The sequence below is a fragment of the Manis javanica genome, chromosome X, assembly GCF_040802235.1.
Source record: "Manis javanica isolate MJ-LG chromosome X, MJ_LKY, whole genome shotgun sequence".
NCBI classification, from domain to species: domain Eukaryota; kingdom Metazoa; phylum Chordata; class Mammalia; order Pholidota; family Manidae; genus Manis; species Manis javanica.
The window spans coordinates 125,939,468-126,083,646 of NC_133174.1; the positions used below are offsets into that span (position 1 = coordinate 125,939,468).

General features: G+C 41.1%; 1 protein-coding gene across 1 annotated transcript; it reads left to right on the forward strand.

Annotated features, from left to right (window-relative positions):
* Positions 1-12,966: 12,966 nt before the first annotated feature.
* ADGRG4 (adhesion G protein-coupled receptor G4) lies at positions 12,967-104,141 on the forward strand. Its single transcript, XM_017659086.3, has 23 exons — positions 12,967-13,036; positions 24,578-25,192; positions 39,796-45,780; positions 46,737-46,831; positions 47,798-47,862; positions 49,342-49,381; positions 50,636-50,694; positions 52,197-52,360; positions 54,630-54,762; positions 56,511-56,629; positions 61,757-61,973; positions 63,009-63,171; positions 77,651-77,785; positions 82,882-83,001; positions 84,162-84,207; positions 85,078-85,181; positions 87,195-87,316; positions 89,227-89,495; positions 92,637-92,715; positions 95,013-95,293; positions 100,477-100,578; positions 101,502-101,669; positions 103,715-104,141. The coding sequence occupies exons 1-23, from the start codon at positions 12,967-12,969 to the stop codon at positions 103,897-103,899; spliced, it is 9,336 nt and encodes a 3,111-aa protein (XP_017514575.3). The 3' UTR covers positions 103,900-104,141.
* Positions 104,142-144,179: the final 40,038 nt, after the last annotated feature.

Genomic DNA, 144,179 nt, shown 5'->3' on the forward strand with positions numbered 1-144,179 from the left:
GAAACTAATATAATATTGCATGCCAGCTACATTTCAATAAAACAATATAAATGTCTCATGGAAATTAAATAAATTCAGATGGCCGAATTGGTTACCCTTGCCTTGATTTATCAACAGACAAAAAAAATTAAAGAATAAATATTTATATTTATAGTAAGTATATGGTTTTAGGTTAATCGGACTTCAAAATGTGAACAGGTTTTCTGATCTTGACAGAAACACTTATAAAAATGGACAAATTAAAGGACTTTTAGAAGCTGTTAATAGCTACAATAAAGATGGAACATCATTCAAAGCACAAGGACCCAGAACCTCATGATAAAATCTTAGCTGACTGCGACACTAAATAAGCAACTTTCACCAAAATAATTGCTTCTGTAATCATTCAGAAAGGAGAGGTCTTAAAAGAATTAATAAATTTTCCTAGGATGGTTGTAAACTGTTGTTAACTGTCAGAGATAAACCCTTAATTTGGAAAAAAGTTATCTGGGAAAATGTTGAAGGCTCACTGCATAAAAATAATATTTGGCACTCTCAGGATGGCTAACCAGTAGTGCCAAAATACTTTCAAATGGATTTTAGCAAGAATTCTTCATACTATCCACAGCAGCAGAGATGAAATGGCCATGATATTACACCAACTTTGGTGGGGTAATTTTAGAGGTATTGTCAAAGATGTTTCTAAAACATGCCCTACCTGCTAACAACACAATCCTGGTTAAACTGTGAAGGTGGGTCATGGACAGGAACCAAAGCCCGAAGGGTCCTTTGAACACCTCCAAATGGACTTTAAACCAATGTGTCTTCAATAGGCTGTAAATATGTCTGGTTATTGTTTATTTTCAGGGTGAGTTAAAATTTATCCTGTTAGAGGACTACAGCCCTGTGTTAGTGTGCTATGACTGCTGTAATAAAGCACTACAAACTGGGTGGCTTGAACTACAGAAATTGATTATCTCACGAGTCTGGAGGCTAGAAGTCTGAAGTCAAGTTCCTTCTGAGATTGTGGGGGAAGGCTCTGTGCTAGGCCTCTCTCCTAAGCTTGCAGATGGCTGTTTTCTCCCTGAATTTTTCACATCAGTTTCCCTTCCTGTGTGCCTGTTTCTGTGTCCTAATTTCTCCTTTTCATATGGACACTAGTCCTATTAGATTAGAGCCTACTCTGATGATCTCGTTTTAACTCTACTCCAAAGGCCCCATCTACAAATAAGATCACATCCTGAGGTTACTGGGTTTTGGGACTTCAACCTACGAATTTTGGGGTACACAATTCAACACATAACAGGCCCTATCCTCATTTCATTTTTTCCAGCGTGAGGAATTCCAATTTATCTCTCTAGTGACAAGGGAACTCGTTTTAAAAACAGTTACTAAGGAGCCCTGTAAACTTCTCCCTCTTACCATGAGGCAGGTGATAAAGAGATGCAGGCAGACAGAGTTCAGGGCCCCTGTTAAGTTTCAAGAAGCTTCAGGGCCCTTGTAAGTTTCAAGATCCTTGTAAAAAAGCCTCCAATCAAACTCAGCCATGCAAAAAATACACTTAGCTAGACCTCATCTCTGATTGGTTATGCCCTATGCGAGCTAATTGATTAAGTCCTGTGCAAATGAAGCATTGTATTTTCAGCCAATCAAGAGTGGGTTGTGATGTCATCAGTTCACTTCTCTATTTGGTTGGGGGAGGGTGGGACTTCCTCCTCTCAGAAGGTAATGTAAGCCCCTGACACCACAACCCCAAAGCATCCACCCTTGGAGCCCCTACTGGGTACAGGAGCTTTATCTTTTCACTGATTAAAAGAGCTTTGCTGTTTGCTCCCTACTCTTGTCTGCTGGCTTCGTTCTTCGTTGCCTCTGAGACACATCAGCGTTCTCAGCCGGTAACACCCAGAAACCCCACTGCTCTTACTATCCAGTAAAACTAGCAAAGCTCTCAGAAACCCTAAAACTTCTATGGCCTAAAGTATTACCATTAATTTTAATGTCTCTAAGACAACCCCATCTGGGACCCACAAGTGACCTTATGAATGAATAAGGGTTAATGAAATCATAAACCCTATGTGTTTGGGAATTCCACCTTCAGCCTTAGATTCTACCCTGTCCCAGCAGGTATGATTAGTTTAGATGCAAGGGACTCATACAATACCTCCGGCTTTATCACCAACAGTTGTAAGGCACATTTCCGAATACCTACCTAAACAGCCTCCACATGCTCTGCAACTTGAAGATTTCGTCTTCTGGAAAAGACACTGGAGGAAAACTGCTCTTGAGCTTCAGCGGAAAGGACCTTTATCAGGTACAGTTAACAACTGTCACAGCAGTATGGCTCCAAGACATTGATCATGGTTCCCAACTCAACAGATGTACGTCACTTCATCCTGGTTACTGGACATCCATTTCACTTCATAGGAATCCCCAGAAGGCTGCTGACTTCAGAGATATACAGCTTCTGCCAAAGATGACAGAACAAGATTAGTTTTCTGATTCTTCCATGCAATTTTCTGTTCCTTTACTCTTCTACTAATCTTGCCTACTATTCAACTTTGATGTCCTCCAGAACACTAATGTGATGTTCCTTACCTTCATCCGATTATTTTTGCCTCCTTATGTCTCCTTCTACCCCTTAAGAAAAAAACAAAACTCCCGTGTGTGTTTTTTCCTGTAACCACTGCTGTGAATTTAACTGACTGCTGGGTCTGTTACTCCCTACCTAACCCTGCTGACAAAAACTTAATAGCTGTTCCTTTAAACACTTCAGGAGGTAGATTCCCTTTTGCAGGTCCCTTCTCATACTTGTTTCCTTCCCAGCATTAACCCTAAACTCTAGTCTTGTAAAAATTGGACCTTGGTCTCACATCATCAAAGTGATCTGCTGAAGTCATTAAAATCCTACCAGAAAGGCCGAGTTGATCAGGAATAGACACTAACATGGAGATACTCTGGTTGCAATGGTCTGTTTGTTCTCTTCGGCCTGCTTTGCAGAAACTGACTCTGCTAAAGGGATTTGAACATCTCGAGAGGCAAATTGACTCACTCCCATTGTAGTAAATGATATTTATATTCCTAATCAATCGGTGCTCCACTAAGGTACTACTTCTTATGTGAATGTCAGCCTTATACCTCGAGAAGGACACCCAGAAGCCTCCAAAATGAGACAAATGTAGATTATTCAAGAGAACTTCCAAGAAAGATCATTGATTCCTTCTTTATGCTTACATTATGAGGTATAATTCTGATAATGGGGGGTAACACAACTAGGAAAGGGGTCCAAGACTCGTCTCTGCCATCAACAGAAGTCAGAGATGACCCACATATGTTCTGTAAGCCCAACCAGCTTGTCTAAATTCATAAGCTAGAGTTGTCATGGACAATCACATAGTCCTTGATTTCCTCTTAGCTAGCCAAGGGTGAGTTTATATTATAGCAAATATTACTTGTAACACTTGTGTAAGTACTACAGGGCAAGCAAGCAGAAGAGTTTGTGATTGACTTAAAAGGAAAAGCCACCTGTTTGTCTAAAACAGACCTGACTGGATTCTAGAACATGTTTTCATTACTTGGGCTTCTTAATCTAGTCCCCTGACATCAAGACCTATTACTGATATATGGTTCTGATCATTGCTTGTGTTACAGTTAGTTGGCTGGCACAGACTGCCCAGAGTTTTTTATTTTGACTTCTTATTGTGCAGCCATTTTCATATGAAAGAATGCAATACCTTCTCCAGCCATAAGCAGAAGAGACTAACCCTAGTCCAAGTACAAACTATGTTTCCTCAGCAACCTCCTGATCAGCAGTAAGGAAATCTAGCTATCACGGACTAATGTCCTTCAGTCTCACTTCATCATCCCATTGCCAAAAGAGAAAGAAAAGAGACAGCCCTTGACATCCAGGAAGTGGTCTAAAGCTCAGAGAGCTAAGGCTGAGTGTTGGTACGAGCCAGCCTGGTACTCACATCTAGACCATGTCATTTTCCTGTGAGACATAAACAATCTTGGAGAACACCAGTGTCAGCCCAGGGGGCCCTAAGACCATGATGAAGTAAGACACAACAAGGCTGCTTCATAATTGCATCTAAGCCCAGACAAAAACAAGCTTACTGTGCAGCCCACAGAATGCCAAGCATCTTCCTCCCCTAGTTAATCTGAGTGATTGCTGCTTCTCTACCAGTTACACCAGTCCCTGCTTACCTGCCTTTTCACTGTCCATGGTTTCAGTCCTCCTTGGTCTAGCCATGGTCTGAAAGCAGATGATCTTATTCTGATGTGTGATCAGGTCAACAGTAGCCTAACACTATGTCACCATGCCTGTGTCATTCACCTCCCTTCATCTAACCACATTGGCTTTTTATCATTTCACAGCATCACAAGAAAAAGGGGGAGTACAATATAATAAGATATTTTGAGAGAGAGCAAGGCCTCACCCATAACTTTTATTTCAGTTTATTGTTATAATTGTTCTATTTTGTTATTAGTCATTGCTGCTAATTCCTTACTAGGCATAATTTATAAATTAAACTTTATCATAGGTATGTATATATAGGAAAAAACAGTATATATAGGATTTGGTACTATCTGCTGATAGTCCTGGAATGTATCCCCCACAGGTAAGGGAGAACTGCTGCATAGCTTTCTCCTCACTCTAGTCTGCCCTCCCTATAGATGAGATTTACTGAGATACCCAATGATAGAATTGTATCTGCTTTTTGACAGTACCTGATCTAAAGCAAACCCTTGCTTCCTTAAACCCTCCCCAAATTACCCAACAAAGCCCCAATCCTATGTCTTTTCTAGCTTCCTCTTACTGAGATGTCACTTGGTTGCCCATGGTGTGTGTTCTTCAGTGTTGCAACAAGTAATAAACTCCACTCGTTCAACCACAGATGTATTCCTGGTGGCTTTTGACTGGAAGGCATTGACACTAGAGAACTCTGATGGGACCCAAGAGCTGTTAATAAGACTCATCTCCAAGACCCTGAAGGAAATGTTTCAGAAAGACCTTTGTAGAAGAACTGTTAAGCCATCTTGTATAGTTTTCCAGCTGGCTTAAAGGGTATGACCTACTTGAGTGACTTCAGCTCACTGTCAGATAACAAGAGGAAAAAGGTCATTCTTTGGCTCCTGTAAGACTTGGAGGGCAGAGAGGGAAGGGGTATGTTCTTATAGAAGCTTCAAAACTCATGTGAGTTGTATTTTCTAGTTAGCCAAGCCTGTACCTTGTGTGTGGTTCTTCTGAATTCTGGCCTACCCATATCTGGGTTGTCTGAATAAGCCTCTGTTTCCCTGGAAGTCCTATTACCCCTGTTTAGTGTCAGGATGCCAGCACTCCAGCCCTAGAGCCTCACTTATATCATAGGGTCAGGCCTTAGTGAACCTGAGCTTCCTAGAGTCTCTTACCAATGGGGCCAATCATTATCCTTGATACATTAGGACAAAAGGAACCCCCAAGGATGATTTTGTCTCTCCTAGGAGTCCAGAAAGATGAATGGAGGACTTGCTCAGGAAAGGCTTCACAGAGGAAAAAAGTAGCTGTGTTGAATCTTGAAGGGGGAGTAGAAAATCATCAGATGATCAAGGGGTGAAGGGCAGGCTGTGGAAAGAATATTCTAGGCAAAGGGAAGAGCATTTACAAAAGCACTGAAGAATGAAAGAGAATGGTGCATTTTGTGAACTCTAAATAATTCACTGTAGGCAAAGTATAGGCTTTGAGGAAAGGGAGCCATGGGGGATGGAGAGGGTGAAGTCCTCAGGGACCAGGCCATGGTGAAGCTTTCTTTGCAATGCCACAAGCTTTCAACTTTATAAATGATATTATCTGTTGAAAAGTTATGGCAGAAGACCCACATGATCATATTTGCATTGCAGAGAAAGAAGTTTATGCCTCTTTAGAGTCAATTTTTAGCACTGCAGCCTGAGTGACCCTTTTAAAACATGTCAGATCATGTTATTCTTTTGCCCAAAACTCTGTCATGACCCAGTTCTTGGTTTCTGCCAAATGGAACCAGGGTCCTAAGAGAAATGGTGGATTCTAGGTCTAAGGCAGGGAAATGCAAGGTAAACCTGGAATATCTTGTGCAAAAAAGCAAGAAAGTGCTCAAGGACTCATGGGGATGTGTGAAAAGGCCACAGAAACTAGCTTAAAGGTGTTTCTATCAGATAATTTGTACCATCTAGGACAATTTGAGCATCAAAATCATAATAGCAATAGACTATAATCCACTGAATAAAGTAAGAATCCATGAGTTCATACTGATAAAAATGAATCAGTGAATGTATATGGCAGAAGGGAAAACTCTTCCTTTCTGTAGAAAGCTGACTAAAAAATGTAGAAAAAATGATGGAAGTAAAAAATTGCCATATGGCAACCATCAGGCAAAAATTAACACCTACTTCTAACTCTCTTTGTTGAAGGTTTGAGGAGTGCTATACATCGAATGTGTCCCTCCCAAAATTCATATGTTGAAACCTAGTCTCTGGTGTGACAGTTTTAGAAGGTGGGGCCTTTAGGAGGTGATGAGGTCCTGAAGGTGGAGCCTGATGAATGGGACTAGCACCCTTTTAAAAGAGGCCCTGGAGAGCTCCTTCACCCCTTCTGCTATGTATGGACACAGTAAGAAGATGAGAGCCTATGAACTGAGCTGTCACAAGACACTGAATTGGCTGGTACCCTGATCTCGGACTTTCAGCCTCCAGAACTGTGAGAAAAAAAAATCTTTGTTGTTTATGAGTTGCCCAGCCTGTGATAATCTGTTATGGCAGCCCAAATGAACTAAGACAAAGAGGAACAGGATATTGACACAGACTCTAAGTATTTTCCCACAAATCACTTATGAATTACAAATGGAAAAATGATAACTTTACAGTGGAGAAAGCTGGTGGGCATTACCTTAACCAAGTAATCAAAGTCAACATCCTCAATAATGGGACAAACTGACATCATGTATGTCCTGATGTGATGTGCTGAGAAGGACACAACATGACTTCTGTGTTATTTCTGCCAAAAATACATCATCTGAGCTATGAGGAAAGAGTAGACAAACCCAAATTGAGGGACGTTCTATAAAATAGCTGGCCTGTACACTTCAAAAATGTCAATGTCATGGAAGTCAAAAAGACTGAGGACCATTTCCAGATTATAAGAGACTAAAAAATAATAACAACTAAAAGCAGTGTGCTATCCCAGGTTGGATCCTGGGTCAGAGGGGAAAACTGCAATCAAGGGCATTAGTGAGACAGTTGGCTAAATGTGAATATAGGCTACATAGGAGATAGTGTTACACCAAGGTAAGTTTCCTAATTTTGATAACTGTACTGTCATTATGTAAGACACTAGTCTTGTCCTTAGGAAAATGCCAGTGGAGGTATTTGAGGCAAAGAGGAATACTATCTCCAATTTACTCTCAAATGTTTCAAAAACATATGTAAAGAAAGGAGGCATATGTGGCAAGATGTTAACAATTGGAGAATCTGAATGAAGGATAGATGAGAGTTCTTGGTAGTTTTCTTGCAACTCATCCGTAAGTTTGATGTTATTTCAAAATAAAAAGTTTTTAAAACTCTGCAGTGTCACCCCATTTCTCTGGAGAGAAGCCAAAGCTCTTGAGATGGCCCCCGAGACCCCACATAACTGGGCCCTCCATCACATCTCTTCACCTCTTCTCACTGTTTTTCCCTTACCTAGCTCTGCTCACTGAGCTACTGCAGTTTCTAGAAAGGCTTCAAGTATAGCACTCTGGGTATTTCTCTCTGTCTGGAACGCTCTTTCCTCAGGTGTCCCCATGGCTCACTCCCTCACTTTCTTCAGTCCCTGTTCAAATGTCACCTTATCAGTGAGAACAGCCCTGATCACCTTGTTTATAATTGCATTCTCTACCCTTCTCCCAGAAACCCTTTCCCACTTCATTTTTCCCTACGGCATTTATCATCTCTTGGTATGTTTTACTAATTTTTTGTGTGTACTGTTCATCTACTTGCATCAGAACACAAACTTTATGAGGAGAGGGAGTTATCTGGTTTGTTCACTGCTGAATCCCCAGCATCTTAGAATTACCTAATGTTCTTGACTAAGTGAATACTGCTGAGCCTGACAAATAAGTTGCAGAAGAATAAGGGCTAATACTTAGACATTTATTATGAGCCATACAGCATTCTAAGTGCATTACATCTGTTATCTCACTTATGCCATAAGAACACTAGAGGTGAATGCCGTAACTGTCATCAGTATCATCATCGCCCCCCTTTTGCAGATAAAGAAGCTGAGGCAGTGAGACATTAGGGCCACCAAGCAGTCTGGCTTCAGAGTCTATTTTATTAACTACTATGCTCTGTTGCCGCTCTTGTGGTGGGTACCTTTCCTATTATGTTTAAAGTCATGTACATTTATGTGATGTTTAAAAACATGTAGTATTTTACAAGATAATACTACATGTTGTTAAGGGATGCCCACAATGTGTAGCACAGGTATGAAGGCCTTCAGGGAATGACAACCATCAGGGAATCAGTTGGATGGCAGTGTTTAAGGTGACAATCAAAGAGAAACAAAATTGCCCTTGAACATCTCTTAGGAAGTCACCAACACAGGATGACTTCTCCTCCAGCGTTGGACCCTGTCACTGTTCCTGTGGTTGACCTCTAAATTCAATAGCAGGTTTTTGGCTGGGGGCTGGAAATTGCCAGGCTTCCAACTGAACTGGTGGGATCGTCACACCAGGAAAGGAAAGAGGGGGAACGATGACAGTTTAGATCTTCACCAGAAACTGAGACAGAGTCTCAAGAAGCTCAGCCCTCTGTCTGGGAGGACACATAAATCAGCAGAGTCATATGGCTCTCTAGACCTTTAAGTGTCCAGGGATGGATGGCTCATAACATCCCACGATAGCCTCTGGTGTTTATCAACTCCTATAGTCAATAATGACTTGTTTATGTTTAACTCACATCTCCCACTGTGATTTCAGTCCATTTCCTATTACTCTGTCGATATGGATAACAGATGGTTGACATTCTCCTGAGAAGCTTCCAGAGAATGGAAGATGCCCCATTGAAGTCTTCTTCCCCACTCAGGTGGCATTTTTTTCCCGATCAAAGAGTTCTCACCTCTTCATTTTTTTTTTGCACGTTTCATTTTCCAGTCAATTATTTCTTTGGCACTACACTGGATCTTATTTAAAAAAACAAAGCGTATGTCTTTGAAAAAGTAACACATAGAGATGACTAGCATTCTAACAGTACAAAAACATAGCAGAGAAAAGCGTCCCTCCCTTGCAAGACTTCTCAGTCTCCTTTTCTAAAATCAGTTATTTTCATTGGGATCTTCCTTCCAAAGAATTTTCTTAACATATCCAAGTATTTTTGGAATATGTTCTCCTCTAAAGTCTTTTTCAATTGAGCATGTATTTATTAAGCACCTACTATGTGCCAGGCACAGTGCTTACTCCTGGGGCTGAGCACCAGGACGACAGAGATGTGTTTCTCTGTCCTCAGTGCACACTTTAGAAGGGGAGAAAGGCATAGTTGTTCATTTATCACACGTTGACTGAACACCGTCTATGTGCCAGACAGTGTGTGAACCACTGGGTAATGTGGGGTTCCTGCCTTTCCAGAGCACATTGTGCTGTGGGGTGGAGAGGGGTTGGCTGGGGACACAGACCAACGAGCAGGCATGATGTGAAATATAAACCGATGCCAGGCAAGCACCAAGATGATCCTTGGCACTTGCCCCACATTCCTTTGTTAGCTGTGTGGTCCCATGTGGGGAGCAGGCCCCCACAGCTAAGCCTTGTGCCCAGTGGAAAGGGGAAGCCATGGAGTTCTAGGTCAGAGCAACAGCACTGAAACCCTGTGCCAGGCCCTGGGCTAAGGCCTTCACACACTGTCTCATGTAATCTTTACAGCCATGTATGTGAGGTGAGGGTCATTACCCACATTTTACAAAGAAGGGCACTGAGGTTAGGGAACTTGCCAAAGATCTCACAACTGAGATTCAAGCTCAAGTTTATCTTTCTGCAAAGGCTGGGCTCTCATCCACTGTACTAATCATTTTCTGTGCTTGGGGGTAATTCTGATACACCTCCTCTTTCCCCTTGCCCCTGTGGAGAACCACTGGTCTAGAGATAATAGGTTGACTCAGCCTCTTACTAGACTGAATTTTTCCATTTAAGGTGTGAGATGGAGAGGAAAACACATTGGTCTGGGAGTCAGGAGCCCTCGCTTCTAGCTCCTGCTCTGCCTCTCATAAGCTCTCTGACCTTGTGCAAGTCATTCTACCCTCTGGATCTCAGGGTCCTGATCTTGAGATGGGGAAGCTGGAGGGGATCATCTCTCGATGCTTGATGGGCTTTGATGATATTTCCATCATCCCCAAAGGACTTTAAGGCCACCTTCTGGGACAAAACTACACCCCTCCCTTGAGAATGACACAAAACCAGTTCAGCAAATCGATTTGTTTTCAAGGTGATTTGAACCCTGGATCTGCAGCGAGAGTAAACAGCTGACTTCATCTTACTGAGATGTGAATGCACTAAACTTATAGCCTCTGCTTTCTGCTCATAGTTCTGAACGCTACCCCCTCCCCTTTTTCTCAATAAAGTGAACCAAGCTCTAGTTAAGGGAGCAAGTACCCATTTAACATATCCAATTTAATTAAAGCAATAATCAACTAGCAACTGAAGATAATCCTTAGTGAAAACTGGGACACAGCCTTCAAATTAATGGGTTATTGCAGGCATGTAATAACCTGAGAACTTTGCTCATGCTGATTACACACTTGGAAGAGCAGCCCCATGACGTGCTGTAAGCTAGAAAAAGGGGATGTGCCCGGGTCAATAAGCCCCATAAAGCTGAGAGCAGAGAGGCTGGTTTGATCCAGGAAAGAAGGGGACTGAGGCACGGCCAGCAGATAATGAGCCTCCTGCTTTTTGATCATTCTGGTTCACATCAAACGTAGGGATTCCGAGACCTCATCAGGGCATTTGTAAACAAATTCTTCTCCTGGACCCCACAGTGACGCGGGGGTGGGAAGTGAAAAGAGTCCTGGTCTCAGGTGAGTGTCTGCCTCTCTTCCTCCTTCTCCCCCTCCTGCTTTCTGCCCCATCTTCCTCTTTCCTTCCCTCTTTCTTTACTTTCTTAAATTTTTTTAAATGATAAAGTGACAAATATTCACCATAAGAGCATATAATTGCATATAATTGTATAAGGTATAAACTAAAAGTCTTTAATCTCTACCCTTTCTTTCTTTTCTTCCTTCCTTCTTTCTTTCATTAAAAAAATATTTTTAAGTGATGCATGCTTATTGTGAAATAACCCAACAGCCCAGAATGGTACGAGGTATAAAGGAAACCTTTTAAATTCCCATTCTGTCTTCCCACCATTCTCGTCCGCTTCCTTTTTATCTTCCCTCCCTCCCCTCCTCCTATCCTTCAAGTTTGAAAATAACATAGGTAATGTATGATAACTGTAACAAAATCAAGCAGTACAGAATTGTATTGTGTATAAAGGAAAAGTCCTCAGTCCCCACCCTCCTTCGCAAACTACCTTTTCATGCCTGACAGACACATAGACTAACCTTATTCCTTTTAATGGCTGCATAGTATTCTGTAGTGTGAACATCCCATGATTTAGTTATTGAGTGGCAGGTAAGTTTCTGAAACATCCCTTGGAATTATAAAAGTTTAGGGGAAATGCAAGAAAGGTGCACATTGGATTGTTTGCTGCTGAAAATTCCATTTTGTAGATAGCAATGCAATCAGATCTATTTCTATAAAACTTCACGCTTTGAAATTGCCTTTGAAATATCACCTCATTTGATCCTCTTCTGTAGCAGCTCTGGGAAATAGGCAGATTATTATCTCCATTTTTACAGATAAGGAAACTGAGGCCCAGGGAAATGAAGGAACAGAAATATGGTCTCACAGCTAGTTATGGATTCCCAGTCTGGTCCTCTTACAGCACTGTAAATTGAAGCTGTATTTCATCTTGCAAGTCATAAAAGATTTAGATGTCTCCTTACTTCTAAGCTTGTAGTTTAGAAAATCCATCCAGGTCATACAAATTCCCTTATTATTCTAATGAGAATGGTAGTGGAACACTTGGTAAATATGAAGAACTGTATTAATGGCTGGCGCTCATAGCAAGTCCAAGATTCATTTGGTTTCCTAATTGGCTTCTGTTACTTTAAATGTAAAGTGAGTCTATTCACTCTAAACCCCACTAAGAAGTGGGAAGAAATACAATATGTTGCATTATCCTATAGGAAAAGAAATGTCTACGTCAGTAGTAAGTCATTTAGAACTGCCTTTTATTTAAAATCAGCACCCTGCACCAAGCTTCTGTAATACATTTCCATAGGATTTGTAGTTTTAATACCGTTAGTTGGCGAGAGAGGGATTTCCAGTGTATTTCCCAAATCAGCAGTGTTAGTTACAATTATTTAAGGAGAGAAGCTGGGTGAACGTAATGAGACAGTCAAGTTCCTTTAAACAGATCTGCTTTACAAATAGAAATGATTTGATGAGTTGCGCTGGCCAATAAGGTCTCTTGCAAAGTGCTTCCTTCCAAAAGTTTAGGATCATTAAAACTGCAGGTCGTAGGGTTGCAGTTGTGTGCATTAAGATTGAATGCATCACAGTGTGTAATTATGCATTTAATGTCTGTCTTCTCCTCTGGGTTACCCCATGAGGGCGGGTATGTCTATCTTGTCTTCCCAGCACTGCATTGCCAGTGTGTAACAGTGTCTGGCCCATAGTAGGCACTCAATAAAATCTGTTGAATGAATATGCAGATCAATCAATCAGTGAGGTTTCAGCCAGGCTACATAACTCAGGCAAGTGTCTATATTGTGGCTGGCTGACCTGATTTTAAGCAATAAGAAAAAGCCTTGCATGGAATATGAGGGAGAAGTATGGTCACATGCGCTAAGATAATGTTCCTTTCGAATCTGAGTTGAGCATATTTCTGACTTTTGGAACACAGGTTTAGACAATGAAAGAACACATCATATATCAGAGGCTTTATGGATTGATTCTCCTATCAAATTTTATCTTTCTCTCAGGTAAGAAAATTTATTATTATCTCTTTCAATGTCTTATATATAGTAGGATACAGAAATAAACCATTTGAAATTGTTGGCTTGCATCTCAATGGCTTCCTTTGGGCCTGTTTGGCTGTAGGACCAGCTGGACCTTCAGTAAGTGTATCCATTCACTCAGGAGTATGCATGACTGACAGAGAACTGGCCACAAGAAGACAATAGCTTGAACTGTTGTCTTTGACAATTCTCAGTGCAACTCTGAAATGCTGTTTGTCGGCTAATACACACCTAATAGAAGATTTGGGTCTTCTTTGGGGCTGCACAATGCTTTATTTAAAGCTCCCTGGAGCATTATGATATCTTTCTGTCTCCATTATATGTATACGGCAGCAATCATAGACTACAGATGGGGAAACTGGTGTGCCCAAAGTTGGTCACTGATTCACGGTGACAAATGGGCATCTGTTCTGGGGAGGCCCAGACCTTGCCTAGACTCTGGCAGGAAGGAAGATGGATTCTGTCTTTGTTTCTATTCTGCATCAAATAGGTGACTAAGACAGTAAACTGCAATTGCTGGCAATATGGAGTTCTAAGGAAAAGGTTGTCTTAGAAAACTGCAATCTTGTCCATATTAAGTAAATTGAGTTAATAACACTGCTCATTTAGTACATCAGTCTTTAGCTAAAAAGTTATACATGCCATCTAGCTTGGATTAACACTTAGTCTACAGGCACACACCTGATCATCTAAATTTGCTCTTACAGAACTAAACTATGTTTTCTACCTTTATCTTGCATCTACCAACCACTTCAGCATTTTATTAAAAAAATAATAATAATAATAAGGGAGAAATGTGGGATTCACATATAAATCAAGTATAAAAATCAAACGAATATTCATATTTGACCTGATTGTTTATAGTTCATAATGCGTGATCAAAACTGAAAGTTTCTGTGAGGACTGGCCTTGTACTGCTCACCATGTAAGAATTTATTCACTATGTAAGAACTTGTTCACCATGTAAGAACTTGTTCGTTATGCTTCAGAAGATTGGAGACTGACGAGAATTAGGCTTGGGGTGGATCAATGATTGTACATTGAGCATTGAGTCCCCTATACAGAATTTTATTGTTGTTAACAACCATTTGATCAATAAGTATGAGAGATGCTCTCTCAAAAAAAAAAGTTATACATGCCAGTGACTAATAATTTCTGATAAAATAGACCTGGGGTTTAATTTGAACAGCCCTCATATTTGAGAACTCATCTTCTAGAAAAAAAACAAATCATCATCTCCATTGCCAAAGAGAACAAATACTACCTGGCTTTCTGCTGTGTGCAGGGCATGATGGGAAACCATGTTTCTTATAATAGAGCTTGAAATGGGACCTGTGGGGCACAGGGGTGAATCTATTGCCTGGCCTTTACTACCTGCTAAGATGTTGATTTAGCTTTTCCCTGCCTGTTTCCTCAAAGGCAAGAAACTGTTCTCTCCATTTCTTCATCCAAAATATTCAGTACAGATCTTGACACACAGGTTAAGCACTCAGTACATATTTGCTGATTTAATAAATTAATGTATTTTGAAATTATACAATTTTGAACACCTATAGGGTGGTAGTGGTGTGTGACACAAACTCTAAGTGGAATTTTTGTGTGTGTGAGGAGTCAAGCGGCAAGGAATAGAAGAATCTAGGAGTCTTCAGCGTAGTCATGGAAGAAAAAGTGGATGAGTGTGTGGTACTAGAAGGGTAGAATGGGTTTTGTGAGGAATGTCATTGGTCAATGAGAATTGTGATAGATGTGCAGATTTGAAACCTGGAAGGGTCACTTTAAAGCAGTCATAAAGCTTTCTAGACTGAGTCCCAAATCCATGAGCCAAGGCAGTGATTCTTTTACCTTATCAAGCAATTAGGTCTAATTTTCTTTCAAGTCCCAAGAAATTCATCATTTTCTTCCTGGAAAAAAAGATTCTGTCCTTGAAACAATGGTATAACTAAGGATTAGTCCCCTTCAGGCTCCAGACGAGTCAGCAGCCTCCCAACCGTGAGGGCCATTGTGGGAGAGAGGGCTAGGGCCAAGCCTAGCTCAGGCAGTGTGACTCAGATGCTCTGACTGGGTGGAACCAGAGTGCAGAGCGCAACCATGTTCATGGAAGAATACCAAGGGTCACCTTGGTCCAAGGGACACCAAAGTCTTTGGTGGAAGAGGAGACCAAGCCTGTCTTAAGGTTTAAGGGGTGAGAGCAGGGCTAACCAGAAGGGATGAAGGGATGAAGACTGAGGTTAGGAAGTGAATCATTGCAGAATGGAGCAGGAGGTAAGGAATAAAGCAGCAACAGCCTCCTAACTGGTCTCCCTGCTTCCACTCCTGCTCTGCTAAAGCGTATTCTGAATACAGCAGCCAAAGCAAGCCTTTAATGCATGAAGTCGGATCATGTCACTCCTTTTCTTAGAATTTTTTTAACTTTTTATTTTGAAGTTTTAGATTTACAGAAAAGTTTCAAAAAAAATACAGAGATTTCCATATATCCTTCACCCAGCTTTCCTTAGGTCACCATCTAGATCATGTCACTCTTTTACTCAAAACTTGCTGATACGTTTCCATCACAATTAGAATACAATCCAAACTCTTTAATAAGACCTAAAAAGCACAGCATGCACTGGTCTCCTGGATCAGGGCCCCATTTCCTACCAGGCTTCCTCTTGCTCACTTCATTTATAGACAGGCTTCCTTCTTATTCCTTGAACGTGTCCAGCACAGTCCCACCTTGAGGCCTTTGCACATGCTGTCGCCCATGTCAGGGTCACTACTCTACGTCTTTGTCGCCCTAGCTCTTTTTCATCTCCTAGGACTAAGCTAAAATGGCTCTTCCTTAGAGAGGTCTTCCTTAGCTCTCCTATCTAACGTAGACATTTCCTTTCCCTCATCCCTGCCCCTCCCATTATCTAGCTCATCAGCCTGTTAATTTCTTTCAGAGCACTCTTCAAAGTCTGTAATTCTTTTCTTTACTTGTTTATTGATTGCTTTTCTTTCTGGAGTATAAGCTAAAGCCAGGGACCTCATATGAAGACAAGCTGTACCCCAGCACTGGCACCTAGTTGGTGCTCAGTGAAGTAAATGAGTTTTCCAGGGTGCTTTTGGCTTTACGAGTAAGGACATCCATTTTGTTGGGTGAGACATGGGCCTTGCACCCAAGAGTTGAAGGAACAATCTTATTACGCATGTGGGGGTAATTCCTCTGCCTCTGTTACCTACTCCAAGAAGAGCTCTTGGCAGGCCACATATGTGGTTGGCATCCTGGGTACTAGAGAAGGGGAGGGTGTTGGATAACTCTGTGGCTGGTGACTGGTGACAGAAAGGAGGCTCAAAGTTGAATGCCTTCATATATGGCAGATTGGGTTTCTCTAAAGATCAGTTGATTATTTACCAGACTAGTGGGAAATGAAGGCAGTGGGTGGCAGACAGTAACTCCCTCTCCCTGTGGCTGTCCACATGGTGGCGATGGCGATGTGGGTAATGGAGCTCCCCAGTATCAAGCATCTATCTATTCTATCTACTCAGACAACCCTAGGTTCTGCTAGACCAGGACCTGGTCTACAAAGTTTTTCAATGCTCCTGAACATTCATTGCAAGGATTTGTGATACGAAGAGCCAGAAAACCCCTTGCTCAGATAAAGGTCTCATATTCCGTGGAAATGAGTATCTGCTCCCTCCCTTTTTGTGAGTAAGGAGTGATGCTTCCCGCTTGAGGCAGGCCTGGGGCACCCTCGGCAGAATGCTCGCCCCCAGTGTGACCAGACTCTTCACAGTAGGAACACAGCCAGTGTCTCTGGTGGGCCCCTTACTCAAAATCTGTTCTGCCTCCTCTTCCACTTCTGATAGGAGGTATTGCCAGGTGGTTAGCTGGGCCTTGAGCCTTACTCAGTATTATGAGTTGAATTGTGTCCTCCCAAAATTCATATGTTGAAACCTTAATGCTTAGCACCTCAGAATGTGATCATATTTGGAAAAAGGGTCATTGGCAATGTGATTAGTTAAGTAGAGTTGAGGTCATACTGGAGTATGGTGGGCCCCTAATCCGGCATGACTGGCACTCTTATAAAAAGGGGGAATTTGGACACAGACACACACACAGGAGAGGAGGCCATGTGAAGATAGAGGCGGAGATTGGGGAGATGTCCCAGAAGCTACCGAGCACCAATAATTGCCAGTAAGCGACCAGAAACTGGAAGAGAGGCATGGAACAGATTTTTCCTTCAGAGCCCTTAGAAGGAAACGACCCTGCTGACACTTTGACCTCAGACTTCTAGCCTCCGCAACTGCGAGGCAATTAACGTCTGTTATTTAAACCACTCAATTCATGGTACTTTGTTACAGCAGCCTAGCAAACTAATACATCAAGACAATGATGCTCAGCCAGGCTCTCTGGATCAGAAATCTTGGGTAAAATAGAGGGAAGCAGGTCACCTCATGGGGGATAAACAATGATCAGGTGATGCCCACACTGCCCGACCATGGACGGGCCGCATTTGTCCACTCCTCCTGTGTTGGCGCAGAGCAGTGCCCTTAGGATCTCAGTCCCCTGACCCTTGAAGCACTTTAACCTTTCTAGGAGTAACTTTGCCAAGAGAAGGCAGAAAAGCAAGTACAGAATATATCTGATGATTATTTTATGAAAATAAAGGGACTTTGCTGAAAAAAAATCATTTGGATTGTCTATCTTTTAAAGTTCTAAGCCTCCTCGCTGACTTTTACAATGAATGTATTTAGTATTTTGGGGGTCTGGTAGAGACATAGAACTCTCCCCTAAACTTTTGCCAAAAGTTCTCTAAAACAGAGGGTAGGGTGCCAGTTCAGTTTGCAGTTCAGAACTTCTCATTCTTTTCCAGGTGCTTTACCTACATCCCTGCTACCTTTGCATTAGGAACTGTCCTTGTGCCCGGCTGTCAGCCTCCTTCACAGTGCCCTAATAAGGGCACACCCATTTGTTCAGTAAAGAGCTATAAAAGACCTACTATATGCCAACCATTGTGCTAGGCACTGGAAACTGGCAGTAGAGGCCAGTACTCTGGTGAGGCCACTGTCCTGAAAAATCAGATAATACAAAAGTTGGAGCATTCTGGGGAAAACTGGCATTGTTCAATGCTCCATGAATTCAATTCTGCTTAAAAATTGCTTCAGTATGTCATCATCGGACAAAGCAGCTTTGAAATTTAGCAAAAAGCAAAATAAAATTACATATTGAATAACCACTGTGGCAAGGATTTTATTCCCTGCCCCCAGGTTCTGCCAGAGAAAGCTCTGGGGCACAATCTCTTGCTATATCAATAGCTATAGAGTTTAAAAACTGGTAGCTGGCAAAGACAACACAAGAAAAGAAAACTACATGAATATATCCTTTATGAATATAAATGAAAAATTTCTTAACAAAATTTTAGCAGATCAAGTCCAGCAGCATATTAAGAGGATTATATACCCTGACCAAGTGGAATTTATCCCAGGAATGCAAAGGTGGTTCAATATATAAATCAATCAATCAATCTAATACACTACATTAGTAGATTGAAGGGGAAAATATACGTAATTATCTCAATTGATGTAGAAAAAGCATTTGACAAAGTTCAGCACCCTTTCATGATAAAAACACCCAAAGCACTAGAAATAGAAGGGAACGTCCTTAACCTGATATAGGGCATCTACAAAAACCCCACATACTTAATGGCAAAAAACTGAAAGCTTCCCCCTTAAGATTAAAATCAAGATCAGAATGCCCACTTTTACCACTTCTATTCAACATTATACTGCATGTTCTGGCCAGAACAATTGGGCAAGAAAAAGAAGTAACCGACATATGAACTAGAAAGAAAAAATAGAACTACCTCTATTCACCAGGGATATGGTCTTACATATAGAAAATCCTAAAGAATCCATAAAAAGATATTTAAACTAATAAATAAAGCAAAAGCTGCAGGATACAAGATCAACACACAAAAATTAGTAGTGTTTCTATGCACTGGCATTGAACAATCTGAAATAAAGTTAAGAAAACAACTTCATTTTCAGTCACATCTAAAAGAATAAAATACCTAGGAATAAATTTAACCAAGTAGATGAAAGACTTCTACACTCAACTATAAACATTTCAGAAAATAAGGAAGACCTAAATAAATGGAAAGGATTCCATGTTCATGCATTTAATGTTAAGATGACAACATTCCACAAAGAGATCTACAGGTTCAATGCAAACTATCAAAATCCCAATGGCCTTTTTTACAGCTATGAAAAAGCTGATCCTACAATTCATATGGAGTTGCTAGGAGCTCAGAATAACCATAATAACCTTGAGAAAGAACAAAGTTGGAGGACTCACACTTCCTGACTTCAAAGCTTACTACAAAGCTACAGTATATACAATGTATTATTATAATAATACAGTGTATTATTGACATAAGGATATAGATAGATTAATGGAGCAGAATTGAGAATCCAGAAAGAAACCGATCCATGTATGGTCAATTAATTTTCCACAAGGATGTCAAGATCATTCAATGGGGAATAATAATCTCTTCAACAAATGGTGCTGGGTTTATATGCATATACACATGTTAAGGAATGAAGTTGGACCCCCACTTCATGCTGTATACAAAAACTAACTCAAAATGGATGAAAGACCTAAATGCAAGAACTACAAATATAAAACTCTTAGAAGAAAGCTGAGAGGTAAATCTTCATGACTTTGAATTTGGCAATAGATTTTTAGGATGCTACCAAAATAACAAGCTACAAAAGAAAAAATAGATAAAATAGATCAGCAAAATTAAAAATTTTGTTCATTAAAGAACACTATCAAGAAAGTGAAAAGACAGCCTACAGAATGGGAGAAAATATTGCAGGTCATATATCTCATAAGGTGGTAGTATCCAGAATATATAAAGAACGCTTACAATTAAACAACAAAAAGACAAACAACCCAATTTGAAAGTAGGCAAATGGCTCAAATAGACATTTCTCCAAAGAAGATATGCAAATGGCCAACATGCACATGAAAACGTGGTCAATGTCATTAGTCATTAGGGACATGCAAATCGAAACAATGAGATACCACTCCATTACTTTTAGAATACTTTTATAATACTAATTAAAATACCCAGAAAGCAACAAGTGTTGGTGAGGAGGTAGAGCAATTGGAACTCTCCTTCATTGCTGGTGGGAATGTAAAATGGAGCAGCCACTGTGGAAAAGAGTTGGGCAGTTACCCAATAACATAAACCTAGAATTACTGTGTGACCTACTCCTAGGTATATACCCAAAAGAAATGACAACATGTGTTCAAACAGAATGAATGGCATGAATGTTCATAGCAGCACTGTTCATAATAGCTAAAAGGTAGAAACAACCCAAATATCCATTAAGATGAATCAGTAAACAAAATGTGGTATATCCATGCAATGGAAGATTAGTCAGCCGTAGAAAGGAATGCAGTACTGATATATGCTACAACATGGGTGAACCTTGAGATACTATGCTAAGTGAAAGAAGCCAGGCACATAAAGTCACATACTGATGATTTCATTTATACAAAAGATCTAGAATATGCAAATCCACAGAGACAAAAATCAATTAGTGGTTGCCAGCGCCTGGGGGGGGGGCAGTGACTGTTTGATGGGTACAGGGTCTCCTTTTGGGGGGATGAAAATATTCTGGAACTAGATAGTGGTGATGGTTGTACGCCATCATGAATGTACTAAATGCCACTGAAATTGTACACTGTAAAATGATTAAAATGGTGTATTTCATGTTATGTGAATTTTGTCAGTACAAGTAAAATGTGCCTGGTCCTCCTGGGGCTGTAATACTGCCATTCAAATGAGGTTTATGGTAACTTTTTCCTAATGTGGGAAACACTTATGTCATAATGTTAAGTGAGAAAAGCAGGGTACCAAATTTTCCATACAATATGACATCAGCCATGTAGAAACAAGCAAGACCCAGGCACAGAAAGAAAAAGCCAAAGGAAATACACCAAAATATTAATGGTGGTTTTCTCTGGGTGGGGGACTCTGTTGGCTTGGTTCTCATTTTTCACTTTCTAATACTTTCCATTTTTTTCTTTTAAAAAGTATGTAAAGTATCACTTTTATAATGGAAAAAGCACCTCTTTTTTTAAGTGGAGAAAACAATAAAAGTAATTTCGAATTAAAGGAAAAAGAGGCTACAGGCAAAGAGACACAGAGGAGCTAAATCAAGAAAGAACGTGCTTTAGGGGAGCAATCATGCAATTTGGACTTGAAAATTGCCAGGGAACAGATGGCAGTGTCCAAGCAGACATCTGCAATGGGTACTTAAGTTGTATGCAAAGACACAAGTGGCCTTTGAAGCAAGCCCTGGAGAGACCCGGCAGAGAACGCTGCTTGCCTGGCCAAACAGAAGGGCCAAGCCCCTGTCCTGCCGTGTCAGAGCCGGGCCCCCTCCGAGCCCTGCTTGGGGGCCTGGAGGCTGCGGCCGAGCTTGGCAGGCGCGCCTGCGTGTGTGAGAGTGCAAAAGGGCTTGTGGGAGGGAAAAGCGGCTTCTAACCATGACAAGGACAAACATGGCAGCTGCTATTTGCATGGGGCTTCACCGCTGATGAACATGCTCACGTATCTAACCAAAGTGTTAGTTTATTACTGCATCATCTTTCCTAGCGGTCCTGGGACGTAGGTGATTCTTACTCCCATCTTACCATTGAGAAACAGGGTACAGAGAAGTAAAGTGCTCATTATAGGCCAGACACTGCCCTGAAAGCTTTCACATACATTGATTGCCCATGCCACACAGCTCGTAAGGGGCAGAACTGGGACTCAGATGTGGCATTTTGGACTCCACTCCACCACACTTCTGCTCATATCTAAGCAGAACTTACCTCTGCCTGCAGAATCTCAAGTACGGCCTCAAGTGGTTCATTCTATCAATCTGTCTACCTATCTATCATCCATCTATCTGTCTATCCACCCATCCAACTATCTTGATTTTTCTCATTATAAATGTATGTATGCATTAAAAATGATTGTATAAAAAATACAAAAATTACTGAAATAAATAACAAAGTAAAATTCCACCTAAATCTCACCCCTAAAGATACTCACCCTTCACTGTTTGGTGTGTGTTCTGCCAAATTTTTTTCTATGTGTATGCCAATACATACAGTTTTCCATTATTTTTTTAATAGAATAATACTCTATTTGCACTCATGTAACTTTCATTTCACACAATATTTAGCCTTGAAAATCTCTCCGTAACTATATAGATCTATGTTGTTCATTTCCATACCACTGTAGAGAGGTAGCAATCGCTTAACTCGTCACTTATATTGATAGATATACAGATTTTTCTCTTTTTTTTCTCAATTACAAACAATGCTGCAATAAGTATTCTGGTATTTGCATCATTGCATATGTGTTTATTTGTCTAGAATAAATAGAGAGAAACGCTACTGCTGGGTTAAATCATACACAATTATACACAATTAAAATTTTCATAGATACTGGCAAATTGCCCTTCAAAAAAAAGAGAGATTGTGCTAATTGGTATTCCCACTAGCAGTGTATTAAAGTGAATTTTTTCCCCACAGGCTCATTGCTACTGGATATTCAGTAGAAAATGTTGTTATTCTAAGAGGCAAAAATAATATCTCATTGCTGTTTTAAGTTGTGCTTCAAAAATAGGCCATCTTTTATATTTCTGATTTAGTAAGTTACTTGTCCCTTGTCAATTGCAGAGAGGACAGATACTCAGAGACCATATGAAATTATAACACATTCTTTTTTAAGAGACAAATAAGCCCTGGAGATTTATTCTCACCATAAAACCCATTCCTAAATGTTGTATTTGACGTCATTTTGGAGGGCTGAACAGAAAAGCCATGTTAACCAACCCTAATTGAGACTTGGGTTTCACAGCAATTACTGTCTTGTGGGATTAGCTCTTGATTTATTAGCCACGTGAAAGATGATAAGGTAAAATAAGCCATGGACAGAAATAGGCATTTACTCATCCACCACGGACAGTTCAGAAATAGCTCTCTAGGAGGTGGATGGGATGAGTTCCAGCACATGGGTGTGTGTGTGTGCACGTGTGCATGTGCGTGTACATGTACACACACACACACAGGTATGTGTGAGTGTCTGTGGACAGGCACATACTCGTTTGCTTTTGCAAGATATTAAGATATTCAGTGGAGGAATGGAAGGAGAGAACACTAAGGGTAGAGAGTTTTCTAGAAGCTTTCATTTGGGGACATCTCCCACAAGCAGGGAATCCTGCCAGCCTCTGTAGTGTGCTGTTATGGCTGTCAGTTTTAGAGGGGAGAGCCCAAGGTTACACCCCTAACTCAGAGAGAGGTTAGAATTCCGTTCTACCATAAAGCTCTTTTTGGTTTGTCTTGGGCTGTGCTGGGACTGGAATTAGGTTGATGTTCAGCAATCCTCAGATATTTGCCTAGTGGCCTGGGGTGTGAGGTTTCTAACAGTGGATGGTGGTATCATGATAGTATCTGTAGCGTTCTATGAAACAAAGGGCATGCTCAACTTTAATTTTCATAGATGTTGCCTGTCAAAAGACTGTCCCAACGGGCATGCCCTTCAGCGGTGTTCGAGGGGGCTTTGCATACATTGTCTTGTAAGGTCAGTTGGTAGGGCTATTATCTGGCATAGACTATAATGTGAACAGTGGCCCCTGGAGTTGAGCATGCATACAACCCTGAACCCCATTTTACTGAAGCAAGTGTTGAGGCACTGGAGGGTTGTTATTTGCTTAAACTTACACAGCTGATAAGTGTCAGAGCTGGGATTCCAACCCAGACTGACTCCAGAACAAATGGTAACTGGGTGTATGGCCATCTAGAGCCTCTTAAAGCTGCTGCAGCCCCCTTAGTGGGGAGACAGAAAGAGGGAGTCGGGACACATTCGGGGCAGTGCCGTTTCCTGCATTCCCGAGTGTACACAGAAGCCCCGGAGCTTCGCTATTGTCCAGCTGGTCATCCTTCAGGCTCCGTCAGTGACTTCAGTGAGAAGTGGTCTCCAGGGAAGGAATAAATCAGGTAATTTGGCTCAGGAAAAGGAAAAGGAGAAACAAATTGCTGTTGCACTATGAATATAGTAAGGCAGTTACATAGATAGAAATAGTTACCTTTTGATTATATGAGTGAGGATCATGTATCCCAAATTTTAAGTCCAAGCTGCCTTTTCCTTGGCCTCCTCCCCTCCTTTAGCCACGTACTTGTCATTGCCTCCCCAAACTGCCCAGCTGGTGTGTGCTCTGGGAGCATTAAGCTAACTTTTCATATTAGCCCAGGCAAAATATAATGAGGAAGAAACTCTTCTGCCAAAAAAGTCACATGCCAATGACAAATAGGGATGATTTTTCTGTGTCTACTTATCTGGCTTATTTGAACCATTATCAACTCATAATAGTATTGTATGATCTGGATTTGACTATATGGCTAATGAAGATGATAAAATTGATTTTTTTGAGACTAAAATTTCATTTGTTTTCTCTTTCCCCTTCCCAAAATTTGGAAAGATGCATTTTCACTAAAAGGAAAAAGGCTGGATTTCTATGGAAGAGCTGACATGTATGTAACCCTGACCAGCACCATTCCTGAACTCAGTCGATTCACAGTGTGTGTTGACCTGCTATTCGTGGATGACAAATCAAATGATTGGATGGCCTTCTCCTATATTGTTAATAACACCTTCCTGGGTGGAGAAGTCATAGACCTTGGACTTGCAGGAGACCATCAGCAGCTAATACTATACAACTTGGGCAAGACCTTTTATATCCGTTACCAACTGACTCCATTACAGTGGCATACAATATGCTTGATATGGGATGGTGTGAAGGGCAGGTTAGAGTTCTTCCTGAATAAAGAAAGGATACTGGTAATGATGGATCAACCACAAAACCTGACACCTAATGGGACTCTGGTTCTAGGACATTTTCTCAAGAATGGGGACAGCCAGGTTAAAAGCGTGGTGCCAGATTTCACCGGAAGCTTGTACTACCTTCAACTCTGGGACCACATCCTGGAAAAGGAGGAGTTTATGAAGTGTTTGAGTGGAAATATAGTTAGCTGGGAAGAAGATACTTGGCTCATCAACAAGGTCATTCCGGCTGTTGACATGAGACTGCGCTGCTGTGAGTAACGTGTGAATTGTTCTCCCTAACAAAGGTAGTGAGGATGCACTAACTCTACTCAGGGCTCCAAACAACCTACTCCTGGGCCAAAGCCCTGTCTTCCCCAGAGGGGCCCAAGGTTGCTACAGTGTTGTCGTCTGCTTTTTAATGCAGAGCAAATACTATTTTCCTTTGTCTTTTATTTTTATATGATTTCAAACTTACCAGAAAAATTGCAAGAATAGGACAAAGAACTTCTATATATTCTTTTCCCAGATTCACCGACTGTTAAATTTTCCCCATATGTTTTATCATTCACCTTATCTTTCTCTTTCTGCTTCCCTCCATACCTGTACACACACGCACATGCACATTATTTCTTTCTTAATTATTTGAGAGCCAGTTGCAGACATGATGCCTCGTTGCCTCTGAATTTGTCAGTGTGTATTTTCTGAGAATAAAGACATTCTCTTACGTAGTACCATGATCAAAATCAGGAAATTTGACATTGATACAATACTAATTCATAGTCCATGTTCAGATTTAGCCAATCCTAGTAATTTCCTTTATAGCTACTTTTTGTTTGGTTCAGGATCCAGTTCAGGATCACACATTGCATTTAGTTAAGTCTCTTTAGATTCTAATCCGGAACAGATCCTTAGTCTTTCCTCGTCTTTCATGATGCCAATTTGTCCCATCACTGGTGATGACAACTTTGATCGCTTGGTTCTGATGATAATTGCTTGGTTCTCCACTATAAAGTTACTATATTTCTCCATTGTAATTAATAAGTTATTTGGGGGGAGATATTTGGAGGCTCTGTAAATATCTTGTTCTTGTCAAACTTTCACCAATAGTTTTACATCTATTGATGAGTCTTGCCTCAGTCTATGATCCAGTTACTATGGTGGTTGCAAAATGATTTTTAAAACTCCATCATTTTTCTACATTTATTTTTAGTATCCTATTGTAAGGAAAAGTGTTCTCACACATTGACTTACTTATTCCTTCAGTTGTTTATGTGTTTGTATCAGCAGGAACTCATTAATTCTTATTTTATTCAATGGGCTACAATCTGTTGCTGTGGTTTATTTTGATGTTCAAATTGGCCCAGATTTGGCAAGTGGGAGTCCTTCAGTCTGGCTCTCATATCCTTTTGACACATTTCTGCATTTTTAAGGGCATTTTTTATTAAAGTATCATTGATATACAATCTTATGATGTTTTCAAATATACAACACAGTGGTTCAACTTTCACCCATATTATCAAGTCCTCACCTGCTCCACTGCAGTCACTGTCTATCATGTACTAAGACGTTACAAAGTCATTAGTTGTATTCTCCATGCTGTACTACCATCCCAGTGACCTACCTATATTGTGATTGTGAATTATAGTGCCCCTTAATCCCCTTTTCCCTTTCCCCCACCCTCCCCAACCCATTCCTTTTAGTAACCACTAGTCCCTTCTCAGTATCTATGAGTCCACTGCTATTCTGTTCCTTCTGTTTTGCTTTATTTTTATATTCCACAAATGAGTGAAATCATTTGGTATTTGTCTCTCTCCCCCTGTCTTATGTCACTGAGCATAATACCCTCTAGCTCCATCCATGTTGTTGCAAATGGTAGGATTTGTTTTCTTCTTATGGCTGAATAATATTCCATTGTGTATATGTACCATATCTTCTTTATCCATTCATCTACTGATGGACACTTAGGTTGCTTCCATTTCTTGGCTATCGTAAATAGAGCTGCGATAAACATAGGGATGCATATGTCTTTTTGAATCTGGGATCTTGCTTCCTTTGGGTAAATTCCTAGGAGTGGAATTCCTGGGTCTAATGGTATTTCTATTTTTAGTTTTTTGAGGAACCTCCATACTGCTTTCCACGATGGTTGAACTAATTTACATTCCCACCAGCAGTGTGGGAGGGTTCCCCTTTCTCCACATCCTCGCCAGCATTTGTTGTTGTTTGCGTTTTGGAAGGTGGCCATCCTTACTGGTGTGAGGTGATATCTCATTGTGGTTTTAATTTGCATTTCCCTGATAATCAGCCATGTGGAGCATCTTTTCATGTGTCTGCTGACCATCCACGTTTCTTCTTTGGAGAAGTGTCTGTTCAGGTCCTCTGTCCATCTTTTAATTGGGTTATTTGTTTTTTGGGTGTTGAGGTAATTTACATATTTTATAATAATATTATCTGAGGTATCTGAGTTTTTTATATATTTTTGATGTTAACCCCTTATCCTGTCTTTTTTTTTTTGAGCACTTCCTTACTTTCTAGCACAACACAATGTTACAGGCTCATCCTGTACTTTCCCCACTCAGCCCAAGAATCAGCCGCTTAACCAAAGAGCCCTGTTTCCTGGTATTTATGAACCAATTCATTTTTCTTTTGAGAGCAGTGATGATGTTGGAGAAGTCTCTGGAGTGGAGTTCTTGCAAGAAAACTGGCTTTTTGGAGTTACACATGTATTTTTCCCTTCTTTTCAGTTTTAGGAGGAAATACAGGGTTGCTTTTCTCTGTACAGCCTCACTCTCCCCTCACATCCAGTCTTTTCCACCATCAACAGCAGCAGTCCGAAAGTGTGGATAAAGTGTGTGATAACAGCATTGAGATAGGATTTTTTCTCACTCCCTGAAATGTTCACTTATTCTTAAAGGTGTATTATTTACTGTTCTTACAGAGTTGGAGAGGTAGCAAGGGAATAGGGGCTAGATCCATGCCTATTAGGCCTTTCACAGACTGCAGAGATATGTTTTCACCAATGGTCTGGATGCTGTTTGAGTTAATGGCAGAGGCACATTCCAGGGGGTTTCTGTGTTTCTTTGGAATCAGACTAATGCAAAGGAACAGGAAAGCAATTCCGTTGAGCTACTACCTGAAGGCATTTGGCTTTTTTCTTTTCTGAAGCCTTGAAAATAAAAGAGAATAGTCCTAGCTAGCTCTGATTACAAAACTGAGCTAGGGACTAGTAGGATAAGCCTGAGCAGCTCACCCAAAGCAGTTTAAAGTAACTTTATCTTTGATCTAAGGAACTGGAAGTAAGGCTCTATTAAATCCATATGCTTAGCAGTGGTCTTTGAAACACTAATCCGGCTAGTGAATTGCCCTGGCCTTTCCCACCACTTCGCTGGTAAATTGCTACTGATGTGTTAAAGTGCCAGACAGCTCTCATTTATTTTGCTCTCTTGTATACTTTCTAATGTGTAATCTATCCTCTTGGTCTGGTTAAGTCTTGGTGGGCATAATACACAAATAACGCAACACAGCAGATAAGCAAAAGAAAACACAACCTAAAATGTCAACCTGCAAAAGGAATAGAAAATGTTATTTCTACTATTTAGGTGTCTTCAAATGTTCTTTCCAACCCCCTTAGACCAGGGGTTCCTAACGTGAGGTCCAGAATAGCCTTGATGTGTGGGCAAAGCTCTTGAAACTGTATGCAACATTCTAAAAATGCAAGGTGGAATTTTTTCTGAGAACAGAGTCTACAGTTTCCATCATATTCTAAAGGAATATGAAATTGTTGCCTTTTTCTAACTTCTTGCCACGTGCAGGGCATTTTACAGATGAGGAAAGAGGCTCAGAAAGGTAAGTCCTTTAAGGTCACCCACCCAGTAGTGGAGCAGGGATTTGAACAAAGATTTGTCCAGTTGCAAAGTTCGTGCTCTTTTCACTCCCACAACATGCAGGACTACCTCAGGGGAATCTGTGGTCCCCCAAAGACTACGAACCACTGTCTGAGAAGCTTCCTTTGAAGGGAATTGCTGGTGCTAAAGACCTATCTGGGGAATTAGGCTGCAAGCTGCAGTCACTGCCTGCTCACCACTGAAGGAGCTGTAACACCACAGGATTTCGTCTACCTCTGTCTTCGTCAGATGACACTGGGCAAAAGGGGGCAATTATATGAATAAATAGGAATAATTACAAAGTGTCTAGCTTCAGCTTTTGCCTGATAAATTGGTATTTATGATCCATAGAAAGATTCTGACCTTTAAGAAATAAATTTTAATGAGCACATTGCTAGGTTGCAAATCTCAGTAAATCTATTTACACATAAATTATATATGTATATATTTATATATTCATGAGAACAAGGCTTTGGGGGAACATTTGCTGACAACCATGAACCCTACCTGGGTTCAATAAAGAACTATTCACTATAGCCAGAGATATCTCTGGAATACTTAAACAGCATGGCGATAAAGAATAATAACACAAAGTTGCTAGTTATTAGTAATTTAGTTTTAGAGTCATTTTTAAGCCTCCTTTTTTATTTTTAAAAATTACAAAGACAATACATTGCAGTTGTGAATGAAATAAAGTCAAACAACACAAAGTATATCAGGTATAAGGTAAAACGTACCCTACATCCTCTCCACAGAGGTATCTATTCTTTTAGCTTTTTTCCTATGGATTTATTATAAGTGTGTGTGCACATGTGCATAGGTGTGTATGGGTGTATATAGTTTAAAAAGAGAAGAAGAATATATACATATATACATATTGTTCTACAATTTGATGTATTTTAAGTTAGTATTAACATGGACACATTAGTACCTTTACATCTACCTTATCCATTTTTAGGGCTGCATGTATATCCATTACATATCATTTATTTAACTGAGCATGGGTGGGCTTTAAGTTGCCTCCAAGTTTTCACAGTTAGAAATAATGCTGTTATAAATTTCCTTGTACATACCTCTTGGTACACGTGGGCTGGAATTTCATAAGGGTTCATAGCTAAAAGTAGAATTTCAGGGGAAAAGTATATGGGCTTTAACATTTCAAATTGGCATACCACTTTTACTAGTTATTTCATTAATTTAACTATTCGTTGAAAATGGATTTATTTTTTAAAGTAAAAGTAGTAGCTATGCATGGTAAAAATCCAAACACTGCATAGAGATAGAAATTAAAAGTAAGTCCTTTTTCTTCAATCCACTTTCGCCAAATGCTCCTCCCTGAAAGTTAATGATTGTTAACAATTTCCTATGTCCATGCAGATACAACGGAAAATCTGGGTTTACATGTAAATATTCTCTGTTTCTCTTTTTCACAATTGGCATTATCATTACACGCATAGTCTTCTGTACGTTCTTTTCTTGTTTAGTGATATATTTTGGAGATATTTCCATATCAGAAAATACAGAGCTATCTGATTGGGAGCAAATGCTGATTAGGGATATGCTATAATTTCTTCAATGAGCTCTTTTTGCAGAACTTTTAAGTTGTTTCTAGCTTTTAGCTGTGACAAAAGTCTATGGAATTTTTAAAAGGAACGGATGGTGGCAGGAATTTCTTGAAGTGTCCATTTAGGGACTGATCACGAGCTAAAATTCCTCTCTCTCTACGTTGAATGTAATTTCCAAACCTCAGCTCAGACACATGATCCAACACAGGATTTGTTCTGGCTTGTGAATGTATGAAGACAAAGAGTCTTCCTAAAGGTGTGCAGATTAAATTACTCTTAGTTATGCATTTGAGAAATCTCCTCTTTGAAAAGAATGAAATAGTATGAACCAAGTCCATCCTAGGAAATCTACACTGTATTAAAATGTAGGGTCCTGGTATTTGTGGATCTACTGATTTGTGAAGATTTATTAATTGATCTAATGCTCCTGTTGCCTTGAATTATTTTATGAACTAACCATTCTTGAAATATGCAGAGAATGATTGTATAGTTTATGTACTTTCTAAGGCATTTGTTTGGCCTGCTATTAAGCTCTCTAAGCAATTACCAGTTCTGATAAGGAAAGTTCCATAGTGATGGGCTCTACTCACTGAAAGGCAATTTGATTCTGCCCTTGTATATCAGTTCTCTGTGCTATCCTCGTTTTTCATCATGGGAGATAAGCAGGAGCTGTTTGGAGTTCACTCAAACCTTATTTGTATTCTCCTGCACAGGGTGACTTTCTCCTATAGATTCAGAGATGGAAGCTGTAGCCTGTCTCTCTCCCTATCACAGAATTCTTATTTCATGTCCTTGCCTGGAAACTGAACAGACACCATTTTGAAAAAATTTTTTTTTCATCAGCTTAAAGATACTCATTTCATATTTTTTTCTACCCCACAGGCAGATCTGTGTGTGGCAGTTTCTGGTCACTATTATCTCTCACAAATCTAATAAACACACCCTGAATTACAGTTACAGAAGTCGTGATTGAAAGAAAAACCAGATGCGACATGTGAGCTAGAAAAACACAAAGATTTAATATGAGGTGATATACCCAAATCGCAGGCAGAATTTGGTACCTTAGCAAATAAATGTTCTACTTAATATTCTGTTGGCAGGTACATCTGCAACAAGATGCCTCATAAATATTCAGCTACTCTATACCTCAGTTCTCCAGCTTCCAATGATTACAATAATACAATTTTGTCCAGAGTGAAGGAGCAAATGGCAATTAAGCCCACAGGCCACTGTGAATTAGCATGGATTATCCCCACTTTAAAATACAGAGACAACAAAGCTCATGCAAATCATTTGTGCGAATGATGGCTTGTTCACAAATGGGAACAGAATGAATGTGGCAAAGCATGTTTGCAAACCTTTCAAAGATGGAGGCCAGACTCCGTGGTTTCTATGGTCCCTCCAGTATGAATGGGACATTCAGTTGTTGCTCAACTACCTGCATTTGCTTTTTAAATTAGATTTTTATTGAGATAATTATGTATTCACATGCACCTGAGACCCCCTTGTACAATTTCCCCCAACAGTAACATTTTGCAAAGCTATTGTACAACAACCAGAATATTGACATTGATACAGCCCACCAATCTTACTCAGATTTCTCTGGTTGTACTCATTTTTGTGTGTGTATTAAGTTCTATACAATTCTACTACCTGTGTAGGTTTGTGTATCTGCCACACCGTTACAATACTGAGCACTTCAAGCTTCAGCACCACAAGGCTCCCTCATGCCCCACCCCTTATCAACATATCCACCTCTCTCTGGCCCTTTTCTCCCACCCTCCTCTGCTCCCCACATCCCTAGCCCTTGACAACCACTAATCTTGTCCTCTTTTTCTAAAATTTTGTCATTTCTAAAACATTAATACATGGAGTAATACAGTAGGATGTAACTTTTTGGGATTGACTTTTTTTCCACTGAGTGTCATTCTCTGGAGACCCATCCAAGTGGTTGTGTGCATTCATAGTTTGTTCCTTTCTGTTGCTGAGTAGCATTCCATGGTAGGGGGGGTACCATAGTTCATACAGCCATTCACTTGTTAAAGACATCTAGACCCCTACCAATTTTTTACTATTACTGAGGAAACCCTCCCTCTATGAAGCTCTGTGTACAGGTTTCTGTGTGAACATGGTTTTCATTTATCTGGGATAAATGCCTAGGACTGTAATTGCTGAGCCATGTGGTAGTTGCACATTCAGTTTTGTATGAAACTGTTAGGCTATTTTCCAAAACAGCTGTAGTGTTTTAAATACCTCATTGACAATGTCTGAGTGATCCAGTTTCTCTGCATCCTTGCCGGCATTTGCTGTTGTCACTCTCTTTTATTTTAGTCATTCTGGTACATGTAATGATGTTCATTGTGGTTTTAATTTGTATTTCCCTGATGCCTAATGATGTTGAACATCTTTGGCCGTGATTATTCGCCATCTCTATATTCTCTTCGGTGACCTGTCTATTCATGTCTTTTGCCCATTTTTTAAAATTGGATTTTTTTTACAGCTGAGTCTTGAGCATTCTTTATATATTCTATATTCTAGCCCTTTGTCGGACACATATTTTACAAATATTCCCCTAGCCTGTAGATTGCTTTTTAAAAATCCTTTTCCTGTGGGCTTTTATGGAGCAAAAGCTTTTAGTTTTGATTAAGTCCAGTTTATCAATTTTTGTAGATCATGCTCTTGGTGTTACGAACTCTTTGTTTAGTTTTAACTTTGTATCCTGCAACCTTTCTGAACTCACTTTTGTTTGTTTTCTATTCCTTGGAATTTTCTACATAGACAATCACAGAATCTGCAGTGCCTTTTCTTTCTTTTTCTTTCCTTCCTGGAGTGCCTCTGACTCCCAGTGCTATGTTGCATCTGACTGGGGAGAGGGGACACCCACCCTTGCCTAGTTCCCAATCTTAGCAGGAAGACATGCAGGCTTTCACTGAATGTTGTGGTTGATTTTAGCTGTAGGTCTCCTGGTGATGTTCTTTGTCAAGTTAATATAAATATTCTCTGGTCCTAACTAGCTAAAAAATTTTATTATGTGGGATTTTGTCAAATTCTTTTTCTGTATGAATTAACCATGAGCATGTATCATGTTTGCTAACACATTGTAATTAATTGCAAGACTTGGAGTTGAAAGAATCTTTAATTCCTATGGATCTTGGTTAAAAAGCGATTGACATTTGATTGGATTGCCTTTATTTGGGATATGAGTGATTATTCGAGGCAAACATTTGAGGGCATGACTGTAATTTGGGATCCCCACTGGGTTTAGGCCTGGGCCTGCAAGAGCACCTTCATGGTTTGAATTAGCACTGTGATGCTCTTGTCTCTGGTTAACATCTCATTATTTGGGATGATTGCTTTTTCTTGAGATGTTCACCACTCGTAAAACTTGGGTTTTATTAACTAAGTTTGTCTCTCCTTGGTTGTTTTAAGTAAAGTCTCTTCTCTCTCCTGGTTTGTAGTGGTTCTGTGTACATTGAGGGCATGCACTTATGGGTACTAGACAACTAGCACACACGGTCTTATTTCTCCTCTGCATATTTCACTTGGGGCAATCTCATCTTCTCAACACTATACCTCTCTGGGTCTAACCTCTAAATAAAGGGATGGAATACAGTCTCCAAGACTTAGTTCTAAAATTCTGTGATTTTAACCAAGGAAGACTTGAGTCTTTCTTAATTAAAGGAAAAAATTGATGTATTATCCCTCTGGAAAAAAACCTTTCACCTGAAAGATTCAATGGGAGGTTTGCTGAGATACAGAAATCCAGGCTTCAGGTTAAAATGAAACAATGTGAGCTGCATTATTTTCTAAGAGACCCAGTACCTAAAATGCCACCTGCTTGGCAATTTTGTTCAACACATTTGTTTTTCTGTGTCCTATGCTTTTCTTTGAGATGCTTACTGGAAGTGTTAATAACAATTAACATCTGTAGCTCAGCCCTCTCAAGATAAAAATATCAGGCCGAACTCCCACCCTACGAAAAGAGTTCCCCATTACTTGTTTGGATTCCTCTAACAGTGTTCTTTGCTGCTTTGAAGAAGATAACTTAGGCTTTTGCGGTTATTTAGCATTTTATTGTTTTCCTAAAAAGTAAGTGCAGCTCAATCATTAATCATTTGTAAAGGAGTGGGAATTGTACTCTCCTTTCAACGATTAGTGCACTCATAAAGAGTGCGTTCAGGTTCTAGGATGCCACGCTCCTCAGGTGTGATATAAATCACACTTTAACAGGTTTGCTAAGCCAGTTGACTGTGGCAAAGTCATCTGCAAAAATGGAAACAAAGATCCTGACAATTCTCCTTTTACTTGTAGCTAGGGACAAATTTGAAGGCAGAAAGCTTGAAATACATATTGTGCTGCTGACATATACCCATTCCTTGATAAGACCTAAAGAATGTGAATCTGATCATTCAAACAATGTTGCAAAATCCAGTGGAAAAGTACTTCTTAATATGATTTTGACTTTTCCCCTTATAAATGTGGGCACTTTTATCAACACATCTCTATAGTCAGTTGCAGGCTTCTAATTGTCACTCATTCTACTTGCTAATGACTACAAAATCCTAAAGAACATCCTACACACATCTCAGAGGTTCTACATATGCAAATTAAAAGTAATTTTAATGCTCAAGACAGTGAAACAAGTGAGTAGATTATCTACCACCATAATTATTCCTACATCATAGGCAATATGTTTCCCAGGCAGATAAATTCAAAATGCTAATTTCCCAATGGTAAGTATGCACGATTTCATCTTGGGTGATTTGAACTGAAAAACAATTATGACTCTATGATGAATTTTACAGTGCACCATTTTCACCTGGATGTTTCACTATCACCCTCAATTCCACTTATCGAAGTCTGAATTCAGTATTTTTCTTCTCAGAGGCTGCTTTCCCAATTTTCCTATTTCTGTGAATATTGCCACTATTAGCCAAGTTGCCCAAAAAGCAAAATTTGAGTTCTCTGAGACGTCTCTGTCTTCTTCATCTCTTAAGCATCTTTGTTATCATAACCTGTCAATTCTTCCTTTCCAATAGCTGTAAAATTAAGAATTCCCATGCTACTCTCATCTCATTCCAAGCGATTATCATTTCCACTTATTCAGTTTAGCCTACAAATATTTACTGGCCATCAACCATGTGCCGGGCTCTGCGCTAGGTGCGAGGGATACAACGATGAGCAAAGAAAGGCGAATCCCTGCCCACATGGCACAGTGGGGAAGACAGGCCCTAATCAGCACACACAAGTGCGAAACTGCAGCTGTGACCAGTACTGTGAGGAAGCCGTATGAGGTGTCAGAAGGCCTAGAATGGGCTATGGTCACAGAAGCCAAGGGAAGTAGGCTTCCCTGAGAAAGTGACACATGGGCTGAGATCTGAAGGCTGAAAAGAAGTTAATTGGTTGAAGAAGAATGGGAAGAACATTCTAATTAGAGGTAATGGGACATCTACGTTGGTCTTGTAGTGGGAAAGTGAATGCCAAGTATTGGAGACTGAAACAAGGTGGTGCACTGAAGCCCAGAAAACAAGGGGAAAACGTCACACAAAGTGTGGCTAGAGAGGTAGGTAGGGAACAAACCGTGCATAGATTTATAGGCTGTATTAAGAAAACTCTTTTTTTTAAAACCTATGAGTAGGGAAATCCACTACAGGGAGCTGAGTGTATGAATGTGTGTGTGTGTGCGTGTGTGACATGATCAAATTTACATTTCAGAAAGATCGTTCTAATCGCAGTATGGAACAGATTGGAGGAGGCCTTAGAGTAGAAGCAGAGTCCAGCTGGGAGGCTACTGCAGTAGTCCAGGTCAGAGACTGATGGTAGGTTGGTAAGTGCTAGAGACAGAAAGAAACAGATGGAGTCAAGAGATATTTAGAAGATAAGATCCATAGGACGAGATTATAGGTGGCAATGGCAGATGAGAGGGAAAATAAAGGAGACAGAGGGAGAGGGATGGTGCTGAGGGAATACTGAAAGATGACCCAGTTTGGAGAGAAGATAATGAATTCAAGTTGGGGGCATATCGAGTCTGAGGTATTCGTGACATATCCAAGAGATGATGTTAAGTAAGCAATTGATCATATAAACATGGAGCTCAGAATAAAAATCTGGTCTAGAGATATAACTTAGAGATTCAAGTGTGTATGGGTGTGAATTGGAATCCTAGGTGTGGAGAATAAGAAGAGAAGAGGTGCTGGGACCAAGCCTTGGGAACGTTAATATTCAATGGTCAAGTAAAATAGGAAGAGTCTGCAAATGAGAGAGAGAAGGAGTGGCCCGACAAGTAGGAGAAAACTCAGGAGCACCTTATGTCATGGAAGTCGATGACAAGAGTATTTAAGAAGGAGGGCATGGCCAACACATAGTATTTGTCTATTTGGAGGCCATTGGTGGCCTTGGTGAGTGCTGTTCAGTTGAATGATGATGGCAGAAGCCAGATTAGTATGGACTAGAGAATGGGGTAGGTGTGTGGAGAAAGCCAGATAGATAAAGTTTTTTTCAAGAAGTTTGGCTGTGATGGGGAGGAGAGGAATTAGACAGTATCTGTGGAGGGATTTGGGGCTTTTACTTTCTCTTTTTTATTAAAGTACCATTGATATATAATCTTATGTTGGTTTCAAATATACAGCACAGTGGTTACCCATATTATTAAATCCTCACTTCCACTAGTGCAGTTACTATCTACCAACGTAGTGAGATGTTACAGAATGGTTGACTATATTCTTGCTGTACTACCATCCCCATGACCAACTTATATTGTGATTGTGAATTATTATGGCCCTTTATCCCCTTCACTGTCCCTGTCCACCTGCCTCAACCCCTTCCCCTTGGTAACCACTAGTCCCTTTTCTGTGTCTATGAGTCTACTGCTATTTTCTTCCTTCTGTTTTGCTTTGTTTTTATACTCCACAGATAAGTGAAATCATATGGTATTTATCTTTCTCCACCTGGCTTATAGAACCTAAGTGTCCATTGACAGATGATGGATGAAGAAGATGTGGTCCATATACACAATGGAATATTATTCAGCCATAAAAAGAAAATAAATCCTCCCATTTGCAACAACATGGATGGAGCTAGAGGGTATTATGCTCAGTGAAATAAGCCAGGGGTCTTTACTTTTCACTTCAAGAGACTGGAACATGTTTAAATCAGGAGGGAAAGGCTCCTTAGGGGAAGGAGTGATGACTGCTGGTGTAAGGTTTCTGAGATGGTAGCACAGCTAAGTTTCTATGTGATAACTGATGATTTTTTTCATATGAAGTACCAGACCCAGTTACTTGATAAACATGTGGGGGTTGAGTTTGAGAATGGGGAAGGTTTTAAATAGTTATTTCAGAGAGTAGGAGCATAAATTGAACAGAGAAAAGTAACAGGATGGCTGGACAGTGTGAAGGGCCTTTTTGAGACTGGTGATCATGAATCAATAGAAATATTAATTCATCCTCTTATTTGACTGTATCCAGGAGGGCTTGACTGCTCCAGGGCAGGTATGGAGGCAAGGGCTAGTTGGGTCAGCACAGAGTTGGCGGGTTTGACGTGGGGAGGACTCTGTCATCCTCCTAAGGAGTCTCCTCGCCTTCAGTTTCTTCCCATTCCTACCCATCCTGTACAAGGTCATCAAATTCGTTTTCCTTGCAGTGACTCTTCCTCAACTCACTCTACTTGCTCAAGAATCTACATCCTTTTAAATGGTGTAGATGTTTAGAGCACAGATGATAGAACTTGGTTTGAATTCCAAGTGTGAACTTGAGCAATTCATGTAATTTAATATACTCTGTTTCTTTAACTTTAAAAATAGGATAATTGTGGTATCTATCTTATAAGGTTATTAGGTACATTAGAGGAGACAGCATGTAGCACAGTGCTTCACTTGTAGTAAGTGCATGGAATCTGCTATATTATCTTCTCTTATCTGTGTCTCCACACTTCCTTTCTGATCCCATCCTAGTCTGACATTCTTTCTCACTCCTATCCAGTATACTCCCTCCCAGCTAGACTGATCTTTTCAGTGCCTCCATATTCATTGCCATGTGTTTCTGCTTTCTCTACCCAAAGACCCCACCATTTCTCAAAGGCCCACTTCTTCTAAAAGAAAGCTTCCTCATTGGCCTGAAGGCAGTATTCATCTCTCACTGCACCTATGTCCGATTGCATTTTAGAGATTTGAAACCTGATTATATTCCACTCTTCACTTTATTATAAACTGTATTATAATTCTATTGTGTCTTTTGTTTTGTTTTAAAAATGTTATGTTATATTTTGTCCAGAAATTTTTCAGTAATGTAAGACTTTTCCAATAAGAATGTAAGACCTTTGAGGGACAGAATCCTGCCATAAATTCTACATTTATCACAGGACCTAGAACAGTATTCACAATACTTATTAAATTTAATTGACTCTAATTTGAGACATAAGCTAGGCTCCAGTGATCTTCAAAGTGGGGTTCACCATTCTAGGAGATACACAGACAATACATTAAGACTGCAGCAAGGAAATACTGTAAAACTGCTATTTATTTATTTCTCCTTGTATGTTTATAATGTACATAATACAAATTTTAATTATATATATGCATGCATACACTATTGATAAACAAATATATATATATATATACACACACACACACACACATAAGTGGTGCATGTTCAAGATTTTTAATCGTGGGGTTCCAGATAAAAGCATTTTCGATCTATAGTGTTTAGATGAGAACTAGAAATTTGACCAAGTCTAAAATAGCAAGACTTCATTAAACACAGTTAATTGGTTTGAGTACTCACTGTGTGCCAGGTGCTATGCCAAGTGTTTTACATGCATTAACTCAATTCTCAAAACAATTTTAGAAGGTAGGTGTTATTATCTCACATTACAAAGGAGGAAATTGAAGCACAGAGAGGCTAAGTAAGTAGGCTCAGGTTCCATAATGAATAAGAGATGGAGGCAGGATTTAAAACTACATCTACTTGAATGCAAAATTGGTCCTACTTTTGGGAAGATTTTTAACTACATAATCCAATTTCTTTAATAGATATAGGACTATTCAAGTTCCATATTTCTTCTTAAGTGAGTTTTGATAACTTGTGTCTTTCAAGAAATTTGTTCCATCTCCCAAAGCGAATCTTCCTAATCACTGCATTACTCTAGCATGCATCCCTCTTTTAAGAGTGCCTGTATTTTTTTATGGAGACACTATAGAGTGGATGTCCTCCTACTTGCCATTTAACCAGGGCCTTATTATGAGAACTACATAGAGATTTTAGAAAGTAGAAAATTATCTTAAGAAAAACCAAGTAATCAAGTGATTTGATTACATCTGATACATACCTCCTCTTAAAAACATGAGAAAAAATTGTAGAGCTTTTTCGTAAAGAATTGTCTCTGATTTCTGAAGTGGAACCCCAAATAATACATGCTTTCTAATTTTCCAGTTGTTTCTGAAAATATAACCCTTCAAGAAAGAAGTACAACTCTTTCACAGCAAATAGATTTGACGACTCCATCCCAAGTTACCGGACTAAAACCACAAAAGACTGTATATTCTTCTACACTGATGTCTAAAAGCATGCCTGTATTTGCAACTGATTACACAACCATATCCTATTCCAATACAACATCCCCACCCCTGGGAACTATGACTGCAACAAATACTTTAAAGACACTCAGAGCTGAGACAGCTACAGTCACAGCACGTGCTCTGTCTACATCAGCAGCCATCACTCTGCCTACTGAGAGCACCTCCACGGGCACTACCACCACTTCCATGAAAGGAACTAAATGGTCATCTCCAGAGAGCACAAGGACAACAAAAATGCCTGCAGCCTTTGCTACTGAGAGCTTTCATCCGACGACAGCTTTCAACTTCCTATACACATCCGGATTTCCCAAAAATTCAGTTGTATCTGAAACTTCAGTGACAGAGTCTAAGTCGGCTGTTATGATGACAACATCTTTGTCCTCATCTATTGAGTCAACCTCCATGTCTACAACATCTTGGCCCAAACACAAATCCACGGGTATTGGGGCCCTCCTTATCTCCACAGCTAGCCAGGGGTTTCCTGCATCCACAGCCGCTGAAACTGTACCTTGGTCCACGGTGGGACAGAGTCCAGCTGCAACGACTCACACTGGAACATTGTCAGCATTCCTGCCTGAGTCTGTGCTCATCTCCACTGCTATGCCAGTGGACTCTGCGTCTCCTAGAAATCAGATGGCATCTACATTGGCAGCAACAGATATGGAAATACCATTTACAGTTCATTCAGAGATGCTCCCAACTAGGTATACTGAGGCGACGCCTGCGCTAAGAGCAGCATCGACGCCTACAGATGTCCAGGGTGTCTCTTCACCCAGAGTGGAGGTTACAGTACCTACCTCCATACCAAAAGAGGCTTCTTCTATCAGGACAGCCTCTCCACTCACCGTAGCTCTGAGTGCAGAGACAGTTAGTGATGCTGAGACTACACATACAGCCTTGACTCCTGGAATCACACTTGTACCTACAATGACTGGAACTATGATTTCCCCCAAAATCACAGGGCCAGTGTATACCCAGAATACACCCACAGGTGGTGAAAACATGTTTCCTTTGATTTCTACTAGACCAGCCTCCACATCTGAGGCATCTGAGCCTGGTCCTACATCAATAACTGATGAAGGTGCCCATTTATTCTCCACCAATGAGACCCCTTGGACTTATGGTCCAGACCAGACCTTGATGACATCAGCAATGCATGAAAATACTTCTAATACAGAACATTCAACCACCACTACTAATATTATCATCCCACCAGAAGCATCTACAGAGAGTGAGGCTACCACTACCGCTGATGCTGTTATTACTGCTGATGCTGCTACACACAGATATACAACAGCTTTTTCCAAATTGACAACTCCATGGTTTGCCGATTTCTCCACAGTTTCTGGAACCACATCTGTAACCAAGCTGCCTGAGTTTAAACTTACCACCTTACTACTAAAAACCACCCCTTGGTCCACAGTGGCTGGAACTGAACTTCTTTCAACACCAGGGGAGGCAGTTGTTCCACCAGCAGGTGTAATGCCCACCCTTGCTGACATTGAACCAAATTTTACCACTAAGGCGAATGCTTCTGGGACCACACAAACAGAGACAAACAGTAAAATTACATTTGGAGAGGCAGCAGCCCCTGTATCAGAGACTGCAACAACACACAGATTCGATGCTACTGTGACAAGGAAAGAAACAACTTCTCATTTTCTTAAGGGAAAATCGCCTGTAGCAGCCACAACCGACATTTCTCCATTGGCAACAATGCCGGAGGCAACCGATGAGTCTGCACAAATGGGGACAGATTCGGTCACGGATCCCCCTTTCCCTGACACAGGAAAGTTGACTGCCTCGTTGGATAATAAAACTGCAACTACTGTGGTAAGAGGAAATTGGCTTTCTACAAAATTGCTGAAAACCACACCTAAGAGTTCATACAGTAGAACTACAGAAATCTTTAATTTAACTCACATCTACACAGGACACTGGACTTCAGAGATGCCACCTGAGAGGAATCCAACTCCGTCTCACACTTCTTGGGACACACAGACTTTTCCAGAACCCCTTGGTGCTTCCACCACAAGGATATTGGGCACCAGTTTGGCCACTATCTCTACAGACAGGACAGCTAAGTCCTCACCTGCTGGTATCTTGCCTCCACACGATACCGCTACCCATTCCTCAGCCACCCTTCTGCCTATTACCCATACCATCTCATTGCCAGTTAATGTCTCTGCTGTCACCTCTATGGGTGTGTCTGAGAAGACTACAATTACCATGCCTGAGCCTTCTACACTGGCCAGGGCTTTCTCCACATCTATGCTCTCAGGTATCTCCACTCTGCCATCAACTACAGTGACCACAGCATCGGTGCCACCACTGGATCAGACTGCTTCCACAATCAGCAGTACTGTGCCTACCCTCAGAGACTCAGTTCACACCATTTCAGAGGCCATGGTGATCTCTGTCAGGATGACACCCATAGCAGTTCCCTCTCTGACAGAATCTCCAGGCCCCTCACTGAGACCTCCCACTCCTGTGGCAACTAAGGCTGAGGCCACTCTTTCCTCCACTTCAGCTGACACAGTAACCCCATCCACACCCACCCTCACCTGCTCTAAATCTCTCCCTGACTGCATTCCTGTTCTGTCCTCCACTCATGTGATCTCAACCATGTCTATACCACTAGCAACCCAACCCATATTTCAAATGGAGGAGACATCTACCCAGGCTCTGAGTTTTCCATATGCTTTCAGTGGTAGTGGAGATGTTAGCTTGGCTAGTGGCACCACAGAAGCTTCTGCTGTTGATGAGACCACACTCTCACATTCCTCTGCGAACAAGCTTACTACTTCAGTAGATGGTCACATTTCTCAATCTTCCACACATCATGTAAACACACTGGTCCCCACCCTATTTGTGACTGACATTTCTACCTTATCTTCTCACAAAGAGCAGATGACCAGTTCCCTGGGAGATGGCCCTAGAACTATGGAGGTGACAGAAATGTCTCCATCAAAGAACCCTTTTATTTCAGATTCCCAGAGTACTTCATCCTTGGAAATGACAGATACAGGATTTGCTGAGACAACAACAATTTCCAGTCACTTAACGCATTCCCCTTCAGAGATTCTACTTGTGACTCCACCTGATGAGATTTCGGCTTCATCTCTCCTTTCTGGGATCACACAGACTGCACCTAACTTGACCTCAATTAACACAGTAGATGTTCACATTTCCAAAATGTCTACCAGTCTTGGGGAAACAGCTCTCCCTTCACAAGCTCTGACAGTTACCACAGTTTTGTCTCCTGAAAAAGAAAGCATGAGTGCCCTTCCAGTCTATACTCCCAGGACTGAGAAAATGATAATAAGCTCCACCGCTGCAACTCACCCTTTCTCACATCGCCAGGATACTTCATTTGTAGATATCAGAACTTCCAGGACAACCAGAATATCAAATCCTGCAAACACTGATATAACTCTTTCACTCTTGCTTTCATCTAGGACTCAAACTAAGGTGACCTCAGCTGCCTCTCCCATTTCTGAAAGCCCACAGACCTCCCCTGAGTCTCTGTCTCTTTCCACAACTAGTCTATCTAATGCCAGTCTTACTGACAGGATCACTACAGTCCTTTCTGCTCCAAATGTACCTACAGCACTTCATGGGAAAACCTCTATGACAATGTCCATTCCTACCTACCAGGTGTCCTCATTGCCAGTTACTGCCACTGCCCTTGCCTCCAAAAGAGTTTCTGGCACCCCCACAACACTAATGACTCAATCTTCTAAAATATCATACCCAGATTGTTTCAAAAGCCCCTCTATAGCCACATCTGGACCTATGTCCTCAATGTTAGTTAACAACTCTGTTTTCTCACCTCCAGCTGCTTCTTCTGACACTTCCACAACTGTTGGTTTATTCTCTACTTTATTGTCTTCACTTAGCCCTAGGACTACCATGACCATGCAGACATCTACACAGGGTGTCACACCTGTGACAAATGCTGGGCCTACTTCAAAAAGCACAATGTTTGCCTCTGTTTCCATTACTTCAGAAACGACAGAGGTGTTCTCCAGGATCACACCTACATCTTTTTCCTTTCCAACAGAGCCAAATGTTCCTTCTGTGAAAACTATTCCAACCACTGGGATGATGACTCCATTCGGAGGCACCCGTGCCTCCTCTTCACTCAGTTCTAAAAGCACTGGAACTCTTTCTTCCATTCCAAAGACCGCATTTTCACCATTTCTATTAACAACCCAACAATCATCACAAGGAGATGAGGCTACAACTCTGGGCACATTATCTGGGACTACTAATGATTCCCTGTCTACTGGAAGCAGTGGTAGAGGAACAGCTCTCACAAATACTTATTCCAGACTTGCTGCCCCTGAAAGTGTGCTTTCATCTACTCCTTCAGATGACCTCCATACTTCTTGGAATATTCAGGCTTCCCCATCTTTGGCCAGCTTTAAGAGCACTTCTGGACCCACGAGAAGTGTAAAAACCACCACTTACCTTTCTTTGGATACAGGAAAGATGACTTCCTTGTCAGAAAATATGGCTGAACTAACAAAAGGTGTCACATCTGTAAATATCCCTGTTTCATACCCTCCATGGACTCCATCCAGTGTAACTCCACCCTCTTTGACATCGGTTCTTTTTTCACCTCATAGTACTAAGGTTGAGTTCTCTACTCTAAGGTCTTTTCTTGATCCTACATCCCAAATGGCTGAATTTCCAGATCTGGGAACAAGAACCACATTTAGTAACACCCACTCTCTGCTTATGACTTCCTGGAACACACCCACAGCTAAAGACTCTCAATTTCCCATTTCCATCACTGCTCCCGTACCTACTCCCAACAAGATGGAAATGGAGACTCTGTACGCTGTTCCTGGGTCTTTGTCAACATCTGCGGCCTCTCATACTGGTCTTACATCTGGAGATGCTATGGCAGTGTCACCAATTTCCACATCAGGAATTCTTCCTACCTTGCAGATATCTGAGAGCCCTTCATTATCAATATCCTCAAGATCTATCTCAACCCCTTTAGCTGACACTAAGCACACATTTGAGAAGACAACCACATATGTAACTCCTGGGACCATACTCCCACTGAATCCTTCTGGTGCCACTTCAGGATCTATCATTTCAAAGACTTCTACTTCACCCATGCTGACTTGGATCTTATCTAGCCTCCCTTCAGGTTCCCCTCTGCAAACTGTATCCAATACTCCTCACATTACAACTTCCTCTACAGTAGAGGTGTCGAAATCCACATTTATGACTTCTGACATGACACCAACACACCCATTCACTGACTTTACATCACTACCCTTTGCTACTGTAAGTCCCATTCTCGCCAAAACCAACCCTACACATACAGTGGGAGATATGACTACTGGCTTCTCAACTTCTTTCCCTCTGTCTATAAAAATCACAGATGACAGTGTATATACTTCCAAACCCTTGGAGGCATCTTCCAGAACCACTGTGACTGCCAACCCCGGGATTGTGTCTCATCCTCCATACTTTAGCAAAACGAATGAGTCACCTCCTACCACTAACCACACCCTATCTACAAGTTCTATACCTCTGCTGAGCTCTAGAGCAACATCTTTTTGGAGCAAAATCCCAGCTGAATCAGCATCCTCTACTTTAATTCTTCCTAAACCCACACTGGACTCCCTTCCAAATATAACCACCACTACATCCACTACTAGTGGATCCTCATTTCCACTCATATCCACTAGAGTAGCACATCCTTCTACATCAACCGTGTCTTCACTAACCTCTTCCTCTTTTGAGATGACGTGGCTGGGCTCCACACCTTCCTTTCTATCTACGGAAAAGACTTCAACTATTGCTGCTGAGTCCACAGGTATGTCTCACAATACATGCTGTGTGTCACTAAGAAAATGCATGCACAACAGGCCATGTGTTCTCCAAGGTGGCCAGTCCTTGGAAGGCAGAGAAGATAAAGTAAGGTACAGGTGTTTCTTATCTCCTTCAGAGAGTGGGTACCTTGTCCAAACACAAAGGTGTCTGGTCATCTTGCTTATCTTTGCCTTATTGAAATAGAATGCAAATGTAACTTCTCACTCAGTATGACATTTTTAGTTCCATTCATTTTGTTCCTGATGCTCTAACTCTGACTCTGCCAAAGTGAACATGGATCAGGAACCTCACCTCCTTCTCAGTCAGAGGATTATATGGCCTTAGGCCTGCCATGTTGACCACATACCAGAAAACATCAGAAATATCCTGGCCTGCCTTTTTGAATTCCTCATATACAGGCCTCAGCCTTTTCCAGTCTCTACTTCCAGCTGGCTTAGGATGCTTATTTGTGGCCAAAGAGTATTTGGCTTACATATCATTCAAGTTTTGGATGTTCCTTTAACTTTTAACATTCCCAAACTGAAATTTGGTGGGACAGACAAGAGAAAGAGGGAAATGGAGAAAAACCTGAAGCAGGAAGAAATAAATTTTTGTTAGTACAAATGATCCTGTGAGTTAATGTTCAGCTTGGCCATTAAATGGACTGGAAATCTGTCAGCCAATAAAAATTGAGGATTTGGGGGATTTATAGAATGTCCCTCAACTGTGTGGAAATCAGGGAACTGCCCAAATAAAGCAAAAATGCAATGGTTCATCCTGTTTGCTTTTGCACATGGAGCTCAAAGTGCTGGTTCTTGACCTCAAAGTTAAATTAAACAAAGTTTAAGAATGAGACTTCATTGTTTGGTTTTCTTAAAATGAGCAATTTTGACCAAAGTTATCAGAGTTTAATTTCTTGAACTAAATGAATGAAATTAATCTCCTTATTTTTAATTACAGTGTCCTTCTACAATATTGAAATGAGCTTCTCTGTCTTTGATGAACAACCGAGGATTCCTATTACCAGTATTATAAGTGAATTTGCAGAAATTTGGGTAAAATAATCTTTTGGATATTTATGGTACATATAAAATATGTGAATATATGTATGTATATATAAAATATATGACAACGACTGAGTAGATTAAAACTAGGCTTTACTTTTTTTCTACCCATAAAACATTTCACAGCTAATTGGTTTTGATTTTTTTGCTGCAAATTTATCCATTCTGTAAGTAAAACCCTGAGGATGTATGGAGTCTTTTATAGTGCCAATGCTAAATGCTTTTGTGGAATATCATTTTAATTTGTTTAGGACTGTACATTTCCCTCCAGTGACAAATTCTGGGCCTTTGCCAAACTTTCCTATTTGAGGAAAGTAGGAGAGCAGTGATAAAGTCCCTGCCATTGTATATAAATATTTTTGTTTTGTGCATTTTACTTTTTTCTCTCTCTTACCCAAGAAATGTTTCCTTTATCATTATATTTTTCTGATAAAAAGAATAATACATACTCCCTGTAAAAAGTTCAGACACTGAAATCTGAAACTCGGAAAGTCAGTTCTGGCAGGGTTGGTCTCTGGTCAGGCCTTTCTCCTTTGCTTATAGAGGCCCACCTTCTCGCTGTCTCCTCACACAGCCCTTACTGTGTGTATGCACAGAGAGAGAGACAGCTGGTGTTTCTTCCTCTTCTTCCAGAGACACCAGTCCTATCAAATTAGAGGTGATCTCATTTAGCCTTCATTACCTGCTTAAAGGCCCCATTTCCAAATAACAGTCACATTAAGGGGTTAAAGGTTCAACATATGAATTTGGGAGGTGGGGGTGGTAGTAACACAGATGGACACACAATCCAGCCCACAACAGTAGATAAAACGTAAATTGAAAACCCAAGTGGTAAGAGGGAAATCTGGAACTATCTGAAGTGATGAATGCAGCTTAAGGACCACATCCTCTCAGGAAACTTTGCTGGGTTGGGATCCAGGAGTGGGAATCCTGAAACTGATGTTTTGTCTTTTCCAGTTGAATTCTATATTTCAGGACAGCGAATTTGCTCTTGCTAATCTGGCTATCCAAATTAAAAGCAGGTATGTGAGTGTCCTCTACTGTAGGTTGAAGGGCAGTTTGAGGGCAATCAGGGTCTGTTCCTATTGAGAGGGGACTCCCTTTGTGTCTGAGATTTAGGGGTTGCTGCATTTTGAGTATGTCTTCCCTTCTGAGTGTAGGTTCTCTTTAGAATGAGAAAGAAATTGGTATTATTGCTGCAGGGTATAAAGTCAGTGGGAGAACAAAACAGAAGAAAATAAGAGGGGAAACCATGGAATTGGACTCAGTTTTCTCTAATGCCCCCTTTAGCTTTAAAATGCTATGATTCTGTGACTTAGGAAAAAAATCATGCCTTAAAGGGGTGACAGACTAGGGATGGCCAAAACATGAGGTTTTATGAGGCCTCAAATTTTGGGGTAATGCACTTTTAGGAATTAGAAATTCCAAAGGTAACTTGAAATGTTTAAAGTGAGGGATGCTGCCTGGCCCAAGACTTGCCTGGCAAGGTGGATGCAGTGACAGCAGCAGGCACTGAGTAGTAGGAGACCAGGACAAAGGCCGTGGGTCATCTGAGAAATATTTCCTCTGTTCTTGGCCTGCACATATACTAGTTCTCTGATGAAGGATTATCCAGAAGAATCCCTCTGAAAAGTAGGCATGGCTCTGGTGTTCCATGGTAAGCGGATTTTTAAGCCATTAAACGTGACTGCCTATCTTCCATACACTGGGATTTCAGTTTCTCTTGAATTTCAAATACAAATATTTCAAGAAAGTTCATAGAAACTAATGGAAATACATTCCCGGTAGGTTATTAAAAGAAACTTGGGGATGTCAGGAGTATACAACATTCTTTTAAAAATTGTGTTTATTACTTTTCCTTGTTATAAAAGTAACATGTGTCCACTGTAAAATCTTAGCGCTTTATAGAAATATGTAACGTGGATGTCCAGAACCAAAAATGTCCAGAAACCTACCTTTCCCCACCCGCTCCAGGAACTCTGGTTAGCAGCTTATTTTATGTATTCCTCCAGACTTGTTGCCATGTGTTTACTAAGAGAATGGGATCCTACTCAGCATACTGTTTTATAACTTTCCATTCTTGCCTTAGAACATATCATGTACTTCTTTTCAGGCCAATACATACAGATTTAGCTTATTCATTTTAATGGCTGCATAGGATTTTTTGTATGTATGTGCCATGGTGTATTTATCCAATCACCTAGTGATGGATAATTCAGTTATTTCCACTCTGATGCACATATTTCTATGCACTTTTGCTGGTGCTCTTATGGGACTGATTTCTGCAAGTGGAATTGCTGAGTCAAAAAGGCTTACCACCACTTTGGTATGCAAATAGTGACTAAGCTCTTTTGAAGCGCGTCGTTGGAGCCCTAGTATTACTTGAATTTCAAGCTGGGAGAGTCTACGGCTCTGCTTCTGAGTCTTTCACTTGAACTTGTGCTCTCATGTATGTGGTACTATATTTAATTTTTCTTTAATTTTTGATGCTCTTGATGCAGGGACACTTCTGAGGGAAAAATGACCATGGACCAAACTTTCGTAAGTAATTTTTCCAAATGCATCTACTTGTAACCCATCGTGTACCTGATTAGATATAAGTAAATAGCTCTTCCACCCAAGTGTATGTTATCAGGTAAGGCTCAGGTGGGGTAACTGAAGGCCAAGTGACATTACTTTCTTTAGGATATGCACAAGAATCCTTTAAGAAAACCATTCTCTGCTTTTCCAAACTATCGAAGTGGCAGCTTTTTGAGGCATATTTTGTGGGCTACGGGGGTGTGGTTTGTAGACATGGGGATTATAAAAGGTAAAGGAAATTTCCTGGTTATAGATTTTTTCCAGAACAGTCTGGTTCTTCCAAGAGTGACACAATTGTTTACAGGACTGGCATTCACACAAGAAATCCTCCCTCTACTTACACAGATTGGAAGTTAGAGTGTGACAAAACTATCTCCCGTCATCCTTGCCCCAGCTCTCAGTACTTATTCTAGTGCCTCGGAGCTTTCCAATGTCAGACTCCGAAATGATTAGTAAGCACACAGCTTTTAAGGCACTTAAATATGAGGTAAATATTTTGACTATACAAAACAGTCAAGCCTACAGTGTTTTACAAGCTATCCGCCATCATTTAAAATGTTTTCTGTAAATAGCTGTGTCAGAATTTCTTATTTAATCCATTATAGATAACAGGACATAACTAAAATTTCTCTTAGGTAGTAGGTGTAAGAGCCTTTTGGTGATAATGTGGCCCTCAGCGTTGGGCTGCCACGGTCAGAATTCCTGCTTGTTCACTACCTGACTGTGAGACCTTGGGTAACTTCATTAACGTCTCTTTGCCTCTGAATAGCCTCATCTGTAAAACGGGGGTAACAACACTACCACTCCTCACAGGGCTGTTGGAAAGACCGAATGGGGCACTTTACGCATAATGGTTAGGACAGGACAGAGAGCGCGGGAATGGTTGGTAGTATTTACTATTGTCAGCACCGTGCTGAGATTCAGATCGAGGAAGCTTAGAGGCGGCTCCCAGTTCTGTGACTCATCAGCTGTGTGATACCAGGCAGACCATTTCAATTCTCTGAGACGTACCTTCCTCATCTAGAAAATGGGTTGACACACCCTACAGGGTTGGTGTGAGGACTAAATACATTGCTGTTTTTCGAGGATGGCTTGCAGATGGCAATGGGTTACATAAATGTAAAATATAATTATGATTGTTGTTGACAATAAGTCTTGTACTCAATTGTGACATTTGTTTGAAGATCTCAATGACTATGTACTTTTCTTTTGAAGCATCATTTGGAACAGAGGAAAGGGCAAGTAATGGCTACAATTTCCCATGTCCCATACAGGTAGGTACTGAGTTTATTTGTAGCTGGTACATTTAGTTCTGATTTTCCTTCCATTTAATTCCATATGTGCAGCCTGGTGGTCATAGCAGTCAGAAGGAGATCAAAGGACCTGGTGGTTATTTTACAGATGCTGTAATTGGGCTCTTGCCTTCATGAAATAAGTTGTTTCGGTTGGTCATGGCACAGCCTAGCAACCTGCCTGCTGCCTCTTTGTAGTGAAGAGAAAATGGGGTCCAAAGTGGTCATAATTTGGGGATGGAAGAATAAAGTGTTTGTTGTCATCAAAAAGCCCATGAAATACTGAGCAAGGAAATTGAAAAACAACATGGAAAGCAGCCTCGGTCCTGTTCAGACTCGTGGTCCAGCTCCTTCTGGAACACTGGCTATTGTCTGCTTGGCTCAACTCAAGAAAGATGTATAGCCAGAGAAAGCTCATGGAAAGGTCATTGAAATGTTTAGGATGCTGAGAGTATAGGGTCTTTTGCAGCCAGAGGGGAGCTTTAAAAAGAGAAGTCCTTTTCAGACAGGAAAGATGAAAGCTGAGAAGAGACAGGCTCCAAATGGAATGGGTAGGATGAGCAAGGACTTCACCAAATATGGATCAGTGGAAGGGAAGGCATGCCTTAGACTGGACATAGAAATCTTCAATAAACACAGGCACAACTGGCTTTGAACAGCTGGTAGGAAACATAGGAAGTGTGTGTTCTTCAAAGGGATGTATTTACAAATGGAAATGGAGAAAAAGTATAGGTAAGTTTGTAAACCTGAAATGTGCTCTGTAACGGAATAGTAGAGGACATGAGAATGTTTGAGGACCTTGCTACAGAGGTCGCGATCCAGGCCAGACTTATTATTTCATAACATATATTTTAGTTGTCAGAATATTCAAAAATGAGATACTGGGTCTTTGTGACCTTGGTTAAGGCTCAGTTCCCTCCTCTGTAGAATGGGGATAAGAATAGCCCTGCCTCATAAGATTGTTGTGAGGATAACATGAATCAAAAAGTGTGGAACGAGAGCTCTACAAATTTTAGCTGTATTATCATTGTCGTCATCATTATTCAGTTATGGAAATAGACCTTCTCCAAAACACACCTTTATAGACTAATTGATCGTGTGCCTATTTGTTGTATTGGAATAATGGTTGCTAAATTGGAGACCAGAGCATAAAATGTTTTTTTCTGAAGTAAAAAACCCTGAGTACTCCATCTCTTCTATTAATCACCACAAACTACTGGAAAAATCACACCCAAAAAATGCAAATGTTGATGACTGTTCTTTTGAAAATGGGTTTTAAGTTGTTTGTTCTGGATATGAGAAAATTTATCAGAAGATTTCAATTGGCTGTCTTCCATCATTTCTTAAGATCTGCTACTTAATATCTGTAAAATGATATTTTTGGACAACCAATTAAGTCATCTCTATAGAATTTCAGCGCCACAGGCCAAGCTGCACTCTGTTGATGTAACTGCAGCATCTTTCTTTCTGGCTCTGCTTTTTAGCTGTGTCTGTTACGCCATCATAAAGGCCAACTCTTCTTTAGCACCCACTGAATTGATCAGCAGGATCAGAAGTAAAATACATGGCAACCTCACACATGGAAACTTCACACAAAATCAGTTGACACTATTAGTAAAGTCTGAAGATGTTGCAGTGAAGAAACTAGGTAACTTTTTTTCTGGGGGTGGGTGGGTATTTCACTGAATTCACTTCTGTGATTATAAAGCTCATAATGCATACGTAGTAAGAGATCCTGAGTACAGAGGGGACAGGGGTTGTCTTCATGTTCTTTTCTACATCCTCAGTGCCCATTTGCCCTGACAATCTTTCTACCTTTAAGAGCTTATAAAAAAAACAGAGTGCCAAAGGGGTTACCAGACACCCTTGGTCAGTTCTGGATATTAGCCATGGCCAGTCATTTGATGGAGTGGGCAGACTGTTTGTCTTGCATAAATACCCAGAGAGCTGGAGAGCTTCCTCATTACACACAAATGGCTGTCCAATAGATACTTGCTAACCGATTAATTTAGACAGCCTCCCTGGAAAGTGATATGGGAACAGTCCAGAATTTCTCCCGTGGGCATTTTCTTTTTGGATTAGCAAGGCTTTAATGGTAAAAGAGAAAGGCTACCAGGCCACTCCACCTCCTTCCCATTGCTGCCAGCTTTCTTCCTTTTCCCCAGTAGACCTCAGGAAAAATATTGTGCAAACCCAGATAACACATGTAGGCATTAGAATGCAGAATCCTTGTGAGTTTTTATTCATACACAGCAGAAATACAACTCCTTACCGGTTCCAATGTGTGTTGGGGAGTGAAGGGGCCTTCCCATGCACAACACCAAGCAATTCTCAAGCACCAGCAGGGTGTCTGAGAACTCAAGCCAATTCTGATGCTATCTGCCCGGAGACAGCACCAGATTCCCCAGGTTAAGGGCTCCATCTTTCAAGAGTGCCCTCCACGCCCCACTCCAGATGCCTGGTCAGAAGCCCCAGGCAGTTCCCTGTGCTTCTGACCCACTGGCTACAGATGGGAGGTTCCCACGACATCCCCCTTAGGTTCAATTAGTTTCCTAGAGCTGCTCACAGAACTCAGGAAAACACTTATGTTTACCAGTTTAATAAAGGATATTGGAAAGGGTAAAAGTTAACAGTCAGATGAAGAGATACACAACAAAGGAGCTCCTATCCTGGTGGAGCTTGGGGCCTGGCTCTGTGACATGTGGAAGCTATCTGGCTCCCCAAGAGGGGAAGCGCTTTCCAGCAGAGAGGCAGGACACAGGAGATCCATGAGCTTTTCTCAGGGGGTTCTGTGGGGCTTTCATTGCATAGTCTTGATCGACTATATCATTGGCTATTGGCTGATTCAACCTCCAGCCCCTGCCCTTGGGTGGGGGTCCAAAAGTCTCTCATTAACATGACAAGACGCCCATTTCACCTTTAAGGCTCTCAAGTGTTTCCAGGAACTGTGGACAGGACCAGAAATACCTGGGAAATATATATTTGGTCATCTGAATGACCAAATATGTATTTCTTATGACTCATTATAATAGTGCCTTGGCAACAATCTACTTAGGTAGTAGAGGGCAGGGTGATTGCAGCTGGGAGTGAGACAGAGGCAGAGAAGTGTCAATGCCCCAGGCAGAGCCCACCCTGCAAATGATGCTGATGAACATGTCCTGAGGGTGAGAGGAAGGCACCTGTCCACCTCACTCAGAGAGCAGGACTGGGGCAGCTGGGCAAGGCCGGCCGGGCCACTTCTTGGGCCGCTCTGTCCACACCTGAGGGAAAGATCTCTGGAATCAGGATCACGAACCCAGTGGGTGGTCAGTAAAAATGGGGAACTGACCACACAAGCTTACCCAGGTCATCTTTCCTTTAATGTGACGACACTTGGCAGCAAAACTTTGCCCTCGACACCAACATCAGAACAGAGCTCCCCTGTCTGTACTAGTAATAAAAGATCCATTGAATTTACCAAAACCAAGTTTGCCTCAGAGTCCCTTAAGAAAGATGCCATCCAGAAAGAGAAGTCTTCAGTCACTGCACCTCAAACAATGGGTGCCTGACAGTGGGTGCATCAGAAGGAGGGCAGTGGGCAGGTGGGGACGTTTAATTTTTGCTCTACACCCCCTAGTGTGGCTTGAATTTTTTCAATGCATGTGCATCATTTTTAAAAACAAAAACGAAAAAACTGTCCTGTCAACTGGTAGTTTTAATGAACAGGCCTATATGGGAGGCTTATTTAAAAAAAAGAAAAAAAGACTCCATTTAATGCTATTTTCAGTGAAGCCTGGTTTAAATGGCCTGATGGAAAATGTTGCCTCTTTTATTTTCTGATATTTATGTGCATGGTAATAATGATGGGTTATAATGGGTGTTCATGATACTTTTAAGTGCCTTTTGCACTTTAACACGTGTATACATTTTCTCTGTAGAGCCAGGAAAGTGCAAAGCCGATGAAACAGTTTCTAAATACAAAGGGACATATAAGTGGCTCTTAACCAACCCTACTGAGACAGCCCAAACTAGATGCATAAAAAACAAGAATGGAAATGCTACTAGAATCTGGTATGTATTAGTCAAGTTCTAATTGCTACCTCAGATATACCAGGAGCCGCTTAATTGGGGGCATGTTTCTGTGTCATTTGTCTAAGCATCCTCCCTCCCTCCCCCTCTGTTGCCAGTCTTTCACCTTTTAGAGCCACTTAAACACACACAGACAACAAAAGGGGAAAGAAGTCACCCATAATCCCACCACACGGGCAAAGCTGTTAATAGGTTGGTGAATTTTTTCATGTAGCCTTTCACTGTAATCACCGTCCTCATGTCAATAAGTAATGAACCCTTTCACTCAATGGTTTATCAGACATTTTCCATGTTTTGCATTCATCTTCTTAATGATCATTTCAAAAAACTGCCTCAGAAGCTACCTCATTGATGGGCCATAATGACTTACTAAATCACTATTTTATTATTGACTTCAATATTTTTCTTTTTAAAATCGTGAGCCTTTCTTGTCTTACTCTCTGCTGCTAATGGCTTGTACCATTAACTTAAGTGGGCAGACCAGAGGGGCAGCACGTTTTGACGGAGGCTTAAAAGCACTCTTTTGGAAGGCGACATCTTGGACTGGGTCCTACCTCTTCCTCTGACATCTAATCAGGCAGCGAATTACGCAGCTTTTATGGTCACAATGGGAGCACACATCTAGCCTGTCCTTTCCAACCCCACTGCCACTACCCTGGGGCAGGCCCTTACTCTCTCGTCCTTCTACTAGAGGCATCTCCTTGCCTTCTAACTGTCTCCTACCCCGCTATTCTCCATGCTGCTGGCAGCATGATTTTCCTCAAGTATGGCTGCCATCATGTCACTCTCCCGCTCTGGCTCCACGTTGCCTCAAGAACGAAGTCCAAACTCCCAAATACAGAACTCAAGACCTGCAGGCTCCCTGCTTTACCACACGTTCCAGCCAAAAAGGGCCATTTGCCATTGTGGAAGCAATGGGGACTGCCCCGTGGTTTTCTCTCTGCTTGTGCTATGTGCTCTGCTTGAGGGCAGGGCTGGCTTTCTCCATCTCCGTCCTCTCAGTGCCCAGCTCAGCTCAAAAGTTGCAAATAAGTTCTTGCTTGGTGGCTTGATAGAATCAGTTTTGTTTATACAGCTTTTCATCTCATGTCTTGGCTAATAAATGTAGTTCCATTTGCAGTCTCAGACCACCAAGTTATAAGCTCCTCGAGGGACAAAACTCGGTCCTATTTGCCTGCACCAGCTGTTACCAGTCCTAGAACACAGTGGGTGCTGAATAAATGTTGGTAGCGGATTTGAAATGAGCTGGGTTGAATTGGATGAGGCATAGAGGAGGATGCAAGATGAGGGCCAGTGAGTGACTGAGGGTGGGATAGTAATTGCCTTGCGTAAATTAATATGCCGAGATAGATACTACATCCTAGAAGAAATTTCCTCTTCAAATGGGCATAGAAGGGAAAGGAAGTGAGCATAGGGAGTCAAGTCCAGAGGGGCAAAATCTCTGCATTGTCGCTGGCCCTCTGGACACTGCAAAGCCCATCTCAGGCTTTCTTGCTTGGTTACCCTTCCTGCTCGGGGACCCTAGACTCACTTGCTCCCCAGGAGCAAAGGTTTTTTTCACTTTACAAACACCAGGTTCCCGCCTTTGCTCTCGCACGCAGCCAGGAGGCTGGGGGTGGGCAAAAGGGAAGCATGCCCAAGAAACACCGTGTTCCTTCGTCATTTGCTTTACAACTATTCTGGCCTTCTCCAGTGACAAAGCTTTTTGTTTCTCTCTCCTCTCTTTTCAGTTCGATCAACATCAACACAGGCAAATCTCGGTGGGAAAAGCCAAAGCTTAAACGATGCAAATTGCTTCAAGAACTTCCTGATAAGATCGTGGATCTTGCTAATATCACTATAAGTGATGGTAAGACTGTTCTACACACACTAGAGAAATAACGGAACCTTGGGTGGTTTGCCCACTTCACCTGAGACCAGAGAGAGGATAGGTGAACTTGGCAGTAGAAAATCTACCTCACAACAGTCCAATTTCAGAGACTAGGTAGTTAGTGTTGGTGGAGGTGAGACGAGGGAGTGATAAGTTAGGATTGTCAGTGTTTTTTTAATTTTGTAATGGTTTCCATTTTTTAATTTTCGGCTCATTCTTTTGTTTCATCTTATTTTAACTTTTAAAAGGTTTTAATAGGTAGTTTACATAGCACCATATTGAAAAACCATAAAAGGATATACAGTGAAACATCGCCTTCCCACTGCTGACCCCAGCCATTCAGTTGACAGCCACAGAGGTATTTTATGCACCTGTAAGGAAATTTATATATATTTATATTTTATATAAATTTATAAGTTTATATAAATTTATATATGTACACACAATACATATATTGTACATATATATGTATAGTCTCCTTCCAGTTTGTACACAAAATGGGGCATGCTGCACCTGCTGTTTTATTCCTTGCTTTTTTCTCTTAATGATGGTGTGCAGAAATTATCATAACAGTCTATGAAGACCTTCCTCATTTTTTTTTCACCACACTAGACTATACTGTGTGGATATGCCTCATTATTCCTTCATCCTGCTGCCTATGGATAGTCTTTTAAGTTTTTAATAATATTTTGTTTTTTTAAAAGCTGGTGTAATATGTATTGCACGTATATCATTTTGTGCAAGTGGGGTATGCTTGGAGCATAAAGTAGAATCACTGAGTCAGTCATACTTTTGATGGTGTCAAAATGTTCTCTGTAACAGTTGCACCGATTTATACTCCCACTTATAAGGTACGAAAGGGCCCGTTTCAGAACGTTTCATCAACACGGCATGTTAGACTTTTGGATCTTTGGTGATTTGATAAGCAGAAATTGCTATCTCAATGTAGTTTGAAAAATTTTTAAGAAGATACATACATATCATAAAATTAACCCATTTAATGTTTACAATTCTGTGGGGTTTAGTATATTTACTGGATTGTGCAACCATCACCACTAATTCCAAAACATTTTAATCACTCCAAAAAGAAACCCCATACACATTAGCAGTCACTCTCCATTCCCTCCAGACCCTGGAAACCTGTAATCTACTTTCCTTGTTTCTTCTCTTTGTTTTACATTTTGTAGTAAGAACACTTAAAATGAGATTCACTCTCTTGACAAATTTTTAAGTGTACAATATATTACAACTGCCTATAGGTACCATGTTGTACAGCATCTCCCTAGAACTTATTCATCTTGCTTAACTGAAACTTCGTGCCTGTTGATCAGTACCTTCCCCTCTCCCTCTCCCCTAGCCCTTGGCAACCACCATTCTACTCTGTGCTTCTGTGAGTTCAACTATTTGAGATTCCACAAACAAGTGAGATCATTCACTATTTGTCTTTCTGTGTCTGGCTCATTTCACTTAGTATAACATCCTCTAGGTTCATTTAGCATAATGTCCTCTAGGTTCATTCATGTTGTTGCATATGGCAGGATTTTCTTCTTTTTTGTGGTTGAATAATATTCTACTGTACGTACATAGTGTTTCCCCACTGTGTATTCTTGGCACCCTTGTCAAAGATCAGTTGATGTATACATGTGGATTTATTTCTGGGTTCTCTATTCTGTATGTCTGTCTTCATACTAGTACTATGCTGTTTTGATTACTATAGCTTTGTAATATATTTTGATATCAAAGTATGTGATGCTTATTATACTTTATCAAGATTGATTTGCCTATTCGGGGTTTTTTGTGGTTCCATATGGATTTTAGAATTGCTTTTTCTTTTTCTGTAAAAACTGCCATTGGCTAGACTAGTTCAGTAAAGTCTATTTCCCGGGCAGTGTACATCTTCTGATGCTCCTCCTTAGAAGATGCAGCACTGGACATGTACACATTTCCCTAGCCTAGGGATGACTGTGGTTCTAGCTGGGTTCTCTCAACTGTCTCTTTCTCCAATCTCCCCACTAACCTTCTGACTGGTCTGCCTCTATTTGTATCAACAGTTTTTAGCTTCCTAATTGCTAGTTGATTGTTCTGTTGTTTTTGACAAAACCCTGGGACATAAATTGCTCCACAGTCTGATCCAATTAAAGTCTGACCCCATGGCAGGGGCAGAGTATTGCCAGCCTTTGCAGCTTTCTCCTACCTTCCTCTGGGCAATACATCTGCCCTTTGGGGTAGGAGCTTGGTGGGAGTGGTAAATACACCCTTCACCAGATGCTTCACTGGGACCTTCCCTATGTATGAGTATTTGGGAGAAGGGGTACTTACTGCTGGCACTCAGCTGCTGCCACTGCCCAGTGTGGATCTGCCACAGCCTAAAGCTGGAAAGATGGGAACTGCCAAAGTTCACTGGCTGTCAAATCCACTCAGAATGATTCTTCCATCCCAGGGACCTGGGACAATGGTAACTGCCACATGGCTGCCGAGTCCAGTGGAACAATTCTTCTTCCACAAGTCAGAGCTTTGGGGGATGGGTGCAGTTCCTAGCTCAAATGCTTGAATAAATGCATCTCAGTTTGTTGTAAGATCTCCCTCCCATCAATCTCCAGAGACTTTGGACGATTGTCTTTGCTAATTCTGACCAGCAGAATAGATGTCTCTCAAGGTAAACTCTACCCAACCCCTCCTTACAGCACCATTGTGAAAGTCCTGCCCCTCTTTATGAGTGTTTTTTAGGTATGCAGAAAGGATTTCCTCAAACGACTTCAGTTTACAAACGCACTGTCAGGCATAGCTCTCCTGCATAAAGTGGGTCCCTCCCATGATTCACTGGAAACTGAGGCATGGGCATTGCAGTGCCTTGCAGCAGAGCCAGGGACTTGCCTTGAGGCAAGGAACTACTCAGACTTGTCTTCCTTACAGAAGATGTACCTTTGACATCCTTGCCAAGGAATATCTAGAAGAATTAGAAGAGCAATCAGGGCTCTGGTGGTTTCTAGATCTGAAATCCTAAGTCAAAGTGTTGCAGCCTGAGGTGAGTGGGCGGCAAGATAGAGAGGTCTGTGTCGCATGCTGACCCCCCTTCTTCTGAGTGACACATTTTTCTTAGACATGCTAATAGAATTTTCTCTGTGGAAGAAAAAAGTTAACAAACAACCTTAAGAACAACAAGTTTTATATGAAGTTGGAATTTTTAGAAACTTAACTGTCAGAAGTCACTTTATTAAAAAATTCTGCAGAGGCAGAGAACAGCCGAATGGTAGCTATGATGTATATAACTGGAAAATAAACTATCAAGCTTATTAGCTTTGGAGGAAGCCTTCTCTTGTACCTTAAGAGTTTCATAAAAGATAAGTACAACGTAAAGGAAAAAAAGTGCATTCATCATGTTGAAACAACTTTTCATTAGCTTTCAATCTTGCTGGCAAGTATTAGGTATCTTGGTTGGACAAAAAACTCATCAGTTCCCCCAGGTGAATACTCATTTCACTTAAGTCCTTAACATCACAGAATTAGAAAATGTGTCCTTATTTCAAAAGTCTGTCCGTTCTTTGCTGTACCCAATTTTTGTTACCTCCATGATATTGAGGATGCATCACCCTCTAATGAAGTTGGTGGGGACATTTTACAAAACTGTCCTGTCTATATCCATCCTACCATCAGGGTGGGACAATGTGTGACTGAGAGGGAACAATGTAATTCCCAGGGTGACAGAGAGAAGGACTGCAAAGCACAGCTGCTCCAAACCCCAACACCATGCAGAAAAGGGACAAGGGCATGGATGTTATAGTACAGTGACACTGAAGAACGCTAGCTTTGGAGTCAAACAGTCCTGGATGAAAATTGGGGTTAGAACTTCTGTGTTTTAATTTTTTAAATCTGTATAGAGAGGATAATAGCTGTAGCCACCATATAGGGTTATTGTGACATCAAATGAGAAAATGATGTATAATGACTTGCTGTGTTTTCATCTCCAAAATGCCCACCATTGATTAACTGGTAGTTGAAGCAGGGCTGGCTTGTGACTGCTTAGCCCAATAGGATGTGGCAGTAGTGACACTGTGCCAACTATGAGACAAACTTTTCTTTATTCAAGTATCATTGATACACAATCTTATATTGGTTTCAAATATATAACACAGTGGTTCAACAGTTACCCACTTTATTAAACCCTCAACCCCACTAGTGTGGTTACTATCCATCAACATAGAAAGATGTTACAGAATCATTGGCTATGCTCTCCATGCTGTACTACCATCCCAGTGACCAACTTATGTTATGATTGAGAATTTTTGTGCCCTTTTATACCCCTCACCCTCCCCGTCCAGTATTATTGCTGACTTTTTGAAGATATGACACTGGTATAGTGGTAGCAATAACAAAGGTCCTTTTTTTTGGAAATGCATACCAAATATTTATGGATGAAATAATGTAATGTCTGGAATTTGCTTTAAAATGATCTGAGATTGGGGTAAAGTGGGTGGGAGCGAAGGTGAAATAAGATTAGTTCTTCATTGATACTTGTTGAAGCTAGGTGATTCATGAGGTGTATGGGGATTCATTAAATTATTCTTCTCACTTTTGTGCATGTTTGAAAATTTTCATAATAAAAAGTGAAGGAAAAAGTGGGTGATTTAATATCTACTGTTCTTACTCTCTAGAAAAATCTAAATTCAGTTGTTTTTTTTTAATTGTTATGTGGTCCATACTTACTTTTTTTCTGTGAGTTGCTGGCTCTTGATAGAAAAATGTAATCACCACCCTTGATTATGAAAACATAGACTGAGTGTTGCTGATATTTGAGTACAGGTAGAACCTACTTAACTCAATCCCATATTCAAAAATCTGAACAATTAGAATCTAATTGCAAGATAATTTTCAGTAACAAAAAGGTTTCCCTGGTGTATTTTAAAAAGGATGTAATGAATAAAAACTTGACTTATGTGCTACTTTCTGGGACTCCATCTGTTATGGAAATTGAGGCCCAATGTCATCCTTCTGTAAACTTTGCTACTTGCTATGTATTTCCATTTCATTGCCTTTACTTCTTAAAGGGAAGGAAGCAGACCCCACACCGAGCAACGCAGGTTTTACATTTCAATTTTCTGTCCCCAGAGAATGCGGATGATGTTGCAGAGCACATTTTAAATTTAATAAATGACTCCGCCCCTCTGGATGAAGAAGAAACAAAGATAATTGTTTCTAAAATATCCGATATTTCACAATGTGACGAAATAAGTATGAACCTAACCCAAGTTATATTACAAATAATCAGTGCTGTTTTGGGAAAGCAAAGTAATTCGTCATTTGAGCTGCATGAAGTAAGCAATGAGTAAGTGCTGAAACTTTGGTAAAATTAATAATTCCGTAACATGTAAAATATCTGTTATTAATTCCTTCACATACAGTCTTCACCAGTTTTAAAGGTCAGGTAGCTTTGTGTGCACAGCTCAGTTAGTACAGTGCAATACGGTCACCCTACTCAAATCCCAACTGTGAAAGAATGCATTCAAATTCTAACTGAACCTTATGATAGCAACTTGGCAAATACATAGTTACCCCAAACCAAATCTCCAATCCATTTCCCCAGCCCTGGTGCTCCCCGAATGTTCCCCATTGCTATAAAATACATCCACCCACCGCTTAGGCAAAAAACTTGAGAATAATATGAGTTACCTCCCTCTACCTTAGGGCCAGTCAATAACCAAGTCTTTCATGAGGCACTGTACATAAATTTTAATCCCTTAAAAAATCCTACAATCCATCTACTTTCCCCCATTTCCACCACCACCTTAGTCCAGGCCACATTTCTCTCAGCTGACCTTCTTCAATGACCTTGTAACTGGTCTCCCCGACTCTACTCTTGCCCACTTTGTACATAACTATGGTCTATCTTTTGCATTGCAGCCAGAATGATCTTTTAATGCATATACCTGGCCATGTCATTTTCTTGCTTTTAAATCTGCTCAGTGGCTTTCTGTTATATGTAGAATAAAATCCAAATTTCTTGGCCTCTGAGGCCCTGCATAAGATCTGGCTTTACATATAACAATGTCATTTAATTTTTTAAATAATCTTTTGAAATGAGTGCTACTATTGCCTCAACACTGCAAATCAGGAAACTGAAGCTCAGTGAGGTTATTTTATTGGACAGCACAGTTAGAAATGACAGGAGCTAAGATTTAGACCTCTGCCTGACTCCAAAGCCAGGGCTCTTATCCAGTAATTCCTAAACAATAGGAAGATAATGATTAGTATGGAAATAACTTACATTGAAAAAACTCTTACACTGAGGAAATCTTGTAAGGAGGATGGGCTTTGCATTAAAAAGATAGGAATATTCTTGTCTACCTGCCATTCCTTGCAGAATTCTGAGGATAATAGAGCGTGCTGGTCACAAGATGGAGTTTTCTGGGAAGACAGCAAATCTGACGGTGGCCAGCCTGGCTTTGGCTGTCCTGCGTGTGGACCACATTTTTGAAGGCATGGCCTTCAGCATTCACTCCTATGAAGAAGGCACAGACCCTGAGGTGAGTGCAGCTCAGGGAACTGAGAGCCAGTCAGCCATGCACTCTTCCAAGTCTTCATTTACTCCTTGGTGGGACAGAGGCTGTTTTGCAAAGGCTTTAATCTTTGGAAGACCTTATGAAAACACAAATATCCAAGGGACAATTTGTACATAACCCTTAGTAAGCTAACACCTTGGCTGTCGTGGTGTCCATGAGATGGGCAATGGTACCACCTTTGACTCTGTGACCTGAAATCATTTCAGATGTCAGTTTATTATTAGCTACCACTTATGGAGCACTTATAATATATTGGGCATTGTGCTACTGCCTCCTTTGTACAAATAAGGAAACAGAAAAGTTAAGTAACTTGCCTAAGGACACACAGGCTCATGGTAGAACCAGGATTCAAACTTATGTCTGGCTGGCTTTGAAGTCTGGCCCCTTTCCACCACACTACACAACCTCAGTTTTTGACAAGTCATATGCCGCCAACTCCTGCTCAGAACAATTTGGGAGAGGAACATTTTTTTATTTATAATTTAAAAAGTTATAAGATTTACACATGGAAAAGTGCACAAATTCTAAGTATATACTCTCTGAATTTTGATACATGTGTACATCTGTGTATCTCAAAACCCTATCAAAATATAGAACACTACTACCACCCCTAAAGTGTCCATCATGCCCCTTCCCAGTCAATCCCTGAAAATGCTACTACCTCCATTGGTAACCACTGTTTTTTTTCTGGTATTTTTCCACCATAGCTTTGCCTGTTCTAGAACTTTATGTAAATGAAATCATATAATATGTACTGTCTTGCATAAGGTTTCTTTTTATAGCATAATGGTTATTCTTTTTGAGATGCATCCTTTTGTTTCCATAGTTTATTTCTTTTTATTGCTGAATAATATCCATCATGTGGATATACCACCAATTATGTATTCTTTTGTTGATGGGCATTTGGATTGTTCCCAGTTTGGGGCTATTATGAGTAATGCTGCATTGAACATTTGTGTAAAAGTCTTTGTGTGGGCATACGTTTTCATATATCTTGAGTAAATACCTAAGAATGGAATTACCAGCTCATAAGATGTATGGTTAAATTTGTAAGAACCTGTCATACTGTCTTCTAAAGTGGAGTGATTTTTTACTTTTGTATTGGCCATGTGTATATCTCCTTTGGTGATGTATCTGTTAAAATCTTCTACCTGTTTTTAAATTGGCTTGTCTTCTTATTACTGAGTTGTAAGGATTTTTTACATATTCTGGAAATAAGTCATTTATCAGATATGCTTTGAACATATTCTGTCCGTGGCTTGCCTATGCATTTCCTCAGTGGTGCCTTTTGATGAGATTAAGTTTTAGTTTTAATTAAGTATAACATCAGTTTTTTTCTTTGATGAATAACAATATATGACTTGTCTAAGACATTTTTGCCTCCCAGCAAGTCATGAAAATATTTTCTTATGCCTTCCTTTAAAAGCTCTATAGTTCTAGCTTTTATGTACAGGAGTATAATCCTAATCAATTGAATTAATATTTTTGTATGGTGTGGTATATGGTTTGGAGTGTGTTTTGTTCCATGTAGATATCCAGTTAATCCAGCACCACTTATTGAAGACTTTTCAATAAAGTGGCTTGTTTTGGCATCTTTAACAAAAAAGTCAAATACTCATGAAAATGTAGGTCTGTTTCTGAGCTTTCTAGTTGGACCTTTTTTTTTTTTTTTGTAGATTCTGATGCCTTTGCCACACTGTCTTGATACCTGTAGTCTTGAAGTAGGTGGTATGAGTCCTTCCACTGTTCTTTTTCAAGATTGCTTTCGTTATTCTAAGCCTTTTGTAAATCCATATGACTCTTCAGATTTGCTTATTCAATTTGTACAAAAATAACTTGCTGAAATTATGATTGGGATTGAATTGAAGCTATTGATCAATTTTGGGAGAATGGACTTCTTAATAATATTGAGTCTTCTAATTCAGGATTAATTTTTCCAATTATTTGCTGCAAGTATATAAAATAAAATTAATATTCTATGCCTATCTTATCTCTCATCTATCTATGTAAATTTTATATCGTATGAATTTGCTAAACTCACCTATTAGTTGTAGTAGTTGTTTCAGAAATTCCTTAGGACTTTCTATGTAATGTCATCTGACAGTAGAGGCAGTTTTATATCTTCCTTATTGATTTTTATTCTTTTTCTTGCCTTATTTTGATATTAGAAAATAATGAATAGAAGTGATAAAGTGGGTGCCCTTGTTCTTGTTTTTCTTCAGGAGAAAGAATTTTACCATTACTGTGAAACATGTTTTTGTTTTGTTTCTTAAATACTCTTTACTTGACTGAGGAAGTTACCTTCTGTTCCTAGTTTGATGCAAATTTTTATTATGAATGGCGGTTGTACTTTGTCAAATGGGTTTCTGTATCTCTTAAGTAATCATTTGGCCTTTTTCCCTTATTCTTCTATATGGTGAATTACATAGATTATAGGAGACAAACCAATCTTGCATTCCTGGAAGAAACCCTACTGGTCATGACATTATCATTTTTACATAGTGCTATTTTCAACTTGCTTATGTTTTAAGTACTTTTGCACTTATGTTCATGGAGGATGTTGGTCTGAAATTTTCTTTTTCTCTAATTTCTTTATCAGTCTTTAGATTAAGGTTTTGCAAACTTTATCAAAGTAAGTTGGAAAATGGTCCCTCATCTCCTTTCAGAAAGAGTTTGTATAACATTGGTGTTCTCTTTTCATTAAGTGCTTGATAGGGTTCACTTGGAAACTCTCTGGGTCTGGAATTTCTTTGTGGGAAGTATTTAATATCAAATCCAATTTATTTAATGGATTCATCTGTGTCTATTTTAGTTAGTTATATTTTTCTAAGAATTTATTTTATCAAACTTGTCAAGCTTGTTGGCAATCCCCTTATTATTTCTTAATTCCTGTATGATATATAGGAGTGGTCAGCAAACGTTTTCTGTAAAAGGCAGCTGTATATATTTTAGATATTGTATCTACTATTCTCCCTTCCTCCTCCCTCCCTCCCTCCCTCCCTCTCTTCCTTCCTTCCTTCCTTCTTTCTTTTTCCCACCCTTTTAAAACTGAAATTCAAAAGCCATCCTTAGCTTGAAGCATGCAAAAATAGGTGGTCTTGGGTAGGATTTGGCCTACTGACCAGTTTGTTAATCTTTGATCTATAGTAATAATCTGTCTTTCATTCTTGATATTGATCATTTCTTTTCTAGCTCTTTTTTTGTGATCAGTATAAGCTAGAGATTTTTCAATTTTGTTGATCTTTTCCAAGAAACAACTTTTGGCTTTGTTAATTTTCTACATTGTATGTTTTCTATTTTGTTGATATCTCTGCTCTTATCTTTATTATTTCCTTTTTTGTACTTACTTTAGGTTTACTTTACTCATCTTTATTTAGTTTCTTAAAGTGGACCCATAGGCCATTCATTTAGACCCTTCTTTTCTAATATAATCATAAAAAGCTATAAATATCTAAGTACTGCTCTAGCTGCAGTCTGCAAATTTCGATATGTTTTATTTTCATGATCAGTCACCTCAAAATATTTCCTACTTTCTTCCATAGATCATTCAGGAGTGTGTTCCTTTTTATATATATACAGTCTTGTATTGATTTCAAATAAACAACACAGTGATTCAACAGTTACCCATATTATTAAATCCTTACCCCCTCTATTGTAGATGCTATCTGTCAACATGAAAGATAATACAGAATCATTGACTATAATCTCCATGCTGTATTACTATACCCATGAACAACTTATATTAAGATTAAGAATTTTTGTGCCCCTTTATTCGCCTTGCCCTTTCCACCCACCCAACCCAACACTTTCCCCGTGGTAATCACTAGTTACTTCTCAATGTCTATGAGTCTACTGTTCTGTTCCTTCTGTTTAGCTTTGTTTTTAGATTCCACAAATAAGTGAAATCATATGATCTTTGTCTTTCTCCATCTGGCTTGTTTCTCTGAGCATAATACCCTCTAGATCTATCCATGTTGTTGCAAATAGCAGGATTTCTTTTTTATGGCTGATTAATATTCTTTGTGTATATGTACCACATCTTCTTTATCCATTCATCTATTGATGGACACTTTGGTTGCTTCCATATCTTGGCTACTAAATAATGCAGCAATAAATGTAGGGGAGCATATATCTTTTCAAATCAGAGATTTTGTTTCCTTCAGGTAAATTCTTAGAAGTAGAATTACTGGGTCAAATGGTATTTCTATTTTTAGTTCTCTGAGGAGCCTCCACACTACTTTCCATAGTGGCTGCACCAATTGACATTCGCACCAACAGTATCAGAGGATTCCCATTTCTCCACATCCTTGCAAACACTTGTTATTTCTTGTCTTTTGGATAGTGGCCATTCTAACTAGTGTAAGTTGATATCTCATTGTGGTTTTGATTTGCATTTCCCTGATGATAAGCAATATGGAGCATCTTCTCATGTGCCTGTTGGTCATCTGTATTTCTTCTTTGGAGAAGTGTCTGTTCAGGTTCTTTGTGTATTTTTTAATAAGGTTATTTGTTTTCCTGGTGTTGAGGCATATGTGTTCTTCATATATTTTGAATGTTAACCCTTTATCAGATAAATCATTTACAAATATATTCTCCCATACTGTAGCTTACCTTTTTGTTCTGCTGCTGGTGTCCTTTGCTGTACAGAAGCATTTTAGTTTGATGTACTTCCACTTGTTTATTTTTGCTTTTGTTTTCCTTGCCTGAGGAGATATATCCAGGAAAAAAATTGCTCATACTTATGTTCAAGAGATTTTTGCCTACATTTTCTTCTAAGAGTTTTATGGTTTCATGGCTTAACTTAGGCCTTTCATCCATTTTGAGTTTACTTTTCTGTATGAAGTGTATGTGTACAGAGAGTAATCCAGTTTCATTCTCTTGCACGTAGCTGTCCAGTTTTCTCAACACCAGTTATTGAAGAGGCTGTCTTTTCTCCATTGTATATTCTCATCTCCTTTATCATATGTTAGTTGACCATATATGCTTGGGTTTATATCCAGGCTCTTTATTCTGTTCCATTGATCTATGGGTCTGTTCTTGTGCCAGTACCATACTGTTTTGATTACTGTAGCTTTGTAGAATAGCTTGAAGTCAGGGAGCATGATACCCCTGGCTTTGTTCTTCTTTCTCAGGATTGCTTTGGCTATTCAGGGTCTTTTGTGGTTCCATATGAATTTTAGAACTATTTGTTCTAATTCATTGAAAAATGCTGTTGGTGTTTTGATAGGGATTGCAGTGAATCTGTAGATTGCTTTAGGCAGGATGGCCGCTTTGACAATATTAATTCTTCCTATCCATGAGCACTGGATAGATTTCCATTTATTGGTGTCTTCTTTAATTTCTCTCATGAGTGTCTTAATATTTTCAGAGTATAGGTCTTTCACCTCCTTGGTTAGGTTTATTCCTAGGTATTTTATTCTTTTTGATGCAGTTGTAAATAGAATTGTTTCCTGATTTCTCTTTCCACTAGTTTTTTGTTCATATGTAGGAATGCAACAGATTTCTGTGCATTAATTTTGTATCCCACAACTTTGGTGAATCTAGTTATTAGTTCTAATAGTTTTTTGTTGTAGTCTTTAGGGTTTTCTATGTATGATATCATGTCATCTGAACATAGTGGCAATTTAACTTCTTCCTTACCAATTGGATGACTTTTATCCCTTTCTCTTATCTGATTGCTGTGGATATGACCTCCAGTACTATGTTGAGTAAGAGTGGTGAGGGTGGATATCCTTGTCTTATTCCTGATCTTAAGAGAAAAAGCTTAATTTTTTTCACTATTAATTATTATGTTAGCTGTGGGTTTGTTGTATATGGTCTTTATTATGTTGAGGAACATACCCTCTGTACCCATTTTGTTGAGAGTTTTTATCATGAATGGATGTTCAATTTTGTCATATGCTTTTTCAGCATCTATTGAGATAATCATGTGATTTTATCCTTCTTTTTGTTAACGTGGTGTGTGATATTGATTGATTTATATAATTCTGACAGAATTATACCATCCTTGCATCCTTAGAATAAATCCCACTTCATCATGATGGATGATCCTTTTGATGTATTTTTGAATCTATTTGCTAGCATTTTGTTGAGGATTTTTGCATCTATGTTCATCACGGATATGGGTCTATAATTTTTTGTGTGTGGTGTTTTTATCTGGTTTTGGTATTAAAGTGATGCTGGCCACATAGAATGAGTTTGAAAGTATTCTCTCCTCTTCTACTTTTTGCAATATTTTAAGACAGATGGGTATTAGCCCTTCTTTAAATGTTAGGCAGAATTCAGCTGTGAAGCCATCTGGTCCTGGAATGTTGTTTGTTGGGAGTTTTTTGATTACCAATTCAATTTCATTGCTGGAGATTGGTCTGTTCAGATTTTCTGTTTCTTTCTGGGTCAATCTTGGAAGGCTGTATTTTTTTAGAAAATTTTCCATTTTTCCTAAGTTGTCCAGTTTATTGACATAGAATTTTCCATAGTATTCTCTAATAATTCTTTGTATTTATGTGGTATCCATTCTGACTATTCCTTCTTCATTTCTGATTTTCATTATTTGTGCCGTCTCTCTCTTTTTCTTGGTAAGTCTGGCCAGGGGTTTATCTATTTTGTTTATTTTGTCAAAGAACCAGCTCTTGGTTTCATTATTTTTTTCTATTGTTTTATTCTTCTCTACATTGTTTATTTCTACTCTGATTGCTCTGATCTTTATTACGACCCTCCTACTAACTTTGGGTTTCATTTGTTCCTCCTTTTTAGTTTCTTTAATTATGAATTTAGACTATTTATTTGGGATTGTTCTTGTTTCTTGAGGTAGGCCTGTATTGCTATGTACTTCCTTCTTACAATGGCCTTTGAAGCATCCCACAAATATTGGACTGTTGTATTTTTATTTTCATTTATCTCCATGTATTGCTTGATTTCTGTTTCAGTTTGGTCATTGATCCACTGATCATTTAAAAGCATGTTTTTTAGCCTCCATGTGTTTGTAGGCTTTTTTGTTTTCTTTGTGTAATTTATCTCTCATTTCATACCACTGTGGTCTGAGGAGTTGCTTGATACAATTTCAATATTTTAAAATTTATTGAGGCTCTTCTTGTGACCTAGTATGTGATTTATTCTGGAGAATGTTCCACATGCACTTGAGAAAAATATATATCCTGCTGCTTTTGGGTGGAGTGTTCTGTAATATCTGTTAAGTCCATCTGGTCTAATGTATTGTTCAATGCCTCTGTTTCCTTATTTGTTTTCTCTCTGGTTGATCTGTCTATGGATGCGAGTGGTATGTTAAAGTCTCCTAAAATTAATGTGTTGCAATCCATTTCCCCCTTTAATCTGTTAGTATTTGTTTTACATATTTAGGTGCTCTATGTTGGATGCATAGATATTTATAATGGTTATATCCTCTTGGACTGAGCCCTTTATCATTATGTAATGTCCTTCTCTCTTGTTACTTTCTTTGTTTTGAAATCTATTTTGTCTGACATAAGTACTGGTACTCCTGCTTTTTTATCCCTATTGTTTTTATGAAATATCTTCTTCCATCCCTTCACTTTTAGTCTGTGTGTGTCTTTGGGTCTGAAATGAGTCTCCTATAGGCAGCATATAGATGGGTCTTGTTTCTTTATCCATTCTGCCACACTATCTTTTGATTGGTGCATTCTGTCCATTTACATTTAAGGTGATTATTAGTAGACATGTACTTATTGTCATTTTATTAATTGTTTTCTGTTTGTTTTTGTAGCTCCTCTTCATTCCTTTCTTCTTCTCTAATACACTTCTCTTGTTATTTGATGGTTTTCTTTAGTCTTGTGGTTGGATTTCTCCTTTTTAATTTTTTGTGTTTCTATTACAGGCTTTAGATGTGTGGTGCCAAAGTTTCAAGGATAGCTTCCTGATTATGTAACAGTCTATATTAAGTTTCTGGTTGCTCTATTTCTAACACAATCTAAAAGTATTTTTCTTCTTCTTCCTCCTCCACACTTTATGTATTAGATGTCATAATCTGCACTTTTTTTGTATCCCTTGGTTGATTTTGTGTGTAGCTGTTGTCTTGCCAATGGGTTTCAGCGCTGGGCAAGTTCACATCGGATTCAGTGAGACCGAGGAATGACAATGGGATGTTTTTGGGGTAAAAGGTTTCATTACCTGGCTTGTTCTCCCAGCAATAGGTCAAGAACTAGAATTACATCTGCATCCAACAGTCTGCAGGTCTGTTCTGTAATCCTTCTTCATTTCTGCCTCTACCCAGAGCACTGGGAAGAGCTGTTTATATAGTTACTCAGTCAATAATAGCTTATTGCCTACAGGCGTGGAAGCAGTAGCCTAGCAGTAGGCCAGTTACATCATCAAGTGGTTTAGGTTCAGGTGTGTATCCTGGCCATAGGAACTTCAGTTTTTCCCACAGTTGTTTTTGCTACTTTTTTTGTTTTACTTTCATACTTGCTTGGTAATTAATTGTTCTACTACCTTTACTGTGGGTTTATTTTCACTGGTGAAAACTATTTCACCTTAGGAACATTTTCATCTACAGCAGTCCCTTCAACATATCCTGTAATGCTGGTTTAGTTGTTATAAATACTTTGAGCCTTTGTTACCTGGAAATTGTTTAATCCCTATTTCAAATTTGAATGATAATCTTCTGGGGTAGAGGATTCTTAGTTGAAGGTTCTTCTGTTTCAGTACATTAAATATTTCATGCCACTCCATTCTGGTCTGTAATGTTTCCGCTGAGAAGTCTGCTGATAGCCTGATGGGCTTTCCCTTATAAGGACTCTTTTTTCTCTCTCTGGCTGCTTTCAATACTCTCTCCTTATCCTTAATCTTTGTCATTTTAATTATTATATATTTTGGTGCTGCCTTCCTGGGGTTCCTTTGGTTAGGGGCTCTCTACACTTCCATGACCTGAGTGTCTATTGCCTTCCCTAGATTGGGGAAGTTTTCAATAATTATTTCCTCAAAGGGACTTTATCTCTCTCTCTTCTACTTCTGATATGCCTATTATGCTAATATTGTTTCACTTGGATTGGTCAAACAGCTCTCTTATCATTCTTTCATTCCTAGGGATCCTTTTTTCTCTGTTCCTCAGCTTCACTGTGTTCCCATTCTCTAATTTCCATCTCATTCATTGTCTCCTCTACTTGCAGTAATCTATTATTCAGTCTCTCCATTGTATATTACATTTCAGTTACTGTGTTCATCAGCTCTGAGTGGCTTTTTTTCAGCTATTTTATCTCTTTGTTGAAGTCTTCCCTGAGATCTTCAATACTTTTCTGCAGATCCATGAGCATATTTATGACTTTAATTTTGAAAACTTTATCAAGAAGATTGGTTATTTCTGCTTCATTTAACCGTCTTCCTTGTGTCTTATCCTGCAGTTCTGTTTGGAACATATTCCTCTGCCTCTTCATTTTGTCAGTTTTTCTGTGTTTCTTCCTTTGTATTAGATGGATCTGCTATTCTTCCTGGTCTAGAGCATAATGACTTTATGAAGAAGGCATCTTGTGATGCTCAGAAGCTCAAGACTCCTTACTGTCCAGTTCCTGGTTCTCCTTTGCAGTGGAGCCCCAGTTGCTCTTGGTGGGCAATGGGTGGTACTGCCTATGTGTCTTCTGTCTGTGGTCTGAATCCACTGTTGCTGGCAGTTTGCCTCAGCTGGCCCTTTGTGTTCAGAGCAATGGCTTATGCTGGCATGCTTGTGGGTGGTGCTGCCCTCTGCCTGCTCTTCAGCGATGATGTGGATGGCCTGCAGTGAAGGCAGGGCAGTTGCATGGCTCTGGAGCAGGGCAGGGCATGGCGAGTAGCAAGGTAGCAGAGTGCACTGCAGCAGCAAGTTGCACTGATGCCCCTAGTGGTGGTGTAGGATGCAGCACCAGGCTTGGCCTCCTGTGGGGAGAAAGGAGCTCTTGGAGCTGGCTCCTGCAGGTGCCTCCCTGGTAAGGCTGAGATAGGGCTGTGAAAGCTGGGAGAGCCTCCCTCTGCCTGCCAGGCAGCAAAGTCTGACTCAGCTGCACTGAGTGGGCTGGCATGCCAGTGGTGCACAGGGGAGTGCCTCAGGGCCAATCTGCCAACAAAGGGGATGGAGTTTCTGGGGCTTCTGAGAGTGCCTGAACTGTTGGGCTAAGGGAGGGCTGAGGAGGTATGTCCACCTGTACTTTCTCCTGAAGAGAGAGCTATATTCAACCCTCACCCCTCTGGCACCCCTCCAACTGCTGGCAAGTCTTTAAAACTGCCAACTCTGCTTTGGGTCTCAGCAGGACCAGTAGAGTGTGCCTGTCCTCCACAAGCAACTGGAGTCTCAGCTCCCAGAGTGTTCCAACTGCCCCTGGTGTCCAGCCCTACTAAACACCAGAACCCAATGCAATGTGGACTTGTGCTCCCAGAGGAGATCTCTGGGGCCAGGTGTGCGGTGTTTCTGGGCACCTATCCCATCCCTGCCCTGTTCCTCTTCCTCCAGCCTGTGGGCTGGGATGGGAAAAGGGGTTGGGTCCCACTCAATCACAGCTCTGCCACTTTACCGTTTTCTTTGTGGTCTTCTCTTTTTTCCCAGGTGTAGGTGGTCTGCTCTGCAGTTTTCAGGTCATTTTTGGGTTTAGTTGTATTTGTTATAGTTGCTTCCTTGGTGTGTTTGTGGGAGGAGGTTTTCACCTTGCCTTTCTACTCCACTGTCTTTCCTCCCAGAATCTAAGAGTATGTTCTTTAAATCCCAGATATTTGGAGGATGCCTACAATATATTATTGTTACTGATTTCTTGTTTATTTCATTTTGGTCACAGAATATACTCAGTATAATTTCAATCCATTTAAATTTATTGGTACTCATTTTTTGGTCCACTGTATGATCTATTTTGGTGTTTCACACACTTGAAACACTTGGTGCATTTTACAGTTGTTGGATATATTGTACTATAAATATCAATTAGGTCTCAAGGTGATTGATAATATTGTTCAGATTATCTATGTCTTTACTGACTTTTTTTCCTAGTTGTTTCCTAGTTTAGCAGGGTGCTAAAGTCTGTAACTTTGTAAAATAGTGTATTTCTCCCTTTATTTGTGTCAAATTTCACTTTATTCATTTTGGAGTTCTGTTATTAAGTGAATACATATTTATGTTGTTATGTCTTCCTAATAATAACTATAATCCTAAACTATCATTATGAAACAGTCTTCTTTATTCTGGTAATAGTCTTTTTCTTGCAGTCTATTTTATCTGATTTTAATATAGTCATCCTAGCTTTCTTATGCTTACTGTTTTAGATATTTGTTTTTTTCATCCACTTTCTTTCTATGTCTTCATAGTTAAAGTGCACTTCTTATAGATAGTATGTGGTTTATGTTTCACTTTTTTTATCCAGCCTGAAAATATTTGCCTTTGGATTAGAGTGTGTAGTCCTTTAACATTTAATGTAATTTTTGATATGGTTGAATTTAGGACTACCATTTAATTTTATTTTCTATCTGTCCTGTTTTTTGTTCCTCCTTTCCTGTTGCCTTTTGGTTTATTTTAATATTTATTACTATTGAATTTATTTTTTGCTGGCTTTTTAGATCTATCTATTTGCATCATTTTCTTAATGGTTGCTCTAGAGATTGCAATATCCATCCTTACATTTTTGCAGTCTACATAGAGGTGATAGTGTACCACTTCTTGTACAATAGAAACTTTGACTATACATATCCATTTACATCCTCTGACCTTTATGTTATAGTTGTCACATATATTACATCTAAGAAGATCAGAAACTCCATAAGACAGTATTATAATCATTGCTTTAAAGAGTCCTGTGAAATTGAGAGAAGAAAATAGTTTTTTATATTTACCTAAATATTTAGCATTTTCAATGCTCTTCATACCTTTCAGGTCAGAGTTTCATCTGGTAACATTTCCCTTCAATTTGACCAAATTCACTTAAGAGTTTCTTGTAACACAAGGTCTTATGGTGATGAATTTTCTTAGTTTTCATTTATCTGAAAATGACTTTATTTTGTCTTTTCTTAAAATATATTTTTGTTTACTATAGAATTCTAGATTGGCGGCATTTTCCCCTCAGCCTTTAAGATGTTCCACTTTCTTCTGGCCTCCATATTTTCAGGTCAGAAGTCAGTAATAATTTGAATTATTGTTTCTCTGTACGTGATATATAATGTGTCATATTTCTCTGGCTGCTTTTAATTTTGTTTTTTTGTAGTTTGACTATTATGTGCATAAGCATGTTTTTCTTTGTAGTTACCCTGCTTGAGGTTTGCTGAGCTTCTTGAATCTGTAATGTTATATCTTTCACCAAATTTGGGGGAATTTCCACTATTATTTCTTTAAATATTGTTTCATCACCATTCTCTCTTTCTTTCCTTTTGCAACTCCAATTACATGTATCAAAAAGTTTTGGTTCTGCCCCACAGGCCCCTGAGACTCTTTAAGTGTTATAATCATTTTACTATTTGTTCTTCTGATAGAGTAGTTTCTATTGATACATCTTCAAGTTCACTGACCTCTCTCATCTTCATGTTACTACTGAACCCATCCAGTGCAATTTTTAAAATGTTGATATTGTTTCAGTTTTAAAACATTTTTTGGCTTTTGTTTCTCTGGTGTTATTTCATCTTTTTGCATTAATTGCAAGCATATTTTCTTTTAAATACCTGAGCATAGTTATACTAGCTACTTTAAAATTCTTATCTGCTAACTCTAACATCTGGGTAATTTCAGGGTTGGTTTCATTGATTGCCTTTTCACTTGAAAATGAGTCACATTCATTCTTTCTTCACATATGGGATAATTTTGGATTATGTCCTGGGCATTGTGAATGTTATGTTGTGGAGACTATGGATCCTACTATATTACTCTGAAGGTGATTGATTTTTGTTATACCAGGCAATTAACTTAGTTGGAATCAAACTCTAGATTCTGTCTCTTGGATGACAGTTCAAATCCCAGTTAAGCTCCTTTATCCTTAGCTGGAGCCTTTTCTGCACATGTGGTTCAGAGGTTAAGCAGAGTTAATGTTCAGAATTTTGGGTCCCCCTCTCCAGCTCTTTCTTTTCCAGGATTCCTGGAAGTGGCTTCAACCTTCAAGTGGCTGTGTTTCCCATGACCTTTGTTTTCTGTTTTTTCATGCCCCTAACTGTAGGTTTTCTAGCAGAGCTTTGCGTGTCCTTCACAGCACAAATTTCAGCCTGCTACCAGGTTAAAAGCTGTAAAAACAGGTAACTCACTTTGTGGTGTTACCTTTTTCCAAATATGCCTGCTTTTCTACATTTTCCAGTATCTTCAAGTCATGGTTATTTTGTATAGTTGTTATATGCAGGAAGGTCAAGTCCATTAGGTGCTGCTCAGCCATACTGGAAGCAGGTGCTGACTTCCCATTACATTTTGGTTGCATCTGGGGCTTCTTGTTATAGACCATGGTGGAGAAATGAGTCAACCATTCCCTATCATATTCTCTGTACCAAACTGCTTACATGTTGAAGCTAAATCACAATCTCTCCATGGTACTCAATTGCACTAACAGAGTTTATTTGTGCCAAGAGAAAAGCCATATGACTTTTGAGTTCACAAGTTATTTTCAGAACTATTATGAACTTTCAACTCCCCATGATATACCCTATCTAGAGAATAGTTCCTTGAAAGGCAGCATAAATAATTGGGAAAATGTGGGCCCAAATCACATATATCTTTGTTCAACTACATCCCAGCCATCCCAGCTGTGTGACCCTAGACAAGTCATTCAATCTCTCTAGTCTTCCATTTCCTGATTGAATACAACACACCTTCAGAGTTGAAAAAAGGACTAAATGAGATAATGCACGTAGGGATGTACCTTATTTGGCCTAGGAGAGTCCAGGTCAAAACTGTGGACCCAGCTTATTGATGAAACTCCTTTTGCTCTCAAAAATGTTCCAGGACTTATCAAATGCTATTACAAATCAAATCAGCAGTTCTTAGGATCGTGAACCTCTAGCAAAATTCCTAAAGCCCAATGCCTCACTTTTTAACAAAAGCATTGCTCAATAACCTGTGGGGCAAATGTCTAATGCTATAGTATTGGAGGTTTTTTTGTTGTTGTTCTGTTTTTTCCCTCTCAGAACTGTACAGGAGAAGATGCCCTGCTTTCTTTAAAGACTGGCCTTTGTTTCTGAGAATCATGGCGAATCACCTAATTTGTCTTTCCCCTTTCCACATCTATAAATACCCAAGTGGAAGCAGATCAAAGGAAGAAAAACTCAGGATAGGTTTAGAAAGGAAAAGGTGGTGTGCACGTGTGTGTGCGTGCGCACACGTGTGTGTGTGTGTGTGTGTAAAAGCTGTAGCATTGCTTGTGGAGCTGGTTCCCACCCTTTGGCCTTCTGCATGATACTCCAGGGTTGAGGCAGAGTCTGGGCTGGGAGTTTGGGGGGTCTTCAAGCTGAGGGACGATGACTCCAGTTTTCATTTCCTGGTTTTTCTTGGCAGATACACCTAGGCGAAGTCCCTCTGGGGAGGGTTTTGGCTTCCATATATTTGCCTAAATCACTGAAGGAGAGAATTCCTCTTAGCAATTTACAGACCATCTTGTTTAATTTCTTTGGCCAAACTTCACTTTTTAAGGTAAGTTCTTGGCTCTGGTAACTGTTGTGGACTGACATACAGTGACTCATTGTAATTATGACCTCTTGCTATTTTCATGATGTTCTCTTTATTTTAGAATATGCTATCTGGTTTATTCCACAAATCTCCTAGCACAAACCCTGGCCCACAACACAAATCAATGTATACTTTAATCATGTTCCACAGTTTTTAATTTTCACAGCTTCTCAGCTTTGGAAGGGACCTTAAGGATTATCTGGTGACCAAACAAGCCTCAAGATGCCTTAAGGCCAGAAAAGAATAGCAAATTCTCCTGATGAAATACTGTTCTGGTTGGTCAGTGCTTTCCTCCCAAATCTCCCCTGGCTCCTCAAAGCCAACATACCTACTCTTTGGGGCCAATTTATTTTAAAGCTGAGGGGTGTCCAGCAGGCCATCTGCCTGTGGGCATTTGTTGCTCCTTCCCACCACCTCCACAGAACCTTCTCTGAGGGCTCCAGTCCTCACCCATTATTGAAACAGAGAGAGGCAGTATGATGCAGAGGTTAAGGGCATGGACTCGGAGGCCAGACTGACTTGATTTAAAGCAGGTTATGCCACAGTCTACCTGTGTGACCTTGGGCAAGTTATTCAACCTGCATGTGCCTTAGTTTCCTCCTATGTAAAACAGGGGACTAGTAGTACCTCACTGGGCTGTTAATGAGGTTAACTTATATAAAACATAACTTTGTATGTTAATACATATAAAGTGCTTGGAATATGGCCCAGTGCATAATAAATACCATGTAACTATTTGCATTACTGTTATTTGCCTATCTTAGGACTCTGCCTAACAAAAGGCCTGTGCCTTTAGCCCACTCTGTCCCATCTAGCTGTTGAGAAGACAGCAGAGTTAGCAGGAAGTTGTGTTGGTGATGATCATTATTAATTGTTACTATTTCCACTTAGTCTTTCATTTATTTCTCATGAGAAACCATGACTCAAAGAATGCTGTGGTCTGAATGTGTCCCTTCAAAGTTCACGTGTTAAAATCCTAAGCCCAGAGATGGTAGTATTAGGAGGTGGACCTTTGGGGAGTGATTAGGTCATGAAGGTAGAATCCTCATGAAAGAGATTAGTGTCCTTATAAAAAGCCCAGAGAGCTTGCTCGCCCCTTCTTCCATGTGAAGGCAGAGCAAGAAGATGCCATCTGTGCACTGGAAAGTGAGCCTTCACTAGAACCTGACCACATAGGCAATCTGATCTTGGGCTTCAAGTCTCCAGAACTATGAGAAATAAATTTCTGTTGTTTATAAGCCACTCAGTTTGATATTTTGTTTAGCTGTCCAAATGGGCTAAGACAAAGAGGTTACACAACTAGGAAGTCGCATAGCTAGGAATCAAACCCAGGCTGTCTGATCCTACAAAGTTCATGTATTTAAGGAGGTCCATATATTAATGCCCAGGTATATTTCCATTTTCTAAATAAGTTGTCCAAAGAAATGAATTTCTAATGGTCAAATATTCACAGAGTTATTTTAGGGGGGTTTGTACTGGGCCAACTTAAATGTACCACATACCCATGTCACATACCAACTCAAATATAACACATTATCCCCAGGAATGTCATTAAGATGTTCCATTGTGAAATTCTCTAGCCATTCCCCTTTCTATCTAAATTTAACCTGTTCCTGTGGGCATAGTTCAAATCCCAGGAAGCCTACCAGGAGTTCATGATCCCCTGCTCTCCTTCCCACTCTGTATTCTTGTGTTACACTTCTGCCTAGATTCTAGACCAGTTTTGCCAAGTAGGTTGTGGCATATATCATGACTCAAACATGTTTTATTTTCATGGCACCTAGCACAGAGCAAGATGCCCAGCATGTTTTCAGTAGTGATAGATCGATAGATGATAGGTAGATAGATAGATAGATAGATAGATATAGATAGATAGATAGATAGATAGATAGATAGATAGATAGATAGATGATAGATAGATGGATAGATGAATATAGACAGATAGACAGATAGATATAGATAGATAGATGATAGATAGATACACAGATGATAGATGGATATAGATAGACAGATAGATATAGATAGATAGATAGATAGATAGATAGATAGATAGATAGATAGATGGATAGATAGATAGATAGATAGACACATATAGATAGATGATAGGTAGATAGATAGATAGATAGATAGATAGATAGATAGATAGATAGATAGATGATATATAGATATAGATAGATATAGATAGATGATAGATAGATAGATAGATAGATAGACACATATAGATAGATGATAGGTAGATAGATAGATAGATAGATAGATAGATAGATAGATAGATAGATGATATATAGATATAGATAGATATAGATAGATGATAGATAGATAGATAGATAGATAGATAGATAGATAGATAGATAGATAGATAGATTTTTAGGCCTTATTTTAGTGGGAAAAATTAGGTTGGACCCTGAACAAGCCAGTTAATGAATACAAATTTTAATAAAAATTAAGAATGTGGCTCATAGCACTCTGACTCTTTCGGTAAGCTTGTAATTTCCCCGTATCATCTGAGATGCCATTATTTTGGTCTTAATTTCCCTTCATTCTTCAAAGAGCTGTACTTGTTTCATAGAATAAAAGATAAAATTGTTTTGCATAGATTTCATATTTAATGCATAATTTTTATTCACTAACATTTTCCACGGAAAGGAATTAAAGATTTTTGCCAAAATTAGCCTTCAGATATCATAGTAGCAGATGAAGAAGGATTTTGCCATCAAATTCAAAACTGGAAGGACTTTTATAACTCACAGTGTTCCATCCCCTCACTTTACCAGTGAGGATATTGAGACACAGAGCAGGGGAGGTACCTGCTGGAGGTAACACCATTTAGTCATTTATTCATGCAATTATTTATTCAGTCAGCAAATATTAATTGAATTCCTTCTATGCGTCTTCTGTGCCAATGATGCTAGGGATGCAGAGGTAAGCAGGAGGGATGGGGTGCTGCCCTCGGGAACTTACAGTCTGATCGGGAAGGACAGACACTAAAGGTTCTATCACTGAAGGGAGCCCCCTGAGGCTGGGACTGTGCCACTGGCTATTGGGGAGTGAGAACTTACAAGAGATGCCACCCTTAAATTACCTTTCCCCTTGAGTCCCGAGTCTGACAGCCTTGCTTTCAATTTCACACTGCTTCCAGAAACATCTTTTGATCAAAACATTACCTGTCATAAACTGAAGGAACAAAATAGCAGGAGACTCACACACCCCAAGAAGGAACTAGTGGTTACCAAAAGGGAGGGGTATGGGAGGGTGGGTGGGGAGGGAGGGAGAAGGGGATTGAGGGGTATTATGTTTAGTACACATGGTGTGGGGGGTCACGGGGAGAAGAGTGTAGCACTGAGAAGGCACATAGTGGATCTGTGGTATCTTGCTGCACTGATGGACAGTGACTGCATTGGGGTATGGGTGGGGACTTGATAAAATGGGTAAATGTAGTAACCACATTGTTTTTTCATGTGAAACCTTCATAAGAGTGTATATCAATCATACCTTAATAAAATATTGAAAAAAAACCCACTACCTGTCATTACAACACACTACCTTCAAAATCTTTGATAAGAACCACTCTTGGAAAACACATACCTCGTCCCCCACCCCACCAGTGGCAGTCCTCCCAGAGAGGGACAAAGCACCAGGCATGTCCAACATGGCAGAGGGGCTCTGGGAGCATAGAGGAGGGCCCCTACCGTCATCTAGGAGATGAGGAAAGGCCTCGGGTAAGAGAAGTGCCAACTGAGACCCAAGGTTGAACGAGAGCTCAAAGACGAGACAGGGTGAGGAGAAAGCGGGAGGGGTGTTTGAGGCAGAGGGAACGGCTCCATAAAGATTCAGAGTGAAATAGAGTGTAAGGGGTGGAAGGGTGAGAAATGATTTAGCTCCTCTGCCTGCATGGTTTCCATTTCATTCGTAAGGAAAATCAAGCGAGAGAACCGGTTAGTAAAATCCTGGCTCACTGTGTGTTTCTCCTCCTCTGGCCTTTCCAAAACTGTCTCTCTTAGACTAAGTCGGGAAGGCCCAGTTCTCGAAGGCCATGGGGCTTGGGAGTCTGAGGGCTTGCCATCCTCTGAAAGTGGCCCTGCAGGCTCCCCCTGGGAACGTCTGGGCTCAGCTCCTCTGCACTTTCTTGGCAAGTCCTCCGAGGATTTCCTTCCTCTTCCTCCTGCCTTTCAGCTGCTGCATCTCTTGTCTCTCAGCTGCCTTGCCTCCTGGACACTTGGCCTGTGGCACTTCGGGGCTGTTAATTAGCAAGTTCCACAATCTGAGGGCTACATTCTAGTTTGTTTCCTTCGAAGCGGCATTTATTAAGCATCCCTGCCCTATCATTCACTAGCTGTGTGACCTCTGTCCAAGCTTTTGAGCCTCCCCAAGACTCCGTTTATCTGAAAAAATGCCTCTATTGTTTCAGTGAGGGCTGAAGTTAGTGTATCTGCAAAGTGCTTAACACAGTAACTGGCTCACCATGCGTACAAGATAAAACAACTGCTATGTGCTAGGACATGTGGGGTCCGCCAGACACACACCTATGCTCTGGCCTTAGAGTTCATGGTCCCCTAGGGAGGAGATGACTGTCCTCAGAGACTTGTTCCAAGCTAGATGTTGATCATCCTGCTTCCATCTCCAGGAAGTGGCTTATAGCTAACCCGTGATGGATTTATGTTCCCTGTAGGGAGAGACTCCCTAAGAGTATGTAAAGATGGTGGAGGGGGAGAACCAGGTAAGCTGTGAAATGTCAGGGCCCAGAGAGTTATCCAAGTAGGGAATAGTTTCACTTTGTTGCTAGTGCAGCACTGAGTAGCAGGTGCAAAACCAATGCTTGTTGGGTAGTTATTTGGGTGTGTGGCTGGATTCATGAATTGTTCTAGCTTGGTGTAATTGAGACCTTATGTGCAGACAAGAGATGAGCTAAATGACCTCTAAAAGTTTCTTCTTAGCTTGCCACTTTACTGCCCATATTTCTGCACCTAATGCTGTGTAGTACTTCAAAGTTCTAAATGGATCATTAACATGTGAGAAATTTAGGACCTGAACTGCTCTCCCCTTATATTTTTTATCTGTAGACCAAAAACATCACTGGAGCCTTAACCACGTATGTTGTGAGTGCCAGCATTTCAGATACATCCATTCAAAACTTGGCTGACCCAGTGGTTATTACTCTGCAGCATATTGATGGAAACCAGGTAATATATTCATTTTCATCTCAGAATAAAAAGGCCTCAGAAACATTCCATGATTTTCCTATTAAAAATAATTGGCTAGTTAACAGATGTGATTCTAAGGCTTAATGAAGACTGTCCCACTCCAGGTAGCAGAGGTGCATCATAATTGGGGCCTTCTAGAGATAATGCTTTATCTTAAAGGGATACCCAATAGTGGGCTTCTAGTACTATAACAGATTGGCAGAGGAGTGACTGGGGACAGGTGGATCTTTTGGTCGTCCCATCATACTAAGTGATATTTAATTCCATTTATTTTTGAGTGAGGCAAATAGCTTAACTCAAAATAATTGGACATTTTTATCCTTTGAATTTCCATGAAGAGCATTAAAATAGGTATTAATTATCACTAAAGGATTGAAACCATAGTCATATGGCATAACATAAGGTATATATTACTAAATGATCAAATTTAGCCATAGTATAAGAATGAACTACTATTCCATTCTTTCATGTTAATGCATGTCCAGTGTGAAGTCTTAACAGCTTCCTTCATTCCCAACCTACAAGACCATATGGTGCAGCGTATTTTTCACAGGTCTTAATTCTAGAAGGGAAGAAGGAAGAGTGGGAGAAGGAATTAAAAAAAGAAACCCAGAAACCAACTACAACATGTTAGATGGGTAAGATCTCTCAATTCCAACTGGGGCCACAGCTCTCCAAGCATCCCCCAATAACCAATCTCTCATTGGCTCCATTTCCTGGAGACTGTAGGAAATGGGGAGGCCTCAAGAATACTTACTAGGCCTAATGAGGAGGCAGCTTAACCTTGTATCCAGAAGGCTTGATCTCAGCTGTGAGCCCCAAATTCCAAAGTTCCAAGACGAACACCTCTACTCATCACACCTGCACTGACATGGGTTTTGCACCAGGAGGGTCTGGCAAATTCCTCTATTATGAAATATTTCAAAGGACACATACCAGATCACCATGCAGTAACATGCTGTTTTCACACTTGTAAACCCAACTTACTTGTGGTTAGTCTTAAAACCAACTCAAACAATGGTCTGTGCGTGTGTGTGCATCTGAAAAGTACATTGAGAAGAAAACTCTTGTGTGTAGTTGTCAGTGTGCAGTAACTACCACAAGGAAAGATGTTTACCTCTGATTTTTCTTTTTTCTAGATTTATGATCAAATTCACTGTGCCTTTTGGGACTTTGGGAATAACAGTGAGTATTTTTATTAACAAGCTTTGTCTTTGGCGCTCATTGAGATGTTGCCCCTGACCATTTTCCTATTTGGCAGTTGCACGGGAGGGAGTTGTACCTAAGCTACTGTCTTATCAGAACTTACAGAGAGCTCTGAGCAAGATACAAATGCGAGTTTTATATCTAATTAGGGCATGGAAGTTAATTTTTTTCTTTTTGATAAAAGACTTATTTGGGAGACCAGAAAAATCACATGACTTAGGGGTAAGCAAAGTTAGAAGAAAGAAAATTAGAATATCCAGTGCTAAGTAGCCTTGGCTTGTTTAAAGAAAGTTGAAGAATGAATGTCTAGCTCTTTTTCTGTGCTTCGCCATGGAGATTTGCAAGGAGGTCCAGACCATGATCTGGCTTGAGTGCAAAGTGCTTGAGACCATTTGAATTCTGGGTTGAACCAGTTGCTTCTGATGTTTGTCCCAGCCCCACCGAGTAGGCCCAGCCTCTTCCTGTAGCCTCTTCCTGTAGCTCATGTCCTTCAAAAAGTTCTAAATCTACCTGTTTCCTATTTATGCTACTTAAAAGCAGTCCGTACTGTGTCATCCCAGCATGGTGGCAGGACTGTTGCTGGTGATTAGAGTCTGTCTTAATCTGTAGAAGTATGGTGCAAGAACAGGAAAAGTGAGAGCAAAAGAAGTTATGCCATTTACAAAGTTCCCAGAAAGTCAATTTAGCCTATTAGACTTAATTTAATTTCAGTGATCAATTATACCTCTATCTTGCTCTCTTAACAACCAACGCTAATTATAACACACGTTCCGAAGGTGCATATAATGAAAAGGTAAATATTTCTGAGAAAAACGAAATTGCTTTGAAATTTCCTTCTGTCTCCTGCAGATGGGCAAGGCGGCTGGAATTCATCAGGCTGTAAAGTAAAGGAGACAAACGTAAATTACACAATCTGTCAGTGTGACCACCTTACCCATTTTGGAGTCTTAATGGTGAGTTGTCCCTTAATTGTTCCTTGATAGAATTTTGACAACCTTTATTAGATTATGGACCAGGAATATATGTGTGAACTAAGTCATGGAAAAGGGACATGTCACTGGAAAAAAGCACCCGCCCCCTTTTGTTTATCCAAGGTAGAGCAGATTGAAACAAGTATTTACGTTTCCCACAAAATTAATGCCTGCTCCTAAAAATTCAAATGTTACAGAGCAGGTCCCTATAATCCCCTTCCCAAGAGATGACCACCTCTAACACCTTTCTGTGTAGTCTTTCAGATTCTTTTCCTATGTGTATATTTATATACATTTTGTTTTATAAAAATGGGATCAAATTATTCAACTGTTTTTATCACTTGATTTTCACCTAACAATATATATTAGACACCCTTCCCAGCAAATATGTACCCATCCAGTTCACTTTTTAAAAATACTTTTATAGTATTCCCTTGTGTAGATTTAACATTATGAATTTTTAACTAATCCCCTATAGGTAGGCATTTTAGTTGCTATAGTTTTTGTTGTAACATATATTTTTATTCATTTATCTTCCAACACTGGTGGAAGGATTTCTGTGGGATAAATTGATGTAAGTAGTATTGCTGGATTAAAGCATATGGTCACTGAAACATTTTTTAATTTTAATAGATATTGTCAAACTGCAGTGTAGGAAAGACGTGTATTTTAATACCTGCAGTACTTAACCAAGCAATTTGCATAACCAGGCTTTGAGTCTCAGAGTCATAGTTAACTCTTCCATCTCCTGCCTTCCCTAACATTGGGACTTGCTGACTTTTCCTTCAAAATGACTCTCAGAGGTGTTCCTTCTTCTCCACCTGTACCTGAGTACTTTCTTAGTTCGCTTAAATTACTTTATTATGTATATTATTATTGTTACCTGAATGGGTCATTTATGAGCTGTTTCTCCTACTAGTGGTAAGATCCATGAAAGCTGAGATTCTATTTCATATTTCTTTTCATTTTTTTTAAACCATATCTATTCAGTAAATAAGAGATGCTCCATTGATATTTATTTAATTCTAAGAGTTTTGTTTAGCTCCCTCCAAATTGGTGAAAACATTACAGTAGGAATCAAAAAGTCCAGGGCTCACATCCCCGCTCTGCCACTACCTACCTGTATGATCTTGGTCAGCTTGCTTCCCTTGTTTGGACCTTAGATTTGTCTTTTGAAATGTGAAAGATGGGAGTAGAGCAGGATTTCTTAAACTTGGCATTATCGACATTCTGGGCCAAGTAACTCTGTCGTGGGGTGTCCTGTGCTTTGCAGGGTGTTCACAGCACCCCTCGCCCCCACCCACTAAATGCCAGTAACACCTCTCCAGTTGTGACAATGTCTCCAGACATGGCCGAATATCCCTGGGGAAGGGGCAAAATCATTCCCAGTGGAGAACCACCAGAGTAGACCAGCTTATAAAAGCTTCTTAACCTTTTATAAGTCACACATTTCTGTAACCATCTAAGGGAAGCTATGGACCTTCTTCCCAGAACAATGCACACATATATTTAAATAATTTTGCATGCACTTCAGGTTTTTTATGATCCTCAGGTTAAGAAATTACTGACTGATGTACTCTCTAAGGCCCATTTTGTCTCTTAATTTTAAGAAAGTTATTTAAAGATCTAAGAAAAAGGAACATTTCTCTTATGTTCTGTGTATTGTTTTGGGACTCTGTTCAGATAATGGTTTAGTTTGCATCCGAAATTCACATCTATTAGTTTTAAGTGTGGAACATGTGAATGACAATAGAACCAAGGACTAAATGTTCTCCTAGTGCTGTTGATGGCTCTCCATGCTCTGTGCATAGTAAGTCGCACAAGTCACACTCACAAACAATACACAGTCTTATATACCCATCCACATACTCTGGTTTAAAGAGCTATCGCAGAGATGCTACGCCTTCTGGGAACTTGCTGTTATGAGCACGGAAAGCATTTTACCATAGACTTGCTCTGGCCAATGTATAAAATACAGCACATTGCATTCCCTAGGATTTATCCAGGTCTGCAGTGGATGTAGTGAATGAACGGATATTAATGCTTATAACATACGCTGGATGTGGAATCTCCTCCATCTTCCTGGGAGTTGCATTGGTGACATACATAGCTTTTCAGTAAGTTGATGGAGTCTTCTCTGAGTAAGTTTAATTTGTTTTAATGGACACTGTTGTCATTGTGACCTTGTTTATTTCATGTTAATTTCATAAAAGTTTCCTGTTCATCACAACAGGAAGAGGTCAGATCCCTTAGATTATGAAGTGGGCAGGTTAAAAAACAACCAAGACTCCTGTAAAAAAACAAAAAAAGAACAAGGGTTTTTTTTTAAGCAAGAAGGTCGGAATAGGAAAAGATTTCTCTAGAAGGATAGAAAAACACTAACCATAAAAGAAAATGTTGATAAGTTGGACTTCATTAAAATTAAGAACTTCCTTCACCAAAAGATACCAGTAAGATAGTAAAAAGGCAACCCACAGATGAAGATAAGATATTCTCAGTGCATATGTCTGACAAAGGACTTGTATGCAGAATATGTTTTTAAAAAAACTCCTACAAATCAAAAGGCAAAATACAAGACAATTAAAAATGGTCAAAACCAGACACCTCACAAAAGAGGATATCCATGTCTAGCCGTAACCCTTGCCCAAATGGCTTAATAAGCAAATGACAAACTTCTCAATATCATTACTCATCAAAGAAATGCTAATTAAGAGCACAATTATATTTCTATGCACCCATTGGACTGGCTAAAATAAAAAATACTGACAATAGCCACTGTCAACAAGGATGCGGAACAACAGGAAATCTTACATGTTGCTGTTGTGGGTGAGAAATGGCACAGCCCCTTTGGAAAATTCTTTGGCAATATCTACAAAAGATAACTGTACATCTAGATAGCTGAGCCAGTATTGTCACTATTAGAAAGAAAGGAGTGCATATATCCACAGGAAGATATATACAAGAATATTCACACAGCTTTATTCACCGTGGCCAAAAAGTGGAAGCAACTCCAATGTACGTTAATGGTTGACTGGATAAATAAGTTGTGGTATATTCATAAAATGGAATGTCTCACATTAGTAAAAAAGAATAAATGACTTCTATATAATGCAACATAATATTTGAATCTCATAAACATAGAATTGAGCAAAGGAAGCCAGAAAAAGAACAATATACCCTATGGTTTTATTGATATGAAGTTCCAAGTATAGGCAAACCTAAGTCTATGGGGATAGAAGGCAGAATATTGGTTACCTCTAGTGGGAGATACTGAATGGGCGAAGGAATGGAGGAGCCCGCTGAGATGTTGAAAATATTCTACCTCTTGATTCAGGTGGAGGTTCCTCAGGTGTATTCACATGTAAAGATTCATTGAGCATTCTTCTGATTTGTGTACTTTGCTATTTACCTCAATTAAAAGACCCCACATAGACACAAAATAAAAATTGCAGAATTTAAATCAACAAATATTTAATAGAAATGAAAAGAATCAAAGGAAACCATACATATATATATTTTTTCATTTGGAAAATACTGGGTCAGTTTCCACAAAGTACAATTGTGGCCACTTACTGAAACTTAAGGGCTTATTTCCACGATGCCAAATGTCTGGCTCTTGGGAAATATCCAAGTAACTCCTTGAAATGGTTTCCATAGCAATCCTGCTCTTTGGCCATATGTAGATCCAGCGTGAGTCAGCTGAAGGAGTGGTGATGGAGTTATAGCATCCAGGAAATTCCTTCCTTCCTTCTCTCCAAAAGAGAAAAAGAAAAAGGAAAAAAAAAGGGGAACTGCTTAGCTGAGAAAGGCTATCATTACTCCTGTTAGGGAAGGTCACTATATTTAGAATACTTCAACTTTACCTGGAAAGATGGTAGAAGACTCTAAAATTCAGTACATGTAAGGTAACATGAGTAATTTAATTTTAATAGGCAATTTTTTACTCTTTATTATGCAGATAAGATGTGGCCATGCTTGATTGAAAGCAGAGGCCCTACTAAACTGAATGTTGTGCCTTTTGTTTTAGCAAACTTCGAAAAGATCACCCTTCCAAAATCCTGATCAACCTGTGCACAGCCCTACTGATGCTCAACTTGGTATTTCTGGTCAATTCCTGGTCGACATCATTTCAGAAAGCAGGACTCTGTGTCTCAGCTGCAGTGACACTTCATTACTTCCTCCTCACCTCTCTGACTTGGATGGGCCTGGAGGCGGTCCACATGTATTTTGCTCTAGTCAGAGTCTTCAACATATACATTCCCAATTATATCTTTAAGTTTTGTCTGGTTGGTTGGGGTAAGTATACCTGCCATTGTCCTGGATGTCTCTCCTTTAAGCCTATGTGTCTTTGTAATTCTAGCTCCACTAGACAGACTATTTGGGATTAAATTCTGTTAGTATCCTGGGTAAGGAATGAGGGATTGCACATTGGCATTTAGGTGGGCATCTCTTTTTCTGCATATACTGCTCTATAAATTCAACTTTTAATCCCTATGGTGAGGAACTGGCCTGCAGATATTTATTGAGCACCTGCTTGTCCTGTAGCTAAGTGCTGGATCTACAAGAGTGAACCTGTCAGATTTTATCCTTCCCTTTACAGAAGTTCCAACCCCAACAACTACTTAACTGATGTAACAGCCAATGCTTTGGAGCACTTACATGTGCCACACACTATTATAAGCGCTTTACATGATTATCTAAACTTCACAATCTCTCTATGGGAAAGGTTCATCATTATTCCCATTTAATAGATGACAACATTGAGGCACAGAGAGATAAGGTAATTTGCCAAAATTTATGCAGGCAGTAAGTGGCAGAAGTGGAATTTGAACCAGGAGCCTGTCTCCCTAATTCGGACTTCTCACCTCTGTGACCTCACCTATTATTGAAAGGACTGGGAAAGGACTCACAGTGTGTGAACTGGCGCTGATTCTCACCACCCCTCATGACTGTCACTGTCATGGCTGCCCTGTGGAAGAAGCCAGGAGCAGAACGTAGTGTGACTGTTTCCTAACTTGAATGTTGTTTCATTGGCTTGCTTGCCTGTATTTCTAACTGACATGGTCAGCTCTGTTCCCTCCTTCCTCCCTTGGACGGTTCAAGATAGATTTGGGGTTTCAAAGATGTGTTGGATATGTAGAAGTGTATTCAGAGGCATGTATAGGATACATGGGAAGATAGATTTTATCTTCCACCGCTCTGTAAACATGACAGCTTTGTGATTAGCCACTCACCCTGTTAATGAGTTCATTAACACAGTACGTGCTTTCATTGGCCACACAGTCAGTGCTACTCTCCATACTGATGTGCGGAGCAGAGACAGACAAATATGAAACAAAGCCCAATCTCAAAAATGGTTTTAGTACACATTGGAATCCATCAGAAAAACAGAGCCACAAGCACTCAATACACTGCCCTTCATGTGTGGTGGCCCTCATCTCGGGCCAGCCAGAAGACTGGAGGGTGTTGTGGAAGAGGTTTTGTGAATAATCCAAAAAGCAGATAATGCACATATAGCTGACTGTGCAGGGACTGGAAATAAGCAGGCAGTTTTGGATTTCCTTCTCCCTCATCATTGTTCATCCTCAGCTTCCTTCTCACAGCCTTCCTCCTGCGCTTGCTCCCTCACTGTTGGTGTTCTCTGGAATTTGCTTCTTATCTCTCTGATCTTCCCATTCTCCACACACTACGCGGGAGCAGTGAGAGGCAGGAAAGGGTAAGGCTTGGTACTTGGAGGCAAAAAAACTTGGAGAGTGTCAAGTACACACCCAAGCCAAGGCCAAGGCCTGACTAGCTTGGCCACTAAAGAGACAGTGAGCTGCTTGCGGCTTCAGCTGATGACTTAAATGACGGTGAAAGGGATAATAGTGAAAGGTGCCAGCTCCCAAGTCCCTATCCCATGCATTATAAAGAGCAACACCAAAGTAAAAGGGAGCAGATGGCTGCTGCACTAGTTCTTGGATTCCCTGTGGCTGTGGAGCCAGTTCTAAACTGAACCTCAGTGGTTTCGTATTCTGCAGGCTTTGTGCTCAGGGGGCAAGTTACAAAGCCTCCCACCTCCTCAGAACCTGGGAGGTGATGAGAAACTGTGTCCTGACAGCCTCCCAGAGAAGATAGTGAGGCGAGTAGGGGATGGTCTTGGAGCACCTCCTCACAGGCCTGCGGACTTCTGGAATTTGTGCAAGGTCACAAGGCATTCCACCAAAATTCAGATCAGTGCCTGTTCAAGCTTTTGCCTGCTTGGCCTCTGGCGATACCTGCAGTGTCACCAGGGAGCCACTGCAGAGTGTCCCACTACAGGGAGTCTTGAAGCATTTAAACATTAGGCAAATACAATCAACTATAAGGAAAATAAACATTAGCATCTGTTTAACGTTTGAAGTTCTCTCTTCCTAATGTCAAAGCAACCTGTTGAAAAGGTTTTATTCCTTTATTTAAATCCCTGTTTAAGGCAGTAGATTTGACCACATTTTTTTATAACTAATAGGGATGTCTTTTGGTTTAATTAGCAAAGTGTAAACACACCTTGGGAACTGCCTCATAATTTCCATCCTAAATGTGAGGCCTCTCTGCATCCCTTTCTTCTGGACTCCAACAGGTGTTTTTTTTTAAATGTCTACATCATGTGAGGCACTGCTTGGTTGTGATATACAGAAGGGATTGTCTTGTTTATCACAGAATAGGACAGCAGAAGATTTTTTTTCAAGATATTTGGAACAGCTTTGAAAAGTATCTTACAAAACCCCTAAAATGTGTGCGGGTGCAATGTTCTTAGTTTAGGAAAGTTACATTCTTAGAAATGAAGAAACCATTAAAGTTTTGCAAATGCACATGAATTTGGATTTTTAAACCCAATGTCTATACTTTTGTCACATTCGTCCACTTTTAGCTGATTGCTTTATTATGGTCTGGCTGAACTGACTGGTCATTAACTGGTCAATCTAGTCAAAATGTCAAACTAGTAATAAGTGAGGAAAAGCTCCTCTGTCAGAAAAGCTCTGAAAGCTGTGGCTGATTGCCGGTGTCCTTCCTCCAAGGTGACCTAGGCAAAAAGAGACTGGGAACTAAGGGGCAGTATTGAAAGGGGCAAAAAATTGGTAGTCCATCATCTGTGAAGATCTGCTCGATTTGAACTTGCATTCCAATGAACTAGATACTTCTATTGCCAAGTTGAGTTTTTGGCACTTGAGCTATTTTTAATAACCAGTGGGCATTGTATTGGAGCCATTGGCATGTTGTTTAGTTTGGCAGATTGGAGGACTCCTAGAAGTGTTTAACTTGGAAGAATTCACAAACATTTTGCAAACAATGGTATTTTGATGCCTGCACATCTGTGACTCGTTTAAACTGTGTCTTAATGTACCAGCACCCACAGTCATTGATTGGGCTCTCTCCTGCTTTCTGATGGGATGCCTTTGGCTTGCTTCCCCACTCTAGGAATCCCAGCAATCATGGTGGCAATCATACTCAGTGTGAGAAAAGATCCGTATGGAACTCTCATCTCACCGACTCCATTGTAAGTACCAGCATCTCAGCTTCTCAGGTGGTGATGCTCTTGACCATCAGGGTATGGTGGAGGGTGCCTGGCATAGGGTTTGGCTTCAAGGAGGACTCAGCCTCAGCTTTTCCCACCTAAGCAGTCATGGGCACACTCATATAATGGTTAGGGACCTGGGCTCTTTATAACCTTGGGCAACTTACTTCTCTTCTTACTTCCATTACCTGCTCTGGAAAATGGGGATACTAATGTTTGCTTTCAATGTTGTGTGCTAATTAAAATGACATCATGTATATTTTTTAATCGCTCAACATGTGGCCCATTTCATGGTAAGTGCTACGTAACATTTTCTGCCATTCAACACAGGTCTCCCCTGAAGAAGACAACACCATTTTCCTCTGTAAACTGGCTCAACTTTGTTGTCGTGTTGTTTTTCTTTTCTTTTTCTTTTTGATGTATAAGACCATCTCTTTGGTTCTTTCACCTACAGTTACAAAAGAAAGTAGCCATTCACTTCACCCCACCTTTCCAGAACTTTCTTTTACAGGCCTATTGATAGTCACCATGTAGTCCTTTAGACCGCACAGTCTCATTCCACACTTCTGATTGTTTTTTACTTACCCATGTCTATTCTCTTGATCACTGCCTCTCAAGTTCCTTTTTGCTACACATTTCCTCTCCCACTGAACTGAAATCAAATGTGGGAAGTCTTGCCCCCCAAATTCCTCCATATTTCATATTGTGATGACAGTTTCCAGAGGGTCAAAATTATATTGCTCTTTCCAGCAGATACCTTCTAATTATAATTCCTTCTTATCCTTCCTTTCACTTCCTGTTCTCTTCCCTTCCTTCTCATCTCCTCCTCCATCCTCCTTCCTTGCCTATTTTGTGACTTTAAGGGTCCCCAGTGTCTATTAGTGAAGATTTTCTTCAAAGACCAAAAGCAAAAGCAAAACCATAATAAAGCCAACTCCACACCCCATGAAAAGAGCCCTTTCATATGTGAACATAATCAGAATATCACCTTCAGATATATCCAGTACTAAGAGGCAGCGGCTCTAAGAGCTTTTAAAAAACAATTATATTTTGAAGAAGTAATACATACACATGATACAAAATTCCAATGTACAAATGGGTAGAGATGAAAAGTAAACCCCACTGCCAACCCCCAGCCACTGAGTTTCTCTCCCTGGATGCAACTTTTATTACCAACAATCAAATGTATATAAGATACTCTCTGCACCCTTTGCTACCCAAATGGCACATACACACTGTTTGGTACTTAACAGTATGTGTTGGAGATGATTCTCTATCCACACATATAGTGCTCCCCATTTTAAGTTTCTATAACCTCTTTCAAGGCTGAAGATGATTCAGGAAGCCCTAATTATTAGATTCTATTAGGGAAATTAAATATTTTCCCCCCCTCTCTCCCAACACACACAAACACACATGAACTCACCATACATGAAAGTATCTACACCAGCATGAACAATATGATCACAAGGGATTTTCCTGGTTCTGGAAAAAAGGTCTCAGCTAAGTTGACATAGTTAAATTGGTGAAGCTTGTCTATGTTAAAAAGTCAGAGATAATGCCCCAGTAATTGGAAATGTTATTAGGTGAAGTATCTGTTCATACAAATCGGCACATATTTCTTCTTTAATAGAAACTGTAGAGCCATTAATCAGTCCAATGGCTAGTGTTGCCTTTTCCAGTCCAAACCTGTAGCTGTGGTGGGAGGTTTAAAAAATACATCATATTTTAAAGCAATACAACTAGAGCTGTCTTCTTTTTGTTACACGTTCATTAACTCATCACCTCATTTTCTTGATAGAGCATCCAGAAAAGCCAGTCATTCCTCTCATCATTTTACAGTGATATTTATTATGCAAAGCAGAATTCATCCTGCAAATAAAAGCTCAGGTGTAAGGTGCAGGAGGTGGGGGGTGGGGCAGTGAAGAGCCACTTTCAAGGGGTGATGCATAATTTGTTTTTCTACTGTTGAGGAGTAGCTTCCTAGGGAATTGACTGAGAGGTTTCTACATATGTAGGGCAGAAATACCCTCTAGGATTTCTGACTTGAGGCTGGAAAGAACCCTGGTCCAGGGCTCAGGAGTTTGGGGTTCTCGTCCCCTCTCTGACGGCCGTGAGTGTGAGTAGCCTCTGTTAAGATGGCTCATCTTTATGTCCAGATATCCTCAGATGTTGTCAGGTGAAATGAAACAGACTAGGTGATCTTTGGAGTCTCACTGAAAAATATAAGTTTATGTTTCTCTCCATCACAATGGTCTCCTCTTCTTTGTCTCTTACAGTTGTTGGATTAAAGACGATTCTATCTTTTACATCTCAGTTGTGGCTTACTTTTGCCTCATATTTCTCATGAATCTCTCCATGTTCTGCACTGTTCTTGCTCAACTGAATTCCATGAAATCCCAGAGTCAGAAGACTCGGCGGAAGATGATCCTGCATGACCTCAAAGGCACAACAAGCCTGACGTTCTTACTTGGCCTCACCTGGGGCTTTGCCTTTTTTGCCTGGGGACCCATACGGATACTTTTCTTGTATCTTTTTGCCATTTTTAACACTTTGCAAGGTAACTGCTGCTTCTTTGTACTTTCCCTGGCTAGCTGGACCTCCACCAAAACTCTTGCTGCTTTGGAAAATTGTCACCTTTTGGGGATTCAAAGGGAGAAAAGATACTCCAAGAGGCCTCTGCTGTCAACCAGGTGACAGGCAGCCATTGGAAACATTAGCTAGACATTAGGGCTTCATTAAACGAGAGCATTCTCTCTTACCCAGGGACATAGAGTGAAGTCCAGATAGCTCAGTCACCTCCAGCCAGTTGGCAATGTTCACATCAAACCCCGATTGGAAGTGCTTCTTATGGTATTCATTGCATCAGCACGTTGTGCTCGCAAGTGTACAGATTCACATGTCTGTGGACATTTTGAAGTGCACAGACCAGCTGAGCATAGCAATTACTGGACAGCAGAAACATTCAACTTTTGACCCCATATCCTAATATTGTGGGAAGGAGTGAGGCTAGGAAATTGTAGTCATAGAGGAATGAAGATGAGCAAAGAGCAGTGCCCCAAGGCAAGAGGACAAAGTTCTAGTCTTGGTTTTGCTACAAATCGACCTTGAAAAAACCACCACAACTGGTTAAATTAGGTGGTCCTAAGCTAATGTCTCTATAGCTCTCTAATCTCCTTCCTGTTTTCTGGTAAAAGATATAAATGAGAACAAAGTGATTAAATAATAGACCAAAGATGACATGAGACGTAAAAGCTAGGGGTCTGCTTAATATACCTCAGATAAATTGTTGATGTTCATTTTAGCCTGATTTTGCTCATTAAAAATTCTTGGGGGAAGAGGCATGCCAAATGATTTCCTAGGAGTCCCCGGCTCCACGCCATGCTCTTAACCTCAGCTTCAGCCCCACCTATTTGGTCTATGGGGCAGGCTGTGAATGGATCTGGGCAGTCCACTGAGTTAGGGTCTCCCTCACTGCTCTTAACTATTTATTCAATAAACCCTTTCACCAGAGGGCAGTTTACTGGTGGTCCCATAGGATGCTGCCGCAAGAAAGGAGTTCTGTAGTCAAAAAGTTTGGGAAATACAGCAAACTATACTCCCCCATTCTTGAAAGAGTGTAATATCCCTTAGCGTGCTAAAAAATCTAGGAAATTCTAATGGGGGAAAAAAGCCTTTAAAAATGTGTTATAATTCAACTTTTCAAAAAACCTCAGAACATTTTGTTGTGGTTATTAATCCCTGAGGAACCTTGGGAAAAATGAATAGGTATGTAGGCATTTGCAAGGTGCTGCAGAGAGATGGGGGAGCAATCTAGAAGGCATGGTTTTTGCCCTCATATTTTATGATTCAAGAAACTACCCCCATACCAACTGAAACTTTCTGCCCCACCAGATCCTGCCAACCTTATATAGCCATAGTCTGATTGGAATGTAAAAAGACATAAAATGTGTTCCTCTTCCACATGCCATCTTTACTCCTCTTGGTAGTGGGGGGGGGGGAGGTGTTAGGAGCTCTCCACACCACTCTCGCTTGGTTCTCTTTGAGGCTGTCAGCACTTGGTTGTATCCTAGATTGCTGACTGAGGCCCTGGTGATGGTTCTGCACTTGGCTTTTTGACAGAACTGCCTGGCATCTGCCAAGACACCCTGGTCTCAGTAACATGATGCTTTAAGGCTAATCAGCCTTGGCGTAGAATGTGTACAGAAGTGGATTGGGAAGCAGGTGCCCATGCAGATTTCTTCCTCTGCAGTAACTCCAGGCCTCTCTTGAGGAGACTCACCCTGTGGGAAGAGGGGTTAAAGGAAAAGCTGACAAAAGAACCAGAAAGCAGAGCGGTTTAGAGCTTAAAAGCAAGGGAGAGGCTTTTTCCAAACAGCAAGTTCTCCATTGCTATGGTGGAAGAGGAGAGTAGTATCTAAGCAGGAAGCCTATGTGGGTAGAAGCAGAATCCAACCAGGGATCCCCAGAGGATTAAAACCAAAGCCCCGAAGATCCAGCATCAACAGAGCCAAGCTGTCCCTGTCAGTCAGGTATCCTTTATGTCAATCACGCACCAAGTGACCCTAGTTCCTAGTTCTGCCTCCAAGATAGAATGTGCCATTTTACATAGAGGGTGTTTTCAGGTCCTTGAGTTTCAGACTCAGGTCATACACACACACACACACACACACACACACACACACACACACGCACGCACGCACGCACGCACACACTCACCCCAAATACTCAGAACCAGAATGCAATGAAACAAGTGAACAAATTAGCTGTTGAAAAGACCGACGGCAAATTTGCAGTTCTGGCAGAAGGGGGGTTGCCCTGCGGTCAGGTGTGAAAAAATTAGGCTCTCGTGACGAGCCATTTCCAAAGGAGGGATGCACAAATACAAATGCACAAATACAAATTGCCTCCCGTCTATGTTCTAGTGAGTAAGCAGGTCAATCTGTTACTGGAAAGGAAAAGAAAGGCTGTCAGGCAGAGAGGGAGAGCCGGCAGGCAGCTCGTTGGAACTCACATAATAACCTTTAAGTCTGAGAACTGACTGAACTCCACGCAGGCAATCAGAGCAGTGATGGGTGCCTGGAGTCTCTGCTGCGCGTGGCTCATGCTGAGGCTGGAGGGGTCTTACCTGCTCTGAGACTAGGATCTGCTCCCATCAGGCTGCTGCACCACCTTCCAGGTGAACTCTGCTGGATTCATCACCACAGTTGTTTGGTTACAAAGGGAGATAAAGCCCTTGGGAGAACTAGTGAGACGTGCTGATCCATTTAGCCTCCAGATTGCTGCCTCGCACCGGGAATCAGAGTCTCAGGGCTGGGGCCAGGGAACCAAGATCTTCCCAATCCAACTTCCCATCATGTGACAGGAAGTCACATGCCTCTATGCGAAACTTTCCAGAGACAGGTCATCATTCCATAGGGCAGAGCATTTACCTTCTGTCTTTTTTTTTATTTATTGAAATATATGCCATATAACATTGTGGAAATTTAAGGCGTACACCATGTTGATTTGATACATTTATATACTGTAATATGATTGCCACTATAGCTTCTAATCAGCTCTGAATCTTATCTGGGTTATCCTTTCCTGAGGGTAATAGAGTGCAGTGGTTAAGATCTTGGGCTGCAGCCAGACTGCCTGTGTTCACCCTGACGCTGCCAGCCCAATATTAGCTCTGTGACTGGGTCAAGTTTACTAGGCTTCTTGGGCTCTGAGGTCTTTAATCTATAAAATGAGACTAATAGTGCAATGCTTAGGATATAGTCATTGCTTAGTAAATACTAGCTGAGATTTGTTATTACATAGTTGTTCTGTAGCTTCCTCTCATTGCTCCTAGCTCTGACCTGGCCACTGCACAGAGCAAGCCTAATTTATCCTTTCCACGAGAGCCCTTTCAGATGTGGGACCATAGCTGTCATCTCTCCCCACCGTATACTCCCAGCTCTGCATTTACTCTTATCCAATACAACACCCCAGGTTTTCTGTTATTTCCTCAAGTCCACCTCCACCGCTATTCGTGTTCACTCTGTTTTTGAATACTTCCAGTTGTCGTCATCTTCTTAAAACAAAGCCCCCCCAAACTGAGTATGATGCTGGTAGGAGGAAGGGCCAAACTGGGGCACAATGGCAGGAGACTCACCCACCTCAAACAAGACTCTTTACTTCCACATATGCCCTAGCTGAAAAGAGCCCTGGGGGACGTTTACTATTGACTCATGCTCAGCTTTCAATGAGATAAGACCACTTTTATCCATTATTAATCCTTCACCTTCAGGACCATTGGCCAAAGAGGAGGTGAGCTGAACCCTATGGAGAGCAAAGGTTTTCCAACTGCACTTAGGCCAAAAGAAATATTTTGAGGCCAAAGTAGGTATTACTCAGGTTGTAGAGGGGGTGTAAGAGCTTATGTATCAAGTGCCATGGAGTTCAAGTCAACAAACATCCGTTGAGTTGCCACACACAGTATTGGAGGCAAAGGCGGAAGTGATTGAAAGATGGAAAGGGACAATATGTCAGCCCCCAAAGACTCCCCAGCTGCGTGGACAGATGGGCAACACATGGAGAATAATATGGCCACACATAGCAAATATTAAAAGAAACAAAGTGTTGTGGGAGTTCACAAGTGGGAAAGATGAGTTTCAATTTGAGGTATCTGGAAAGGCTTTGTCGATGAAAAGACTTTAAGCATGGACCATAAATAGAAGTCAGGCTGTTGACAGGAGTCCTTTCTGTCAATTCCACCCCAAACTTTAGGTAATCCAGTGGGCCTTCCAGGGCATTTGCAGTCAGGATCATCTGGAACCCTGCCTTTATCTCCCGAGGAGATATTATAGAGGGTGAGGATGGGAAAATGGCCAGTCCTGTGGGCAGATACCTTCAGCACCTTTATCCCACTTGCAGGACAAAATCAGGGCTGGCAGTGGAAAATGAGGACACCAAATTTTTGGTTGCCACAGAGTGTAATTGTGCCAAAGATCATGTGTATTAGTAATTTATTGCTGTGCAACAAATGATTCCCAAATTTTCACAGCCGAAAACAACACACATTTGTTATCTTACATAGTTTCTGAGGGTCAGGAATTCAGGAGCAGCTTAGCTGGGTGGTTCTGGCTCAGGGACTCTTATGAAATTGCAGTCACACTGTCAGCCAGGGCTGCAGGCATCTGAAAACTTGTCTGGGTCTGCCAAATTCACTTCCAGGAAGGCTCACACACATGGCTGTGGATCGGCAGCCTCCGTTCCTCACCATGGAGGCCTGTCTAGAGGGCTGTCAGGGTATCCTCAAGACATAACCCTTGGCTTCCTTTGCAATGAGTGACCTGAGATAGTGTGAGAAGCCACAATGTCTTCTGTAACCTAGTCTCGGAAGCAACATGCCATCACTTCTGCCATATTCTATTGGTACAGTGTGGGAAGATAGTACACGAGAATGTGGATGCCAGGATGGGGGAATCATTGAGAGCCATCTCCGTGGCTGGCTACCGTTACAGGCCTGATATCTCAAGCTCTAGGATGGACAGCAGCCTGGTAGGAAAACTGTGGTTGACATGCAGTCTTGATACAGAACTTCTTGCCATCATTGCCTTTGGGAGGGGAGGCCAGGAAGATGAGCTGAGAAAGCCAATAATGACCCTGGGGTTCCTTAGAAGGTGTATCTATAGTGACAAGAGTAGACCTGAGTCTGGGCATTGGTGACAGTGAATGAAAGAAACTGAAAAAGACTGACTTCTTCTCCTGGCGTAGGCTTCCTCATTTTTGTGTTCCACTGCGTGATGAAGGAGAATGTGCGGGAGCAGTGGCAGCACCACCTCTACTGCACGTGGTTGCGACTGGATAACTCTTCTGGTAAGATGCCAGTTTGAGTAAGGTTTTGAATTTTACAGGTTTTACAAAGCTGATCAGATTAACTTGTCTCCTGACTTGAGCCTATACAACATCAGCATCAAAATGGAGGCTGTTTCCATGCCATGAAAATGATTTGTACTTTTGTGTGGATGAATGAAGTCAGGTGAAGAATGCGACTTGGGCCATATTTCGACTTAGTGGTTTCTCTTTGGGCCCAGATTCCTTGGATTGCTTGTCCTCGGTGTCACCTCCATTTTGATTCTATTAAAATAAATGGATTGGATGCCTACTGTGTTCCAGACACTATGGCCCATAGCGGAGTGAGTTGAGAGGATGCAGGAAGCAGTGAGTGATGGTAGAGTGGGGAGAACTTGTCAGCATCCCTGTGATGCCTCCCTGATGGGCAGCCCAGATGGACTGGTGGCCCTTCTTGTGCAGTGGGAGACATCATGGACTCTGATGGTGCCTCTGAGAATCTCTAGTTCAGGCAAACTGATTTTTCTATATATCAAAAGGTTCTTCCATCCAATTCAGACAGCTTCTCTCAGTCTCAATGCAAAACCCAGTCTGTTTCCTTAGGGAAGGTAGAGCTTGAACTCGAAGATTCTGTAAGTAGCACAGAGATGTCCCTCCTTTATGCTGGGCATATCAGTAACCCCCTGGTCCCTGTGCTGGGCTTTAGGGAAAGCAGGCATCCTTGGCAAGGGAATTAGCTCTGTCTGAACCACACACTGCAGTACAAACTTACTTCTCACACTTCCACAGAAAGTACCTTGAGGTACCTAGAACAAACGTTCTGTGCATCGAGCTTTGTATTTTTAACAGGATTATTGAGATGCCATTTATATATCATAAAGGACAGCCATTTTAAGTGGAGAATTTGATGAGTTTCATGTGCTTAACTTTTTTTGGTGTCATTTCAGATGGGAGCAGCAGGTGTGGGCTAAATGTCAGGTGTAAACGGGACAGACTGAAGAAAACCTTCAAGCACAAATTGTTGACACCATCCCTTAAGTCAACTGCAACTAGTTCCACTTGCAAGTCTTTAGGCTCCACACAAGGCACTCCCTCAGAAATAAGCTTCCCACATGGTGAGAGAAAAGGCTGCACTGTCTACACGTAAATTCCAGAGATATTGAATTAATGGGAGGCCACATAAGTGGCCTTGGGAAATAACTTCTTCCTCAAAACTAAATGCACATTTGCATGTATAAACTTGGGCTCATTCTTGACTGAGAAAGTGTGTATAGAAGCATCTAGTGAATTTAGCATGTGCAAATCTGGTGGGTTGTTAGATTAATGGAGGAGAGAAAAGAATGAAGGTCAAAAAAATCATGGGTAATTAAAGGCAATTGTCATAGACTGTTAAAATCAGAAGGAACCTTAGACACTGTCTAGTACAGTATATGCTCATTTTACAGATGAGGTAACTTAAGCAGGACAAGAAAAGTGCCTTATGGACAGTCGCTCAGACCACTAGCAGCAGAATTCAAGACAGGTCTCAGGTCTCCCGGCTCTTGGGCTAGTGCTCATCACACCCCTCCAAGCAGAGTTGCTGAACAGCACAACACTTTCAGATATCACTTTCTTCCAGGGATGCCAAATTTCTAGGCACCCAGACAGATGCAGAGGTGGGGATGGGCGTTGGGGGGGAATGGATTGGCCTAAAGGCCTGAAAGAACGAGAAAGTCAGGGAGGGCAAGAACGTAGGCACTCAAGCTGATGTCGTGATGGCTCTGTTCTCTGTGCTTCCAGTTGGATGATGGTGCAGTGGCCTTTGGCTGCCTTTTCTAAAGACCAAAGTAGACTCCAGTTGACACACACAGAACACTTCTGTGGCCGGGCTGTAGCCGTTCTCCCGCCTTGTCGGCGCTGGCTGTAGAACCGCCTTAGCCACTTGTAGTTTTCATTATGTTGGCTCCTTACAACAGTTCTGTTTCCAAGAGTTGCAGCCCATCTGGAATCAGCATGGTGGGTAAAACAACCACAACAAAAAAAACTCCCTACCAAACTTGGAGTCAGAAGGCTTTGGCTCAAGTCCCAGCTCTGTCACTAACTTGGTGACCTTGGGCACATCACTTCCTGTCTCAGAGCTATATTCGCTCTATGGCCAACACGAGAGGCTGGAATGGATCATCTCCAGAGTGCCTACCCACTTCCGGATGGTGTGAGGCAATGCTGTTTTCCAGTTTAGGCTGTTTGACGAGTGTTTGGAGTCTCTGTCTTCATTTCTGTATGGGACAGTTGCCGCATATGAAACAATCTTTCCTCTGCCACAGCATCCATCAAGTTCTGGCCAGCTAACTTGAGGATATGCTCTGGTGCTCACATGGAGGCACTGGGGAGCCATGGCATATGGGGGCAGGGGTTGTGGAAGCTCCTTAGTAGCTAAGAGTTAGGGCTGATTGGAGATACCATTTCGCAAAAGTGTTAGTTAGCATTGACTCCACTGCTGTCCCTGGGGGATATTGTTTTCATTAGCAACTATGGCTCAAATGAACATATTTTTCTTCGGGCAAGCAGTAGTAAATGCCATGTCCAGGATTTTAATGTTGTACCAAGCAGTAGATTGGGAGAGCCAAGCGGCCTGGAGTTGTGACAGTAACTCAGCCACAGGCAGATAGTCTAGCCCTTTGGACCACAGGCTGTAAAAGTGCAATCTAAATGCTGTCATCAGACTTGTAGCAGCCGGAAGCTCCATTTCCATGAGCACAGAGAACAAAATTGCACCCTCTGAACCACTGTACCCTCCCAGGCTTGAGAAACAGCTAAACCTTCAGAGGAAGAATATCACATTCATAGGGAGTCTAGATATGTGCGTGTTATCATTTTATGTGGTCTCTTCCTGAAGGTCTGCAAGGTTTGCCCATGAATATCCTCCCCTAGGTTAAGGTTACCATGCATAGCATAACCTGTTATTCCAAACACATGCACTTGTAATTGCCTAAACAGTGCCATCATGATGCATTAGTTCACCCCAGATTTGTATTAAACTATCCAGGGAAAGCACCACAACTTCGACTTCCTTTTTAATTCCTGCATTCATTCCTTCATTCGATAAAAATGCCTAACGCTTCTACTATGTGCAAAGCCGCCAATGCTATGGCTGAAACTATTCTTTTTTCCCTTAATGCAGATGACTTTGATGAAGATCCCTACAGTTTCTCTACCTTGAGTTGTGAAGTTGTGCCTAATTCTCTGAAAGGAATATTACCTGTGGAAATGAAAATGAATTCCATTCACAGAGATTTCTTCAATAATTCCCAGCAGAGATTCTCGCCTGCCCCCACCACCAGATTAGGGAAAATGTTGAATTTGTGAATCGATCTGCTTCAACTTCATATTCTACTTATTATTTTGGAAGATGCAGAATCAGTTAGCATTTAGTAAATGTTAAAGTCAGACTTATTCTCCTATTCATTTTATAGTTGTTTCTTTTTCTAGATAAGATCTGAGTCTATAGTTATATTAAAGGAGAAATGTCTACAGCATTGAGGATTTTATTTAAAAAACTCCAAGCATCACCATCTTAAAAGAAAGAAAATCAAGATCAGGATCTTTACTGCACTGGGAGCCAAACAATTTCCAGGTGGCCAAAGTTTCAGGGGACCCAGCTGGCTTGACACCCACGGGGAAGTAGATAGGAACAGTCACAAGGTCGTACCTTTTGGGAAAAATACTATCCTGTTGGCCTGTCGTGACAAACACCTGAAATCCCCATTACTCAAGTCACTCTTTTGATTGAAGCCTCTTGTTAAAATGTAAAGATGTTTTGTGAAAAGGGTGGCTCATCAATCCACAGATACCATGAATTCCTTAGTAGGGATGAATTTCTCTGCCAAGACAGCCCTTGAGGGAACAGCAAGCAGGATCCTGAGGGAGGTAACAGAGAAGAAGCTGGTGGAAGCTGGTGGTCCTCCCCAGGGAGGAAAGGACAAGTCAGGGTGAGCAGGGCAGTAGGGATGCAGGCAAGAAGACCCCAAGACAATGGAGTAAACATCGAAGATGGATTTTGGCTGCTTTTCACTCTGTGACTAAGCGCAGTGGACAGTGGATGGACTTTTCTCATCCCAAATACTACCAGTGAGGCTTGCCAGCCAGGCAGGCTGCCCACATTTGGCCTTTGGTAGAAATGAGTAATGAAATGAACATTCTGGAAGGATATACAAGCAACTGGTATGAGTGGTTGCCTTCGGCAAGGAGAACTGGGTATCTGAGAGCAAGGGACAAAGGGAGGTTTACTTTTCACCCTATACCTCTTTATATCTTTCAAATATTGTACTGAGAGAACACATTTCCTCTCCAGGCAATAAATAAATGCATACATACACAAGTAAAGACAATCAGACCCTTCCAAAGAGAAAAGAGACAAACTCCTGGGTTTCAAGGCCATAAATCAAGTCTGCCATTCCCCTTGTGAATATGTCTAGGGCAGTGGTCTGGGCAGACAGCTGAGCTGGATTCAAATCTCAGCTCTGTCACTTACTGGATGTGAAACCTGGGGAGGTAACAGTAATAATAACTTCACCACAGAGGTCAAGTAAAGCTTAAGCAAGATGAGGTATATAGATATTCTAGCACAGTGAGACACAGTAAGTCTTAACTCCTTTCTTTCTAAGCCACCCACACTCACCTCTCACTGCCTCATGGCCCCACCCACCACATCTGCCCCATTAAAGACACCACGTTGGATCCTCTAAGGGAGATTTAACATTGACTAAATGGACCTGAGGGCCAGGGACCATCACTGGTACAAAGGCTCTTAGACTACCCTTTGCCTCCGCTACCATCCCACGTAATGTAAAAAAAGGACGTAGGCCCTTAGGCCCCTGGATATCTGCCTCAGAGTCAGTCCCCTGACCTATGAAGTTTTGTCCTGAGGAAATCCCACAACCACTACTTCCTACAGGTCCTTACGGGTACTTTTTTGTGGAGGAAAATGAGTATGTGAGTGTGTATGTGTGAAAGCACTAACGTAAGTGATAAAGTGTCTTGAATGTTCGAAAGTGTCTTTGAACTGATAATATTAAGTCACCTTCATTCACAACCAGATTTAGGGACAAGACTTGGGTATACTTAGCCAATCTGCAAATATAGGCATTCTGCAAATGCTTTGATTTGGAAGACCGTTTTGGCTGTGAAAATGCCCGTGATAGTATTTATTTTCAGCGAGTAATAGGACTGATCGTTCTGCTGCTGCCGGAGTGATGAATGTCCAGCTTGCCTCTAATGACCTGGCATGCTGTCAAGAACAGAAACATCATTTTATAGAAAAGTTCATGATTTCCATCATGACTCCTCCTGCTAATTAGTAAAACATGGATTTTCCACAAACTAGATGACACTTTGCCATTGTAGGGCAAACACCAATTAAACATCTTTCAGGCAACCTTTGGCTGCTCTTCCTGGGCCCACAAAATGGCTGACAATGGTGCAAAGACAGACACCTGTGATTATGGCAAAGAGACCCTAGACCCTTTGAGCTGCTTTCAATCATAAATAAATCCCCAGGGATCCATTGAGCCCCAACATGGAGAGAAAGATTCAGACATCTCAAACTTATGTCACTACCTCCAGCAGCTTACTGTTTATCTGGGGAGACCAGCTACACTTCGGAACAGTGAATGGTGAGAACAGCGAGGATGTGGCGGAAGGGACGTGCTCCCCAGCAGGAAATGATGGGGGCTTAGTCAAGCTGCAGCGGGCTATTCCAGCCTTGGAGGGCAGCAGCTTGGGTAAGGCAGGATTCCATTTCTCAATACCATAGGCAAATGCTCTTCATTAAGTACTGGTCAACAAATTTACAAAGCCCCTTGGAACCTCAGGGCACGGACTCTGGGTTTTTATTCTCTGCTGTGCCCTAAGTACCCTGTGGGCAAGCTGGAAAGCACTGAATTGTACTAAACTCTTTCCAGAGAAAGTTTGAGGAAGCTCCTGCCTAGGACCCTAATCCTTACTGTTTGGTCAGAAGTCCCAAAGGTGACAGTAACCATCTGTAATGGCCCATCTCCTCTGCAACCACGGATATGGGCAGGTTGGGGTCTGGAAAGGTAAGAGGAAGTAAGGATTGTATCTTCAACAGCTCAGGCCTGTGGTTAACCGGTGTGTTTCTGCTCTTGGCCTTCAAGCATTTAGGGGACAGAAGGAGTTTGGAGCAATGGAGGAAGGACCTACCTAGACCTCTGTTGATTAGGCAAAACAAATGAAATGGATTAAATTCATACATATAATGTCTGGCACCTCATAGGCACTTCATAAATATTTGTTGTGTGGGTGAATGAATGAATGGCCTAAAATAGAGTCGATGAAAACAATGGCTGACTTTTCCTAATCCTGGGTTTCTTATCTTAGTGTTCAGTAGACCTATGTTCTCCACTAATATGTAAGCTTCAAGACAGAACCTGGTCTGCCTGGGGGACTGCTGTACTCTCAGTTCTTGGCACAATGTTTCATTAATGGTTCTTCCGTTGCCAGCAACAGAAACCAACTGTCTTTGAGCTGATGGCATTGTCAAGTCCGGTTACCCAAGGGAAAGAGAACTGATTGAAAGGATTTTGAAAACTCAAATAATTTATGCCAAGGTTAAAGAACAGGGCTTGTAAAAGGACAGAGGTCTACAAATCGGGAGCCATAGGGGAAGTCTCCTAGCAGGGAAACTTCTTGTAAGGTCATCACGACTGGGAAGAATAAAAAGGAATTTCTTCTGTCCCCATGTTACTAGCTTAAGGTTCAGAGTTTCATGAGACGGCTTCTGATTGGCTGAGCTTAAATTTTGTTTTGTACTGAGCAGTCAGAGAAGGGAGGTGGCAAAAGAAACCTTCAGGGATCCCTTTGGTTTTGATAGTGGTAGGACAGGAGCTTAGATTTACCATCCCCTCAAGAATACTCATACTGGGGGAGAAGTCATGCAGCAAAAAGAAATGAGGGTGTGGTCAGAAATGGATGACTAGGTGGGGCAAAACTCCCATACATACCCTAAATGTATTTTGGTTGGATGAATGGCCAATTCAGTAACATACTTTTTCACTGAGGGTGGAGTAGTATTAGAAGAGGAGGTGACTCCCCCACTCTCTATGTCTCAGTCATGTTTTCACTTGCTTTTTAAAGGCTACAGCATATCAGGATATGTTGAGAGAGCTGAAGAGTTCAGCAGAAGCATCCCAGAATGATAAAGAAGAGTACTGATATAAAAAGTGATTTTTATGCCTATCCTTTGTGCACTAATATGTGTATTTATTTTGGTGCCCTCTGTTTATCCAGCATTATTTCCCCCCAGGAGTTCAAATTATTTTCTCCAAGATAATGAGAGAGCAATAAGAATTCAATTAAAGTTTAGACTAAATATAGAGGTTAGACTTTTAAAACACTAAAAATAAAGTGATGTTTAGAGATCTGGGTACACACATTGACCTCATTCTAAGGCAAATCAATGCATGAACATGCACTTAATGATTTGCCTATGGAGTTGCTGCATCTCTCCAGAGGAGCCCACAACTAATTCTTTTGTGAAGGTACTTCACCATACAGCTTTCTCAAAGTCCTTCCAAATTTCTGAAAATATATTTTAATCCCAAGTTCTAGGTCCCTTCAGCTTTGGTTAGGGAGGGCTCAGTTGTCAGAGCAGAAAACAAGGAGAAATGCTGTTATCCATTCTCCATCTCACCATGCTAATGGCAATGGCATGATATTCACAAAGTGAGAGTCATAGACAGGGGGAGGCCTAAGGCATTCAGGGCCCTGCACTACAGGATTCTGGTGTGAGCATTCCAAAGAGACCCGGAAGAAATCAGTAAGTGGCAACTTCCAATATAAAAAAAAAATTGTCTCATCCAAGTACATAAGAAAACTACAGATGTTTCCTTAACATATGCAGTCTTATGCAAATGATTATGTAAATGAAATAAAAAGTTGGGACTGGTAAATTGCCAAGTTTCCAAGATTTACTTATGTTAACCTACTATTCATCATAGCAACAAAGTTGAGGGTTTTTGCTTATTCCCCATACCACTTAGATGTGACAGGAGACAAGACAGAGAGATATGCTACCTTAATAGGGTGAACACATTCATAGCAGGGGACCTGCCAGGTAGATGGTTAGACTGATAGATAGTTTTCACTTGCAAAATGTTAGCCAGCTCATCCATCATGCTTAGTTGGTTGTGGGCAGCAATGGGACTAGAAATGGAAATGAATCTGAGTTGTAGTGAATATTGATGAAAGCCTAGTTCATGCAAGAAACATTAAAAAACAAATCCTCAGCCCACAAATTCCCAAATGAATGGGAAACTTCAGGGGCAGTTCCAGGCGGAGAATAAAGACCTAGTGCAACAGGCTCTGTCAAATCTTCAGACACTGGCCCTTTCAGGGGTAGAGACATAGGGGTTACTTCACAATAGATCAGACTTCCCCAGGTGGAATCATCTGGGTCTTCAGTGGACCGAAGAAATCAGGTTCTGAAGGCTGACAGCAAGCTGGCTTAGCTGTCTTCCATCCAGAAAATATTCTTCCCAATCCCTCTCCCCCTCCTTTATTAACCTCAAATGGTAATGTAATACTCATACTCTTCTGCACCTTGGCTTTTGTTACTGTTGTTTGACATTTGGCGATATATTAGGACACAAAGAGCTTCTTTTTTTTTAAGGCTGCATTGTATTCCACTGTGTGGCTATACCAGCACTTTTTAAACAGGTTCCGTAATGATGGTTTCCAAACTTTTGCTATTTCAAATAAATGCTGCAATGGTCTTGTACATGTGAAAAAAAAAAGAAATCAGTTTGTGGACCTGAGGGTGAGTGAATATATCCTTGTATGTATTCACTGGGACCAGTGGCTGTGCAGCTAGTGAGCAGTAAAAGAAGATCCCTCTCTACCTCCTTTCAACCTGAGTCCAGAAATGTGAGTATGGAAAGATTTCAGGAAGGTTTGACATTCTTTTTTTAAATTTTTTTCATGTTAGGTAATTGTAACTCCAGGGGGAAAATCCCAGGGCAAAATATCTTTGAAACTGAAGTCAGTCAAAGGGAGAAATAAAGTGGGAGAAACCCATTTATTGCTTAAAAGCAGTCATCCACTTTTGCTTGCCCGTGTCTCTTGCAACCTGGCTGCAAAAAGGGACCCCACCCAACTGCTCTGGTCCAGATATGCCCTCGCTCCCCCTTGTAATCACCTATTGATATGGAGATGACTACTTCTCTCCACCCCTTGGAAACACCTACTGCTATGGAGATGCACTAAGGCCAGGTGGGAGAGTCTGGAAATATTGCAATTTTACCCACAGAAATATATATGAATATATACATATATTTCTTTGGAAAAATAGACCATACTTAAATTGTTATGCTGCTCTTGCAAGCTGAATTTTATTTCAAACAAAATGACACATTTGTTGAGCACTAGCTGTGTGTACAAGGCACACATCTGTTGCATGCATTGAGGAACACAGCTGGATGCCTCGCCAGGGGGCTTGGGGAGGGTCAGTAAGTGTGGGTTTGATGTTAGCATGCCCCTGCCCTCAGTTTACCCCTTTGTAGTACGAAGGACACATTCCTCTGCTGTTCCAAAAAGACCATGAGGCTGACAACCCTCTGGAGATGGTTGGACCCCTCTTTCAGTACCGCCATTCTTCCTCATTAGCTGGCATCTGCCCCACAGGACAGCTGTCTGACTAATCACCCCTTGCTCCGGGAGCCCTGAGCTTTGACATTCTTTTAATCTGTTACCTAACCAAGTACAGCATGCTGGTCATTGCTGGCACTTCCTCTGCGTGCAGTCCTGTGCCACTGAGGATACAACCATGAATGAGCCACAGTTCTGCCCATAACAAACTAGGACTGTCCTTGGGATTATACAACGTCCATACCTGTAACAATTTGTCCACAGTAACATATGTTAACTCTTCAAATTGTATGGTAGAGACCTTTTGGCATAATAAACAATAGCTGCTTAATTATGCATCTAATTCCACAAAAACTTACCGAGTATCCATATGTTTGAGGTGCTGAACAAGACAGACACAGTTCCTACACTTGTCTGTGGAGAAATAATATTAAATGTGCAATAACAATATAGTGCACGATACTCATATACTATCACTGGAGGTTCCAATTTACACAACTGGTGGGAGGACAGACAGGTACAGCCTCTCTGGAAAACTGTTTTGTAGTTTCTGATAAAAAAAACTAAATGTACTCTAATGACCCAGCAGTTCCACTTGTAGGTATATACCCTAGAAAAATGAAAACACGTGTCCACAAAAAGACATGTACACAAACGTTAATAGCCCCTTGATTCATAACAACCAAAAAAGTGGAAACAACCCAAATGCTCAGCAACAGGTGAACAGATAAACAAATTGTGGGATGCTCTTACAGTGGGCCACCACGTAGCGGTAAAGAAAGAATGAATGGATACACTTACCAACGTGGATAAAATACATGTTGAGTCAAAGAAACCAGACACAAAAGAGTATATACTGTATGCTTTCGTTTATATGAGCTGGCAAAAACAATTCATGTCTATGGAAGTCAGAATAGCAGTTATCTCTGTGGGAGGGGTGCAAGAGGGAACCTTCTGGGTGCTGAAAATGATATGTATCTTGATCTAGACAGCAGTTACACAGGTATATGCACATATCAAAGTTCATCCAGCTGCACACCTAAAATCATGCGGCCCACGCAGGACACTTTGAGGGATGGCGAGAGAGGTAGGAAGAAACTTAGGAGTAAGGGATGTCATGCAAGCCCAGGAAATTGGGGTTTACAGTGGACAAAGTATTTAGTAATGACAAATGCTGGTGAGAATGGAAGTGCAGCACAGAGAGAAATGTGACAAGGAAACTTTGGTGAGATCCAAGAGGTTGCGTGTGTATGGGGGCAAGTGTAGCTCTTTCAATAAATGTAGTTGCTAAGTTGCAGGACTTGGTGGTGGAGATGGGGGTGGTGTCACTGGAAGGGGTTGAGAGAGATTTTAAAAATACAGCATTAGAATCAGGCTTGAACACATTTACATGGTGATGGGAAGTAGCTAATAGAGATGCACAGACTGAAATACTGAGGGGGAGAGGGTAGAATTTAACCAGTAGAGCAAACAAGGGGGGATGGGGCCTACAGCACAGATGGAAGGCTTACTCTACGACAGAAGGCCGGAAACTCCAGCATAACAGCCAGGAAGGAGTAAACAGTGGGTGCTGACGCCGGGAAAGGCATCGATTTTGTCTTAGGAATTTAAGGACTCTCTCATCCCATAGCATCTATTTTTTCCACGAAGTAGGAGGTGATGTAACCTGTTGAGAGTGAGGGGAGACCTGAGAAGATGGAGAAGGTTTAAAATAGCTGTGATGGGGAACAGGGGGAGGTGCTGAGGAGGGAAGCAGGTGAATCTGTAGGCCTCCCTAAAGCATCCCTGAAGGTCAGAGACAGAGGTCCACATCACCTGGGCCACTATGTGAGCTCTTCTCCTGGGAGTGAGGGTAGGGGTGGAGAGTCTACGCAGTGTCAGAAATGTCTAACCACCTGAGTTAATTCATTCAAACAAGTGGTCAGTTCAGTGAAGAAAACCGCTAAGCTGATGACTACGACTACCGCAGGAGCCTGAATCAGGATTGCAGCCACAGAGGAAGGCCCCTGGGTTTCACGCGTCACCCTGGCCTCTACTGCATGTTGGAGAAATGCGGACTCCTCAGACGCGCTTCAGCATTCCGGCCACAGCTCAGACGCAGCGCCCTTTCCTCTTCGCGCCTTCACCTACAATTCTTTCCTAAAGTGGAATGCTTCTCATTGCAGCATTATTCATGGTGACAGCAGTCGGAGACAATCTGGCATTCACCACATGGTGGGGTGGGAAGGCAAAATGTGATGGATGCACATTCTGGAGTAGTTTTCAGCAATTAGAAGCCAGCAGCCAGCAATTAGGTGGAGATGCAGCAACAGGTGTAAATTTTTTAAACATAATGCTGGATTAAAAAAAATAGCAAGAAACAGAATAATATATATAGTAATACCATTTACAGAAATAAAAAAGTTGTTCACTCAAAAGGATAATGCACATTTTGTATTAGCACGTACAAACAAAAATATAATACTTAGACAGAAGCAGCAGTGGCCAGTGAGGGCGTGAGGAGAACGTGGGTGAGATCTGGGGATGGCAGGAAATAAACAAACAAGATAGCAGCAGTAATAAATGCATCATGAGCTGGGTCTGAGTCACTCAACCCTCTGCATTTCAAGCACTAACTAAATACAGAGATGAAGAAATGAATCAAAATACTTCCTAACTCCTTGATGGCTTTGTTTCAAGCAACACCTTTATCTCCATCACAGAATAATGGGCTCATAGAGGATCAAGGCTGGAGGGGAGTGTGCAGGTCAGCTAGGGCTGCTCCTCACCTCACCACTTATTTTGTGGATGGGGAAACTGAGGACCTGCAAAGGGAAATAACTTGGTCAAAGTCACACACTTAGTTGCAAAGCTTAGACTAGATCCAGGTCTCCTGAGTCCAATACTCCTTCCCCTGGACCACACATACCCACTCAGAATTCTCACTTGTTTTGTGTTGTTGTTTGCTTCTTAAATTAATCCAACTGCATCACATGGTTTCTGCTTCCTTCACAACTTTTTAAAGTTCAAAAATAAAAACAATAAAAAGGTTTACTGCCCTGCCTACACAGGGGCGACTGGTTTAAACCAGTGAAACTTACCTGATTGCATGGGATCTCAACAAATTTTTTTTAATCTATGACACACTTTTGAATTCAAGTATTTTGAGCCACATGCTTGAAGGGACTCCAGAAGTTTACTAAATAAATTAGTAATAATAATAATGTGGTCCTTACCCAAAAGTCAAGAAATAAAAAGTGCTGGCAAGGGTTTGAGGAATAGGGAACCCTCTACACTGTTGGTGGGAATATCAATATTTGTGGCCACTGTGGAAAACAGTATGGAGAGTCCTCAGAAAACTAAAAATAGAAATACCATACAATCCAGTAACTCCACTTCTAGGAATTTACATACACGAAACAAAATCTCTAAATTGAAAAGACATATGCACCCCTATATTTATTGCAGCTTTATTTACAACAGCCAAGATATGGAAGCAACCAAAGTATCCAACCATAGATGAATGGATAAAGATGATGTGGTACATATATACACAATGGAATATTATTCAGCCATAAAAAAAGAAATCCTGCTATTTGTGTCAACATGGATGGACCTAGAAGGTATTAGGCTAAGTGAAATAAGCCAGGCAGAGAAAGACAAATAGCACATGATTTCACTTACTTGTGGAATCTAAAAACAAAACAAAACAGCAGTGGACTCATAGACACTGAGAAGTGACTGGTGGCTACCATGGAGGGAGGCTTTGGGGTGGGTAGGTGAGGTGGGTGAAGGGGGTAAAGAGGCACAAAATCTCAGTCATAATATAAGTTGGTCATGGGGATGGAAGTGCAGCATAGAGAATATAGTCTATGGGCTCTGTAGCCCCTTTCTGTGCTGACAGATAGTAACCACACTAGTGGGGGTAAGGATTTAGTAATGTTGAATCACTGTGTTGTATACTTGAAACCAATATAGTACTGTATATCAACTATACTTCAATAAAAACTTATAATTTAAAAAATAATAATAATGTGGTTCCTACTGCACTATAACAATGCCTTCAAGGGCCTGCGAAACAGGGATGTTTATTAACGTGTTGATCAACACGTATCAACTGTGCATCACAGTTTGAGTAGGACAATTCCCTGCCCTGGCTACCCACTTATATGCCCATGAGGCAGGCAAACATGCAGTCTTTCTGGACACCTGGATGATATTGTTCTGTGATGTTGTTTGATGTTGCCCTATGGTTCTTCTCCTCTTACTGTTGAACTCCAATCTGTGTGATATTGCATGGCCTACTCAATTCAATTTTCTTAATGACAGTCATCATCGTAACATGCTGCATGCTCAGTTGTAGCAAAAATGCATTGCCTTCTTGGCTCACAAGAAGGGTTCAGGGCACACCTGCCGAGAACCACTGCTCCAGGCTGCAATGGGAGACAGTAGAATGGCGTCTTTAAGGGCATGGGCTTTAGTATCAAAGAGGACAGAGTTTGAATGCTAGACCTGTCACCACACAACCAACCTTTAGCAAGATACCCAAGTTTTTTAATTCAATCCAACAAACATTTATGGGCCTGCTATATGCAAGGGACCATTCCAGGTGCTTGGGGAGTACAATACTAAACAAAAAAGATGAAAATCCCTTCATGGAGCTGACATTCTAATAGGGGGAGCTAAACAACAAACAATTAACATAATAAATAAGTGAATTATGTGATGTGCTAGAAGGTAAGTGTCATGGACTAAAGAAAAAGTTGAGAAGGGTACTAGCGCACAGGGGTGCTGGGGAGATGTTACAGGTTGTGGTATTAAATACTGTGGTCAGGGTAGGTATTATTAAGGTTATATCAAAGAGGAAAGGGAATTAGCCATATGGCTACCTGTAGGCAGAGGTATTCCTGGTGAGATGAAGGAACAGGGAAATAGCAGTGGAGGGGGTAAGGAATGGTTGGATTCTGGATATATTTTGAAGGTAGATCTGGCATGATTCCATGGCAGATTGAGTATGGTGATTGAGAAAAAGAAAGATGTCTATAATGACTCCAAGTCTTTTGGCCTGAACAACCAGAAGCCTGGAGATACTGCTTAAGTCTGGTGAAGGGTATACTTTGGAGTAGGTTTTCCTTTTTTCCTACTTTTTTAAGGTGAGGAAAGATCAGGAGCATGATATTGAGCAGAGACTTGGATACACAAGTCTGAAGTTCAAGCAGGAAGTCTGGGCTAGAGGCGTAAACTTGGGGGTCATAGGTATAGAGATGGCCATGAGACCAGATGAGGCCACCTAAGGAGGGAGTGGAAATAGAGAAGTGCTCTAAGGACTGTGTCCTAAAGCCCCGCAACATTAAGAAGGCAGAGAAGGGGCACAAGAAACAAATGAGACAAAGGGGTGATCAGTGAAGTTAGTGGTGTCCTGAAGCCAAGAGAAAGAAGTGCATCAAGGAGGAGGTAGTGAGCCACTGTCTTAAATACTGCTGATGGGTCACATAAGATCATGACTGAGAATTGACACATGGATGTGGGATTTTGGAATATGGAGGTCATTGGTGGCTTAACTGGAGCAGGTTTTATGGAAGAGTGGAGAGAGGAGGGAGGAGCCTGATAGGGATGACTCTAAGAAAAAAGTTGGAGATAGGGAGTAGAGACACCTCTTTAATGACACTTGTTGTGAATGGGACAAAAAAATGGATGGTAGCTAGCAGATGAAGCCTTAGCTCCCTCCACTGTAAAAACTGATTGATAGCATTGCCTATCTCTCAGCATTATTTAAGGAATTAAAAGATTCAATGAAAAGTTTTTGAGTACTGAGACAGTATATGTAACATGCCTGCCACATAGTAGGTGCTCAATAAGCAGCACTCACAAAGCACCATGTTTACAGTAGAATTTGAAAGCATATTCCAGTAACTTTTAAAATAATACAGATTTTTAAATCTTAGAACAGCTGATGAGTCATTGTGAGGAGAAACAAGAAAAAAATCTCAGAATAAGTTGTTATAGTGCACATCAAACCACATCTCTCAAGATGATCTCCAAAGAACACATCTGCTGAGTTTTCATCACATTTGTGTTCCCTAGGATATAGTAATAATACGTAACTACCAGAGGCCCAGGAAAAAGCTTCTTTCAAAAACAATCTTCTCTCAAAATGGGACAAGCATCTCCACTAGCAAGCATATCTCCAGAATGTGACAAGGCCGTAAAGTTGCCCTCCTTTCTTCCTGTATATGCATTTTTTCCCCCTCTCTCACCCCCTAATTGCCGAGTTAAATGTCATGGAAGTAAACTGACATCTGAGAGTTCCCTCCTGCCCAAGCCAATGTTCCTCCTAAAATCTGATGGTGAACAAACAATATTACATAAGCTGCCAGGAAGACTGAACAGACTCGAAGAGAGTTTTGCTGTGAAATAAAATAAAACTTAAAATGAAATTAATCTGACAAGTCTGTATCGGTGTACACAATAGTTAGCCTGCCGTACGTTAATTGGGCTTAAGTGCTGAGCAGTTGGCATGAGTGACTCAAATTACTCTCACACAGCTAAGCCTGATGGCATCTTTCCTCTTTTTTAATTTTCCAGGCACTAATTTTTCTATTAATGGTGAAAACGTTTTCCAAAACCCCACGTTCTATTGTGTCTGTTTATTTGTTAATTCCTTCCTGTTTTAAAGGGGAGTGTTCCTCCTTTTGAAGACACCCTTACCTCCCCTCCTAGGGGACCCACTCCCTCAGGGCCCTTTCTCCCATTACCCAAATGGGTCCTGCTTTGCTCACAGTGCCCAAACCTCTGGCGTGGCAAAATTCCTTCCCCGGAACCTGTCTCCTCCCCCGGCCACTACTCCACCTTTCTTTCTTCCAACACCACACCCCTCATCGTCCCCACTTTCTCATTTTCCAGTTGCTCTTTCTCCCCAGCAACCTGGTTCCTTCCTCCCCTGCACCACTGAAACACTCTGGCCAAGACCTCCAAGGGTCTACTGATTGACCAACCTGGTGATGTCCTCGCAGCCCTATCCTCTGCAGCCTCCTGTAGCCTTCCACACTAATGACCACCCCTCCACGCTGAAAGTCTTCCCCACCAGCTTCCTTGACACCACCGGTCCTGGCTCTTGTTGGCTTTTGCCAGGGTTCTCTCAGCTTCCCCTTTGCTTGCTTTGTGTATGTATTTTCTCCCAAGGAAAGAAAATTCACTTCTATAGCTTTTGTTATCCAAAATGTGCTTATAATTTTTATGTCTATATCTTCAGCGCAAACCTCTCTACCAAACTCCAGCCCTATATTTCCAACTCATATGGGACGTCTGCACCTGAATGACTCATAGACACCTCAACCTCAGCGTGTTCACATCCAAACTCACCACCTTCATGCCCTCTGCCCCAGCCTGTGCGTCTTGCCAGTGGGTTTCAGCCCCAGACAAGATCACCATGGATTCAATGTGAACAAAGAAACGGCAGTAGAACGTTCTTGGGGTGAAGGGTTATACCCAACTTTATTCCCACGGTGGCAGGTCAATCACTAGAATCCCGTTCACTCAGAGTGAGTCTTCACGCAGCAAGCTGGTCTCTGCCTCTGGGCCTCTCTGCCTGCACAGCCGTCCCAGTCGCTGTCCTCAGCACTGCCACCACTCCAGTCTCTGCTCTGCTCTCCTGCAGCCCTGCAGCCATGCCACCATGTCACCCAGAGCACTGGGCAGAGCTCTTTCTATAGAGTCAATAGCAACGTATTACCCACACGTGTGTAGTGAAGTAGCCAACCAGGGCCAGGTGAGAATCCTGGCCACAGGAACCTTCATTTTATCCACACTGTGGCATTGCCCAAACTAGAAATCTGGGCATCATTCTCAATTCTCTTCAATGTCTGGTAGCCCACATTTTGTTTGGTCCACAGTTCTGAAGTGCTTCTGGAATTCTTCCTCTTCTTTTCTCCCCCAGGTGCCACAGACTTGGTTCAGGGTCTCTACATCTTTTACATGATGCCTGTCCTCCACTTCCCAGCCCAACCCAACCCTACTAACTTCAAACCCACTGAGCTGCACAGCCTTCCCTGAATGTCCAGTAATGTTGTACACTAAGGAGCAGAGTCTACCTTACATTTCTGAAATACGTTTCTTATATAGAAAATACCATCTCTGTTCAACTTACAGTGTATGCAGGATCCAAGCCAATTATGCAACATAACTGAATATTTAGCACAAGGAGGCTCTGGGACTGATGGGCTGCAATGTGCTTTGTTGCTCTAATAGGGCCCAGATGAGCCCCTTGGGGTTCCTGGCTTGCCCCCTCCCTCTGCCTCTCTCTGGAAGTATTATGCAGATTATAAAAGATAGACTAATGACTGGACTTCATTCGGGGGACTCTGGCCTTCTTCTGTGCAATGCAGATCTGTAAAAGGAAAATGCCCATTCTCTCACCCAACGCAACATGGAACCCCATAGTGAGCTGGAAAAAGCAGGCCTAATTCCCCGTGGCAGACTTTCCCAGGGCCTTCCACTCAACCCATTTGGAAAGAAAGGATCTGATTGCAGTTCACTTAGCTCATTGTTAAGGAGTATTCAGATTAACAAAGGTGTATTTTTAAAATGTCTCTGCCTCATTGTTACATTTTTCTTTTAGACAATAAATGCTAGCATAGTACAATATTTCCTAGATCATTCCCTCATTTCTCCAGCCTTAGCCCAAATACAGATATTAACCACATCATTCCTGGGCAATTATAAGGTCTCTCTGCCTCCCATGTTCGTCTGCATGACTCCTTTTCCACAGCCACTCCTCATTCAGTCAGTGAGCCTGTAGTTTTTGGGCAGTTGACCAGTATTACTTGAGTAACAGTTGTGCATGGGCCGCTGTGCTAGGCCCTGAAATAGGGGAAGGGAGGGAGAAGGGAGATACAACCAAACCAGACCCGGACAGATGGTCCACAATTCAGTGGGGGAGCTAGACACCTCTGCCTGGAGAGGCACCCTTCCCTTCTCTGTGTGAACAGTTCCTCATGTTTCAACACCCAGCTCAAATATCACAGGCAGAGATGTTTGCTGCTTCTCGGAACTCACCCAGTGCTTTGTTTACATTTCACTGGGTTGCTGTTACACTGGATTGATATTCTCTCTCATCTCCAGACAGTGACCTCCTTGAGAACAGGGACTATGACATGCTGAACTTTAGATGTGTAGGCTTCATGCTTCAGAGATGGTTCACGCTGCATCAAATGAAGTTAACACAAGAAGAGTAAAAATTAATGCTAACCTGTGTTGTCGGCAGAGTGCCATTTGTTGGAAGGCAGTGGCTCTTTACTCTGAGGACAGAGGCCCAGAGGACAGCTGTGTGGGCAGAGAGGCCCAGAGGCAGAGACTGGCTTGCTGCATGCAGACTCTCTGAGTGGATGGGATTCTAGTGACTGACCTGCCACCATGAAAATAAAGTTGGGTATAACCTTTTCACCCCAAGAACGTTCTACTGTCATTTCTTTGGTCACACTGAACCCATAGTGAATTGCCCGGGGCTGAAATCCATTGGCAAGACACCTGAATAATCATAAATTCTCCTGTTTGTAGCCCAGTGCTTCTCAGACTTGAATGCGCACACTAATCGGACGGGGATCTTACTACAATGCAAATTCTTAGTCAGCAGGCCTGGCAGTGGTGCCTGAGCATCTGCTTGTCTAATAAGCTCCCAGGTGAAACCCATACTGCTAGTCTGAGGACCACACTTTGAGTAGCAGAGACTCTAGCCAAGTTTCCCTACCCTCGGGCCTTCTAGTCACTGAAGTCAGGCCCACCATATACAGCTGTGTACAAATGGCTGGCACCAAGGCCCCCAGCCAAGGAAGGAAGTGAGCGTTGAAAGCTAAACCACACTCACCAAGCCCTACACCCTGGTAGGGGCCACATCAGCTGGAAGGGGCACCTTTCCCCCCTTTTTCCTGCTTCCCACAAAGGCTCTGGAAACTACATGCACCTCCAGAACTGCATCCATCAGAAGCGAGCATCTTTTTTCTTACTCACACAAAGGTGCCATCTGGTCTGGCAGCCTTGGCCATGGGTGACACCCCAGCCCACCCCTCCCTTTTCCCTGTGCTCCTTTCTGGCTGATCACTCAGCTGATTTTACCCTGTCACTTTTATGTGTGCCCCTGCGTCTGATGATCGGTGAGGAGCAACAGGATGTAAAAGAGCCCTTCCTCTTCACCACAGGACTTGGGCTCCAGCCCTGGCTCCTTTTCTTTACTCACTTAATGACTTGCGGGCAAAAGCTGCATAAACCCTCTGAGCCTCAGGTTTCTCACTTATCACATGAGGATTGGTAAGACCCGGTGGACTGGCTTCTCTGGGTTATTGTGAGGATCAAAAGTGAGAACCTAGGAGAAAGCCCTTTGTAAATTGTAAGGTTCTGTACAAACGTTAAGGCTGATTACGAAGGGGTTAGGTAGCAGATCTTTAAATCCCTTGGCAATTCTCCCCAGCTCAGAAGCCCAGCATCCTGCATGTGGCAACTGGAGCGCCTGCTCCTGATGTACTGACAGCAGGAGAGAGCTCTCCAGTTTCTTTGTTAACAAAGGCCAGCTTCTGTTGGTGAAACGCACTGTGGGCCACTTGCGAAGGGACCATCACCTAACCCCATCAGCATGCAGAGTCTGCACGAACGGGACATCTGTAACCGTTCACATGAATTCGCCAGTGTAGAAACCCCAGTAAAAACACCAAATTCCGAATCGTTCCAAGGGTAATCTTCCACTGATGATTTTTTTTTTTTGCAGATTTGGGAGGGTTGACTCACCTGTTTATATGCTAAAAAGAACCCCCTTATTTTGATTTCTGAATGCTCTCTCCTCGTAGTCAAACTTATTATGGAATAAAACATTTTGATAATTGCTTTTTAATATGATGAAAGGTTGGAACCTTTTCCAATGACAGGGAAATGAGAGGATATAATGGAATGATGTCTTGTAATTTTTATACCTTCCAAATAGCAAATGAGGGAGTCGTTCATTTATTCACTGAAGTTTCCTCCAGAATCACATAATTACCCCTACACAGCAATTAGAGGGGGGGGGGGTGATGAATGGTTAAGCCTTAGCTGTTACTTGTCTTTCTGGGGAGGAGGGGACTAGTTTTAAGCTGTTGGCAATGGGAAAAGTTAATTAACAAATAGAAAATTTTAGTTGTGACTTCCCTGAATTCTGATTAGCTTTTCTAAATTGAGAAGTTAAATAAACCAACACTTTTCAAGCATTTTCTTTTAAAAAGAAAATTAAATAAACCAATAATTTTGAAGGATTTTCTTTTAAAAAGAAAGCCAAGGTAAACAATCTAAACCTTTGTATTTTAAATGTTAATCTTTGCTTTAAAAATATGGTTCTTTGGGGTTATGTTTTTAATCAATCACTGTGAAAGTCCATGGCTGGGCCGCTCAGGGGGGGTAAGGGCCGGAGCTAACAATGTTCAGTCACTTGTAGGCCTCTCAGCATCCCTCCATCCCAAGGTCACAGTCACCCCTGCCAGTATGTGTCACACGGCTCACAAAGGGCCCTGACCGGGAGACTGAGGGGGGCTGCAAACAGATCCGTCCACAGCCCTGGAGAAAGAGCTCAGAGTTGATGACTTACACTCAGTGCCACGTTTTCTCTGGGCTGAGAGAGGTTTGTAGCCCATTATGAATTATTTCCATGATTGCCAAAAAAGCAAGAACAATTCAGCATCCAGTTGCAGCAACTTCTCTTTCTTCCATTCCTAGTCCATCCATGTTCCTCCTTTCCTGATGGAGTTGCTGTGTTTTCTTTCTTACATTTCCTTTAACTGATCTGGGTTATATGTTCTATCTTCTCCCCCTACCCACCACCCCACAGCAAGTCCCTTCAAATCTTCTTTAGAAGTTGGTGGCTGTTAGATTTAGGGCAGCTGACTCACTCAACAGCATATCCCAGTGGGCAAAGGTTACATCATCTTGTACCTTGAATCTTTATTTCATTTTGACACTTCTCTTCTTCCTCTCCACTTGACATTGGTTTTCACACCTATATACTTTACCAGTTAGCTCTAAGAAAGAAATGCAAAAAATTAATGAAAAGGACAACATGTGTGTTAGTATCCTGTGTATTCAAGCTCTTACAAGAGCATTATTGTTTTGTGGGGAGTTGTGTGCTTCTTCCAAGAGTGAAAAAACAGGAAATGGGATTTTGAGGATGTGGTTTTATTTCTTACTGCTTTAAACTGAGCGATTAGTTGGTGCTTATCACACTCACTTGCTTTCCTCTTCAGCAGTGTCCTGATTTTCTATTTATCCTAATCTAAATAAATGTGACTTTCCCAGATGAAAGGTACAGCATGGGTTTATAGTCAATAATACTGTAATAACTTGGTATGGTGACAGCTGGTAACTACACTCATCAGGGCGAGCACTTTGTAATGCAGATGAAAGTCGAATCACTATGTTATATACCTGAAACTATTATACTATCATGTCAACCAAATGTCAATCAAAAACAAAAATGTGACTTTTAAGCCATGTCAAATCCTTTTTGGAAAAGACTACAAACAAAACAGGGTTTTTTTTTGCTCTTGTTTTTTTTTGTTTTTTTTGTTTTTTTGCCTTGTGGCTGTTTGAGTGTTTTACCTGCTATCGTTTGTCTCCTTCATTCATTCATTAACTCATGATTCATTCAATAAGCACTTAGCAAGAGCCTCCCTTTGTGCCAGGTCCTGGGGACACAAAGATAAATAGGACAAATATTTTTAAAAAATCCCTGTCCTCAAGGAACTGGATATAAGAGAAAAAGCAAAACTGGCCTCCCAGAGCTTAGACATCAGTAAAAGACACAGGCAAGTTCACAGAAAACTGCGATGTAACATCAGTTATGTACTATGAAGGATACAACTAAAGCTGCTGGCAACAGAGTATGCAGTAGTGAGTAATACTGAGTTGAGGAGGAGGAGGATGGCTTCATGGAGGAGGTGGCTCTTAAGTAAATCCTCAGGAGATGAGTTGGTATCTCTGAGCCAAGGTGCGGAAGAAAGGCATTTCAGGCTGAGGGAACGGCATATGGAAAGCCTCAGAGATGGGGAAGTGCTTGCTGTGTTCATGTGGTTAGGGGAGGGGGAGAAGGTGAGAAAGGAGGCTGGAAAGGAGGTTAGAGCACTCGGAATGTCAAGCTAAGGTGTTTTTCAGGGCCACTTGGCACTTGGTGGTCTTCTCAATTGGCTTCCAACCTTCTTTCCATTCTCTTCCAGCTGTCTCCCATATTCCACCCCTGCTGGTAAGGGGGGGGGGACTACAATGACTGCATTGTTTTTCCTAGCTTGATTCCCAGTGCCCATTAAGGACTCGTACTGGTAGTTCTGCTTCTTTCTACTGCTGCTGCCTTGGGTAATTCCCCATCTTAGCCTCCAGCCATTGGCATCCAAATCCAACCACCTTTGGCCTGTATCCTCTTTAATTATCTGCCCCGAACCCCAACTTCTGTACACTCTTAAGCAAGGACAGGCAGCAGTGTGTTCAAACAGGATCTCTGTTTTAGCAGCACGGTGCTGTGGGACCATTACTAGTTTCCTGTGCAGTCTAGATTGCTGCAACTAGAGGCTGGGAGGGTTCTTGCACCAAAGATCATCCCAAGAGGCAAAGTAAGAGTGCAATTAATTTGGTATTTTAGGTAATAGAGTTTTGAAACCTCAAGATTCTAATCATAAGGACAAACATCATAACATCATGTCATCAGTGGCTTCTTGGAAAAGAAAAAAGGAAAATGTGAATGATTTAGAGGACAGTACAGATGGCCTGATTTTCCTCTGAACCATATCTATTTTTCCTGAGCTTTTTAGTTATATATTTTTTGAGGGTAGGACAAAGTTTGGAGACACATCACTAGTCTCTTTGGGCATTTCAGTATAATTGTTTATATTTTATCCATTGTCATTTTCCTTCACTTTCTTTTCCTTTCTTCCAGGTTAGCAGAGGGAACAACACCTTGTGTGGGTTTAGCTACAGCAGTTCTGGATTTGAATTCAGACTCTGCCACGTATTTGTCATGTGACCTCAAATAAGTCATCTAATCATTTGGAGCCTTAATTCCTTCTTCTGTAATATGGAGATAATAAGTAGGATCTACCTTATAGGGATGTTGTGAGGACTAAATAAGATAATGCATATAAGGCATTCAGCACAGAGCCTGATACAGAATATTCAGGAAGTATTTATTATTGCTATTGTTATTGTTGCCATTAAAATTTCATTAAGCCTCTTTGGATATCTTCATTCTCAATTCTGTTCTTAAAGTGTTTTCTCCAAGGTGAGCAATATTAGGGTGGCTGAGGACAAAGGGGCTCAGAGATCTCATGGACTGAAGTAAATACAAGAATCACTGGTCACCCCTACTTAGAATTTGAGTGCTGTAACTGACATCAGTTGAGAACAGCCTTTGGGCAGTAAGTTGCCATTAATTTCTCTGATATTATCCTCAAGAGATGATCCAGGAGTAATGGGTGCCCAAAGATATCAATTATGTGTTCCCCAACTTTCCTCCACCTTCTGTATACCTAAAAAGCTCAGGAAGAATATATTCTAGACTTAAACAAGAGACACCTGTTTCACTGGCCAGAGTTACTTAAATAATCTTTTAAGGCTCTGTAGTCCCAAGGGGGTCTGTCACTATACCCTTGGATTCCTCCACAGAGTTGGTACACTAACTATTATACTATCATCTAACACGCTGTGGCTGACATGTCATGCACAATTCCTCCTCCATCCCAGGGAAGACAATATGTGTGGCTCAGGTAACTGATCCTTTGATAAAAGTATGGAATCCTCCCATACTAAAAAATATCAATTCTAAAATCTCAAGCCAGTACTTATGGAGCAAAGTATAAGGCCACACTTATTTGGCATGGTTACTTGGTCATATCTGGGTTATTTAGAAAGCCTTGCAAACTAATGGACCAAATGTACTGATCCACAGCTATTTCTTACCAACTGTCCACCTCCCTTTAAATTTCCCTAGGTGAACAATTATTGTAAAGTGACTGGCATTCTCTTCTGTTTATTAGTTGGGCAAGTAGTAAGAGGTGCTTTTGTAAGATAGTCAGACACAGATTTTCCCCCTACCACTCATGTGAATATCCCAGAAAGCACCAGATATAAAATAGGATGACTTGAACCACAGTCTGTGGTTCCCCAACATTACCAGTGTGAATGGACTCACATTGCCAATAATAAACTACACTTATTGAGCACCCATGGGACTTTGGAATTCCTTAGGGAGTGCCTCTCATGTACTCACAAATAACTTCATTTCCTCCTGGGCATATGCTGGTATCTCTGTATCCACTGGGCACCTAGTAGTCATGGCTATCACCCACTGCATCGGGAGTACCAAAGCTACTCAGTACCCTGCTTCCTAGTGGGAAAAGAGGTCTTCCATCTCTTTGGTTTTGTTGTTACCCCCTAGTAGAGGCTTCCCTTCCCAATGACTTCCAGAGGCTTCCATTGACATATAGATGGTCCTTAAAGCCATGGAACCAGGTAATATCACCTAGTTAGACAGTGCACATAGAGAAAGAGGACCTAAGGTACAGACTCTAAGGAATCAGAACATTTAAAGGTCAGGTAGAAAAGGAGCCTACAAAGGATGCTGAGAAAGAATGACTACTTAGGGAGGAAGGAAAACCCCAATAATGATGTCGCTCACAGACATTAGGAACGGAAGGAGTTTCAAGAAACAATACTGAGATGCTGGTCTCCAATATTGCTGGCAGGTCAAAAGATTTAAGGACTCTGTGTCCATTGAATTTGGCAACACAGTGATCGTGGATGAAATTATTCAGAGCTGTCTCAACGGGGTGATGGGTAAAGAAGCCAGCTCTGTGAGAGCTGAGGGATAAATGGTAGCTAGAAGTGGAGACAGCACAACCTGTGAAGACACCTATAAGGGAGTTTTGCTGGGAAGGGGAGCATGGAAGTGTTGGAGGAAATGTGGACTTATGTGATTTTTTAAGAAAGGAGATAGTAGAATATGTTCTAATGCGGATGGAAATGTTCTAGTAGAGATGGAGTGATTGGTGACATAGGAAAGAGGAGGATAAGTAAATGAATTAAAGCCTTGAGTGGGTGAAAAGAGTTGGAATGCAGGTCACAGGTGGAGAATTTGCTCTTTGTTAGGAAGAGGGAGCTATTTTTCATTGTATCAAGGGGGAGGGGAGGCAGTTGCAGACTTGAATTGTGGATCTGATAATAAGAAGATTCATTTCATTTAATGAACACATGCCAGGCACTGTTTTAGGCTTTATCTGAGGATACTGTGAAATAGACAAAGTCCCCACTCTCATGTCATGGAGTTTCATTCTAAGGAAGAAAAGATATAATGAAGAATTAAAAACACACATTATGTAATAGAATTTCAGGAAGAAATACATCTTATGAGAAAACATAAAATAGGCCAAGTGGTTAGTGGGTAGTTGTGTGTATGAGTGAGGTGAAGTGGTTATTTTTAAAAGGATAACCAAAGAAGTCCTCTCCGAGGAGTAGAGACCTAAAAGAATGTGAGAGAAGAATGTTTCAGGAAACGGAAGCGGAGAGAAAAAACTCTGGAAGAGAAACATGGTAGAAGCACTTGTGAAGAAGGCAAGTGTTACCGGAACATTGTAAAGAAGAGTTGGAGTCAGAGATGGACGGATGGGCATGGGAAGTTATGAATATCTTTATATATCATGGTAAAAGACTGGATTATATTCCAACAATGGGAAACATTGAGAACTCTCAGTAGAGGAGTGACCTGATCTGATTTACTTTTTTAAAATGATCACTGGCTACTCTATAGGGAATGGATTATAAAAGAACAGAGAAGAAGCAGACAAACTAGGTGTGAGGCTACGAGAGTAGGCCAGTTGAGAGATCACTGTACCTTGGACTGGGGTGGTATTGTGCAACTGAGAAGCAGATTGATTGACCATGATTTTGAAGGTACAGTTGAATGGTCTTGCTGCTGGATTGGAGGGGAAGCAAGAGAGTTAACCCAGGATGACTCCTAGGCTTTTGGACTAAGCAAATGAGTAAATGGTGGTACTGTTAACTGAGGTGGAGATGACTAGAAGAATAGATTTCAGTGGGTAAAATCCAGAGGTGTTTTTTTTTTAACATGTTAAATGAGAGCTCTTTCTTGGACAACCAAGTCGGGGTGGAGAGTCAGCAGCCGGGCAGATGAGTCTGGAGCCCAGGGGAGAAGTCACAACTGGAGACATAAATTTGGGAGTCATCATCCTATTGCTGGCATTTAAAATACTGGGCATGGATACAACAGCTGCTAAAAGAGAAGAAAAACAGTCTGAGGAATGGGCTCTGGAGCACTCCAATGTTTAGATGTTGGAAAGTGTAGAAGAGCTAGCAAGAAAGGCTGAGATGGAGTGGTCAGCAAGGTAGGAGGCAAGCCAGGAAAGTGCGGTTTCTTGAAAGTCAAATATTTTAAGGAGGGAGGGAGCGCTGATGGACAGTGACTGTAATGGGGTTTGTGGGGGGGACTTGGTGAAGGGGGGAGTCTAGTAAACGTAACGTTCTTCATGTAATTGTAGATTAATTGTAACAAAATGAATTTTAAAAATGCAGCAGCAAACAACAGGGTGGGTGCACTTATCCATTCATTCTCAACTGATTGAACATCTACGCTATGGTAATAATTATGGGAACCTAGAGGAGGAAGCAAAAATAATGAAAAAAGGCACCCTCCCTGCTCCTATAGAGCTCACCAGCCAGGGGAGGAGACAGACCAGCAAACAGGCAGTAACACTTACAACGGAGTGTGATACTGTTAATGTCACTGGGAAGCACTGGCTAGTCCTAGACTTCAAAAATCATATGGTGTATTATTTGGATATTGGAGGCTTACACTGGACCTTGAGAAAGTTCATACCCAGTAGTTAGTGTAGGTAAAATTAAACACTTTTATAACAGTTAATTGTGTATGTATGTGGATGTGCATTAAATCAAATTTCATCCCTGGAAGCAAAACACTCAGAGAAGAAATAATTTTTCTCATTTAATTAGTTTATAAATTAGCCATTAATGATCCCAATTTGTTTGACATCTGTCTGGAAAGATAACAAACCAAAACAGAGCTGGGGAGAGGCAGAGTCCTTCATTCTCTCATGAATCAATAGTAGGCTGCACCGAACAGGGTGCAAAAATTAAGGGAGAAATACCACTCGTTATAAATATGTCATGACTAAACACTCTCTGATGTATTTGGCATGGGAGAGTAATTGAAAATTCTATTTATGGTCCTATTTACACTTCTATTGTCAAAATTAATGATTCACTATAAGTGAAAGGTTTTGCCTATGTTCATCACCATCAGTGTCTGTCACTAAATTCAAATTTGCTTATATTTCCATAAAGCTTGATTTTCATTACAAAGCCCCAGACCCAATTTTTATGTGCTAACATTTATGACCAATAGCCTTCAGTCTTTCCTAAATTAACAAATCCTCACATTCCAAAACAGACATTTATTCTTGATAGGTTTTATTAACTGCTAAATAGAAATGTATAGCACAGGTATAAGGAATGACAATAAAACGATCTCAGAAGCATCCACCATCAAGAAACAAGGAACAAACACACTTTAAAAATGAAATTTAATTTTGTATAAGTAATGCACCACATAGTACAAATTCAAAATTTACAAAATGATATACATTAAAAATTCTATTCCTGTCCTTAGAATGTTAAGCACTTCCGTATTCTTTTTTATGGCTGCATAGTATTCTATTGTGCGGATTTAACATAATTTTTCTAACCAGTCACCTGCTGATTGATATTTTGCTTGTTTCTAATATTTGTCTATAACAAAAAAACACAGCAATGACTAATCTTATATATATATATATATTATTTAATACATATACGAGTGTATCTGTGGAATAAATTCCTAGAAGTGGAGCTGTTTGGCTAAAAAAAAATGCTTATTTTCATACAGAGAAAACTTCTACATGAGAGTGTTTAGCTCCTCATACCTTTTTTGTCAGTGAAATGTGTCATTAAGCTTTGTCAATGTTATAGGTGATAAACAGTATTGTGGCAGAATTTTAACTTGCATTTCTGTTTTTACTGAAGCTGAGCATCTTTCTATATATCGATAGTCATTTCCTTTCCATTTTTTATATATTTTACTAATAGTCATTTGTATTTGCTCTTCTGTGAAAGTTCTCGTTCATCTTCACCTGTATTTCCATAAGGTTTGGTGTTTTTCCTGTTGGTTTATGAAAGCTATTCACTTAGGGAAATTTGCTCTTTGTCTGATATTAAGCCTCTTCACCCTGGTTCCTTTGTCTTTTTACTTTCTTTAGGTGGGTTTTGCCATGCAGAAATTTTTTATTTTGTGCAGTCAAATGCATTGATATTTTCTTTTATGGTCAGTGGGTTTTATGACATATTTAGAAAGGTATTCTTCACTCAAGAGTAAAAGCAATAGATATTTAAACAGAATAGTGATTCATGAATCATCCTGCTACAGAGTGTATATACTGTTTTACCTGTAGCATCTCCATATCTGACCTCCAGCACTGAATGGAATAGATTGGGTATAAAGGATTCTGCATAGCACCTCTTCAGCCATGAGGCCCAGTTGCTTTGAAAATTCGATCCAGCTCTGTTGTTTAGAAAACACTCATGACTACTATGAGTAAAATGCTGTGCTGGGCACCTTGTAGGATACAAAGGTGAAAGAAAAGAAATGGATCCTTCCTCCAAAGAGCTTGCAGTGTAGTGTGGGACACAGGCATGTTTACAAATATGGGAGTTGGGGGTGGGGGTGATGAGGAGCATGCTGTGTAGGGATGAGGGCTGGGGCCAAATGCAGGTTGAGTATAGACCTCGCTAGCCTTTCTTGGCCTCCATAATAGATCACTCATGTTCTCAGCATGTATAGCAGCAGTTAGCAAGCTTTAGGTGTAAAGGGACAGATAGTAAATATTTTCACCTTTATAACTACTCAATCATGCCTGAACAGTAAGAGTGTCTATATTCCAATTATGCTTCATTTATGGACACTGCTATGAATTTCGTATAATTTTCATGTATTATGAAATATTCTTTTATTCTTTTACTTTTTTCCCAGAGATTAAAAAATGTGGGGGGAAAACCCCATTCTTTGCTCAAGGGCCTTACAAAAGCAAATGGCAGGCCAAATTTGGCCCATGGGTCATGGTTTGCCAGCCCCCCATGTAAAGGAACAACTGAGAAATTCTATCCTAGGAGCAAAGATGATTTTAGAGAAACCTACCAATTATTGAAAGCCTCAAAAATATTCCAAATTCATGATTTTATTTAAGTTTGCAAAAGGAATGTGAATACGTGACCTGCTGCTGTTCAGCTAACCACTGCTTCAAGGTGGAGAGGATGAAGTTCTTTGAGTCAAATTCACCAATTCCTTCTGTTAAATTGCCTTTCACCTAATATTTCTGTCAGAGAATCTAGAAACTATGGTGACTGATGCCATAGAAACACACAACAAGCGCACAGGATGATGAGCTTGTGGATTGTGGCGTGTCTGAGAGGCAAAAAGCTTTTTGGCTGCTGATCTATAAGTAAAGTAATAGGATAAAATGCAATGCAGCCAGCATGCAGGGAGTTTTGCTGTTTACATAGTGCTTTTCACATATATTATCACCCTTAATTTTACTAAAAACTCACAATAACTCTGCATGGTGGTAGGTATTTTTGTGACTTTACAGGTAGAATCTCTTTTCTATGGCACTCTTCACATTGCCCTAACGTGTAAGGAGCTTAGTGTAAGGACCAGGTGGGCCTCACTGCTAAGGCTAAGACCACAGTTAGTAAATCATAAGGATGAAGACAATGATAGTAAAAGTGTGCTAGTCACTGGATGTCGGTTATGTTCCAGACACGGAGTTAGGCAATTGACATGCTGCTTCATTTTGGCCTCACAACTGTCCAAGCATGGAGTCACTACAGCATTGTGCTTTCCCATCATAAGCTTCAGACTCAGATCCTCCTAGGCTCAAGCCTTAGTTCTGCCACTTGTAGCTCTGTGATCTGGGACAAGTTACTGAACTTCTTTGATTTTCAGTTTCCTGATCTATGAAAGGCAGGTGACATAATTCTATACCTATTTACTTCTTCTGGCTGTAGCCTGGATCAAATGGGATAATGAATGTAAAACCCTTAGCACAGTGGCTCACATATACTTAGGGCTCAATAAATCTCTATTATTACTATCCAGAGCTTATAATACATCTGATAACTCTGCCAAGATGATTAAGATAATTTGATAGAATCCACATATCCGGCACTCAGACCTTTAAAAAACACTTCTGTTTTGAAATAAGTATAGACTCACAGGAAACTGCAAAAATAGTAGAAAGATCTGCATACCCTGCACCCAGCTTCTCCCAAAGGTGACAGCATCTATAGCTGTAATACAATATCAAAATCAGGAAATTGACACTGAACTAGACTATTAACTAAAGACTTTAATTTTAATTTTCACAATTTTTAAACCTGCATTCACTTATGAGTGTATAGTTCTGTGCAATGTTACCCCAAGTGTAGATTCATTCAACCACCACCACCACAGTCAAGATACAGAGCTGTTTCCGTTACCAGAAAATAACTTCCTGGTGCTCCATCTTTGGATTTGCACCTAATTCCCATCGCTGTTCTCCATGTTTGAAGTTTTGTCCTTTCAAAAGTGTTATATAAATGGAATCATACAATATATAACATTTTGAGATTGATTCTTTTTCCACTAAGCATAATACCATTGAGGCCCATCCAAGTTGTTGCACATTATCAATAGTTCATTTCTTTTTATTGCTGTATTCCACTCTATGGATACCCTAGGGTTTGTGCAACCATCACCCATTGACGAACCATCACCCATTTGGATTATTTTCAATATTTGCTCTTACAAGTAAAGCTGTTATGAATAATAGTGTATGCTTTTTTTGTGTGGGCAGAAGTTTCCATTTCTTTACTCCAAGGAGTGTGATTTCTGGGTCATATGGTAAGCATAGATTTACATTTATGAGCAATTTCCAAACTGCTTTCCAGAGTTCCTGTGCCATTTTACATTCCAACCAACAGTGCATGAGTAATCCAATTTCTCCACATCCTCTCCAGTATTTAGTATTATCACTATTTTTAATTTTAGCTGTTCAAATAAGTTTGTAGTGATAACTCCCTGTGGTTACCATTTGCTTTTCCCTAGTGGCTAATGATGTTGAACATTTTTTCCTATGCTTATTTGCCTCCTCTTTGGTGAAATACCTGCTGATGTCTTTTGCCCATTTTAAAACTGGATAGATTGTGTTTTTACAGCTGACTTTTGAGACTTCTTTACAAATTATGGATATTAGGCCTTTGTTGAGTATATGGTTTATGTTGTGAATTTAATTGTGTTCCCCAAAAAGATATGTACAAATCTTAAACCCTGATGCCTATGAATGTGATCTTATTTGGAAAGAGGGTCTTTGCCGATATAATCAAGTTAAGATGAGGTCATACTGGATTAGGATGGGCCCTAACTGAATAGCTGACGTCCTTATAAGGAGGAAGTTTGGGCACAGACGCATAGGGAGAATGCCAGGTGACAAAGGAAGCTGGGATTCAAGTGATACATTTACAGCCCAGGAGTGCCAAGGATTGCCGGGAACCACCACAAGACAGGAAGAGGCAAGGAAGAATCCTTCACTTCCAGCCTTCAGAGAAAGCTACTGACACCTTGATATTAGATTTCTGACCTCCAGAATTGTGAGAAAATCAATATCTATTGTTTTAAGCCCCCCAGTTTCTGGCGATCTGTTATGGCAGCCCTAGAAAACAGACCCAGTTTGTAAATATTTTCTCCCAGGCTCTGCCTGGTTTTTTCACTATCTTAACAGGATCTTTCCAGAGAAAGGCTTTAATTTTGATGAAATCTACTTCATTAGTTTTCTTCATTTATGGATCATACCCAAACATCAGTCTAAGAACCCTTTGCCTAGACTTAGATCCCAAAGAGTTTTGAATTTTTCTTCTAAAATTTTTTAAGTAACTATGTTTTTGTTTGTCTGTTATCCATTTTGATTAATTTTTGTATATGTGAGATTTAGATTGAGGTTCATTTTTTTGTGTGCAGATGTTCAATTGTTCTAGCACCATTTTTTGAAATTGCTGTCTTTTATTGCATTGCTTTTGCATCTTGGTAAAAAATCAATTGATCATGTTAGTGTTTGTCTATTCTAGGATCCATATTCTGTTTCAATGACCTACGTGTCTATTTCTTTGCTAACACCACAGTGCCTTGGTTACTGTAATTATATAGTAAGTCTTAACATTAGGTAAATTGATTCCTTCCACTTTATCCTTTCTCAGAACTAATTTAGCTAATTTAGCTATTCTAGTTCCTTTGCCTTTCCATATATATTTTGGAATAACTTTGTCTATATCTACAAAGCATCTTGTTGGGACTTTGAAAGGAAATGTATTAAACCGATAGCTCAACTGGGGGAAACCGACATCTTTATTACGTTGAGTCTTCCAATCTATGAACAAGGTATGTCTTTCAATTTATTTAAATATTTGATTTCTTATATAAACATTTTATAATTTTCTGCATAGAGATCCTATGTATATTTTATTAGAGTTATATCTAAGTATTACATTTCCTCTGGAGTGACTAAAAATAGTATTTTTAATTTCCATTCCACGTGTGTTGTTACTATATCAAAATGTGATATAGAATATTGCATGCTGATTTTGTATCCTACAACCTTGCTAAGTCAATAATTTTACAAGCTTTTTTGTTGATTCCTTGGCATTTAGTGCACACTGTGATTCAAGTATTTGTTCAATAATCAAGATACAAGCTTTCACAAATTTAGTGGCATATACTCAAAGAGGAAGTATCAAAATTATTGATGTACCACCTCAGAGTCATAATTCCACATCCTCTTCACTCACTTAAGTCTTCTGAGAGTGGCAGCACACATGGGAATTCTTAATTACAAAAATTTATTTTAAAGTTAACCTTAACTCACTAATATAAAGGCAAGAGATCTGCCTCACATGTATGTATTCCTAAACTAGAATGTTTTAGCAGCTAAGCTCAGTGTGGGGAGCCATGTTCATTTCATTCATTCATTCATTCATTCACTCATTCATTCAACAAATCGTTGCTGAGAACCTTACTTTGTATAAGCCATTGGAATAGATGCTGTGGACTCAGGAATAAACAAGATAGACATATTCTCAAATGTATGTGCCAAGCAACATCTTGAGCTCAACATAGAAATTTTAAAAAAGGATATTTGTGCTGCTTCTAATTTCCTGAAGATTGAATTATTCATTCAATTAGCCAGTGAGTTCCCAAAGTGTCTTATGATGTGGCATTTTCACTGGGAAAAGCATGAGAAAGAACACTGTGGTTATCATTCTATTGACATAATGCTGTATCTCCACAAGAAAAAAGAAGAAAAAGGGAACAGCCACCCACTCAGTGGTTTGATCAAGGTGGTCACTTGCCATCCTCCCAACCCTACTTTTGAAGTCCTTGGCTCAGTCCTGGGATCTGCAGGCCTCCTTTCCTATGAGGCAATGATAATTTGACCACCAGCCACAGACTTAGCACATCTTCAGGTCATGCATTGATCTCAACCCTTGCTGCATGTTAGGAAGCACCTTGTGAGATTTTAAAAGATAAAACTGCTAGGGATCCATACCAGACAAACCGATTCAGAGAGCTAGAATTTTTGAATAACGCAGGGGCAGTCATCCCAGTGTGGGCTGAGGATTGGGAGTTGATCAAAAAGAATCAAGGCATGTTGTCTTAAAAGGGACTTCCTGGGCAAAGTGAGTACAGCTGGGGCTTCTGACAGTTTCTGACTTGGCAGATGTAAATGGTTTGGTCAAATGGTTGGGTCATTTTGCTAGGAGCGACTTACTGGGCTCACTTCTATTGTCCCCCAATTCACCCCTCAAACTGAGCTCTCCACGCCAGGACTCTCGTTAGTATCCTTGCATGTAGGAGGTCCTGGATTGCCATACTCAGCTCAGTACGTAAAATCCACCTGCTAGCAGAAGGGACCCTGAAACCAGGTGCATGGCCAGTTACCCCAGACTGCAGGGGACACCCAGGAGAAAAGGTCTGTAGGAGTTTGGGTCACCTCGTGTAAAACTGTTTGAGTTTGGTGGCACATCTGTCAGGCTATTTATATGGCCAGATCCAAGATGCCCTGTGGTTCCCAAAGTGTGTTCACTGAGACTTAGTGGTTGGGGAAGCCTGAATCTCTAAGTTTCCAGTACCAGCCTCTGCTGGTCTTAGAATTTTGGCCTTAGAAGCCTTTATTGGTACCATTATCAGCATTTCTCTGTTTAAAGGGCTTATTTTGCATTTAAATTTGGTTGATCGTGGAGTTGGGAAGGTCTTAGGGCTGCCGGTAACCCTCCAAGGTTGCTTTTAGGGCAGCTGTAATTGGGGAACACTTCTAAGAAATAGCTGTCAGGTGTCTGCCTCTAGAGCAGCCTCTTTAGGGCCGGTCGGGGCATTTCTGCCTCCTAGGTGTTCACTAAAATGATGAACCCATGGCCATGCCAGTTCTGCTCCATGATTTTCTGCCTTCTTTGAATGGGGCCTAGTTAGAAAGGGCATGGTTACTGAGTACTGCTGGGGGTGCTATCTGTCCAGCCACAAAACCCAGGGTAGGAGATGAAAGGATAGGGCCCCCTTCAGGAAAAACTGTGCTCTGGATGTACCCTTTTTTTCTTGTCTCTTGTTTTTTTAATTTCAAAATCATCTTAAACTTACAGAAAAGTTGCAAGTGTAGTACAAAGCCATTTTTTTGTTCAGGTGATACTAAGTTGCTGCCCTGTTGTCCCGTCCGTAACAACCATGACTGTCCTGTATTCTGATGCTTTGACACCTGGGGTCCTGCTGCCCGCGGAGGGACTGTCCTTCACAGCATAGCCAATCCCAGGAGATACCGACTCGTCAGCAGGGAACTTTTCAATGCAGATCACCCGATCCACGGTCCATACCCCCAACCCTCCACTGCAGGCCACTTTCCACATGCTCCGACCACCCAGGGCCAGGTACCAGCCAGCCAGGGACAGCCACTGTGCCCAGAGCCCACGGAGATTATTCAAAGTAGCCAGTCCTAAACCGGCTTTCCCTGCCTGGCCTGTTCCTTCCCATGGGAACCACCATATGGGTCCTTTGTAAGAAGCCAGTAGAAGTCTGAAACAGGCTGCTAACTAACCAGTCAGGTGAGATACTTACCATTTGGTGGCTCTAGGGGGAGGACAAGTTTGGCTCCAAGCCATCGCTGAAGAGGTATGACAGTCAACCAGCTTCCTTTTCCATCTTCCACCTGTACATAATCTTTAACTGAATTTTGAATTTCCATGACAGTCAGATCCTAGGTCTTGTTTTGAATTTCTGTTTCTTGCCCTTCAGTTGCTGTTTTGTGGCTTATGGGGTAAAAGACTGGAACTTTTCCTTCCTCTTGTTCATGGCGTTGGGCTTCCTCCTCCAGGGGGGTCCCGATGTATTTCCTCTGATGCAGTGCAGCCTTCTTCAGCTTTCATCTTTTTGCTTGTTTCAGTTTTATCTAGATACAGTTGACATACAGCACTGTAGGTGTACAGGGCATATTAGGTGTGCAAGATCTGCTCTTCCTGAGTTCTCTTCTAGGGACCATAATCTAATTTACTGACTTGGACACCTGTTAACAGTTTCCTGTCTGGAGTTCTCTTGTACCTCACCAGAATCTTCGTTGCTATGGTGCTCCCCTCCCCCAGCTGCCAGCACGTCCCTTTTCTTTTGGCACAAAGATTGACTCCACCTTCTACACTGAGTGCCTGTTGTGGTCTGGCCTTTACATCAGGCCTGAAGTAAAGAAAAGGAAGGTATTTGCATCAAACATTTCCAGTGTCGCCTGCTCCTGATTGTCTCTGGCCCTACCCGATCCCACAGTGTCTCCCTCGTGGTGTTCCTCAGACCCTCCAAGCCCCGGGCAGCTAAAGCACACACAGGAAGTTAACACATATAAGGCCCACCAAGACCCTCCTTCCACTTTTGGGCCAAGTCTGGTAACAGAGAATGTTCTAGAAACCAGACAGAAAAGAACCTTTTTAAAGCATGGAGTTCCTACCCACCTGCAGGAGAGGAGGTCTAGCTCTGGGGTGGCCGGACTACCAGCCATAGCCAACAGGAGCTAAGGCGGACCGCACGGGCCTCTGCTACCAGGCAGAGTGAGCTGCTGTCCTGGGGAACCACCAGAGCTGCTAATCCTGAGCTACAGGCTGTTGTTCTAGGACAGTCAGCCTCACAAACCTCACTAGGATCACTACTGATGCACACTTTTCTACCACATGTCACCACCACCCACACGTGTCCCTTCCACATAGTTAAAGGCAAAAGGGAATGAGTAGCCTGAAGGGAGAAGGAGGGAGGAAGGGAAAGCTGCCAACGGGAGGGAAGAGGGAGCCTTAGCTGCAAGGAGAGCGAGGGGCCAGCCAAGGGGGGTGAGGGGCCAACCCTTCCCTCAGAGAGGGGCTGAAGGGGTTCCCCCTGAGAAGAGGCTGAATACCTCTGACTGATAGTGGGATCGTGAAGCAAACCTGGGGCCAGGAGTGCCCCCAATGGCTAGTCCCCAAGCCTGACCCCATGGGGGCTGGTGATGGCTCCCTTTCCGGCTCCCAGTGCTGTAGCAGGAAGAAGGGAAGAGTGGGGCTGGGTGGGGTTAGGGAAAGAGGTACCAGTATCCCTTGTCCCCAGGCCACACCTCCTTCCCATTAGGAGTAGTGAAGTAGAGGGAGCCATGGGATAGAAAGGGCTGTGGGTGGTGGGGAGGGCAGTGGAGGCCAGGCCAATGGCTCTCCTCGGCAACCAGAGAATACGTTCCTTCTGAGCATTGACTCGTTCACTTTTGACTGGTTTCAGGTCTAGAGACTCTCATAAAATGGGACAGAGTGAGAGTTAAGGGGAATTGAATGGACATGGGAGGCATCAGAAACAGTTGTAGGTTGTGCTGTCTGCTTAGAGGTGCGGTTTGAAAGACTTCTGTGCACTGCAAATCCGTCAGACTTCCTCTGCCTGTCTGTACTTCCATTCTACCACTGCCAATTCAGTCCTGACACAAACACTCACTTCTCCCTGGGCTTTTTCCTCCCTCAGGCCCTTTTTAAAGTGCTTGAAGAACTCATGTACAAAATGATCCATTTCCCTTATGAACAACGCACACTTTTCCCTCCAAAAAAGATAAAGCAGAAAAGTGAAAAGGGCATTTGGTACTCCAGACCCCTGCCTCCATAAGGCAAAACCCCACAAGTGCCGGCACAAGGAGAAAGGCGGGCAGGTGCAGAGTGAGTGGGTGTATTGGCACATTAGAAAAGACACAGAAAGAAGATGCTAGTGGGGACAGAGCAACAGCTTTTCCATCACTGTTTCTACCATTCCACAGAATACTTTCAGAGGTCCCTTAGCAGGGCCAGTCCCTGAGCTACCTTCCAACCCAGCACACAAGCTGAGGATCACTACTGATGCACAGTTTTCTACAACATGTCACCACCCACACGTATCCCTTCCACATAGTTAAAGCTCAGCAGTGATAAAAATGCTATGAGTAATTCCAGGCACCTGCCTCTGTAAAGACAAGAACACAGCTGCTGTATCCCAGAGAAGGGACCCTCACACCCTCCCATGGGGGTTACACCTGCAAAAGGGGAGCTAGCAGAGCAGCAGATTGGCCTCTGTTGTTCCCACCTTTCTTTTACTAATGCCGAATCTCCTTGCCTGGGCTGTCCAACCACGCCCCCCTCTGGGCTTCCTCCTAGCCACCTAGCCAGGGGAGGATGTCTCTTGATCCATCCCCCTTAATTAGCGCACAATTGATTCTTTTGGAAATAGATCTGACTCTGGAAAAACACAAAAGCTGAATGTGTTTCCAGTTCCCAAGCTGCATAGAAGCCAAAAGGCAGCTTTTCAACCTCCGTCTTTCAGAGAGGAGATGAATGCTGGGCAGAGGCCTATGAATGAGGGCCTAGACCTCAGAGGGTAGCAACATGTCCTCCAACACTACTTGCTTTCTCTGGACCAGAGCGCCTTCTATTTTTCCCTTTGGCTGCCTTCCAGCCATCAAGCAAGGGAAGGAAGTCTCTTTGTCCATCCCCCTAATAATCAGTGCCCAGCTGCTTCCACTGGAAATACATCAGGCCCGAGGAAAAGGGAAGAGCTGATGGCGTTTCCAGTCCCCAGCTTCTGTGAAGGCACAGATGAAGCAGCCCAGTCTCAGCCTATCCAAGGGAGAGGAATGCTCTGGAGAGCCTGCCGTCTAGCCTTAAGGGGGCCGAGAGAAGAAAATAGAGTGCAGGAGAGTATGTAGAGAATGTACTGATCCTTAGGTAAAGAAGATGAATCGGTTTAGGAAAAGTCTGAATCCTGTTTTCTGGCTTCTGCTTTTATCCTCCTGAGAATTACAATTACACATCCTTCAGCTTTTTACTCCACTGTGTCCCTGCCACAGATTTAAGGATTAGGCCTGGCTTATTTGTTTAAGAAACCCCAAGAGATTGTGTCCCCTTGTCCATGGTAGGTTCAGCAGAAAGAGCAGAGCATTACCTAATTGCTCACTCTGGACCTATAAAGTGACACGGTTGCTTTGGTGTACAAAGGAGCTAAAGAAAGGAGTGTGATAGACAGCTCTAAGCACCCAGCCTGGGAGAAGTGGCATCTCAACTCTAAAGGGCTCTAGGTGGCCATGTTGGCAAATTGTTGGTCCACGTTCACCACCTTAGCCCCCTTCCATATATGATTGTTGTAATCATATAATCTTTTCAAACTCTTCCAAGATATCGTCTGTGAGATGATGTAAGTAACTTGGCATATAGATGTGCACTCTAACGTGGTGCGTGCATGTCAGAGAGATCTATAAAACCATTCATTTCATCCCCCTTGTACAAAAACTACTAAGTCAGGCTTCTTATATACTCTAAAAGACAAGGAAATTGGAGGTGGAAGGGAGTTGCTTTGCTGGTTTTTTTCTCATCCTGCCTCTGTTAACCAACCTCAGGTTAATCTGAGGATGTTCGTTCCCCATCCTCACATCCACCATGGACCCCTAGTTGGCCAACGGCCTTGAGACCTGGACTGGCACCATAGTCCATGCAACCATCTGGCTAAATTGCCTGGAATGCTGAACTGCCTCCCTAACCTCACACCACTTCAAGGAGCAGGCCTGGCCAACTCCTCTGAGGGCCTGTCGGGCATACGTGAATCCCAAATGGGAAGGAAGAATGGAAACTTTGGTTTGTCCAGCAAACTGTACTGGAAGCCATCTCCCAGGAGGTGGCCCGCCTGGGAGGAGTAAAGGGCAATTCGGACTACATCAAACTAAAAAGCTTCTGTACAGCAAAGGACAACAGCAGAACAAAAAGACATCCCACAGTATGGGAGAATATATTCATAAATGACTCATATGATAAAGGATTAAATCCAAACTATATAAAGAACTCACATGCCTCAGCACCCAAAAAGCAAATATCTCTATTAAAAAATGGTCAGAGATGCTGAACAGACAGTTCTCCAAAGGCGAAATTCAGATGGCCAACAGGCGCATGAAAAGATGCTCCACATCGCTAGTCATCAGAGAAATGCAAATTGAAACCACAATTACTTATCACCTCACACCAGTAAGGATCACCACCATCCAAAAGACAAACAACAACAAATGTTGGTGAGGTTGTGGAGAAAGGGGAACCCTCCTACACTGCTGGTGGGAATGTAAACTAGTTCAACCATTGTGGAAAGCAGTATGGAGGTTCCACAAAAAGCTCAAAATAGAAATACCATTTGACCCAGGAATTCCACTTCTAGGAATTTACCCTAAGAATGCAGCAGCCCAGTCTGAAAAAGACAGATGCACCCCTATGTTTATCGCAGCACTATTTACAATAGCCAAGAAATGGAAGCAACCTAAGTGTCCATCAGTAGATGAATGGATAAAGAAGATGTGGTACATATACACAATGGAATATTATTCAGCCATAAGAAGAAAACAAATCCTACCATTTGCAACAACATGGATGGAGCTAGAGGGTATTAAGCTCAGTGAAATAAGCCAGGTGTAGAAAGACAAATGCCATATGATTTCATTTATTTATGGAGTATAAAAATAAAGCAAAACAAAAGGAGCAAAATAGCAGTAGACTCATAGATGCCAAGAAGGGATTAGTGGTTACCAAGAGGGAGGGTGAAGGGGATAATGGGGCACAAAACACACAATCACAATGTAAGTAGGTCACTGGGATGGTAGTACAACATGGAGAATATAGTAGATGATTCTGTAACACCTTTCTACATTGATCGATAGTAATCTCACTAGAGGGGATAAGGATTTAATAATATGGGTAACTGTCGAACCACTGTGTTGTATATTTGAAACCAACATAAGATTGTGTATCAATAATAATTTTTTTAAAGTGATCTAAGCCAGTTAATTAATAAAGAAATCCACCCTGTTTCCCAGCACAAGAACTTTTTTAAAGCTCTCTGTTATTAGAGACTTATAGATTGAGAATCTGGTTATTCTTCATTTTTCAGTTCTCAAATATATAAACAGAATTTGTGATTAGTCATAGACAAAAAGTTGAACCACTTCATCATTCTTCCATTGGAAAGATCACCCAAGCACTCTGGATGGTTCAGTCCTAGGGACCCAAGAGTTCAGTACATCTGGCTTACCAGGGACTGTGATACGTAAGGAGAATTTTTTAAGTATCCATCACATCAGAAAGTTCCTTGTCCTTTAATGAAGACCCATAGAAATATCGCTTCAACCTCCACATCAGGAAAAGCCAGGCTTGTCTGGAACAGCTGAAGTGTTTTTATCTGAGGTAAGTGATTCTCAGAGGGTGGTCCCAGACCAAAGACTTCAGTATCCCCTGGGAACTTGTTAGAAATGGAAATTTTTAGGCCCCACCCCAGACCCCAGAAACTCTGGAGACAAGATCCACCCATCTGGATTTTGATAAACCTTCCTGGTGATTCTGACAAAAGCCAAGATCTGAGAACCACTGTCTTGTTTAACTGATGGCTGAGATTCCTGGAGCCAAAATTTCAGCCTCTTTCCTGTAATCGTTTCTAATCCCTCTCCCCACCACCTTAGAGGCAGAGAAGAGTTCTTCAGCACCCTTAGATCCCCAGCTCCTTGGAGACTTAAAAAAGATTTTACCAACACTAACTGAACTGGACCCCAACTTCAGAAAATTGGTGATTTATTTGTTCACTGTCCAATATTTAAAAGGCTACATTAGGACTGTAGTACGGGTGCTTAATCTATACCAGATAGTTGGTTTTGGAAATCTTGGATGATAATTTTGACCAATTATGCACTAAAAACAAACAAAAAAGGAATTTCATCATTTTGTATAGGCTAAGTGCCTGGCAACTTTAACTACAAATGATTAACTAAACATGGTTATGTTTTGTAGGTAAATTTTAAGGTTGAAGAAGTACATATAAAAGCAGATGCATTTAAATTATCTATCATAATTCACTTGTTAACCTGGAAATCTCTTGTTCTTTGGTTAATGGACCATGCAGAAAGCCTAAGTCCACAATGCCAAATGAGCAAAAATATGGCTCGTCAGGAACTGTTTTCCAGCTCTTGTTACTGATTTTTAACCTTTGAGAATCCAGGGGGAACCTGTTTCATTTCACCTCTGCTACTGAGTACTGGTGTGACCTTGCATGAAATACTTTCCCCCTCTGAACCTCATTTTTGCCTCTGGAGAAACAGAGGATTTGCTTCATCATCTCTAAGGTCGCTTCCACCTCTGATATTCTGGGATTCTGGAATCCTAAGGATCCAAGAACACTACTGCTTCAGCCAGACTTCAACACCACTGGCCCTCTCTTGACCGCTCCTGACCACTCCTGACCGGACGAAGAGGGAGGAGGAAAGGCAGCCGGTGGCTGCAGCCTGCTGAAAGAATGCCTGAGGTCTCTGGAATTCAGACAATTCTGGAAATCACACGCAAGGGTTTGTTTCTTACTCAACAGTGCAGTGTGGCCATCAGCCAAGGTGTGAATTGGGAGATACCCTGTGCTCTCTGCTAAATGATATGCAGGAATCCCAGAGAGATTTTATCATTAGCTTTGTGAGATCAAGATATGAGCTGCATCCCGCTGTTTTCTAAACAGAGGATCTTAAAGAGCTAGCTCAGTGCATGAAGTTACTTAAGTGCTACTTAAAAGCTAAGGGATTTGGGTTTATCCAAACATCCCTGTCCCCATTCCCATCAAAAGCAGTTATTTAGCTGAGTAATTCAAACTATGGAGAGAATCATGCGGTGTGGAGTATAGGTGTGATGTAGGGGGCTCAAATTAACCAGATAATTGATTCAATTCGCCTTCCCTGTGGAATTTCTTGCACCTATTCTGTCAGTATCAAGAGCAATCTTTGTGTGCTCCTGCCATTCATTGGTCAGCCAATACTTTACAGTTTTTCATGTCACTTATCAGACTACTTTTGATATGCAGGTATGTATAAACACCTTCCTACACAAAGTTACTCCTAGCTGAGGGATGATCCTTTGAATTTGATCATTTCAGAGAATATTTCGTAGGAGGTTATATTATTAAATGCCTTCAAACTTCTGGCCTCCCCCTCCCAGCCAACCCCCACCCCACATACACACACATAAATCACATAGTTACATTTTCTGTAACAAGGGGCTTTTCTTGTAGGTACTAAGGTAATTGCCTTCATTTTCTACTTCCTTCAGTTGATGTAAGCATCACCTACATGCCCATCACCTCTGGAGTAATCTATGGCGCTCCCTCCTTCGTAAGTAAGTCCTTTTGTACCAGGACCTCAAGCAGTGTCCTGTATTATTCTGTTTTGGAACAAGGCAGGTTCATTTTAACTATCTCTAGAGAGGAACCCTAAACAGCACTTAAAATATATATGGCATTAAAACAGACAGTCAAACAGTATAAACTGTCTTATTAGGACATTTACAGACAAAGC

Bases quoted from the DNA above. Each gene is read 5' to 3' on its own strand.
- ADGRG4 (XM_017659086.3), top strand. From the start codon at position 12,967: ATGAAAGAACACATCATATATCAGAGGCTTTATGGATTGATTCTCCTA. The intron at 13,037-24,577 runs GTAAGAAAATTT...AAATTTGGAAAG, and splicing joins AAATTTTATCTTTCTCTCAG to ATGCATTTTCACTAAAAGGA. The intron at 52,361-54,629 runs GTAACTTTTTTT...TTTTCTCTGTAG, and splicing joins TGTTGCAGTGAAGAAACTAG to AGCCAGGAAAGTGCAAAGCC.